Below are 144179 nucleotides of genomic sequence, written 5' to 3'. Positions count from 1 at the left end.
CTTTTAAAAGCCCCCAACGTTGCATTTCATTCTTTTCATTTCATCCAATCGATGCGTCAATCAAAAACGGAAGGAATTCTGTGCTTGGCATTATGATTCACCGACTCTTGGTGGGTTATATGAACAGATAAATCCCTTACTGTACGTTAGTCGTAATCCTCCGCTCACCATCTCTTCTCTTTGGACCTCCGGCACCGCTGCCCTGCTCTGCGAAGCCCAGACAGACCAGAAGTGATCAGTCTCTGAACAGTGCTCCGCTGCTTCTCACACCAGACCCTCACTGTTTTTTTGTATGGGTGTATATCACTTTGTGTTGTGCAGCAGCCCCAAAGCAGTTCCTTTGAGCTGCAAAACAAATCTACTGTACATCATTGTTCTGCTTTTTTATATGCTTTTTGTTTTGAGTTCCCTTCTCAAATGGTTATGTTCAGGTAGCTTCTTTGTTTGCCTCACTGTCTGGGCCTGGTGCACGGGAAAAAACTTTTGTTTTCTACAAGGGTTACTCGTGCAAGTGTTTCCAAGTCAGACTCCGCAAAACCCTCTTAAACTGAAGTAAATTGCTTGTTTCAACATGATGAATGCCATGTGTTCATGAGTGCAATCGACGCCCACAAACTCTAATACACTTCCATTCGCGGGGAAGTTGAACGCACAAAAAAATGCTATCCAAGAGAACATCTTCACAGCGCAGAGGTTCGAGAAGTGAGCGGATAAAAAAAACACCACAAGTTGAACTCGGCGAGCAGTCGTGTCAGGGATCTCGACGCAATTACAACAGAGTGATTAGCTGCAAAGTAGTGCCATGCCGACACAAAAAGGGAATAATATGACTTGGAGTGAGATGCTGAAATTCGTCTCGCACAGCCAGAGCAGTGCACGACTGAAGCTTGGTGGCAGTCACGTGGACGTGCCAGTCACACAGACAGCAGATGAGAAAATGTAAGCCAATGCAGAAGGTGCTGCCACAGCTCTGGGTCTGACAGAGGCTGTTGGCCTGGACCGCAGCCTGCATGAAAACCCTGAGGCAGCTGTCGGAGTGAGAGAATCGTACTGAACTGTAGCATGTAAGTTGTTGTGCCAGAATTAAAAAAAGAAAAGAAAGGAAATTGGCAAGCCCTGATGATGATGATGATGATGATGATGATGATGTTGTGGTGAACAGAATTTTATTACTGTTTTTTATTCTAGTTGATTTAGAGTGTGTGCCCCCAAGTGTTTTGGAGAAAGGCAGACTCTGTCCATGACTCGTAAAACAGGTCTGGACCACAAGTCGACGTCATTCACCAGCGAGAAAAGTGCAAGGGAACCGGTGAATGCCACAAATTCTCCTAAACCAACCTTAAAAACAAATCCTTTTTTGCATGAGGCCCGTTGTCTCTCCCTCTCTCATTGATGAGAGCGTTTCTCTGCTGTGTACCAGTGTTTTCGCATTCTTTCATCGCAGCATGTGGATTCCAGCGGGGCCCCTCTGCTTTATTTTTCTTGGATAAAAACACAGGTTTGCTGTTTATCTGTACTATCCGCATCTGGCACTTATTACAGAGGGATGGTAAGCAGGAGTGCAAGCTTGGATTATTAGGATTACTGGTGGATGGGTGGAAGGACGGGATTCATGGCAAGGTTAATAATAGCAAACTCTCCTTTTACCCGCAGTTGTAGGCAGCCCCGCGGGCTTTCCCTACATTATAAACGTCTCAGTCTACCCCCACTTTTGGAACACAGTCCATGAGAAAAATCCCCCCCCAGCAATCTCCTCTGAAGCTGCTTTTGCTAATACACGTAGAAAGAAAGATGCTCACAAGTATGATAGCATGATGACGTGCACAAAAACCATGTACCAGATGCAAACAAACAAAAAATGTGTGTGTGTGTGTGGGGGGGGGGGGGGGGGGGGGGCGCACATTGTTCAAAGACAGGAAGATGACTCAATCAACAGTGATTCCTCTCAAAACAGAAAACACCTCGCCGTTTGTTCGGCACATTTGCAGCCTCAACACCTCGCTGTTACATTTTTAACATCATGCCATCTTGTCAGCATGTTTGTCTGTGTATCCGCCGCCGCGTGTGTGTTTGTGTCGAATGAGTGCGTGTGGGTGCTGGATCTGCTATTCCTCAAGGCAGATAAAAAAAAAAGGAACCACTAATCCAGAGCGACAGAGGAATAAACTAAAAATCCCTAATCTCATTGATCCCTCACAAAATCTTTCAATTATACTCCGCCGCCGAGTGTGGCACCATGCGCAGAGAGAGCGATGCGGCAAAGGTAACAATTCTCTTCCTCTCATTACAGAGCGAGAGGACCGGAACTCAATGGGATGATAATGAAATACCACACACACACACACACACACACACACACACACACACACACACACACACACACACACACACACACACACACACACACACACACAAAGAGCCGACAAGATAGGCAGCTCCGCTCAAAAGAGGGCTGTCAGGATGCTTTATGAGCATGACAACATGGCCGTCAGACAATGTGCTGGATAACCAGCTGCAGTAAGACTTGGTGGTATCACTGGAGAAGAATGTAGTTACTCTTATCAGAGGTGTATGGGGGGGTGGGCTGTGGAGGAGTACTCTTGTTGGAGGGTAAGCATTTTTCAAAAACGGGCGAGGAGTGAAGAGAGGAGACGAGACGAGAGGAGAGGAGACGAGAGGATGTTTAGAAAGCTCCATAGATGCATGCACAACTAAGTGACCCAGTTTAACAGCCTACAGCCGCCTGCTACCTATTATCACAGGGGAAGCATGTTTTTCTCCAGCAGCTCCAGCGTGGCGGGCAGACCCGCTCTGATATCAGTGCGACAGCTAGAGGGCTGCTGCTGCTGCTGCTGCTGCTGCTGCTCATTGATTTCGGGGATGTGTTTTCATCCTGTTCATTAGAGCTTTCTAAGAGGTTGGAGCGCTCGTAGGTTCGTGACATTTCAGCTCGTCACATCAAAGGCCTTGGCAAAGGGGGTTGTGCGTGGAGCAGCTGGGGGTTCGGAGGCTGGGACGCCTAAGGTTGGAGTGGCTTACATATACACACAGACACACTTAAAAAAAGAATTGGGTGAACAAGCACTCCTGCGCTCCGCCTCTTCTCTCTTTCGACATTTCCCCCGAAAAACTAGATATAAGTACAGTTGCATGGCCTGGCCTGTCGGTGACCTTTGACAAAAGGGCACAAGAACCTGTTCTGCATCTGTTCTTCAGTCCCCCCCATTTTCCCCTTCGCTGTAAAAAGCAAATGTTAGTTTTAGAAGTTGGTTTGATCAGGCCAACATCCAGTGTCGCGGGGCGGTGGAACGCGGCGGCGCTGGTTTGATGTATGGCACCAGATGCCCCCCGCCAGATGTTGCACAGGCTGACATGCAGGCCTGGCATGCGGCTACTTTTTCAGGGCTCGCCGTGAACTAATTAATCTGCTCCCGCCCTGGTTTTCTCAGAAGGTCACGGTGAAACTATGTAGAGGTTTGTGAACATCTGAATGTCTGGGTATGCGACTGTATATGCGACTGCGTGGAACGAAGCGCATTCTTAAACAAAGGCTTTTGCGTCTGAGAATGTGCCCGTTTCCGAGCGTGGCTCACTATCAATGCGTGATTGTACAAGCGTATGCCTGGTATCCTCTTTGTGGGAGTATATTATGGCCAGAGAGCATGTCTGCCAGCGAGAGGATAAATTGAAACAAGATGTGCCGGCCCCTCGCTCCTTTGAAGGTGTTCCACATCATACCTCTGATTCTGCTGAGGGTTCGGAGTACTACCATAAAAGGAGACACTGTTTACCTTAACCTGTGACCGTCTGCTTGCCAGATGTGGCGGAGTTTTTCTTTCATCTCCTCACACGAACCTTATTTTTATTTTCACAGCGAGTTTGTTACTCTACATTTTTTGCACCGGTGGGAAAGAAGGAAAGTCAACTTTCTGCTGCTGGAGGGTGGAGGGGCTAAATTTGAACATTGTTTAATTTGACTAGGAAAGCTTGCTGAGATTGAGGGATTTGGGGTGGAGCGGCGGACAAGGTTCACTAGTCCTCTCGCTCAGCCTCCCTGCACTGATGAAGACATTGATACCACAGAGGGGCTGGGACCTATAAACACGGCCTTTACCTACACATGTCAGACTTTCTCTCAAAGTCCCTGTTATTCTAACAGAATTGTTGCATTTGGATCCGTTACGAGCCGATTGCGGCTGACAGTTAATAGCTATTTAAAGTCATTTTTTTCCCCCAGTTTAGCACAGGGACACAAATGAATGGAAATATGTAAAAATCACTGACACTTGGAGGCCCCTACGGATTTGGCCGAGTGGCTGTTGCCCCTGACACCGACATTTCGTATGGGGGCTGGGGTCAGTTAGGGTTACATTTAGGGATTTGTCTTTGCGATGACATCACAGACATTGATTGGCTGAGGCAATTTGTCGTCCCAGGAACCCCATATGCAAGTTTCTGGGTCTCAGGACCACGAGCAGCCACTTGAGATCCCCTGACTCAAGTTGTACAACGCCCTGAATTACAGCCACAATTATTTTCTGACAGAAACTAGTAACACCTTATAACGGAGCAGTAGATGTTGTAATCTAGCGCTGACATTTACTGAATGAGTAAAATGTGGAATTGCACTGTGTTTCATGTTTTCATTCCCTTGCAAATTCAGCCTCTCTTATAACGTGGAGCTTGACGTGGTTGATGGTTTCAGTTTATGTTATGATGCACGACATGGCTTGGAAATGTTACAGCCAGAGGGGTGACACACTGACTCACATTTCGCAGTGGTTGCTTTTCAACTGAAGGACCATGTGGTTTGAGGAACTGTGCCCTCAACATTTTTCATATTGTCTGGGCAGAAAAAGCTGGCACAACCCCGTGGGGAAAATCCAGGGTTGTTTGTTAGAGCTTGTCATTTCATGTGTTCTGTCCAGAAAAACTAAGGCAAATAAGGAAAAATACCCTGAGACCAACCCAGAACTTAACGTGAAACAGATAAACTGTACTTGAAAGCATATATGGTCCAAACGCATTGTGCACAACATTCAGCCAGAGCTCCTGCTCTTATCAGCTAGTTTAAATACTTTCAGCAAATCTCTTTTTATATGAAATCAGGAATACAACTCACAAAAATGGTTTAAATGTAATTATTCACAATACATACTTATCCTTGAACCTAGAGTTATTTTTTGTAAGAGCAAAAGGCCGGTAATTACTGTACGAGACCCTTAAATGCATAGAGGAAGAAAAGAAGGTCACTCACTCTCGATGCTTCGTTGTCGTTGCGCAACTGAAAATGAAAATTTTCTAAGAATGAAGGTCTAACAGTAGAACGTGAGTTATTAAAATGACACAGAACAGTGATAGTAACAATGCATGTTTTATGTTCAATAGGAACATGTCTGTTATTAGTTTTTTTAGACTGTGTAGACAGCAGATGTAATATAATAAAATTTAAAAAACCTAATGAACCCAAGTGCAGTTGAGTTTTGCAATCCCCTCGTCTTTAAAAAAAAATGGTATGATGAAACCTGAACGGGGCGCGATGTGTGACAGAGAAAGAGAAAGTAGTGGTAAAACACATTTTTTTAAGTTGGAGATAAAAACATTTTTGTTCCCGGTTGAAAGGTGCGTCGTTTTCTCGTGTTGGCAGAGAGGATACTTCAAAAGGGAGGAATCTCCCACTGTGATCGTGAATAGCTGGGCTTTGAACCAAGAGATAATAATCATACGCCATTGTTTGGTGAAGATAAAAAACATGTCGGCTTTTGCCGAGCGACAATTGGCCACCTGAGTTGGCTTTGAACTTTGAATTTTTCACGCAGCACTTGCCGCTGATTTGTTTTCACTTAGGTTGGTCTATTTTCACCGAGGAACGCGCTGAAGTGGTTTTCCTTGTCAAGGTCAAACAAGAGACGCTGTTAATTGCCAGCCATTCAGTAACCACATGGCAACATTCAAGAGAAAACATTTGTTTGAAAAAAAACATATATATACATATTTATATATATATATATATATTTATTTATTTAAAAAAGAAAGAAAAATAGTAATAAAGGCTCTGGAAAAATGAAAAACAACCAGTGTTCACCTTGGCTTAGATGACATCAATGAATTATGTCCATTATTCTGAGAGAGCCTGTGCCCCTGCCTCCTACGCACTCTGCTCCGCCGTGGTTTGTTCCTATGCTACATCCCTCTGCACCTAAAGGCTACTTGGAGAAAAAAATAATAATAAAGAAAACTATCCTATTCTCTTTAGTCCCCCCCCCCCACCCTTGTTTCCTATGCCATCAGAAAACCGACTCCCACCCTCCCTCTGTTCGTCGGGATGAAAGTGGAAATGTTTTCAAAAGGCTGCCTGATTGGGCCGAGTGCGGCGTGTAGCCGCTGGCTCCTGCGGCTGTTGTCAGCCTCGTCTCTGCGCCACTGCCTCTGCTGGCGAGATTTATCCTGTTTGTTTTGGTACAGTGGCAACACGTTTCTGAGCAGATATGCAGCTTCACTCCCTCGGAAGGAAGAAAACAACAACAACATTTTCACAGGAGGAGGAGGAGGAGGAGGAGGAGGAGGAGAGCGGCGCCGCGGCGGCAGGTACCCCGGCTGATACGGTGCATAATAGTTACGGCGCTCCTTTGTTTGCTCTGCTTTGAAGACACCTCCACACCTTCATCCACGTGAACAAAGATTCACACGTCGTACGCCTGCAGTGAGATTATATGGCACAATCGCAGAGTGCTGTACATCACGCTCCGCGACTGGAGGTTGCTGTGTCGTGTGTGTGTTCGTGTCAGAGTGCATGTCAGGAGTATATTCACACGTGACATTAAGCTTGTGACTGCATATGTAAGTGTATGCCTGTGTTGTCCCCCTCTGTTGTTCTCTTAAAGCTCAACTCCTCCGCTTTGCGCTCGTCACCTTCTCAGGTGATGACAGATAATTAAAATGCTCATTGGAAATGTTGAGCTCGGCTTCTTGTGTGGAAGCCTGTTGTTTTATTCTTTTAGATCCACTGTGGCAAAATAGAAGAAAAAGAAGGAAAAAGAAAGGAAGACACGGCAAGTGGCAAAGTGTGATATTATTGTCCAGGGATCGCTTATTTTGATGCAGGAGAATACAAACACGGTTTGAAAGGTGTCACTTTCAGTGTACTGGCTGTTTTGAACTCACTTTATTATCGGTCGATGAGGACGGATGCAACCCAACATTTCAGGGAATCGACATTGCTCAATTGTGGACAACAAAAGGCATCTCAAACTAAAAAAAGGGGCGTTTTTTTTCACAGTGCAAATTGATTTTTATGACTATTTATTAATTGTACACTAGATAAGAAGGACATATTTGGCGGAACATATGGGCGGACGTTTATCTGACTTAATTCTTCACCCTGAGCAGTAGTGACCTGAAGATAGCCGGGCCACAGCACTGGACTGAACATGCATTAACTCAGTCTGTCTACTTTCCAAATGGATTCTAATTTCTCAGGGAAATGTCACACATTATAAAAGCTTGGGCTGTATTCAGCAAGAGGAACATTTATCTAACTTCTCCATCTGCCATCCTGCACTCCTTTATAATGGTTATGATTTTGGGGTGGTTATATGGGAGAACAGATCATTTAAGGTAACTGGTTTCACTTGTCACAGTTGCTCCTAACAGGGAAGGCCTCGAGAGAAACCATCTGTCCAGGCCTTGTCTGACTTTAATAATCATTAAAACGCTGCGCGCTCAGCACAGCATGGCGCAGCGCTCTATGATTCACATCACACACAGCTCGTCTCTCATTAACGGTGCCACCGCGGCCCCTTGATGTGGCGCTGGCCAGGGTTACCTATGGGCCAGTGCCTGCCCGGTTTTAACGGGGGTTCAACAAGCAGTTAAGAACTGAAGTGCGGTTCCCATCCGATTGGCACGCTGATGAAAATGAATGAGTCACTTTAATGCGCTGCATGCTCCAGGACGTACGGCTGCCACTTAGCATACAGCATGAAAGTAGAAGGTGCATTGCTCTGCATGCATTAGCAGATCCAGCACAAAGCGTGAAAAAGACTGAAGCTGGGAAGGAGAGGAGACGGGCTTATCTCTCTGTGTGGCTCCTCTTCCGAGGCTGACAGTCTGCCCACAGAGTGTGAACAGCTACGGCACAGAAAACCGAGCAGCTGCTCCATGCTAATTGTGGGCCTCAGGTGAGTTGGCAGCTGAGACGTTCTAAGACACCTGAACAGTGCAAGTCAGAGTGAAGTCATCATCAGAATATTGAAGTCAGGAACCAGCTTTCAGTGCAAACACGCATCAGTCTACGGCAGAATTAAAGAGCATGAACTTGTTACTTGTACACTATTTCCACACATGGATGCTGTGACCAGATGTTGCAGCTTCTCAAGCCGAGAAAAATATTGCACATTTTGTGCATGTGCTGCTTCATTCCGCAAGCAGGATTTGGTGCGAATGTCTCGGAGACAATGCCACATCTCTTGAAAAAACACTCCTTAAAACTCACCATAAGGCTTTTGGCAATCGTGTGATCACAATGTGACATTTGGACATCGCAATTAATCTTTATTAGCACCAGGTTTTGAACAAATGTGTATATTTCTAGTATTCTTTTTGTTGTTGATGCTGAAAACAAGATGTCAGACTTTATTGTCTCAATAGCTTATTAACGGCTTTGTTGTTACAGTGGAAATTCTGGGCAACACCAAGATAAAGATTTAAAAGGAGGCTGAAAAGCAATATCAAATGTATTGCAGACAATCTTCAGGCCTATATTGTTGACATAAAGTGATGAAAACCCAATGAAATCATACAATCAGATTTTAGAAATAACATTAAAGTTAATATTAAAAAAAAGTGACAGTAAAATGTGTAAAATCTACGCCCAAACCTAATCTGTTTGTACATTTGTTACACCAAGAGCATATGGTGTAAGGACCTCACATCAGAAATACACACACACGCACACACACACACACACACACACACACACACACACACACACACACACAATCACGTGCTGAACACAAATTTTGCCGACTTGTTTTCCTTCCCTGCCAAATAAATGGGATCTGACAGAGCAGCGTATGCGAGGCAGGGAGACGAAATCTATAATTTCTTTTTTTTTATCGTCAAATGACTTAGTCAGATGAACTTCGTATGACTGTGGTTTTTTTTTTTTTAAAGTTATGACCTTTTCCAGCGTGTCTGTCCGCGTGAAATAGAAAAAGAGGAACAGAGAGGAGGGAGGGAGAGACGGACGAAAGTAATACTGTTTTCTATCCGCTACCCTGTTGCCCTGTGGCGATGACATGGTCTGTAGGAGTTTCTCCATTAGTACGCACTGACCTAATGTAATAAACATCCAGGGCTGATTCCTCCCAGACCATGGGTACTTTATCACAGATGATAAACCCTGTTCTGGTAAGGCTAGGGGGAGGAGTACAGGGGGGGTGGGGGTGAGGGGCTTAAAGGGGGAGGGCAGCCGTTACAATCGGCAGAGACTGACTATCATGCCTTCGCGTCAGCCCCCCCCCCCCCCCCCTGCATTCTGCTTCAGTTGTCAGGAAAATTGGCAAGCAGTGGGAATGAAAAAAGCGGATCAAGTTGAGCAAGCTCCCAACTCAGAGGCCATGCCCGGGCATTGGGGGGGAAAAAAAAGAAAGAGTTAGCTGTCCTCCCACTTGACAAAACAAGTGGAAGAGAAGACACAAAAAAAAGGAGAAAAGAAACGTAAGGGTTATTTTTAGACCAGCCTTTTCAGCTGTGAACATTTTACAGCCAAAAGTTGGCAGATTTGACTCCAACTTCTGAGCAAACTCGCTTAACCACACGGGGGAATCGCACGAGACGAACGAGCTGCAAAGATTAGTTTCTGTTGAGAGAAGTTAAACGTCTTTCTCAACATCACTGCACTTCCAGCGGAGTTGTGTTCAAATGGAGAAAAAATGTAATAAAAGTGTTGGCCAGCAGTGGGTGGACGGTTCTGTCCACTCAGCAGCGAATCTTCAGAGTAAAATGTCGCTTTGACACTAAAAGGCTAAAATGAGCCGTTAAACATCATCGCACTGCTCATCTCCTCCTTACGAGCTTCTCACTTTGAGAACTCGGGGTGTGATACAACAACGTGTGGAGTCTGTCAGGGGGGAAGGTGTTTATCTTAGACGAGATTCTGCCACACAAGAAGGAAAAAGGTTTAAACCTCACAAACCTGAGGCAGAGCCTGAACTTTAAACACGTACACACACGCACACACACACACACACACACACGCACACGCACACACACACACACACACACGCACACTCTGAGCACCGTGTCGATAACAACACTCCTTGTGTCACTAAAAGGCCGACTCCTATAAAAACTACCTAGTCGGGCTCAGTATGAAAGCAAAGGAGGATTTTGTGTCCCTGTGTGGCTGCAGCAACACTGAGCTTTAGTGATTAATATACCTCCCACAGAGTGCTCCCAGCTAGTGAGAACCGTGGGAAGCCCTGCAATCTGGTCAAGTGCTGCACTCGTACTCGTGCGTTTTCACTCTCTCACCTTAAAGGAGTCATTAAATATCGGACTTTTTGAACCGTCACTCAGAGGAACTTGGCCGTGTCAACTTGTGGGTCTCAGTGTGACTACACGGCCGTTTCGTGCAGTTAACAGACGATGAAGTGATCCTCCTGGGAGAATTGTTCCTCCTTAACTGTTGGACGGCAGTGGAAGCTGCGATTCATACCACAGTGTGATAGAGTCGTACATGTGTACTAACTGAAAAACAATGGTGATTATATTGGTAGGACTGTCAGAGGCGGAGCCTCTTTTCCATTGGAGCACCTGACAATATTTTTGCTCTGTACAGGGGAATGGAAACACACACTTGTTAGAGATGGGCTTGGCAGTGATCCAGCCGACATCTGCTGACAAGAAGACTGGAACTGACAGTGGACGTCCGCATATTACAACACTCACTGATGACACTAATGAAAGCCCAGGAGTGGTTTCCCTTCCAGTTTTCGCTGTCCTAAACAAACCAGTGTGGTTTGTATCGTTTCTGGTCAGAGCTGAGCTTAATTGATCCATTTTTTATGTACTCTCATGATTCTTGCATTTTGGGAAATTCAAAGTTGAATGCACTTATTGTAAGTCGCTTTGGACAACAGCGTCGGCTTAATGAAATGTAATGTAATGCAACAGCTGGGGAAGCCTAAACATAAAGCTAGGGCTGCTGCGTTTACGCCTGGGGGGGGGGGGGTGGCACTTAAAATGGAGATGTTTGGAAATGCTGCTCGCCAGGTTATAGTTTGAAAAACTTCATTAAAGTCTGGACGGGCAAAAAACGGAGACGTTTGGAAACGATGAGGCAATCACCTGCATCCGCGGTCACGACTCGACCACCAGCGGTGAATGCAAAACGCTGTAAACACTCACTTTAAGTACCAGCTCCAACTTGTCGTCGCTCCAAGAGAAGAAATCCCTGCTCGTACTTTTCACCATTGTTGTCTTTCGTTCTTAGTATTTTCTGTGACCAAGTAACCGACTGCAGAGTAGATTATATGCTTCATGTTTACTGTACGGAATGCATATGCTCAGACGGTGTACGTCACGTGCTATGCGTTTTCAGGCGTTAGTATGGACGGAATTAATGCGGAGCCGAAATGCTCGTCTGGACGGAGATTGTTTCGGTTGAAAATGCCGTTTTCAAACGAAGTAGTAGTAGCATGGATGTAGCCCAATTCAAACTACAGTAAGATGGCAAACCAATAGGAACCCTCGGTAAACTAAATGTCAGACAGGGGAGCAATGGCCTCCTCCATTTGTTCAGCCCCCTGTGCTTATGCAGCCGTTGTATGTGTGCAGCTCACCCTACACAGGAAAAGGAAAAGTCATGAACACAGCCCGTTGGCAGGAAGGAGATTATGGACAGGGAGAGAGATGTAATTAAGTGGATTGTTACGGATGCAAATAGTGAAAGAACGGTACGTTTTCAGCTTTACTGACTTATCGGCTGCGTCTGACCGGGGCGGACACGGCTGCGAGTTAGTGCACATACATGCGTGTGTGCATGGGCGTGGGGATTTGTTGGTCCTGAAAGGATAATACAACCCACAAACAACTGTGCTTCAAAGTTCTCTGGAAGGTTACTTTGTGACTTTTCATGAAAAACATAAATAAACACACTCTAATCCAGAGAAAACAAAGGCAAAACTCTGTCAGTATCAATTATTGTACATTATCAAACATTTCAAAGGGTCCATTGTACAAAGGAAATATACTTTTTTGGGGGTGTGGGGGAAATGGCTATGCATTAAATGCATAATCTATGAGTTAATAATTCCACATTCACACAAATGTTATGATATCAAAAAGGCAAGGGCAATTTCAGATACGAAGCAATTGATATGGATAGAAACACACCTCTGGAGGTGATTTGAGCCACAATGTAGCCAGATTAAAAAAAAAAAATGTAAATACATATTTCTTTTTAAATCTACAAATAATCTTTACCATAGGTGTGTAGTGCAGCATGAGTCAAAGTGAGTCACTCACAGTTCACATAATCCTGCTGAAATTCACAAAGATTACGCTTTAAAAACTGATTGTACAGTGTGATGGCGAACAGAAAAACGACACCATCCGCACTTTAGTGGTCCACTATGAGTCTTGCTATCACCATGTGATTTTCTGTTGGCCACCGGGAAGCAGTTTTCGCAGAAGAATGACCACCTGATTTATGGCACAAAGGAACTTTGTCGCCCAATGAGTAACCAAAAGGGAGCGTTTTCCTGTCATCTATACCCAGTGATGAAAATGACAGACAGCGGAACAGCTGCATTGACAAAAAACGACCTCGCAGGAGAAAAAAGAACCCCGTTGATGGAGAAACAAAAAGCTGGTGAAGAAGGAGAGTGATGAAAAGGGGAGATAAAACAAGACGGATATTCACTCTGTGGAGAGAGAGCTCCAGGACAAATTCAAAAAAGGCATGCAGTAATGCCACGGCAATTACAACAGACGGCATCCATGCTGTCGTCTGCTTAGCTTGATGTTTGGCTACTTGCTGCCTAATATTCTCAACATGATAAAACTACTCAAAGTCAGTCTAACATTTGACCGTGCGGCCGGTCATAGTTGAGTAATGTAGGTAAACTCGCCAGCACGTTTGACAGTTTATTATCTTGCTATTATAGATTAGAGCTGCAACAGTTAATCGATTAATCGATAAGTAATTGACTACTAAATTAATCGCCAACTATTTTGATAATCGATTAATCGGTTCAAGTAGATTTTATGAGAGAAAAGTCAAAATTCTCAGATTTCAGCTTTTTAAACGGGGATATTTTCTGTTTTCTTTTCTCCTTTATGACAGTAAACTAAATATCTTTGGAGAGTGGACAAAACAAAACATCATCTTGGGTTTTGGGGAACACAATCACCATTTTTCACAATTTTATGAACTTTTATGGACCAAACAGCTAATCGAGAAAATAATCAAGACATTAATTGATAATGAAAGAAATCGTTAATTGCAGCCCTATTATAGATCTATAATGAGGCTTTGAAAATCTGTCTTTTCAAAATTTTTACTTCAGAGAAACACCATCATAATAACATTTGACGGCATTACTATTAAAGCCTGCCGTGATAAACTATGGCTTCTTGATTAATATCTATACGCCATAACAGAACTGCTACAGGGGAGTGTAACCTCTGCATCGAAGGTGACCATTATTAACCAAATGACACGTAATGAGAACAGTCATAAACATTCACAAAGTTTAATTGGTGCTCAGTTTTTTCCCCTGACATTGCTATGATAGTGTTATTGCAGATCCAGCCCTGAACTGGATGAGGTGTTATCCAGCAGCTCAGTGCTACACAGCTTAGGACTCCCGCTTGAGCTCCAACTTTTTACTGCAATGCTATCAAATCTGTCTGCGTGCTGAGAGAGCTGGGTGCACTTCCTGCTGACATATTTGCATTTTCATACATCTTCTGACAAATCTTGGGGGATACAGGCCATTAGCAACCTGGGCTAAAGGTACTACACATGAATGCTAAATGAGCTGTTAAATAAAATCACCATCCTCATATTTCCCGTCTGGGGAGCTTGGCGGGCCCCGTCCGACCGCTGGTAGTGACATATTGCTACAAATGTGAGTGATTGGAACATATAGGCTCACTTGCAAAGTAGGGAGGGCCATGTTGCTCATGCATTATTCCTCAGTGCTCCTATAATCAATGTATACCAAGCCATTATGCATTATATGTTTAAATAGAAAAGGTCTCTCGATACCATAATTCTATCACAGGAGGATCCACAACATTCTAGATTCTCAATAGATACCCGAAGAATCTATGAATACTGCACTCTGCCTGCTTTCTGATTTATCATTAGTGTGTGTAAGTTTATTTAATGCACTTGCATAAAAGAGAGATTGATTTAGTTTGGCTTATAACTTTTTCTTTTATAAGGAAAGGGATTTTGATGTTTCATGAACCTCCATCGTCGATATACCGTCTTTGCATCACCATCCACACTGAACCAAACACGGACAAGAACCATGTGGGTTAGGCCTGATGCATGATTTACTGTATATGCTGTCCTTGTTTTCATTGTGTTCAGGGTTGGTTGTTGAAGATCAATAATTCAAAGGTTTATAAAAACCCACCTTTGGCGTGATTAGTCCTCCTGAATGCTGACGCCATCTCCAGTGACTCTCTGCCGCTGCTCTTCTTAACTTTGAAAAGCCGCTCTTTCAGCTTGAAATTTTAAATTCAAACCAACTCGGCCTTGAACTTCATTCTTGCCTGATCCCTCACCGTGTCTCTCTTCCTCTCTCGTACGTCTCCCCATCTAACCACACATCAAAGCGCAGGCGGTTGAAGCCCTGTGGTGAGTGCTCTAGAGGCCCAGCGTAGTCCACATCCTCTGAGGTGTCTGCATGTGAGCAAAGTTTAGAGAATCACCAGGACTTCCAACAACTTAAAATCTTGTAAAAGTGGGATTATGATTCTGGATTCTCTTTTATATCCCTGAGTCTGACAGCGCTGTCGGCCTAATACCAATCAAAACAACCAATTGTCGGGTAGACGTATAACCTCAGTCTCCAGGCGGCTTTCTTAAACTGAGTTTGACAGAATTTCCACCGAATAAAGCTATTCAGACACAGCTGCCACGGAGTGCAGGTTAATAGTAGCCGGGTTTATATCCTTACGTTTGTGAAGGAGGTTAATAAAATATTTTCCCATCCCTTCGCTTGTCTTTGGTTTATTAAGTACACACATTCACAAATTTTGCAGAGGCAGGAGGAGGGCTTGGGATGGAGAGGTTTACAGCATAATGCGATGAAATGCAACCCAAAAGAAATCTATATTATATTATATTATTCTGGCTGTTACTTAAAATGAAATGTCAAACCCATCTCTGCTCAAAACGATCCATAACGTGCTTTGGGGCCTCAGAACACAGTGTGACAAATATACACAAATAACGGTTAAATGGTTTAATTTTTCATTATCTTGACATGGTAGGTATTAAAAAATATACAGGTGCAAAAAAAAAATTAACGAGGGAGGAATTAAAGCACTCGCATGAGTTTGTGCCTTGAGGCTTGCATAATTCCCATCCATTTTAAAATATTCTGTTTATTGTGATTCATAGTTATTTTTTAGCAATGTTTTGTATTCACCACTGGTCTTGGGAGTTGTGACGGATGAGAACCAATCAGAAGGTGAACGCGGGAGACTGTAGCTGTTTTCAGACATGAACTTCGGAAAATGTCCACAAAATTGCGGCCAGCCAATTTCCAGACTTTGCCATTCACATGTGACGAACGCAGCATGAGATTGTCAGAGTCCGACAGAAAATCTCCAGAACATTCTGTGGCTTCCGCCTTCCGGGTATAGAGCAGCAGGAGGTGGATGATAACTCTGCTGCATTTTGTTTACAGTCATCCTGGCGCCCACTCGCTCACTGTAAATCCCCTGGAGATTTTCCTGCTGTATTCTCACATGGGCTGCCTCGGACATTCTACGGAGGTTGTACCAGGGTTTTGGACAATGTCCGGAGCAACATTTGCAGACACTTGTGTTCTCACATACAGTAAAGTGTCCGGACTTCAGCTCATGTCGGAAAGTAGAAGCATCAGCGATTGTTTCCTCCCTGCCTGTCCATACTAAAACGCAGCCCTGGGGTTTTGAGGCCAAAATGGGGCCAGCAGCGTTTCCAAAGTTCTACGTTTTAAGGGGCTGAAGACTCCAGAGGCGTGCGGACGCCGGGCGTAAACAGAGCAAAAAGTGATGCACGTTAAAAGTGAAAAACGTATCAGTGTGTACGTAGCCCCGGGAGGTCGATCGATCGATCCTCGGCTCATCAAGAGTGTGTCGACTTGTCCTTGGGCGAGACACTGAGCCCCTAACTCTTCTTGATGCTGCGTTATCAGTGTGTGAATGTGTGTGTGTGAAGTGTGAATGAGACGTACATTGTTTGCGTGTGTGGTCCACAGACGAGAAAAGCACCAGGCAACTGCGGTCAATTTTACCAAAATTTTACAACTTTAGGTGGCTGGCGATAGTAAATACGTTTACATGAAAAATAATATATATATATATATATAGTTATATAAATATTCTCTAAAGCTTGTGCTCGGTGACTAACACATTTCAAGCTGTTAGGCTGAATTTGTAAAGGAAAAACGTCCGTCACCTGATTCATATGTCTGTATTTTTAGCCAGACAAAAATAGCAAAAAAAAAAGTCTTCAGAATGCCCTTCAGACTTTGAAAAACCCCTGGGAGAGGATTTTATTTTAAGTAGTATGAGATATGTTTTCTCTCTTGGGGAAATTCTGAGGAGTGACAAAAAGGTAAATTATCTCAAAGATGCCAAGGGCAGCCATGGTTGGCTCCTATATTTTTCATCCGTTTATCTCGGGCTCATGTCTTGATGCTGAGGGTGCTGCGCTCGTGGTGACCAGCAGCAGGACAGTCTCTGTCCTTGTGTTTTACTGCTGTGGGTCATTCGTTACCTACCAGACCAGGAGGAAGGATGGGGTGTGGACCAGAGAAGAACCCATCGTGATTTGGTTGCGGATCCAGTTAAAGGGACGGATCCAGGATTTTTTTTTATGGTCACTTTCCTTATCATTGTGAAATAGCTTTCCCCAATTTTTCAGGAAAAAAATGCATAGTTATTATTAGAATTCTTTTTTATTTTTAAGATGTTGATATCTATGATGATAATCCATATCTGACTGAATTGTAGGGCTGAACGATTTGGGGAAAATATCGAATAGCGATTTTTTTAACAGATATTGCGATTGCGATCATAATTAGCGCGCGTGCGCACACACACACTGACAGAGAGCGACATGTGTTGAATACGAGAAGGGGCGAGAGCTCCCTCTACGTAAGCGGCCTTTCTCTTTAACGAGGGAATAGTCGTGGTGTTCGTCAAGTGCAGCGTGACTGCTGTCTTTTCTTTGCACCGAGCGCTCCACTCGCTCGCGTATCAGGTGACCAGCGTAATCGCGCCCCCTGCGATTAGAAAATTGCGTTTTATCATATCGCGATATTATCGCAGATGCGATTAATCGTTCAGCCCTACTGAATTGTATAGAATTGTTTGTCCTCCGGGGAGGTAGGCGCTCTACTCAGTGCTTTTCTAGTGTTATTCATGTTTTGCTGTTGCTGTATGATGAGTGGAAAACAATAGGAGGATGAATTTAAATGAGCTACTGAACACAGTCTTTCTACATTGATATCTAAATATTCACCTTAAGGAAAAAATATGTTATCATGGTGTGACGGTAGAACATAGTTAACAAATTCAAATTGACACACACTTCAAATACAGTAAATTGCCATTTTGATTTCATAACCTGAGATTACGATTGAATTTTCTCTAAATGTAAACAATAATCAGAATTTTTTTTAACACCATCAACTGCTTCCTTCCTGAAATTTACATATTTAGGATACGTTCTCAATTTCTCTGTAGATTTTTACAAGATAAATCTTATTTAGTCTCTGACCATTAGGAGACATTTTGCAAGATCTGGTATATTTCGTCAAAACTGAAACTCACCTTCCTTTATCGGCATACAAAAGTAAATAATATAGGTAGTAATTTAGTGTTTAGCAGTTCAACTCATTATACTGTATGTTGACTATGTTGAAATTCATCCATTATGAAATTGGATTCAACAGGACTTTATCTGTTCCATTAACAAGACTGGATGCAGCGAATAAATGACTGATCGACAAACTAAAGATCGAAAGCAGATTGTTGAGAAAGGCAGAGGAGCATCATCAATAATCATTATTTATCTACATAAAGCCCGTCCATAAGAATCACCTCTGTTTTTCAGCTGAAAAGCAGATCTGGATGTTTTTTCCCCGCTTTATATCTCACTCCAAATGAAGACAGACAGATTCATTTCTTTGCATAATTTTGTTTCTGTATTAATTTGTTATTCATAGGATCCAGCCAATAAGCAGAGGATGTTTTCCTTCTCCGTCTTCTTCACATAACAGCCCCTAGCAGGTCAAGTTCTGCAGATGCATTTCATGTCTTGATTGAATGACAGCTTTTGTTTTAATCAACTGTTGCTGCATTTGTCCACTCTTACCCGTAATCTCACCCATAATTTCACCATTAAATAAATCACGCAAAGCGCCAGTGTATTGGTGCTTCGCTGCTCTCAGATCAATGACCGCGGTGCTACCGCACGGTCACATCTGCATAATAACAATTCAGACTTCATGGGGCTCAGCCAAGGAAGCTCAGATGTCTTTTTCTCTGGTTATTTTTTCACGTTGATACGAGGGACTGGGGACTGCGTATAAGGGAAAATTATAACTTTTCCCAAAATAAGATTTGACTGAAGATGTGCTCGTCATGACTCAGCATATCACTCTGCTCAGGGGATGGCAAGGACTAAATCATAGTGACACATAAGGAAATGTGTTCAGCAGTGATTACATGAAAAAAATAGTTGTTTCTTCTTTGCCTTTAGGAAAATAGAGCATACTATTATTAATATTAGCCTACACAGTCTCATCCTCTGATTTATCAGACAAACAATGAACTTTTTTTCCAGAATAAAACCGGTTATATCCACAAGACAATTATAATGGAATAATTCGAAAGGAATTTACAGTCAAAAAATTGGGGACTTTTCCATTTCTTCGAGTGGTTTGTCTCTCTCTTCTATAACATCTTGTTCTAATAAATAAATTGAACAAATATGCAGAATCATCCCCAGCCTGTATGTGAGCTTATTATCTTCTGTTAAATTGATGCACATCGAGGTCATTATCCATTTCGGAAAAGGCTCCGAGAACTTAGTAAATGTGAGAAATAAAACTATTTTAATTGATCTACTTTTATCTACTATTACTTTTAATGCAGATAAAAAAAACAGAATAAAAAGGGAAAAAACATGCACTGAAATCCAAGAACAGTAAGGCGGGTGCCCATTCTTTCCCACCGAGATAATTCTTCACTTCAACCACATCAGAGCATTGCCTCTGGGAACGGGATTGGAAACACAGATAGAGCCTGTGTAGTTGTCTTAGTGATGGGTAAAGAGAAGCTGAAGCTCTCGCATCAATCACGTATTGTTTTTTTGTGCAACGATATAAAGCAGTAAATCACATTTGTCACCTTCACAATTTTATATTAACAATGCAAGGGATAAGATCCCAGAGGTCTAAGTGGTGAATTCTCAGTAATGTACTATGTAATATCATTCAATTACTTCGCAGAATGGGATTTAATCTACCAGCAGTTTGTCATGATGACCATTAATGACCAACTTAGCCATAATCAGTAAGTATAACAGGGTTTTTAAACTCCATCATTATATCTGAATATTAGTTGTAATGTAAGGTCCAACACTAATGCCCCGTCTCGGTAAATGTGAAATAAAAGTGGTGCATTTTTTTGTCTGGGAAAAAAGTTCACAGTTGACTTTTTGCTTTAAACAAGAAAACTGGAAACGCGTCCAAAACAAGCAACTGCTGACTCACACTTTTTCAAAAGATCACACTCAAAAGAATTCAAACTTCAATCAAAGTAGACCCCACGCATGCTATACTATGATGTAGAATTGATATACAGTCAATTCAAGGTGCCGCTGTAGTAGTTGGTTCTATGTAGTGAAGAGCTAAGCAAGGTTATTTTTACAAAGTCATCTTTATCCAAACATTTTCCGTCTGTCCGTCAAATCCAAAAAGCTCCTACATGCAGCGTTACTCCCCTTGTGGATTGGTGTCCTGCTGATCTATTCAGCTTGGCTCATGTTTTGCAGTAGCACGGAGAACGACGACAACAGTCGCCTTTACTTTAATTGATCGGATGGACAAACTCAAGAAACTAAAGCTGCATTCAAACAGATCAGCATAGATCAAACTGTGAATTATAAGATTTATCTAATATTCTTGTTTGTTTTACAATAATATATAAATGTAGAAAGAACACAAGCTTATTAATTCAGGCCTGGGGTTTCATCTAAAGAAACATAATCGCAATCACATTGTTGGTCAGACAAAGCAACATATCTTCCTCAAATTGTTCAGCTCTAATTATTACTGTATAATAAATCACAAGCCAACATTTGCAGGTTCTTTGATTATCTCTAATGAAACGCCCACACTCTTACAGAAGATAATAATGGTGAAAAGATTCAACAAGCCCTTGCTGCTTCCTTAAGATTTCCTTTCACGTTCCAAACAGAGCAAGAGGCATCGTCAGCAATGATTCAGGGATAATTGTTCCGTACAGTCATCTCTGACTACTGGTTATACAGACCAGTGGTTTTATATCTAATCAATCTGAATGAATTATGAGCTCCTGTCAGCTCTATTAGAAATACAGGCTTGACCATTACATTTTTAATTAACCTCAAGTACAACATATTGGAGAGCTGTCCCTGGTGTCACCATGTATAACTCTGGCTAATAGAATGAAATGGCCTTACATTTCCACATAACGAATTTGAAATCACGTCGGAAAGAGAATGTCTTTTGGCCAGAGTACAGCAGAGTTTGTACTACTTATCAAGTGATTAAGGCAATCTCTTTATTCGACTCCAGTTTCCATGGAAACGTGCCTTGATTTGACGAGTACACGGTGCATGTGTGTGTGCGCGCGCTCTTTAATTTGCACAGGCGTCTGAATCAAGAAAGAGATACAGCTGAGAGTAAATCCCAAAACCTTATTTCTTTGTGTAAAATGCACATCCTCTACTATAGGACCTTAGGATGCCAGTAACCATGGCAACCACAAGCCTATAAGGAACAAAATCCATATACGATTGATGTTAAAGGCTGCATGTCGACTCTAAAATGGATGAACTATTCACCAGAAACACAATAATTGACTAAAACTGAGCACAATCAGAATCAGATGCATGGTGTAACTGGCCCAGGGCGACATACAGTGTCTGCAAAGCCAGATGTGATTTTTAAGTGATTGAGGTTTTCAGTGCTATGTTGAAAACCAAATCAAAAAAAATAAAACAACAACTTGAAAAGCTTCAGGGTGGAGAGTTTTACCCGAGGCAAGTCTTGTTTGATGAATAATGCATTCATCTACTGTATGATCAACAAAATAGCAGAAATCCTTACAGCACATGTTTGCACATCTTTCACGCTTGATTTTAAATATGCAAGGCTGTGTGTACCTCCAATGTGTTTGTAAGATGTTGTCCACGGCTATTTTTATGTTCAGAAAAACAAAATACCAGACACTTAAGAATCCAATACAACAGCATAATAGCCCACAGCCTTAAAAGTTAGAATATGTAATCAACACCTCTGTGACACACTCATTATCAGTCTCACAAAGGAAGGATTTAATGCAAAGCTCTTGTATTAGATCGCACTAAGTGGGTTTCTGGAAAAAGTTAATGTCAGTTTAACATCAATATGATGGTTATGGTAAATTTGATTTTTAAAGGTGACATATTATGCCAAAACCCCATTTTATGTGTTTTTGCCAATAAATATGTGTATCTGCAGAGCCTGCCGGCCCACAAGCTGTGAAAAAAGACCACCCTGTAGTTTTTTTTGTGAGCTGGCTAAACCCTACAGCCTGGCTCTGAACGACTGGTTCAGATTTCTCTCCCACTGTGATGTCACTGTTGGACTCTCCCCGCCTGCAATCTGAGAATCCCCACTTTTCTGGTGAAGGGGCGTGACATTTCCAACACATTTTTTGAAATTTGTTGACCAATCACAACAGACTGGGACAGTTGGCCAACCAGAGGAGAATGGGGTTTATCGAGAGGAGGAGGAGGGGCTAAAAGAAATCCAGGCCTTTTAGACACAGGGTGAAGAGAGGAGCTGCAGGAATGGGCAGTATGAGAACACTGATGCCTTTTCTGAACAAAAGAGCATGTAAACCTTTTCAAGTAGTAATTAAAAGTATGAACCTGAATATGAGCATAATATGTCACCTTTAAAGCAACATTCTGCAGCAAAAGAGTGTCACTTTAATTAATTTATCACATTATCAAAGTAAAGCATATAATGTTACATGCACGATAATAAAGACCAAAGAATCCACACAGCATAGTTTGGGAGATGGATCATGGTTAATCACTGATACAACACTTTTGTCATCTCGAACATCACAGCAAAACAATATATTGGAAAGTGTCATAGAGACGCAGACTTATTCAGGAGCTAAAGAGCTGAGAAACGACAAGAGACACATATGCAGACAGTGGCAAGAAGACCAGTTACTAACATTAAGGATAAAAAGAATATCAAAAGAACTACAATTTAGATTATTGCGCAAAATATATTAATTCAAGCACTTTCAATGACCCATGTTTATCTTCCAAAGGATTTTCTCAAGTTCTCAAACTTTCGAGGATTTCAAGGGTCCATGTGATCGCAGACAGACTCTCTCTGACACACACACACACTGTCTTGACTAAATAGACTGAGAGAAAGAGGGTTTGGGGACTACCTGAGGAGATACTGAGTTCACGTGATCCTAATTGCGCTGTCCTGCTGGGGAGAAAATGTTCATCATTACAGCCATTAGCTGTAATCATAGCCGATTAAGGCCAGAGCTAGCACGCACATGGGCCGGCCCATATCAGCTAGAACGTGCCAGTGCGCTGGAGCTGGCTATGCAACCGCCGTCACATGTGATGAGTAGCAAACTCCATGGCCACTTTCACAGGGAAATGTGACTGCATGCTTTCATTTCTTTGCTCCCGTGCGGAATTGTGCATTGTAAGGTGTAGGAATGGTTTTGTTTGATGGGAAAGTGAGTGATTCCTGACAAGAGATGATTGGAAGATGGTCGCCATGTGCCACAGGTTAATGGCCGTGTGAGATGGATTGTGACAAAGCTGGGTCAAATTTCCAGATCTTAGAATGCCTTTGAGGAGTGAGGCTTTATGGCCTTGAATTCTTTGATTTCGGTATCTTTTCTTTATTCTGGGCGATCATAATCTTCAAAAATCAAACCATAGGTTTAGTTGCCACAAGAGAGGCCGGGCAAATCCTTTGAGTGCATCATTTCTCCGTAGTACATCTATTACACTCTTCTCTCAGGGCATACGCGCTGCAGGAACAGAGCAGTACACAGGTCATCCGCAGTTCAGTCTGCAATTAACTCTACGCAATTAATTGCTGATTTCAGGAGAATAAACTATTCTGAAAAATAAGGCACATGGAATTTGGAAGGCTATGGTTTGATTGGCTTTCATGGTAGCTTAGGCTGAAACGGTTCATGCATAATAGCTAACACTGTGCATTAGTATGCCATTAGGTCCCCCTTTTGCATACGGGGAGGTGTATGCATTTGGCAGGAAAATATAATCAAATAAGCCGTGTGCGTTTGAATTGCTCTGGAGGAAAGGGGCCCTCATTGTACTATTTGTCCAGGCTGTCCATTAGTTATCCTTGACATTCATACAAATTAATTTAGCCTTCAGCGCCCAGAGGAAGATAGCTATTCAGTATGCATTGCCTGCTACGTTACAATTGTAAAGTTTGTGTACACGCACAGGTCAAAGGTGTGAGGCCGTTACAACCTCCAGTGGCCAAGTTTCATAAGCCCTACGTGACCTGGGGCTTTGATCTCAAGAGGAATGGGGAACAGAGGAAGAGATGGGTGGACCGTCACAGCCAGGGCCGTGATCCGAAAAAGACAATTAGGCCTGTTTGTCTGTTGGAAGGAAAGACTTTGAGACAGAGCCATCCCTTTACAATTAGCTCAAGGTCTGGCCTTTTTACCAGGAGAAGACAGGACGCTGTTGATTAATTCAGACAGAAAAGAGTTGGTGGCCTTTGAACCATTTTAGAAATGACATGGAAGAAACTGATCACAAAAAATATATATAAAAAAAAAACTGCAGCCACAAGAAAGAGAGATGACGGGCTAATTAGTTTGAATACACCCTGGTTCAGGATAGAAAGTACTGCTGCTGCGCTGAGAACCAGGGTGTAATGATGAGAGAGCTGGAGTGTGACTGCCAGTGTGGCCCTGAGACCCAAAAGTTTTCGGGAGGCGTGGGAGGAAAGGCAGCCAAGCTCTCCCCCGTGACTTGACAATGTTTGTTTCACCATCTGATATTTGACATAATGAGCAGTGTGTGTGTGTGGGCCTGTACTTTCTAGTAAGCATGGACTGGGCTGGCGGTAATAAACGGGGAAAAGAAACTGAGTGCTCAATCTGGTGCTAGGCACTACAACTTCCCCCGTCAACAATCCCTAATCGCCGAAGACAGGCCCTATTAAAGGTAACAGACTGAGATGTCCGGCCCTTACCCGAGCCACATCTGAGTGCAAATCATTACTCTCCATGTGTTACATAAAGAGATAGCCGTGTCCCCTCCATCTTTTCCGCCCAGGTCAATAGCCAGTGTAAATATGTAATGCTTTGACATTTAGGCTAAGGGACAGGGCATAATGTAAAGGCAAATTTAAACTTGGGTAATTAGGAAAATTAGAAAGAATACATGAAAATGATGACACAAAATGTATGTTTCTCCTGTTGAGGAGGGAGAGAAAAACCTCATTTAGTTCTGACATTTAGCAAAAGCCTTCTTTCTCATATATGTTAAGATCTAAGACGTACCAAACAAATTCAGAGAAAGTCAAACCAGATTCACAGTAAATATTTCAATTCTCAAATAATAGTCAAGTGGTCATGTACAAGTGTTTATTGTATGTTTTTAATTATATGTCACGTACAATTATAATACCGGGTGGCCAGTTATTAAGAAAGAGGAGGTTTAAATGTGGTTGCTAATCATATTTTGGTATAGACTCTGTTTGCTGCTTTTACTGCTGCTGATTTTAATATTTTAGTGACTGAAATGTGAGGCTGCTTTAAAAAAAGAAAAAGATGAATATTTTATTGACTACGAGATCATCAAGTTTATCTTCTCAGTGACATCGTATTAGACTATGTAAAATCTTTCTTGCCATGGGTGAAAAGGAAAAGAAAACTTATTCATGCATGTAAAAAATCATCACAGCTTTGATTTAAACAAGGTTGTCAAGTCCTACTTTCTCTCAAACATGCCTCATAATGCCTATTTGAAATATAAGTGTATATATATTTGATTGATTGGATCTGTATGATCGATGAAGAATTGTATTCCCCAAGGATCAAGATGGGTTTGTGTCCATTGATACCAAATGCATTCAGTTTTCTCCTCTTCTCAGTCATGGCTTCCATTTAATCTAGAGAGCTTTTACTGCAGGTTAATGTGTGCTGCTGAGTGGGAGACCTCATTGGGTTGCGTTTAAGTGGATTTAGCTGTGAGGATGACCAAAGCTCAGCACCAGAGAGGTGTCTCAGACATCACGTTTGGGGCAAGGGGAAAGCCAGCTCTGACCACCTGTCAACTTAAGAGCCATTTAAAACAAACAGCACGGCGAGATGCAGGGAGAATATTGACTTGTACTTTACCCTGGGGACGGCAGGGCAGAAGGAAATACTGGGATGTCAAAGAAAATCTGAAGAGGTGAAACAGGTTGTTTTCGGAACCTGGAGAACTCTGTCTCCCAAACATAATGATTCTTTGCAACTAAACTACAACACATCAGATTTTATGTTTGCCATCGACATTATGAAGATATGTTGTTGATTGATGCATTTGCCAATTTGCAGATCTTGCTGTATAATATCCGCCGTCAATATATCTAGCAAAAATGACCGCCTCTGAACAGCCAGTGAAAACATTTCCTACAAAACGAATTTGGTTTTGTACTAACAGAGACATCATTTCTAGGAGACGGGGTTAACGTGGATTATGTTGGTGGGTTGTAAGACTTGCGGAGGAAACTTATACTGGTAATTTCTCCTCTTTGAAAAAAAGTGCCAGCGACCTGGAAACCCCATAGTCATTACAGCTTGTGGTAACAGCGGTGCTTGTGTATTGTAGTCCAGACGAATTAGTCTATTCCATTACTGAGGCGCTTTACCGTCCCACACCGTATCTGCTCTAGTCACTCTCTGCATCCATCATATCCTTTAATGTTAGCTTCACAGGATAAGCAATTTAGAAGGACAAAAAGGGCGGCCTGTGTTAATTCCACGAAGCTCCAAACTTTTAATTAGGACAAGCCACGAAACAACAACAACATTAACAATAGAATACGAAACAATAAAAGGGTAATTATAGTGAAGCTATACTGTGGCTGCCAAGAACATCATAAAACTAATTACCAGAGTCTGACAGCAGATGGTTTGGGGGTGGCAAGTAAAACTGGGAAGGTATATATGTGCAGCAGAGGATGTGCTTGTGCATGCATGTAAATAAAAAAATAATATAAAAATAAACTTTTGTTGATTCAAAACAGTTCTCCTGAGTCAATGTCTTTATTGCAGCAGAGCATTGAAGCAGTGGTCCTCAAAATAGGGGACCGCCAAGAAAAAACTATGGAGGGAAACTAAGTTGATTGAATATTATGTATTCAATAATCGGCTGACCGATAGGGATAAATGTAATGCTATTTTACTGCAGTTTAACCATAAACGTTATCATAAAAATCTACAAATAAAAAGAAAACTTGAATTAAGTTGTATTGGAATTATTAAGTCACATCTGAAGAATTTTTGGGTTTTACATAAAACGTTAACATGACTGCCCATCTGTCATGGGCAGTCATGACAGATATGAAAACTTTTATTCTGTAAAATAAAAGTTTTCATATCAGCGCACATTGGCAAACATAAATCGATATGTCAATATGCCAACTGGTCGGGCTCTAAACAAGAGTGTGTTGATAACATTACGCAGACCTTTATTTGACTAACATTCAACTTGTTCAAAAATGTGAAGTTTTTTTCAGCTTCTAAAGGGGCATACCAGAAAGTGTGGGGTGCCACTGCATTGGAGTGACAGAAGAGTAAAAATGAGTGACAGTTTCTCTTTAGAATTTAACTAAGGCAACAGGCCAGCAGGATGTTCAGCCAGCTCTAACAAGAAACCCTCCCATTATATGGATAGGAGATGAAGGGAGAACAGACATTCCAGCGTCGCAGACAAGACGAGACACTCGTGAACTTTAAACTTCACAGACTGCTCCCTGTCCAGCACATTTTTAATTGCCTTCAGATGTTATGAAAAGTGACCATTACTGCCTGTGGACCCACAGATCTTAGTGGAGGCAATAAGCTGAGGCAAGGTCAACTAATGTGTCAATTAAAGAGAAGAACAAGCAAACATGACCGAGTCAAAAGCAAACATCCTAGGAGTGATCTCCAGTTGACATAAAACGGATTGATGTACACTATGTCAAACTATTACGCCCTGTGCTGGTCACCCATGCAAAACAAACTCTCCCTGTAATGGAAAAACATATTTGTGTATGTCAGAGTAGACTATTATCACATTGGCAGCCATTTAAACAAAGCCAGTGTTTTCATTTAGTTTAATGCAGTTGAGACTCTATCTTGCTTTTATGGATGAAAAAAGGATCTTTGTTCTTTATTTATATGACCATATGAGGCCTGTTTGTAGACTGGAAACTGGTGCGACTTATCGAATTTCCGGACTGATCGCTCAGACCCATTTAAAAGCCTGAACCTGGAACATGTTGAGGACACCACTTTATATTCCTGAAAGCATCATGGCTGTATTCCAAAAGCACTGGAATAAATGTAATTAACAATTATGGTCTGCCCTGCTTGACATCTCATTATTTGAGCTTTCCTGATGCCCTTCGCCTTTCCTGCCTGCATCTCCATCTCTCCGCCACGGAAACATTTTAGTCATTCGAAACACACAATGACAGCTGGGGTTGAGACAGACAGCAGTCTAAGGCGACGCTTGTGTTTAAGTACATTTTTGGCTTGGGCTTCAAAACTGGGGGTGGAAAGAACTTCAAGCAAACAAGTGGATTAGAGAATCCATTTGTGAGCGCTGACACTGTGCTGCCTGCTGACATTGTGACGAAAAAAGAGTGAGTGGGTATGTGGTATGCACATGGCAAACTAAGAGTCAAACATGTGGCAGGCCATTAGGCGCAGGTGAAGTGGCTGATGGATGATATCTCTGTCTGCCTCCAATCGCTCACATCCAGCTCAGTCCGTAGCGTGACTGGGTGAGGTCTTGTAAAACTTTTCAAAGTCATAGAGTGAGCTGACTGTCTCAACAAGCTCACCCCTGAGCACGGTGACAGCAACATATCTTTTCTTCCTGAGTTACTGAAAATGCTGTAGGTTGTTGCTCATCATAATGACGTTCTTTAATTTTACACCAAAAAACACACAGAGGAGGCGAAGGGTGGATTCAAGCAGTGCGGCATACACATGTAAAGACATATCTTTGCTCTTCTTTAGATATTTTATTCATGCCTCTTCTCATTTAACAGTCAAAAAAATAGGATCCAATAAGACTGGAGGAAATGGCACCCAAAAAGAGAGAGAGAGAGAGAAAATTTTAAAAAGAAGATGGCAGTCTATCTGCAGGCAAAGAAAAACCTTGTCGCTCGCTCTCTGTTCCCGCATTAACGTCAGACCAACATTACTCACCGTCGTCGGCCATGTGCATCAAAGAAAAAAACGTGTATGACTGATGAAACACTTGCAAAATTCCTTCTTTTTTTTAAGCCCACTACACTGGGTTGACAGAAAGCAGCTCTAATGTGGGCATATACTGTAGAAGGCACTTCAGTGCTCCAGACAAGCTCGGTCTTTGATTTTCCATGGCAATCCCACTTAAAAACTAAATTATTCAGTCTGCTTTGGAAAAAAAAAATGTGCGCTATAAGTGTGAGAAAGGAGTGGGCACTCAAAAGAGTCCACAAAACATGGTGTACAGAATGATAAAAGAATTGAGAAATGAGAAACTTGGTCACCCCTCACAACCCTGCAGGCCAGAGGAAAACATTTGTCAAGAGTGTAGTTTCAAAAAAAAAGAAAAAAAAAAAAGAATAGTGAGCAGCAGTAGCAGCGGATGCAGCCAGTAATTCAATGAAAGATCATCTGGTTGTTGAGATTTACTGCCATATGAAGCACTTATAAAATCTAAACAGTTTTACTGAGCAAAGAGAATAGCAGCATTTAAAAATCTTCTGATTACACAACGCAATGTTTCTACATTTAAGGTGATGTCTGTCTGCATAAGAAAATGGTCTTACACAAAGTACCATTGGTTGTTTGAATGTCTTAGTCAGAATCTTCACAGACCTTAACTTCACTCTACTGTACATCAACATGTAAAAAAAACTCTTTGATCTACAATAAGATAATAAAACCACATTTTCACCATTTGCATGGTGGAGCACATGTGCTTGAATTCTGCACATAAAGCTGGGGGACTTAGAAGTGACAGGACATTGGTTTGTCCGTGACAGACGAATCGATTTTGAGGTGTCATGAAGATTTGATAAACTACCCTGTGAATGTGCAGCACGGTGCTGCTTTATGATCCAGCATTTTAACATGCGAAGATGAAAGGCACCAAGGTTTTTTGCAATAAACGGCACCAAAACCTTTCATCTACACATCACCAATTGGTGTTGACATCTACATTTACACATTTAAATTATGGATTTTATATAGTCAAACGGCTATTAATCTCCAAACAGTACATTTACACCATGAACAAAACTGGTTGTATCTTTGGCTTCATCTTTTTAGAACATGGAATGCCAGGTAATTATTTTATCATTTTTATTATTACTACTATTAACAACCACATCATTGCATTTCTAGGTGTCAGTATTCATTTTGTAATTATAAGTATTAGTATGGTAAAGATTAAAGCAGTGGTTGTACAACTGTTCTCTCTCTGTCCCTTCTCTCCTCCCGTTTCTCCTCTCCCCTTCTTTCTGCCCATCTCTCCTCTCTCGCCCATTTTTCTCCTCACCCCAAGCGGTCGAGAAAGATGTTCCGCCCACAACTGAGTCCGGTTCTGCCAGAGATTTCTTCCTGTTAAAAGGGAGTTTTTTTGTCTCCATAGTCGCCAAATCACCAAGCGCTTGCTCATTCTGGGATTTGTTTGTTGTGTTTCTCTGTAATATTGTATTATTGACCTCACTATGTGAAGTGCCTTGAGTCAATGTGTGTTGTGATTTGGCGCTATACAAATAAAATTGAATTGAAGTAATTTTATTCTACTATCTACTTTCAATTAATTGTTATTTTCATTATTAATATTATTATCATAATTACTATTAGGGCTTTAAAATATTACAATATATATCATGCAGGAATCATGTTAAACAGCTTAGAGAGAGTTTAAGGACGAGAGCCACAGTAATAGCAAACAAATACTTAGCTAAACGCAGGGTATTAGAGCATTTCACCTGTGACAGTCAATGTTATTTCACCGTGCTGGCATGCTACAAAAACACATTTACTCGCAGTGCACCGGCTTTTCACCGATCTGCTCAACCATATCAGTGTTAACAGCTTGTCTGGATGTAAGACGCGTGGCCCAGATAAGTAGGCAGAGGGGTATTTTCTCCCACTGCTACAGAAATCTCCACTAAGAGAGAAAAAGAAGTTACACTTAGTAGAGATCAATACCAACTCTGGCCAAAGCAAAATGGATGATACATTTGACCTGCTGAGCCTGTTGGAACAAGAAGTCATCGGACTGTTATCGGAACGATCGTTCAGGATGCCCACAACAGTGGAGAGAACACAGACAGCCCTTCGAGTGCAGCTTGTTGAGGACACACAGAATGCACTCGGTTTTGAAGCGGTTCTCCTAGGCCGCCAGTTAACACGGCTGACTGCTTGACCACAATTTACATTGTCATGTGTCTGCAAAGATAATAGACGTCATTAAAGCAATTTTTTGGCTCAAACTTATCATTATGATGCTAAAACCGATTGCACAGTGTGAGGTGTAGAATAACAACACCATCCGCATGTTGGTCCCCTGTAACCCCCTGCTTTCACCATGTTCAGTGTTTCCCCTACTATTGAATTGGGGGGGCGCCCCAATCCTCCAACGGTAGCCCCGGCAACCCCTTAAAAAAGTCAAATTAACTTTTAATGAAAAAATTAAAAAATTTAAATGTTTTTGTATTTTACCTAACCCTAACAACCCTTAACACGCCCCCCCCCCCCCCCCCCCCCCCACACACACACACACACACACACACTAACCAGTAAACCTAGGGGAAACACTGATGATGGCCAACGGGGCGCGATTTTCATGGAAAAATTACTACTCGATAACTGAGTCACCCGTTAAATATCCAAAACAAAGTGTTCTCCTGGTTTCTATCCCTAGTCATCCCCAGGCTGACTTGACCAAAACAACTCAACCTTGCAAGAGAAAAAGAATCCCAGGTGGAAAAGGAGAGTGATAGAAAAGGAGTGAACCTTGGACATGGCATTCACTCTGTGGCGAGGACTCCAGGACTTGAGAGGATTCAAAAACCACATGCAGTTTTTTTTTTTTCTACTAGATCCTTGAGTAACACAACCAGCCTACTACTTCTACTACTACTACTACTACTACTACTACTACTACAACAACAACAACATACTACCGTATGTTTAACTCAAGGTTATTTATTCATATTATTATTATTATTTATTTTATGGTTGTTTTTTGCTATGGACAGTAGCCAGGCTGCTGTCAAGGCAAGCTTGTGCGTTTTCTCTAAAGTGGTGTTGACAACTTCCTCGGGAGCTCGGAGGAAAAGTATCGGCGTCCTTACCGGCGTCTTGCTACTGCAGCATCGTTACTGGCACCAAACAATAATACGACCTGGAATGACACGAAGTCTGTCTGTTGCCTCTTTTAGACTGCTATAACCATAATTTCAGATGCGAATACAATTGCAAAACTTTCAACTCTGGATTGTTTTGTAACACTCCCGCATGTTGGTGGAACTTTCTGTCTGTCATATTAAGCTAATAAATTGCATTGCTGTCAGTCTGACTTGTGTCTTCATTGATTTGATGAAGCCTGTTCATGTTCAAATATCCTCATTGTATTGATCAGGGTTAAAATGTTCAATTGCCTCGAGCCGCCATAAGAGCGGAATCACTCAGGGGAAACTGTCCTATAATTAAGAAACTGCCCAAAACCATTAAACTACTCGGTAGCTCCAGCCTCTTTAGTTTGGAGTGCACAGTCTCCAATAGTCCATTACTTTGATCTACAGGTCACAAAGGAACAAAACTCAATACGTGGGCTTAGATGGTGTTATGAGCTATATCAAGTTCAGTTCGGCTTCCGTTGGAAATCCATGACTTTTTCACAGTATATCAGCTGTAATTTCTCAATACGATGGAGAAAGGAGATAAAAATAGCGGAGGACTGTCACAGTGCATCAATTCAGTAATACCGCTGTTCAGCTCAACGGTGACAGAATAAATGAGTAGGAAGCAACCAACTCCAAACAACTCCATCTAAAATCCCCATAAAAAGACGACTGCATTCCACCACATTTGAATTTCAGTGACTGATTCTGTATTTGCTGATGGTGCGCCAAACTTCAAAAGGTAAACCAGGGTTCTTGAAGACATGTTGGCAGAGTTTTCTGTGCCATAATCCTTTTATGTGGTTGCATGTTGCAGAGCCAAAATCTACAGTGCAACAGTGAGAAGGAATAACAATACCAGCAACCTGCTACAATGACCAGGTTATGTTTTTAATATACCATGCAGCTAAATTATCGGTTGCCAGGATAAAAAAAAAAAACTGCTTAGTTCAGTTTAGTGAAAGATCATGGTTCGCATTTAAATGCATACTTAACCTTCAGGTTAGGTTTAGGAGCTGCTGCTTTCCATTGACAAATTTCAATTCAACTGATATTTTAAAGGTCATATTCAGAGAATCAGGTCCAGCAATGCACAAACTGGAAGTTTCAGAGTTATGCATTTTAAAAAGGCTCGGGAAATACGGTATGTTTGGAATATCTGATGAAATGCTCTTTACATCCTGACCAAACACCTCCTTGGAGAGGACTGCAGAATCCCTGTCAATCGCATGTGCAGTTCAATTGAGTCCATATATGCATTATAAGTTTATAAGTTTTCAATTTATATGCAACACGTAGTAGGTTGTATCTGCTCCGCATTTTCATTACCATATGTTCACAGCTGCTAAAGGGTGTACATATTCTTTACTCGAGCTAGGTTCGTAAGTTACTGGCTTGATGACATTACTACTGCCCAGGTCCACTAGCAGCTTGCTTACAAATGGAACCTGTGCACCGAGGAAAAAAAAAGTGATTCTGGCAAAGTGAAAAAGCCGAAAGACTGTGGTAGAGGGAGCTCCTCACCCAGACAGAAAACGCTCCTCCTGAAGCTTCTGAAACGCCTCGTCATTTGTCTGGCCGATGCTTCCGTGAGATGGTGACATCACCATGTTACGGACGTGCATGAAGCATGTCTAGAGGCTTGTCTGGCCAGCCCCCAACAAAGCAGGGTAGACAGGAGAACTTACTAAACATGCTGGAAGTGATTGACCAATCACTAATAGAAACAGGAGCTAAAACCAAGCGTTCCATACAGAGGCTGGAAAGTGGAGCTGCAGGAATGGCTAGTATGAAGAAACTGATATGTTTACACAACATTCAAGCATGTAAACCTTTTCAAGGAATAACCCAAATTAAGATTATGAGCTTGAATATTAGCATTATATGTCTCCTTTAATCATTTGCCTTCTGGGTAACACATGAGACAGTAAACAGCCGTATTTGAGGTTCCTTGAATTTGGGTTTTTTTCCGCACTGTGCATCTTTTCAGCACTGTCAGGAATCAGGCAGGAGTGACACAATGGGGTCTGGTTGTGGTTTCACATTGCTATTTCTTACGGTCAACTTGTCTCATGTAATTATTCTGTTAAGTCGTATGTGATTAATTCTGTTTTGCTTCACATTTAAGTCGAGTGAGACCAGGATGAGTCATAGTCTCAAAATGAAAAAATTAGTGAATCATTACACCTATTATTATTATTATTATACCTACCTAATATCTCACATCATATTGTCTGATATATCCAACTTTGACTGAAAGCGGCTCGGAACAAGAATTGATTTGGTGAGATGAAAAGCTAGAGCCAAAGGATTTTACAGTCGGCTTCCTTAGATTGGCTGCTGCTTCAAGAAGGTCTTGAACACACCAAGGTACTCAGAGACTGAGACTGTCTTACCTTTTCAAAAAGGTATTTTACTAATAAACAATTCACAATATGTCGTTGACGACTGTTAATAAGTTTTTGTGTTTTCTTGACAACAAACAAGAAAATCTGCAGAATACAAAGTAACAGAGTGCCACGGGACATGGGCAGTAGCCGAGTAGTATAATTTAGGCCGATGCTATTTAAAGGGGGGAATCGTGTGGTCTTGTAAGCATCTTGTAGTTTACACTGACCTGCTGTCTGGTTACCACTTGATTTTTGTGTTTTTACAGCAAATCTACCGTGAAGTTGCTTAATATTTAATCAAACATAAAAACAGAGAGTTCAAAAGCTGTTGCGGACTGTGTTTTGCATACCAACAAGTATGATGTAATCTCAACTCGTTCTCGACCGTGACCATCACAGCTGTAGCCTTCTTTGAATTTGAACATGGGAGAAGTGTCCAGGCTGGTTCTGGTCTAAGGAAACAACAAATGGCTGCCCTCAAAACAAGCAAAAGTGATAAGAATTGCAGTAATAGTAGTACAATAATAAGAGTGCGTCATGAAACTAAGACAGAGTGATATTGTATAATGAACTATCTGAACTATATCTTCAAATTCCAGAATTTTTTTTTGGGGGGGGGGGGGGGGGTTGGAAATTTGATTTCCACTTTTCCCACAGTTGGGATAAACTCCGGTGATTTGTCTCTGTAATTACCACCATACCTCTGCAGCAGCAGTCTGAAAACCCCTCTTTGGCCTCCTGTACAGCAGCACCACGATAACATCCGATTTCAGTTGTCTCAACACGTAGGCACAATAAGTGGTAAACGATGCAGAGTCGGCCTCCCAGCAGAGAAGAACGCTCTACCTACTGCATTGAATTTGCGGAAAACCCTTGTGAGATAATTATGTTATATTTCAGGGTAAATTCATCTAAACCAGTCAGCACAAAAACAATAGCATCTAAGGCCCAATTTCCACTCTCGTGTCCAATTCTGTAAAAAAGGCAAAATGCATGCCAACCTTTCAGTATTAACGCAATCTATAAACAAAAATTAAGGTATCCAGAATACCCCAATCCCCCCCCCCCCGACGGGCGCTGCGCACACGCGCACACGCACACACAGTTTGTGCTCTGGAGAGGTGGGAACCTTTGCTTTTCCGAAATGCAAGTCCTGATTGAACGCGTCTTGTTTTAGGAAATGTAATCATATAATTTATGAGGCCAGTAGATTTCCCATGTCAGGTGAACAGCAACATCCTTCACATTATAGCTCCCTCCAATCACTAATCTGTTATTGCATGTGACAGCGGCACCGGTGTCCACATTTTAGTCTGAGAACGTCGTTGTCTTTTGTTACACCGTCATCAGGGCTGTTCACTGACAGTTTGACACCAGAAGAAGATGCTTTGTTTTTCCTTTTAAAAAAAAAGTCCTTTTCAACAATCGGCCTCTTGTTTTTGTTTTTGTCTTATCCGTACGGCTTTGATGATAATCATGCTATACTAAATTTAGGCATCAAAATTCTTTGCAGCTCCTTTGAATAAGACGCATACACCCATTAACTCTGAAAGGCGGTGGAGACACACAATACAGTATATCTCTCGTAGTCAAGGGTGGCCAGTCCATTCTTCTTAAGTCTAATCCATCCCAAGTACTGTGACATTTTATTAACCCTCGCCAGTTCCGTGTGAAAACTGTACTTTAGACATAATCTTTACTCAGAGAAATGAGAGGTCACAATCCCCAGGGCGGCACAAAAATTAAACCCACAGATCAAGTGCAAAACTCTGCTGATTTGTTAATTAGCTTCTTTTGGCTGTTTTGTTGTCTTTCGAGCGTAATGAGGATAATGTTCGGTGTGAGAACAGAAGTAAGGCATTTTCATATAATCCTTAAAGAGGCTCTTAATACCGCTGCTGCTCTGTCTTCATCGGCTGCCTTCGGGTTGGGGCTGTGTTTTCATATCGTTGCTGCATGCCATGATATTCGTGATATCCTAAGAGCCTCCTCACACTCTGTATATGTGCACATTTTCCAAACATTTTTGCGCCTGTGTTTGCCTTTTTATCCTCCCGAGGCATCATGTCGGTGTGCACCGTATTTGAATTGTCCAATATTGATACTCTGCCGTCTATCAATTCATCCATAATGTCTCACCAAAAAGGCGAGGGGCGGCATGGTGATGCAGTGTTTAGCATGCACCGAAGGCTCTTGGCTCGAACCTGGAGGTCAGATGGCGACTTTCTGCCTGGAGTTTCTTGTTCTCACTGTCTTTGTGTGTGTGTGGGTGCCTGAGTCTAAAATAAATTCAGACTCAGGCATTAATGGGTCAGGCTGGGTTACTAGACCATGCGTACAGATCAACCAATCAAGTAAGAAGGGTTATACGCCACTGAACAATAACTGACAAACTGTTACTGGCAACACAACAACACCGAACAAAAGTATAAACGCAGCACTTTTTGTTTAGATCCCATTGTTCATGAGTAGAAATAAAAGATCCAAGACTTCTTTTTTTTTTAGGCACACAAAAAGGAAGCTTATTTCTCTGGAATATCGTTCACAAACATGGTTACATCCGCTCAGATAATCCATCCATCTGGCAGGTGAGTAAGGTCAAGATGATGACCATGAAGCACAGAATATTGCACAGGTCACAATTGGACCGGCCACATTACATTCTGCGATTTATGCATTTTATTTTTGCACCACTGCCGCATCGCTTCAATGACTCAAACACCACAGACAGACCAAAGTTGACTCAACACACCAGAGCCAAGCAGAGATGACCAGCGCAGCAGCAGTAACGTGTGGCTGCACAAGTTCAACTGCATGTGCATGTATATTTTAGCACTTAGATATTGCTTTTAGAAATGAAAAGTGCTCTATAAATAAAATGTATTATTATTATTATAATGTCAGTGAGAGAAAAATAAAACTCACCATTGGAGTAACTGAAGGACGAGGATAAAAACACACGTGTCCTGTGGCCAAATGTTACAGGTGCATCTTCCTCCAGTGAAGAATGACACAATGTCACGTTCTTTGGAGAGAAAAAAGGTTGGTTTTTTTTTTTAAATGGGACAGTGGAGGATCGGTGAAATGTGTCATCTGACGTGTCTCTGTCCTGGCACCGTGCATCGTTCAAGAATTAGTATCTTACCTTTGACCACAAGGAGTGGGCGACGCCGGTGAAGGCCCGAGGCGCCATCGGGGACAAGGCAGCGGTTTCCTGGCGGGGCAGCCGCAGCGGCCCGCAGGATGGAGGAGGAGGAGGAGGGGGAGATGGAGGAGGAGGAGGAGGGGGAGATGGGGGAGGAGGAGGGGGAGGAGGGGGAGATGGAGGAGGGGGAGGGGGAGATGGAGGAGGAGGAGGAGGGGGAGATGGAGTAGGAGGAGGGGGAGGAGGAGGAGGAGATGGATGGAGGAGGAGGAGGAGGAGGAGGGGGAGATGGAGGAGGAGGGGCAGACGGGGCGCACCTGACCAGCGCCCGGCCACAGGTGAGTCGAGGCGATACCTCTGCGGCCACAGGTGTGTTTCCGTCCTCGCTTGTTGCGCTCGCGTGGGGCCACAATTGACCGTGCGTTCACGCGGTGTCGGGATAATCGGATAGATGAGTTGTTGTTTTTTTACGAACTGGGGAGAATTCACGTAAAGCGCCACCTCGAACTGGTAGTCCCGCCGCCGTGACGTCGCCCCGCTGCCTCTTGTGAACTGCCGTGTCAATAAAGCCTTCCGGTCATAGGTCTCAATAATAACCAATCTGTGCTGCAGTTAGGCGTTCTTTGGCAAGCGCCATCTTGGAAGTGGGCCTCTACACCTGCAACCCGGCGCCGTTGAACGAGAGTCGTGACGGTGGTCCAAAATGTTTGCGGGTCACGTGACTCGTGTGACAGTTCCCGGAAGTTCTTGGCGCGCAAATTCGAATCCATTATTCAGAGCGACAGAGCTGCGACGTGTTTGGTCATTAGTAGTCAATGAATGTATCGATTTACAATATAGCAGACCGACATGCCTATGTAATTGTAGTTAGTCAATACGTTGTTTTTTTAATCATAAATTAATCATAAATCATAATTCAATAATATGCTTTAATGCGCATGTTGATTTGATTCAGATATGCTCATAATATACAATCAGGTTATTTAAACGTCTTAGCCTTCACACAGACGGTCCATTGGCTCCATTCTGCTGCTACTCTAAAGCGCTGCTGCCCACTTTTGAACGATTGAGAGGCTCCATGATCTACCATTGCTGGAAAAAAATGTTGTTGTTGCGACCTTCAATAGACGGCACTGCCTGCACCTATTCAACCGTACTAGCAGTCAATCACGCTGTATCCACGCCCCAATGTATCCCGTGCTTTATTGTCTATTTGACTCTAAATGAGACCATCATTTATTAAGAAAATGAACATCATGCTTTACTGAAGAAGACTTGAATCGATGAACTCTTCAGGAACTTCCACATTGGCTTCACTTTCCAGACCTGGTGACTATAAGTCCATTTCTATAAATAATCTATGGATCAGAAAACAACTTGGAAAATTAGTCTTTGGTTTATTTTAAGAAAATTTGGGAAGTATGGTTCAAATTGATATATTCCACATACATTGTTCACCAACATTTAATTTGTCATATGGTATTAAATTGTAATGTTTAGTCTCTGTTAATATAGAGGGTTTTTTTTATATTTATGCCTGTCTCACCTGATCCTTTTTCTTTGCTCTTTTTATTATTACGCACACATTTTACCATTGTCTCTACTTTAAAGGTTAGCTTGCTAGCGGAAGTATGTGTTGTTACATTAATTATCCTCCCAGTGGGAAAAATCCACTCTACCTAAAGGTCAGCAGTGAAACTTTATACCAGTTAATAAGTCGGTATTTAGGCATCAAGATTTGACGTAAGGTAACTTAGATGTTTCGCTGATGCTTTGTGTGTGTGTGTGTGTGTGTGTGTGTGTGTGTGTGTGTGTGTGTGTGTGTGTGTGTGTGTGTGTGTGTGTGTGTGTGTGTGTGTGTGTGTGTGTGTGTGTGTGTGTGTGTGTGTGTGTGTGTGTGTGTGTGTGTGTGTGTGTGTGTCTTTGCACGCGCGCGCATATATCGCCTGTATTAATTTAGCATTCAAAGATAAAGTAGCCTCCCTCGCCTCTGAAGAGCGTATTCTGTGTTGTGTTAACCGCCCTCCCCTCCTGTCATCACTCTGATATAAAACACATGTGACTGTTAGCAGGGGTAGTGCCAGGTCAGGGAGGATGTGTCACTGCCGGTCCGAGGCATTTTCAGTAGAGGCGCTCGGGCCTTGAGAGATATCCCCGGGTGAAACTGAAACAGTGCCAGCACCGCAGTTAAGTCTCACAGTCGCTGAAGCAGCTTCAGCCGGAACTTGAAGTCAGGCCAGTAAGGTGTTAAGTATTTGTTCAGCCTCTCTGACCGAGATTACCTCAGACATGTTTATTTTATAACACATATTCCCAGAAGCTGCGCCATTTCGGGGAAGGAAAGGGCAATGTCAGACTGATATCTACAGTTTAAATCTGGTGCTTGTGAGTTTTAGAATAGTAAATATATTCTGCTGAGGAATGTGCTTAGTGTAACTCTATGTTTGTGTGCTTTTCCCCGACTTCCACACCATTAAAGTGCAAGTGGTCATTTCAACCTTCCATTTAAACAAAAGGTGAATGGAAAATCATGCTACACTGATGCAGCGCTGAATTGTTTGTTCACTAATAGGCCAACTTTTATTACTTTCCTACTGGGAAATAATCACCTGGAAGTCTGCTGTGCAATGAAGTTCTCCATCTTAAGTCCTATAGGCTAAAAGAGGCCAAGCATGGGGCCACCTCATTTTTCTATTTATGGCATGTTGTGACATTTGTGGCACCGAGAGAGCTTGCAGAAAAAACTCCTCTGGCAAGTTTCACCTGGCGGAGGTTAAGCACTCTCATTCGAGGGAAAACATTTGCATTAGTCCTCACTTTCTGACGAAACTTTATCGTCGGCTCCGTGAATGTGCAAGACACATTTTCATTGTGTAAACAGTAGGTCAAGCACATTGTTTGTGTGCATTTAAGTTATGCTTTTATAATGTCTCCCAATCTAATGAGCACATATATAATTGCAGAAATATGGAGAGGATGCTGTTATAGAGGTCCATTAGATCGGAGGTGATTATTGGAAGAAATTATGTTAGCTGCAAACAGCAGTATGCAAATTGAGCAGGTAATTTGTTACTGCAGAAACATTAGAGCTATCCCATTTAACAGAGCAGCAGGGAAGAGCCAAACAACAAACAACCACGGACCCTGGCACGCTCCGACTGGACAGGATCATCAACGGATCAGCATGATGTTGATATCATCCCAGCCACATTACTACTAACAAGGACAGATAGATTTTTTTTTTTTAAATAATGGAAACCTTGTTATTGTTGCTGTAGCCAGCAACGCTGAAAAGCTTGAATAACAGTTAAGTTAAGAGGAAGTGCGTGGTGTCGGCTAGTGAGTCCAGAGATGTTGACAGCTAATCTTTCAATTTGCCCCATGTTGTCCTATTACCCTGTCTCAAACAAGAGGTAAGAGTAGCTCTCAAAGATTTATTTTCATTCGTAATCTTGGTCAATTTAAATTTCATTCAAAGACAGACTTTGAAGAATTACAATTAAAACCAAACTTTAAGTGAGAAGTGTCAATATCATATGCAGTAATCCAGAGCTGCAACAATTAATTGAACAATAATCAACTACTAGATTAATCTATAACCTATTTTGATAATTTTGATTAATCGGTTTAAGTATTATTTGTGAAAAAGAAAGTCAAAAATCTGAAAATTGATTTCAGCTTCTTAAATGTGAATATTTTCAAGTTTTCATATCTCTTTTGTGACAGTAAACTGAGTACTGTATCTTTGGTTTCACCATTTCATGACATTTTATGGGCCAAACAACTAATAGTTGAATCGAGAAAATAATCAACTGATTATTTGACAAAGAAAATGGTTATTGCAGCCCTACAGTCTTCCATATGTGCTCGCACATATTATCAGTTTGTATTTGTTTTGTTTTTACTGCACAGTAGTGGCAGATGTTTATACCACTGGATACTTATTAAAACATCTGTTTAGCCTGACTAGTTTAGCAAACATCATCGTCTGCTACTTGAACAAAAAGACAATTAGTCCTCATTGGGAAATAACTTCAGCCCCAATGCTTAACATCAATAGATCAACACAACAAATTATTTCCGATATGACTGAGGAGCTCTGCACCGACGCACAGACAGCAAGATGTTTCCACTCTGTTGGCAGGCTTAATAATAATCATAAATGTGAGTGTGGCCCATGAAGGACACTGGTAGGAGAAGCCTGGTTAACATGTGCAATACTCAGAAGAAATCAAATTAGCTATTATAAGATAATACTTTTTTCCTACTTTGCATGCAGGGAGATGTCGTGTTGTCCTTTCAAATCATAAAGTGGAAATACAAATTGAATTAACATCATAATACTGCAAGGACAATTTTCAGCATCCTATTCATAGTATTTGTTGATGTGTTTTTTTTTAACCCCGAGCAGGGGGCTCTTTGAGAAGTAGGAGAAACACAGTAATGCATGACTTAGATTAAAGTGGGTTTTTTGTAATACATTTTTTGCAAATCTTCATCCACATTGCTGACATATTTTTCCTCTCACTCCCAGCTAATTTTTGGGAAAGAACAACAAAGATGTTTTTTAGCGTTTTCGGCTCAAAGCACACAGAGCCACGTAGTTTCTTCTCTCCCCGTTTAACGAAGAGCCATCCTCTCATGGCTGTACTTCAACAGTAAATCACAAAAAAAAAGCTTTCGAAAAATATTTAAGGGGATTATATCGTCACCAATAACATGCCTTTGAAATCAATCATTTTAATCCCGTTGAAACAAGGTGATTCACACAACAGCGTTTTTAATGGAATAAATCAGAATAGCATGAAATGAGCTGAAAATATAATTTCATTGAATACAGTTAATTAAATTCAGAAGAAAAATACAGAGCAGAAGCATTTGAAAAGGAACAATGAGTCAAGGACGACAACAGTGCAAGAACACAGAATGCGGGCCTAATATAAGAGTGATCAAAAGTGCGAATGGTACATTAGATTTTCTTCCAAGTTCCTTAAAAGCTGGCATGGAGATTGTATGAAAGGGGCTAGATGGTTTGTTGCACAGGCACTTTTACTTACTCTCCTACATCCAGAATTGCTCACAAGAATTGGTAAAAATAAAATGCAGGTAATGGGAAGTGGTAAATCTCAGCTGGGGTTCTTCCTCTGCACACAACCACCATATTTCCAACATGATGCCATGGGGTTGTTAGAGCTGTTCCAGGTTTATACTGTGGAAAAGGAGGGTTGGTAAATACAGAGGGGTTTTATCTTTTATCTGATTGTTTCTGTCGGATTTTTCTTTTCAAAACATATTATATTTTTGAATCTATCCCAAAAAGAATAAAGCAAACAAAAAACGTAATTGGCAAAACGCAAAAAACCTTTTGGTCCATAGTGAGCAAAGGGAAAATCCAGACATTTGAAAATCGATTGGCTTGGTCTTGATCTCAGCGCTTGAACGGTATAAGCTCGTCGGGAGCGAACGGGCTCGTCTGCTGACTGCCTCGCTCCACCTCACTGCCACCTTGTTTAGCCTGATCCGCCAATCTTCTGCGAGCTAATGCAAGATGACACTTTGTCACCAGAATCCTAAACTCTGCCCACAATACAATTTGTCATCACATTGCGGAGCCCATGACATTCATAAGAGCTTCTCTGTCAGTATCAATTCCAGTCTTATTTCAAGGGTTCGTGGGCCCTGACATTCTCACTAACAGATGCTACAACGGTGTCCCCAAGGTTCATTGCCACTGAGTATGAACCGAGAGTGCCCACGTCCCAGACTTACAGCTGGTCATATCCATGACATAATGTCAACAATGTCCTCTTATGTCTACTTTGTGCTGACCTGTGCTTATGGATTAGACTATTCATAGTTATATAGATAGCTATATTACTGTATATAGATAAATGTGTTGTGACGGTTCAAAAGAAATGGAAGTAGTGTGCAGGTGTGGAAAGTGAAGCCAATGCGGAAGTACCTGAAACCTGTATTCTATCGAATGACCAACAGAGGGCGACTCCACTGGTTGCAAAGAGAAGTCTGTTTCTGTGGAAGTCAATAAGAAAATGACTCTATTTTCACGTGATTTATAAGGTCAGGAAACATTTTCCTGAGGAGTTTATGGTCTCAATTGGTAGTTTCAAGTTTTCTCCAATACAAAATGATGTTCCCATTTAGAGTAAATTAGATGATAAAGCACAGTATGATTTGGGTACGTGGATACCGTGTGATTGACAGCTAGTACCATGCAGTAGGTGCAGGTTGCGGGTGTGGCTGGACGTGCAATTAAACTTTGTAACTGCAACCTCCAATCAAGGTGACGTCTGTCTAATTTGGCCCTCAAGTCAGAACTGAAAAAAACAGGCGTAATGATGCGTTTACGAGGAGTAATTTCTGACCCTCAAGGAAACAAAGTAAATTAGGCACCAGGGCATTAACATTTCAGCTCTTGACCTCACCGTTATTAAACTAACATTTATATTAGTGCTCACCGTGGAGTCCGAGAAACGGGAAGGTTTTAATTGAAGGTTGATATAACCTTTTCATGTGTAAGGTTGGGTAATCAGTCTTAATGTTGGGGGTGCAAAGCTCGGTTAACCTACTCAGGTTACATCACATTTAATACATCTGCCATTTGCAATGTGCCTGCACATTAGAAAAGCAAAGTAATGAACTAAACATGGAACCTAATTAAAAGTTGACTGTGAATCTGTATGTCAAAAGGTCAGCAGTCTGTCTTACTGTACACCAGCTCTCACAAAATTAACCTTGTCAAGTTAGATTAGGGTTAAATATACTTAGGGCAAATCCAGAAACGCAAACGTAACTAACTCAATGGAATCGATGGAAATTTTAAAGGTGAAGTCGTAACCCTCTGTAAGTAACTGCTTCCCACAGCAAGGCCCTAGCAGAGTGATTAATCTTTCTATTTTTAGATCAGTTTCCTACATATTTCTTCCTTTCTTTTTTAATGTGGAGGGGAGACGGCGGCTCTGCCAACAGAAATACTTTGTCAGCAACTTGATTGCATTAACATGGTAGAGTGAAGCCAAAACTGGAGCAAATTAGAGAGCTCAGCCATCGGCTGTGCTGAAATAAAAAGGCACTTCAAGAAATGCCATGTGAGGAGACTTCTCAAAAATCAGCACCTCAGGAAAGGGATTTTCTTTAAAAAAAAAATATATATATATATATATATAAATATATATAAATAAATATATATATATATATATATATATATATATATATATATATATATATATATATATATATATATATATATATATATATATATATATATATATATATATATATATATATATATATATTCCCTGAAATTATTACTACTCATCATGTTTGTTTGACACTGCATCTTTTCAACGACTTTGCTCTTTGAACTCATTTTTTCTATAATAAAAAATACAGCAACAGGATAAAAATTTTAAAGAAGTGATGAAAGCTGTTTACCAGCATTTACCAGCATTAGGTTTGTGGGGTGTATTTAACCTAAATCTTAATCGTAAACATAATCCTTTGGCCATACATTATCAGTGCTCTTTAGGATAGTAAATGTATTGCTGCAAGACCTGCCTTTTTTCGCAATATGCTCCAAGAATGCCAATCCTCCCATTTTGGCCACTGAAGTCTAATAATATCTCTTGAATGTAACAAATACAAATTCACGAAAACAGCAGTGGCCCATGAAAATCTAAATCAAATGATAAAAGCCCAATTTAAACCGTGAATTTGGATCACAGTGCTGTGACTACAACAGTTGTGTGGGGCTGATTCATGTAATATCCCCCTCTCTCTGGCTCCAGAGTCCCGCTGACACAGCAGCTGTGAGCAATACGTACGTGCATGGGCGCGTGTGTGTGTGTGTGTGTGTGTGTGTGTGTGTGTGTGTGTGTGTGTGTGTGTGTGTGTGTGTGTGTGTGTGTGTGTGTGTGTGTGTGTGTGTGTGTGTCACTGCCTGTGCAGGTGGTAAGAGGGAGGGGCCGCAAAGCCTGTGAGCTGAATAACAAATCTAGCATACTGCATGCACACCTGAGGAGCTGTCACTGTCATAATCAGCCGTTTATAATGCATGGCAGAAGGGGGACAGGAGTCGAGAGGAGGAAACGAGGACACAGTTGGTATCAAAGCTCTGTCTGTATTACATCCTTTTCTTCTTATCCTCTCTATTGCTGTACGGAGAATTGAAAAGGGGGAGGGCACTCTCTCTTTATTTTTATTTTCCTTTTTTTCCCTCTCCGTTCAATTTCCCTTAAAGTTATTGGTTATCTCCCTCCCCCTGTGCCACAGATGTCGCATATGGAAAGCTGGTTTAGCTAGCTCTACTTCCTCCCCTGCTTTCATCCTTCATCCTTCTTCACACCCCGCCTGGCCCAGCAGGTCTGTGTCCGGACACCTCCTCCAGAGAGCTCAAGGTGACACATGGTTGCTCGGGCACAGATGAGTGGCTGTGTCCCCGGCCTCTTGGCGGCCGCCAGTTGGCCCCCCTCACTTTTTCCCCCTCTACTACCGCACTAGAGTCCCTGAGCAGTGGGTACAAACACCACCCCCAGAGCCTTTTGTTTTTTCAGTGCGACACTAATCTATGGTTCTGCTGTGAGGGCCACAGCAGAACGGCAGGTTGACGCACTTCCAGCTCACTGACACAATCATTCAGCACTTGCATTGGGAGTGCTGGGTGTGTGTGTGTGTGTGTGTGTGTGTGTGTGTGTGTGTGTGTGTGTGTGTGTGTGTGTGTGTGTGTGTGTGTGTGTGTGTGTGTGTGTGTGTGTGTGTGTTTGTGTGCGCGAACGTGTGCGTGTGTGCGCGCGAACGTGTGCGTGTGTGCGTGCGTGAAGCCGGAACAGTGCCTGTTAGACAGCCGGGCTGATATTTTTTTGCAGGGTCAGCAGAGAGTTGGCCAAGCCAGCATCATGGAGGAGTAAATCAATGAAAGCCAATTAGACACCAAGAAAGGTGAGAGAAGAATTGAGCAGCAAAAAAAGCACAGACTGAGAGAAAGAAAAAAAATACCCTTGAGACCTTTAGTGAAAATACCATAGAGTAAATAAAACATCTTTTTTGCCATATAGTGACACGTGAGTGTGCTTTTTGTGTTCAACTGTGTCAAAACCTGATATTAAAAATGACATTACTGAAAACAGCATCACTCACGATTCATGGGGAGTTGTTGCATGTAATACGACATAAACGTGTGGAGAAAACTGAATTGTGTGAGTCACATTGAAGAGATGTGATGAGATTGATATCATACTTTTCACAAACAAACATTTGGAAACAAAAATTGAAAGCTGTTGTGTATTGCATATAAGATTTCCATCTATTTGGTGTGAAGATAGACAAACTAATATTCCTAATTTGATGCATATTCTCAGTCAGACATACATAAAATAGGAAACAATTAGAATTATGTAATAGTACTATTAAATCCATGTTTTTTAAATAGACAATAATAAGGTTCATGCAGGTATTCATAGTGCTTGAACCTGGTTATTTACTAATAAGTTAGTCTTGCTGAATTCCCCAGCGGGTGAACAGTGCAGTCATGTTTCTGCGTGGAGGGCGAAAGTAAAGGCAATATGTCTCATGATCACCTCCTGAGCGAACCAAATGAGGCACCCTTGGCTCTGAGCAACCTGCCGCTAACATCTGCTGCTTCGGCCACAAATGCCCTGATACTAAACTGTGTAAATCCCGTCCGCTCATTGGTTTGCACCATTGTCTATACTGCACAGGTGAAAATCTTCAAATAAAACAGCAAGCCATTTTCAAATAATTCATCTTTTCTCAACATCAATTATTAATTCAACCTTGTTTTACTGAAAATGAAGTGAACAGTGAATGCAGCAACAGTAAAAACTTTAAATGCACCATACTGTTGGCATGCAGTTGTTTTATTTTTTAACCGTTATCTGATTTGGATTCTTTTTTTTTTGAAGCAGCATCAGCTTCTGAATTAATGAAAGAAAAACATCTTAAGCTTTTGATAACCTGCTGACTGCTAATGAGCTGTGGAGCATTGTGCACTATATAATAATCCTGTTCACATTAACAGGGAAGAAAACAGATACGAATACCCGCAGGCGTATTGGAGTAGGTACCAAGGCAATTACCATGAATTAGGATCATATTTTAATCTCATTAAAGCACAGTATCTTGTGTCAAATCAACAATACTGTCTACTGTAAAACAGATAATGTCCTTAATTTAGTTATTAGGAGGTTTGTCGTCTACAATGTTTGCATATTACATACTGCATGTGTTAGATAATCTGGCCATAAACCAGCACGCTAAAGGGAATTGAAGGCATCTTAATATTCTGTTTTATTTTTTGTTATGTGGTTGCATTTAGCATTTTATCATATTTTTCCATCATGCTTTTCTTTCTTTTAATGGTCACACTCTACCTCTTCATGCAATCTGACAGGCAAGCTATATGCCACCTTCTTAAGCCCAGAGTAATTATTAGCCTAACACATTTTTTTAATCATACATCTCTGGCATTTGCATGAAAGCAATCTAATAAATGTGAAAACTAAACTCTCCCAGATGAAAACATTAAGATAACCTCCCCCCCCAAAAAAATCAAGCATTTATTGAAGTAACCTCCAATCTCATTACCTCTGTGATTACAAAAAAAAGTGTCTCATTCCCCAACTGCCTCGGAAAATTAAGCTCTTGATAAGAAAAACCCAGCTTGAGACAGAGGAAGGCGCAGGGGTGGATCAGCAGCCGCAACAGCCTTCATAAATCCATCCAGGCTCCTGCGCTCAGACAGGCTTGTTGGCCTGCCCCTAAATCAGACAGGCCAGACTGTCACGACCAGAGACCTTGTCTTCTTGCAGATCAATGGTGATAAGGGAAAATACATTTTGAGCTGCAAATACTGCAGGAACACCAAAGAGGTCGCTCCGGTTGCGGGGAGTGCATTTTTAAATATTACAGTGGATATATAGAGCACTGACAGCTGTGATGATGATTTGGGCGACTTTGCTCGAGCTCAGGATAGCAGCAAGTGAAAGTTTAAAAAAAGATAGTGATAGGTCTCTTTAAAAATGATGGTCTCCCAGCGTGAACTGAGATTGTCACTGAGGCAGTATTTTCTGTACTTGTTTGACGTCATGTGGAATATGGCCGTGCACTGATTGAAATCATGTCCAAAAAAATTCTAAAATGTTTACTTGTAGGTTACCTGTAGGTGCAAGTGACTCTGTGTGTGTGTGTGTGTGTGTGTGTGTGTGTGTAAGTTAAAGCAAATTAGTGAAACAAAAATGTGCAGTTCCGTCCTGAAAGATGAGATAACAACACAACATCCATTTATTATTTTCTCATTCAGTGCATAAGTGAGGAACAGAAACTTGTTCACTGCCTTTCTCTTATTGTATCTTTAGAGTCAAAGCAATGTGTATGCTAAACATTTCCACTCATGATAGTGGCTTGGCTTTATTTATTTGTTGTTTGTTCTGCCCCCGTGGTACAGACTGATATATCTCATCGATCAGATGGCTTGTTCGAAACATGTGTTCAGACTTTCATTTCTCCGTCACAATGATCTGTTATCGCTGTGTCATCATCAAGTCAAAAGCTTGATATGTCCAGTACTTTGGTTTATCTGTTAAACTTGATTATAACCAATTTAGTGTTTTGGTAATTACCAAATGTAAGCATGGTGACGAGATAAACTATGATGGTGAATTGTCATTGTGAGCACGTAAGCTTGCTAATATTAGCATTAAGCTCCATAAACCTGTGTCTAAACCTCACAGAGCCATTATGGCCCCTAGACTCTTAAGCTACATGAACTCTGTGAAATGTCCGGATAAATGGGTTGGGACATTTTCGGGGGGTTCCCCATTCACGTACGAAGAACGAAGCAGGAGTCAGACACGTTCACAATGGCAAGGCAATCTTCTGGAGTTTGTCTTGCTGTATTCTGACATGGGCTCACTCGAACACTTTCAGGAAATTTTTACAAAGGGGTTCTGGAAAAGGTCCGGAGCAACATTTGCATACTTTTGCATTCTCACATACTGCCCCTCTGGAAACGTGATCTAAAAGCAACTTTAGTCTTGTTAAAAATGATGAACCTTTCTCATTTCTGTACTGGAGTACTTTCAGTACGCACTTGGTGCAATAGAATAAGCCCCAATATGTTGTTTTTGTTCAAACCTAATTGAGCGATTTTTTTATGTTTGTAAAATTTTTAATTAAAATGACGAACATGCAATATAACCTGTTGAAAATGGTTTGTTAAAAAAAAGATACACAATAACAAGTGATCGATAAGTAACTGAGACAACTGCCTTCATGCACACGCCGGATTACAAATCAATAGCCACGGTTTTATTGCATCACTAACTCAAGACGCTTTCTTCTCTCCTTGGGTTGTTCGGGAGTTCAACACAATTTGCCTTTATCAGGCAATCAATCACTGTTAGTGTGCCACACCAGCACACAGCAGGCAGATGTGGCCCCAAACTCTCAATTGGTGCCGACACACACACACACACACACACACACATATGTGTATGAGCCCTGCGACACAGCAGACACAGCCAGAGCAGTTGCCAGAGCTTGCAAAGAGCATTTGGCCTTTATTTTTTGACAAGGGGGTGGCACCAAGCTGCTTCACTGACATGTCTTTTCACAAGAAATTACTGCGAAAACGCTCAGTGGAAATGCTCTTGCATGTCTTTGTCACTGTTTGTCACTTTGCATGCAAGACAGTATAATGGTATCCTCCTGAAGGTTACAAATTTTTCACCATAGTTATCATGCAATGTTTTATGTCAAAAACATGTCGTAGACTACGGTTGTGGAGGAAGACATTCTCTGACCGTGCAATAAAAATCCTTGTAAAAAGCCACCGACCGCTTCATGTAACCAGATGAGTTTTGCACATAGACAGTGCAGATTCACACCACACGTGTATGTGCACCTTAATACATGCACGACTCTATTTGGCTCCATTGTTCGTATGATATAAAAGACTGAATGAGCCGATTTGGCATGAGAGGAGTATAATCAGAGCACTACTGTGGTCCTCAGAGATCCTTTATTGAATGCATCACAATGAAGCTTGATTGGAATTGATAATGGCTTTGAGGACTAGGTTGCTCCCTTCCACTGACTAATTTGTTCCAAAGCAACCTTTGACGTGCAAGGGATTGACGATGACAGGGTAATTAGCCAACTGTTGAGATGGGTCAAAATATGTGTTTATACCACCAGAGAATTCACGTTCCCTTAATAATTGAATGTTGAGGCTCAGCCTCATCTCAAATATACAGTCTCTGTCGATTTAAATAAGCAGCCACTACATTCGACAGAAATTGGCTGTATGCATGTGTCACTGAATGCTGTCATCCATCGTTGGCTTTGAGTTGAAATGACTGAGCTCTGCATTAGCGAGCGGAGGGTGAACTGTACGGTATTCCTGTATCAACACATAGTCAGCATGAAGCAGTGCCGCAGATGTGAAAGTGCTGCTGACCTCGTCCATTTTTCTTCCAGTGCCATCAAGGCCACCGCGCTGCAAACGCCCCACGCTGCATCCAATTGTGCAGAGTTAAAGGTGTGATATCGAGGGCTCGTCCGGGCCAAGACCCCTCGGACACCTGCACTTATGGGAGTCAACTGCAGTGTCAGCGCCGCAACCAACATGCATCATACGGCTGCCTCACACAAGCCTGCAAAACAACGTTATCTGTCTTCACAGACAGTGCAGCGCTCAGAATACATTAACCACAGACTGCATGGCGACCTCGATGGTAAATTTCTCCTCTGATTCCACGTTTGAGACCATGCCAAATTCAGGTATATGCTGCTCTGCACACAGAGTTCTACGGTTGATCAGATTGGTCTTATGAATCATGCAACATGATATTGTTTGATTGAATGCACTAAGTCCAAATTGGATTCCCTCTAACCGCTCCTCCCCTCCCTGCCGAGACAAGTAGTGATGAAAGATAACCGCCTCTGCATTAATCAAAGAGATGAGGCATTTTGATCCCACTCTCAATTAGATTAGATTAAATATATTTAATAATTTGCACAAAAAAAAGTGATATCAATTATCAACAGGTCATTCAGTTTGATCTCTTGCTGATCAAACTGAAATGCACATGTTTCTTTATTAACTTTGAGGGAAACTGTCTGCGGGACACCATGACCACAATAGACCTCTTTTAAATGGGCTTATCTTAATTTTGTTGCACTCATTTCCCCCTTTTTTTTGCATTCATTTCCATCAAAGAGAACGTCTAATTATTTTAAAACATGGATGATCAGGCGTGCTAATCAATGACAAGAGTGTGAAGTGACATGAGTCACTTCTTGCAAGATGCGAGCACTATTCATCCCTCTCATCCGGTGTGTGTGTTGTGTGTGTGTGCTGACTGTAAGTGGGATGTGATCGTGCTTTCTGTTTGTTTAGGATTACAACACACTCTCAGGGGCGGATGGTTTGATTTGTAGTAGGAGGGGAGCAGCATCGCTCCCATCACATACTTGCCTGCACCTCAAAACGCCAATAACTTGAAAAACAACAGATTGCCCAGGAGGAGGTGAACCAAAAGTCAGCCCTTGTTTATTATTTGGAGATGAACTCAGTATTTCTTTTCTTCTGCCACACTGAAATATCACTGTATCACAGTTACAATCTATTCCATAGAGCCATCTCCTGATAGTTAATTAGGTGTCAGCAGCACAACCGAGGTAATTTAACCTTCATCAGGGTGTATCACATGAGAAGATAATGTAAGGGAATTATTCATTGCATATTTTAATGGAACATGAAAAAAAAGCTTTACTTACAAACTCTAGGCTTAAGTGAAGATGAATGAGTGGAATACAAAAAACAGTGAGCTTATTGGGCCGTGATGAGGGGGACTGTGAGGGAAACACGCACACATACAGATTTAGCACCAAAGCATTGACATTCAATAATCCTTAAGATCAAAATGGAAGTAAACAACAATTATCTAAGGGCGCAGTGATCAAAAATCTCCCACCTAATGATCAATAGAGTCTGAGCTCTTCACGCAAGCTGAGACAACTGACTGAATCCAGAATCACTTGATGCTCATGACAATCGAAAAAGCATTTTTCGATCATAGAATTTAAATTAAAAAAAGAAAAGAGGCTTTAGATGTACATGGAACCCAGTGTAGTATGATACCACACTACCACTTCAAACTTATCTTCAAATTATTAAACTAAAAGATTAACATTCTCCAGCAGTTGTAAATAAACTACATTGTACGTTATGGCAACATTTTTTATTTGTAAGATAACCACATGACCTACAGGAATATCAGTTTTGATCTTGTGTCTTTCTTTGTATCGCTGTAAGTCTCATTTAAATATAATGTGCATGAGTAAGTGAAACCAGACGATGAGCAAATAAACGGTGACCTCAAACGAACTGACCTTAGAATGTTGAAAACTACTGTAGGGCATTGTTGTAACCGGAGCTGATAAGACGCGATTTCCTTCAGAGTAAGTAAGTAACAGCGGCGTCTTTTCAGTTTGACTGGAAATACAGCATTCATTCAGTTTACATGGGAGTCATATCATGACTGAATTGCATGGGTATTATGCATAGGTTTAACCAGGAGTTTTGAATTAGTATGCCTTTTTTTTTTTAAAATGACTTGAAAATAAATCATAATGTATGGTATGGTATGGCAATGTAAGGTATGAATTGGTGGTATGGTATAGGTATACATTACTTTTTGACTGGAAATATAGCAATTGGATTGTATGGGTATTATAAAGTTGTATTCAGTAGTTATTCATGTGTTAGGGTCAACCCCTAACGCATATAACTACTGAATACAACTTTATAATACCATATATATATAGTATTGTATGAAAAATATTTTTCATATTATGTGGATATTTTATGATTGTATTTATAAGTATATCATTATATATAGTTTAAATCAGACACACACACACACACACACACACACACACACTACCCCCTACCCCCCGCACCGTGGATGAACATATAGCTATGGCGTGTGAATATTATAATACTCTTGTCATTTGGGATGATGGTTGCCATTAGCGACCGAGCGTGACTCCGCTCCTGCCGCCGGCCGCGGCGGGGTGAAGTTGTCGGCGTGACCGGTAGGGAGAGGCAGTGAGGTGGCGCTTTGCAGACTAGTGGCCGGGGCTCTCGTTGTTTTCGTGCAGCGCCGGATGGGAGGGAGCAGCAGCCTCAGTACCAGGCACCGCTCTCCCTCAGCACTGACTGGAAGTGGATAGACAGAGAGAGGAGGAGGCTGTACGCTGCCGCCGCCACCGCTCCTAGCTGCCTTTGTCGTAGAGGGACGCTTTCTCCCGAGCCACGAGGATATTCTTCTTCTTCTTCTTCTTCTTCTCCTTCTTCGTCTTCTTTTTGACCCCTTCTTTTTTTCCTCAACCTACACGGATTTCGAAGTGGGGGGAATAGCAGTCGTCGTCCGCACCGATGTACCGACGACACGAGGGCAGCGGGCTGCTGCTGCTGCCGCTGCTGGCCGTCATGGCAGTGCTGCAGGTAATGTGCCCACCGAGCGAGCGCCCTCGAGCGGGGTTAACGCCGGTCAGCTTAGCTGCTCCATTTCAACCCTTATTATTCTCCCCCCCTTTTAGTCACGAGCCCCCGGGTGTCGAGCTGCTGTAGCCTCGTACGAGACACATTGAGCGGCGAGCAGTGTGTGTGCGTGTAACCCCCCCCCCCCCGCCTTCCAACCCCCGCTTTGTGATAACAAAAAAATCCCCGAGAAACTAGGTCCAGCACGGGCTGCCCGTCACCAGCTAACGGTCCGTCGGTGGTTGAAATCGAGCGCCCCCGAGACGAGATGCTGTGCCGTTCCAAAAAAACCAAAACCCCCAAAAAACCAACAACTGCGCACATTCAAATGAGAGAATTTCAAGGGGAAGCGGTTAGATTTAGTTTATGTTTTAATATGTATGTAGACTGCTGCAGCGTGCCCCCCCCCCCCCCCCCCCTCTCTCTCCCCCCGGTCAGTGAATTACCTCTGTGGTTAAAAGAGATCATGATATTTCAGAACCAGCCTCAGTGAGAAGCAGCGCCAGTGGACCAGTGCCACACGACCGTGCAGTGCAGCGCCCGCGGGGAGAAGGGGTCGTCGTGCTCAACTCTCCGGGATGAGAGGATGTGAACAATGTGCATGTCCTGACTACAGTTTCCATAAAAAAAAAAGAAAAGAATCGGAGTCAACCTGAGCCACGGAGAGCAGCAGCAGCAGCCCCCACGAATAACCACTGCTGGGTTGTTTGTTTTATTTTTTTTGGCAGCTGCTATGTTGTGATGAAACAGGATTGGCTTTTGTTTTAATACACTAAACCGAATATTGTACTGTCCATCCCCATGCCATTGTTTGTAATGTGCTAGAATTGCAGCTCTGCCTCCCTACCCTCCCTCCCACCTCCTCTTCCTCTTACAGCATTTTCTCCATTTAAATTTCCACGATTAAGAATTGGCAAGTGGCAGGCTACCCACAATGCTCCCCTTTTCTTTCGCAGCAGCAGGACGCCTCTCCTGTAACATTCTTCTGAGAGTGCATGTAAAAGAAATGGGGCCGGCCGTCTGTTCCTCGCAGCCGAATCGATGCCGGGGCTGTGTGATGGAGTACATTTGGATGTTTCGTGGAGTTATGTTTCAGTTATGCTCCGTCTTTGATTTTTCTCGCAGTGATGGGGTTTTTTTTTTCTTCTTCTAGCAGCCCCAGTCATTTACAGATATATATATATATATATATATATTCTTTGTCACGTCCCCTTTACTCCATAAATCTTTTGTGTTGACACCAGAAAGCACAATATGAGTTTTCCTTTTAGAAGGACGCCCACCCCCCCCCCCAAAAAAAGCACTGTATTGATCACAGACATGGCCTCAAGAGTTTCCTTCGGCTTCGGTAGTTTTTTCAGACATTCACACATAGGCGTCTATTCCCACAACAGTGGATCGTTAGCATTTACTTTTTTATTCCCTTGTTCCTGCACTTCAAAGTGGAGTGTTTGTCCAGAGGAGTGTGTTGATCAGAGGGGGCCGGCAGAGATCGTTGGTTATAACCCCTACCCTGTGCCTGGGCCCCTACCGGGGGACAAATGGGGCTTGTTCTTGCCTAGCCATGCTTTTTGGCTAATGCTTAACCCTTTTGGCCTCATTATCCTAATTGCAGTCCCTGCTATGAAAACAACAGATGCTTTTGTGCAACGGCGGGGACTTAAGAACGTGACCAAGAGGTTTTGGAGGCAACGGAGTGCATTTTTGAAGGTTGATTTATGACTAATTTTTGCAACCCCCCCCCCCCCTTCTCTGTCTCTCTCCCCTCATCATCACAGATTGCAGCAGAGGACAGGGGCACCGCACCATGCAGGCCAGGCTTCTCTGAAGATGTATACAAGGTTGTGGTGCCAGATATCACAGAGAAAGGACAGCCCCTTTTCAACGGTGAGTGGAGACATTTTTTTCCCATTGCTGCTCGGTGGTGGATTCTTGTTTCGTCTGTGTTTGATCGACTGTGTTTATGTGTCGGCATGTGCATCAGTTGTGCGTGCGCTTGCGTCCATGTGTTACACTGGAGGGAGGAACAGAACAAGCCTGACATATTTAAACAATTAGCTTCGGTGTAGTTGTGTGGCATTGCAAGTCATGTAGTTTGCCTTGTAAACCAGCTCAAATGTGGTTCACATTTATGTAGCTGCTGCCCATTCTGCTTACATGCTGTTTTTTTCCCCTTCTTTCTTTCAAAGCAGACACGAACACAAGCAGATTGTTAGTAAAATATGCTCCATCTTCGTTTTTGGCAAAACTGTTAAAGTTTTATTTTTTTTTCAATAAGCATTTTGTTGATAGGAACGTTTACTGCCGGTTTTGTCAGTACAAGTAGAAAACTTTGTTGATTGCTGTGGGGACACTTCTTGTTGCAATGAATAAAAAGAAAAAAATCAATTACAGCCAGATTTGAATACTTAAATTGAGCAAATAAACTATGTATTAAACATACCCTGGTGCTGGTGCATTGGATCAATTCCAGCATCATTTACCATAATCTTGTCTTGTCTCAATATAACATTACGTAGAGATTGAAAATATATCCATTACTTGTAACACTCTTATGCCGAAATGTTTCTGCGCAAATCATATGGTATTTTGCTCAGTGTGACACTGCTAGGCCTGGGCAATGGCAGCGATAACAGGAATTTAAGTCTCTTTCAAAGGTTTGGTATAGCATTAGCCCTTCTGTCAGAAACCTTACTGCAGTAGATTTTTTCTCTCTTTCAGAAAAAATACTGTATAACCTGGTGCAAACAAGAAAGTGAAAAATAATGTTCTTTTGCGCAAGTCCTTGACATTGCAGCTGTCATAACCAACGCTGTCTCTCTGGAGTTGAATGTTGGCAAAATCAGGATGCAGGTACCTTGGAACGGTATGCAGGCCTACAGACGGCAATAAAAACTGCAATATATCACCGCTGTGCCATTAGAGAGGTTAGAGCCTTTGGGTCATTTGGACCAGAAAACATTCTCACTTGTGTTGGATTTCACAGTGTGTGCCTAAAACTTGCACACTGCTGTTGGTGTGAGTCAGAGAAGTGGAAGGGGGAGGGGGGAGGTGGCAGGTAGCAGTGACGAGAGAGGAAAAGGCGAGAGGGAAGAGAGTGCTTAGATGGGTGGGTACAGCTTTCACTGGGCTTTACCTTGTGCACAAGTTTCTGTTTGATCCTGCAGGTGATGGATGTCCCTCTGTTGGCTCGTGGATGAGCCGTGACCGGGGGTAATCAGGTTCCCTTTTGTTTGCCCCCCCCCCTTTCCTCTGCACTACCCCCTCTCTTCTTTTTCTCTGCCTTCCCCTCCCCCAGTGAGCTGTTGCTCTGTAGAGATTTCCTTGACAGAGAGGGGCACTCCTGTGTCATTGTAATGCAGCGCGGCTCAGCAGTGTGGGCTGATGTTAATGAAACTGCATTCTCTAATGAAAAGCTCCTGTGGCATGTTTTGAAAGACAAAGCCCCCACATTGTGCAGAGAGTGGCCAAAGTTTTTCAACGTTGCTTCACCACGCCAGTCAAGAACATTGTTTTTGACTGGGATGCTTCTATGAAGCCGCATGTAGCAGGCTAATGTGTTTGGTCCCTGCTATTTCCATTAACCTGGTCAATTGTTTCCTTTAACTTGTGAATGAAAAGACATTGGGTGGATCTTGCTGGCATTGTTTTTTAAAAAACCTGAAAGCCCGTTAGAACAGAATACTTGGCTTTTACCATTTATAAATAACCATGTTGCTAATTCTCTAATAACTTTTTTAGTTTATCTGAAACAAAATCTGTCTGATTATCAATGTAATGATACCAGTAGATGGTGTAAGGTGTGTGTAACATGAATACTTATCCCCATATTGTATTGCTTTTGACCCCTGATGTGCACGAGCGGTAGGGGGGGTGAGCTGTTCCGTGTCTTTGTCCCATCTAATTGCAGCCTCTTCCTCGGTATTGATTGCGAGAATACACATCCCGAGGCTTGTAAAACCTGGAAATGGTGATGTTTTGGCGTAAACAGCGGCCATTGTATGCGCTAATTTAAAGACATCCTGCAGATTAGAGGACGCCAATTGTGGCCAGTTAACAGTTAACATAGCTCTTTGATTTTGAGATTTCATCACTAACCTGGTGGGCGTAAGGTGGACTTTTAACTCTTGGCAGGCCAATTGATGTTCCATTGCTTCCCTGCAGATTCGTACACATGCAGTTCCTCAAAGTTGCATGGCAGAGCAGCTCAGAAAAGAAGCGAGGAAGGACAAATACTGCTGCACGAGAACTCCTCTCCAATTATCTATTAAAGCGAGGTTATCACTCATTGTTTGCAGATGCTAAACCACACCAGGCAAAGGGGGCTTCACACTGTCTGCCTTCTGGGGTCCACATGACCTTGCTTTTAAGGGTTGAATATTTGTTCTGGCCTGATACTGAGTGAAGAGAAACGACCACACATTGTTATTTATTATCAGACCGTTGCACGGATGAAAGCCGCCTTTAAACATTTGTGCTGTGTCTCCGCTTATCTTGTTTGGTTGCTTGATAAAGTCCCTTGTTTTACTTAATTGCGTTTAATTTCAGGTAGGCTGCATCTGCGGGTGGTTTGCCCCTGGGTGTCTAATGGAATTCTGGTGGCTTTGGAGAGCTGACACACATTGTGCAGGTTTTTCTTTTCTCCAGATGAGGCCCGCAAAGCAGGGTTGCGTGAGTGAGTCAGCCGGAGCATTATTCAGCAGAGGTTTCCCTCCCTAAAAACTGGGTTAATGAAAAGCCCAAAAGCCTAATTGGGCTTAATACACCCTCTTATGCCGCTGTTCTTCCATCCCTCCTCCTAACCATCTATTCTGCTTTCTTTCTTTTTTTCTTCTCTGTCTTCCTCCCCTCAGCTCTGTGTTTTACGTCCTTTCCTGACAATTATGAGAGCTCTGGCGATGAAAGAGATGCATGTTTATAGTCTGCGTCAGCCTTGGTTCAAGTGCTTTGAATGTGTGCGTGTCAGGAGGGCCCAGTGGGCGGGCTTTAGAGATGCGTTGGGGGGAGGGATTTACAGTTGACCAGATTAATAATGTGATTGAACAGGAGCTCCAGAGCTCACTTAGGCTAAATCTTAGACTTTTCTGTTAATCTTTCATTAGGTATAATTACTTCTCTTTGCTCCGTTTGTGCTTAAGGCAAACATTTCAAACAGACCAAACAACCACCTCTGACAAGAAAAACATATTCTTGAAATCCAAAACTTTGCACGGCCTGAAACCCACTTTATGTTGCTCTGGTTCTCTGTGCTCTATTAAGATTCTGATGGCCCTGGGTACAGCTGGGGATACTCATATGTGTTTAAGGGGCCCCAATGTTTGGTGAGACATGACCCTGCTCGACCCTCTCCTGTAAACTGGGCCAAGTGCCCAGGAGCATACTCAACCCCTTTTCCTGCTCTCAGGTTGGGAGTGAGACTGGTGGGGGTTTCCTGGTGAGGTAGAGATGAATGGAACACCAGCCAAAGAGGTCCTGACCCATCACCAGGGAGGCCACAAATGCATGGCACCCGCACCTCATGTTGTTCTGACCTACGGAGTCGATCATTCATCACATGGAGAAGCAGAGAAAACCAAATTTCTCAAACCCAGGTTTTTTCAGATACTGTGCTGACAGCATAATTGTCAGTAAATAACCATTATGGTCTTTGTGGTCTGGACTTTTAAGGGATTAGGGACAGAATCTCAGTTTTATATCGCTCTGTTTTTTATTGAAATAATCGGTGGTAACTTTGGGGAAATGGCTTGTATGAGAGAATTTCTTTCCCGAAGCCCACATTGTCAGAAAGGGAGTCTGCTGTAGCGATCTTTGTGTTTGAGGTATATGAGGTCTGCATTGATGTCTGTGCCAATGCTGAATAATTCAGTAAGTCAAACATGACTTTCTTAATATTCAAATCCCTGCTCAGGATGAGATCCATAAGCACAAAGGGGCCATCATGCAGAAGATGAGAAGAATGAAGAGCAATGTGACACACTGTGAAAGTCTTCCCTTTTAATAGTATAGGGACTTGCACATTTTACATATTCTCTTTGTCATTGTGGGACATCAAGAGCAACCCCATGACCACCCTTCTCCTTTTGCTGGGGTTCAAACTGCAGTCCTCCTTCATTTTTTTTCATGCCAAGGCAGCAGTTCCATTGTAAGTTTGTTCATAAGTGGCAGTCTATTGCCCCCATCCCCCCTCATTCCTTTTTCCCCTGTTTTTCCCTGAACTGGATCAATGAATCCAGGGTCTTTGTTTGCAGTGATCAATATGTTGTAATGAAGGCTGCGCTCCAATTCCCAGCTAAAGCATCACTGGCGGGTTGGGCTTGAATTTGTTTTATTCTTTATTGTTATCAGCCTGCATGAATTCATTTTCCTTTCCCGTCACTGTGTATTTATTTATTTTTTCCCTGAGAGCGCCATGGCCTAGATAACCACCCCATATTGTGACAACAGATTGAATCTTGGCAGTATGTGGTTTCCGAAAGTAACTTTTGATGCAGTTTGTCTACAATATAACGAGGAAGCAGAGTTAGTCGAGCCATTTATTTTAGCAGATCACAGCTCCATTGTTGTCCTGAGGCTATATCATAAAAAAAAAGGAAATAATAATAATGTAAGCATATTAGACCAAGTGCACCCATGTGTGGCTAATTTGTGGGTGTGCTCTCTGAGCCTGCTGGGTGGCATGATGGGATGGGCCATCTTTTATTCATGTCTGACCTTTTTTAGGCTCTAAGTTCTTAACCAAGCCAAAGGAGGCAGTGAGGTACTTGTACACGGCCTAAATGTAGATGAAGTGTTTTGCAGAGAGCTGATATTGCCCTGGTGGCTTCTCATCACCTCTGTTCATATCGCTCTTATCAGCCACAGGCCCTGCCCTCTGCTATTGGCACTTAACCGTGTGCCTCTGACATTGGGCAGAAGTTAAGGTGTTCCTCTCTGGTGTGTGTGTGTGTGTGTGTGTGTGTTTGCCCTTGGTATATAATAAGGTTGTTGTACCCAGATAGCTCTTAGTGGTGGTGGACAAATGTACAGACAGCTCCTGTACAGAGGCGTCTTTATCCAGATGAGACTTGACATGTTTAGCCTCTATTAAACACCTTCTTATCTACATCCACATTACTATGTTTTCATTTTTAAAAACGCATCACTGATGCTACGTTTACGTTTGAAAAATGCTGCTCACCCCATTTTACATCGGAAACCCCCGGTCTGCGTTGTAGTATGGACCGGCAAAAATTTAAATTTGGAAAACAATGACGCATTCATGCATATTTGCTTCCGGAATTTGTTCTTTTCAGTCACGACTCGACTACTAGCGTTGAATGCAAAGTGTTGTAAATACTTAAAGCACTAGTTCCACCTCGTCGTCACTCCAAGAGGAGAAATCTCAGCTCTTACTTTTCACCATTGTTGCTTCTCGTACGTAGTTTTTTTTTTTTTATGGCTAAGTAACCAAGTGCAGAGTAGACAATCTCCTTCCTGTTTACACTCGTACGCACGTGCTCAGTGTGAATGAATGACCACGTGTTTTCAGGGCGTTAGTATTGACCGGTTTTCATTACTGACACGGAGCTAAAACACTCATCTGGACAGAGATCCTTTATTTTGTACAAAAACTATTGTTGGTCTCTCAAATGGTTGCATGTATCTGTGTTTGTGCCCAATCAAAATGCCATTGTCTATTATTATCCATAGTGACTGGATACATATTTTGAATATCAAGACCTTTCACTGTATTGCTCCTGCCTAGAGTCATGTGAAGGTTAGGAGGGTTTTATAGGTTATTCGGGTCCAGACTCACACCTGGGCCCCCCTCCATTCACAACGACATATTACTAAGGTTTTTAAATTGCTGTGTGCTTCCACCTGAAACGCTGTCAAAAGAGAAAAGATTTATTTGTCCTTTTTAAACAATCATTGCCCGTTTGGTCGCGACATTGGACGGGAGCTCGGAATCCTTCCTAGCGACTGTGTCGTGGCTTGCACGGCACACTGGTTCTGACGTGCCTTTGTTTAATGTGACGAACACCCGGAAAGTGAACAAGATGACCCCGCTATATAATGAGGCCGTGTATAAATAGCCGTATTGACCTGACTTTTCTGCATACATGCCTCCGTATAACTGGGCTAGTGTTGCTTTTCACAAGTGAAACGCAAGAACCAGTGTGGAAAGGAAAATGCCAGCTTGCAACTCAAAGACAATACATCAGCAGTGTGGAGTGAATTGTTTACTTTTTTCTAGGGACTGATTTGTGGATTTTAGTGCCATTTTTCTCCAGCGGGGCGGCCTCTTTTGGTTGGTAGAGCAAACAGCCCTATATCTCTTCCACAGATCCTGTCTCTACAAAGAAAGCACTGTTTGCAGTCTTGCCCCAGCTGTTTATTGTGCAATATAGTCATTGGATTTTGCCCATTCAGTTTGACTCTTTTTTCCATACCTGTTTTTTTTTTCTTCTTTTCATTTTGTTAAGCAAGATGAGAGTATTGAAAGCCTTGTCCCTACCTTTTCCCCTCGACAGGTATGCCACTCCTGTTCCCCACTACTTTCTCAAAGCTTTTGTTCGTAAGGCAATACATTCAGCTTCAGCTTTGTTGCCTTTAGACAAGAGGGCATTCACCGGCTGCCCAGATGTAAATTCAGTTATCGACTTTACCTGTCTCGCGTAGCCGTGGACGACAGACAGCAGGCAGACACGGTGTCTTTGTGTGCAGGGGTCGAAGAGGGAGGCTGATACTCAGATGAATATATTAATGAGAGTTTGAGCAAATGTAGAAAACAGAAACAGAACAAGCCCCGTGTTCGGCCTCTACCTGCATGCGAAGTGACACACACAGCTCACATTTTCCAAACCTCACGCTGTGTTCGGGGGGCCACATGATTTGGCCCACTATTATTCCCTCTGACAACAAAAGAGAAATGTGAAGAAGGGACACGTTAATTGACCCAGATACCGTAACCATGTTCACAAAGGCCAATATCCTGCCCGGGAAGAGACATCTACCTGCTGCGGGCCACGCCGGGCTATTGTGTTCGACAGCAGCTTCAATTTCAACGCACCAGCTCTTCTCTGGCCACTAGCCTCTGATGAGTCGCCCGCTCGTATCTCGTGACACTCTCCATGCATCCTCCTCTTACCCAGCCCCTCTATCGCCTCCACCGCTCTGCGTCCCTGACGTCCCTTCCCCCCCGCCGCCGCATGTAGCTTCAAGATGGAGGAGCTGCCGTTTGCTCTACAGTATGATTGATGTGCCTTAATTGAGTAAAGCAAGGGCAGAACTGGAGCATTTAGTCCTTTATTCTACAACGGAGTTTGTTTCTTGCCGTGATCCTGATCCATGGTTTCAGTGTGACGTGCAATTTCTGTGCTGTTAGCAATATTTTTGATAGATGGCTGTCTGAGGACTTGTGAAGCATGTGTTTGTTTTTTTTTGATACTTCCTTGTGACATGTTTTTTTCCCCCCACTAACTTTGTGTTCTGCGTGTCTGCACCCGTCGAGACGGGATATGAATAAAGCATTCCCATTCACAGTTGATTGATGATATAATTCCAGGAACCTCTGGTGTAAGGGTTGTTTTTATTTTTTGCGTGTCTTACAAAATATCGAAGATCATTACTTTTATTTATAGCGAAGATTGGTGATTGGTAATATTACCCCCACCCTGTTCCAAAGTGTTGGCTCATCAGAGAACCATGTGGCCCCCAGTATTACTTGTCTCAAGTGATCTACTGTTACCAGGCCTTGCTGACACCAGTGTCTGCAATCACCTCATGGATATTATGATTGACCTGCAGCAATTACTAGTCTCCATTTGAGCGCACACTATGGCAGTAAGCAACATATCGCTCTGCAGCCTGTGTTGTCTGATTTTATTTTATCTCTTCCTCTGTCGATATTTACTGAGGCATTAAAGAGTGTGCAGCATGGTGCCACTTTATTTCCTGTTGCACTGCCGGCTCAGCAGGACTGGGGCTGGAGGGAGGTAGATTCCTCCTGAAGGGTAGAACTGCTGCAGCAAAATGAAGGTTTGCCAATTTCTCCAAGCTTGTTGAATACAATGTGTTTGAGATAACCTTATGTGTTAGTCAAATGTGCACCTGCGAGGTAGCTTAGGCAAAGACATATGGTGTAACAGTTTATGTAAATTATGACATATGGCAGAACAGTTTGAATGAGTTTGTTTTTCAAATTTCTCTTGTCTTTTTGTTTCTTTCTTAATTTCTTTCTGCCTCAAGTCTTGAGCACAATGAACCCGATTGTGGCGATAATCCAAAGGTTTTATTATCTGTTGCTAGAAGTGGCTGAAACCAGAGAATGTCTGAATGCTACGTGCCTGCAAGACTCCCATCACAAACTTCACATTTATAGTGAGCAAACATTTTTTATTAATCAAGCAAAAGATGGAGAAGCATCCCAACAGGCTTTTGCCACCTGTCAAATGTGAGTTACTTATTCTCTATTTTTTTTTTTTTAAATGTCAAGTTTCCAAGTCTTGAATAAAACATCTGGTCTTTTTTACCCAGCTCGGATGTTGAGCGCTTTTTCTTCATCCCTCCGCCATTTGAAAAATCAGCTCGTGCGATGCTGTGAGGCTGCGAGCAGGTGTCCATTAGAGCTGCACGATTAATTTTATTAAAATCAATATTTACATTTATAACTCTGAAAGCTCATTCGTATAGGACACAGATTTGCTAGTTCTGTATTAGCTGGAGATCACTGGCATTAAGCCAAATGCACATAAATTGAAAATTGCCTTTAACATGAGTCAGGAAAGAAAGGAAACCCTGTTGGGGATGTTGAGGAAATAAATTCATCCAAGCTAGCTCTGACACAAACATGCTTATCCTCAGGTAAGGCTCACTTTATTTTACATAAAAAATTAAGTTGGTGATGACAACCAAAAGCTTGTGGCAAGCAAATCACAGCCGCAGTGATGGAAGGTAACGGCACAAATTTATTCAAAATGATTTTAGCGACCAAGGCCATGAGAATAACCAGAAAATCCCTGCCGCCTGCGAGTTAAAAAAGAAAAAGTGGTCAGGACTGATACATTGAATTACACTATTTAGGTGTTGCTGTTTTAATCTAAATAAATACAGCAAAATAAGAAAAATGCTTTTCTGGGGGAAAGAAAATAGTCTTTAATAAATGGAATACATTTCATTCTGTGAACTGAAAGAAATGCCAAAGCCCTGTCTATTGATCTTCCTGTTCTCTCTCATAACGCTATGCGCATCGTATGCTCAACAACCGTAAAGCAGGTTTTTTCCAATTGCGGCGTCCCACCTACCTTTCATCTGATTCCAACGGAGTGCAATATACACTCTATCTTATAAGGGGCCGCATCAGCCCTTCACTCTCACACTAAGTGTTCCAAGCAGCGTGACCTTTGTAGAAGATAAGCTTCCATCGGCTGACTTAAAGAGTTTGGAATAACGGCCTCAACCATTAATTTACAGCGTTGCTAACCATATGAGGGCTATGAGCCAAGGTTATTGACCTTTCATGCCTGTCACTGGTGATAGAGCGAGCCAGACCCAGGAGGAAAATGAATTGGGCTTATTAAGGTTCTGGGCTTCGAGTCAAACCTAGGAGGCAACTTCATTCTCCAGTTTTCTTTCATTTAAATCACAAGATCTTCTTTTTTCTACGGTTTGACCAATTGTCTTCTGCTGAAGTAGAAGCTGAGAGCACATACAGCAGGAGATACTCTGAGTCATAACGCTGCCGCTGGAAAAAAATCAGGGTGCAATGTGTGAACTGCTCGAAGGATTAACACCTTGGAGCACAAATCGCTTTACAGCAGCACATCTTGAACTGAGGTCATCATTATCAGATGAAGGACTTTTGTAGATTCAGAATGACTTAATGAAAGTTTTTTTCTGTTTTTGCAAAGGCAATTTGAACTTCTAGACAGACGTCGCAGTTTTACTTCTGTACCAAATCTTTTAGTCTCTGGGCGTCTTTGCCTGGGATTTACTTGAAGGACGGACAGGCAGAAAACCATTTGAATAAAACGAAGCATGAAGAGAATGTTGTGTGGACTGCGGAGAAACAGAGCCATGGATACAGAAGATTGAGGACATGTTATTTCAGCCCCGTCCTCCCTCGGAGCTCCCAGTCTGTAAAACCTGGTGGGAGGCGAGGGAGGCATGCATTTATATTGGATCAACATGCTATGATGTTATTTTTCCAGCACCACTACTCGTGTTTATAATCATACGCGTTCCCTTGTGGGGTTCAACTAAAGCCATTTTTATTGACTCTGGAGGAGCTTATCTGTGCCTGATGCATTGTTTGGACATAGGACCACAATCGCATCCCAGCGGAAATAAGCAATAGATAAAAAACAAAACAAGAAACAACAACAGATAACTTGTTCACAGGCGACATCCAGGGTGAGGTCCAGCTTAAAGGATCTTTAAAATTCTGTACATTTGATACATTTACCTCAGCTTTTCCGTGGGCTTAGCTTTGACCCCGTTTACATAGCCAGAACAGAGAGCGACTCGCTGATGCTGTTTCAGCCGTTCTCTGTAGTATTAATTTGGAGGAGAAATGCTGAATTTTTCAAGTGTTTGTTTATTCGCAACAACGTAGCCAGAGGATGAGGTGGAGAGAAAAGGAGACTAATGCATGACTGTGATGTTTGTAAATGCAATGCATACTTTTGTGTTGCGGGGGGACTTATTTACACACTCAGGTGTACTGCTAAACAACATGTACAGTATGTACAAAATGGGAGGAAATAAAATGCATCTTTGCCTGCGGGTTTCTTGTCAGAGAGCTATTTCGGACCTGAATGGCTCCGTATCGCAGAAGCTTATACCTTGAGCGAGGTCTGCGGACAAGTGGGTGCCAGCTGAAGGAGGAGACATGCACTCGGGGCATGGTCACACTGCAGCTAAATATGGTCGTCACTCCAAATCTGAAGTTCACACACAGTTCATGCAAGATGCCGGTTACTCATAGAGAGAAAATATGTAACATCCTCACATTTTCAACCCAGACGCTGGCTCTCCACTAGAGTTGCTCCCCATCGGGGGCCATTCTGTGCTCTGGGCGCAAAAAAGATAGAAAGACACTATTTCTGGCCCTCTTGCTGTGGTTACTTGTGCTTATACTCATTATGCCCTGCACTGATTTAGTCTATAATTTAAAATCCCGGTCAGTGGTTGAAAGAGCTGTCAATCATTTAACAGTCAATATTAAGACTGGGGCCGCCCCCCTTTGGTCCATTAGTCATTAGAGTTTGAGATTACAAAGAAATATTTAGACACGGAGTCAGTTTTAATGGAGAATGAGATGTTAGCTTTCATTGGGACATTTCAGGGATTATAATGTTGGAGAAACATTTTGATCGATTTTGCCGTTAAATAAACTCACTGATTAATTTAATAAGGAATAGTCAAAGAACTTCTTCAGCTGAGAAGAAGTTCTAAACGACATATGCTGTGGGTGGCTTTCCAAGAACATTAACCGTCGGGCTGACACACCGTTATTACTTCAGTATCTAGTGTTTGTTTAAAGCAGCTCCCCCACCCCCACTACACAAACACACACACGCACACACACACACACTCTCACACACACACACACACACACACACACACACTCACACCATGTGTCTTTTAAAGGTGAACGTATTGGATAAACAGGGAAAAACAACTGAACTGAACCCGTTTGAATGTTTCCTCTCTGTCCCACCAAGAATGTGTTGTCTAGGAGAACTGGATTCAAAAGACACAAATACGGCTTTGTTCTAGTGTTGTTGTAGTGTCCTATAGAGGGGAACACTGGCACACATTGTTCTTCCAAATATGATGAAATATTGGGGAGTTGATTGCATGAGAATAATTATTCATGGGCTTCAACCCTCTGAACCCCCATGAGTCTACGGGTGTGTTTTATTTTGCTCAGTGTCACGTTTTTACTCATTCCCCCAACCCCCAATATGAAGTCCTTCACCTCTATGGCTCCACAGGCTATACACATTGAACCATGTCCACATATTTTAGAAACACAACATGATGAGGAATTATACTCACGTCCTTGCATGTGTCACCAGACTCAGTCAAGGCCTCTGTTACATTTCAGCGCACAATTTTTTTTCTTGTTTATATGAAATTTCAAAATGATTTGGATTAAATGTCCCAATTTAAAACTGAGATTTGGTTGTTTTTCCTGACAGAGCAGTAAGTCACACATGATTTGTTCAAGGACCATCAGAAAGTTGGAAAGAGGACGTGGATATCTTTGTGGATATTTTGGCTATGATAAATGTTCTTACTTTTTTAACAAAAAAGCAGGTTTTGGGGTTCAGAGAGTTTACCGCTGTATTTTAATTTCATTCATCTTTGACGGCCAAGATAGTCAAACACTCTTGTCTTGTGGATTCATGTACTTTTTCATTTAGATAAAGATCTATAGTAAGATATTATCAGAATATATTACCAGTTTTCCACAGTGTGGACTCCAGAAGCTGTAAATGTACGTCCTGAGTGATGAGGTTGACAAATCCTTCCATTATGCCGATGATTCATCCGCAGTTTTGCACCACTTACAACTATAATCAGTACATTCTCACAGAAAACAATGAGGCCGTTGTTGCTTTTAATGGCAGACTAACGAACAACTAAAGCCCCCTCATGCTGAGCGAGGCTGTTGCAGGCATTAAAAGGTGTGTGTGTGTGTGTGTGTGTGTGTGTGTGTGTGTGTGTGTGTGTGTGTGTGTGTGTGTGTGTGTGCGTGCGTGCGTGCGTGCGTGCGTGCGTGCGGCGCAGCAGTACGTGTTGGATCCTGCTGACAGCTGGAACAGCATTCTTTAAAACTTGGCCACAGAGAGTAAAATGTCTCGCCTCTCCTCCGCCTATCATCTGATCCAAGGCCTTCATTTATTGGTCCGTCCTCAACGCGCTTGGAAAATGCAATTGCGCCACCATTGATTTGTGTCTATTTGAAATAGGGCGGTCTAGACCCTGGGCGCATGCTTAAGTGGGATTTTTTTCTCCTTTCTTCCTCTTTTTTTTCTTCATCTTTCTTTACTATCTTCCTCTACTCTTTATCTCTCCCTTTCCAATCCTACCTCTCGTTCTCTCCCCCTCCACTTCGAATCCATTCTCAGCATGCCACAGAGGCGAGACGATGTTTCCTTAGCCGCTTATCGTGCCTTCCACCAGACCACCGAGGGGTCTCAGCACGTGCACGCGGGCAGCTGTGCACCACCGTTCGACTCCACTCCGTGCGGGATAAGTGGGGATTGGCATGTTCTCTGCCTGTCGGAGCAGTTTTCATCTGCTCAAAAGTGCGACAGCTGGGCAGAGCTTTTTTCCCTCCTCCCACATGAGAAAGACGGACAGAAATGAGACGCGGAGAGACAGAATGCGAGGAGGGACGTCGCGGGTAGCCACAGCTTCCTCACTGTGGCTTGGAGCGAATCAAATGTTGGCGCATGTGTTGTGAGTTAGCGCCGACAGAACCCTTTTAAAGAGTGGCCTAACACGTTAAAGATGGTGCGGCTGGCTCATCTACTTTCTTTCTTTTACGCTTTATGGTGTAAACACTGAGCAGTAATGGGAGGATGGGCATAAGAAGAGTAATTTATGTGCGGAGGATGCCTGAGATGAGCCCTCCCTGCGGGATTAATGGGAGTCTCTGTCTCTGTTCACAGGAAATATGAAAGGCCCTTTGTTGGTAAAGAGCTTGCTGCTGCCAGCAAATAACTACCCCCTGTCATATTGAAAATCCCCCAACCTCTAAATTCATCGCCTCCTCTGCTGCTCATCCTTCACCCCCTTTTTTCTTCTTGAAGACTACGTGTTTTCCGTCAAAGTCGCTCACTTGCGATTCTACGTCATGCCTGCTGTACAGGCGGCCGGGAGACACTATCTTGCGTTGTTGGCATTCACTTTCACTTCCCAGAGATCCGGCCGTTGGCTTGAGCAGGGGGAAGACCGGGCGGGAGAAATGGTGATATACAGGTGGTGACTCAGAATTTCACCTTTGCTACCGCGTTCGGTTTTTTTCCCCGCTCCTGCTCTCTGTCTGCCGTGTATAATTCCAACGAGTCATATCGGGCGGGGAACAGTCAGTTTGCTGTGGTTAATGTGTGACTAGCGGGGCTGCGCCGGTGGCGATGGTTTATTTTTAGAGTCGGTGCCGGTGTGTGTTGGTCTGCGTGTTGGCTAAGCACACCTCCTTAGGCCACGCTAAATAAAGAATGGCCTATCAGTGAGGGGAAATGACTGCGAGGCACTACGCTGGCAGTGTGTCTTTCATCAGGTCACACGTCGGCCTCCTCACACCTGCGTCCCTGGACAGGAGGGCGAAAGGCTGTTGGCAGGTGTTAATTGCGAAAAAGAAAAGACTCGAGAGAAACAAGGCATGGTGTTGTATGTATATCTGTGATTTCTTTGTCTTTATCTCCCGGGCAGATTCTTCTTCACACTGTCAAGAGCGTTATTTCTGAACTGTAGTTTATGTTTATTCATCCGCTCCAAAATGAGAGGAATAATGTATTTCACAACCAAATGTTCTCTCCTTTGTCTGGTGCACATTTGAATTTTTCTGTTTGCTCGAGCCATTCAGCAAACCATCCAGATTCACCATGCAGTTTGTGCAAAAATCAGCGTTTCGGCGGTTCCGAGTGTACCAGCGCTCTTTCCTCTCTCATGTCCAGCTTTTAAGTCCAACATGGGAGCTTTAAAAAAAATCGCATTTCTCAAGGGGGAAAAAAAAACAATTAACTGGAACATCTTTGTCACACCTGAATAAATCTTTACTCAATATGTGGAGAAATGGTTGCCAATTTTCTAAAAATAATTTTTTTTACCGGAAAAAAGGAAGAAAAATAAGAAACTGGATGTTGTGAATTGTCCGTGATCTTTTCAGCTCTGTTTGCCGTCCCTGCCTCGGGAGCTGCACAGTGAAAGCAGAGAATCTATTGGCTCCATTGACTTCCTCAGGCTGGCTCCAATGGATTTGACATGGATAACGTGGTTGTGTTTGTAACGAAAGGGGGAGGGGACCTAATAAAAGCAGGAGACCCCCAACTGAAAAAGGAGGGAGGAAGAGTGGAATGAAGAAGAAGGGAACATAAATGAAGAGGGCTCAACTTGGCAAAAGCCACGGGTTGTCATGGGCAACTGAAATGGCTCTGTGTAAGCTGCCCCCTACTTTTACCCTCCCTGCAAGAAACTCAGAAGCAGGCATATAGTAGGACTGAATACGAGCCTGACATTGGAAGGATGAAACAAAATACACACATTGGACATCTGCCTCTATAAATTATTTATAATTGAGTTTTCCTGGGCTCTGCTCAGAGCATAGATGGAGTAGAGCTTTAATGAGCTTCATAGTTTCATGTTATTCTATGCTTTAATTGTAATACTGAGGACGCCATTCATTTGTTTAATTTACTAGACTGGGAACTGACGGTCGGTCTGGCGGGGGGGGGTAATGGCCATCCTCTGGAAAGGATAAGGCTTATTAGGTCTGATGGGCCTCCTGTCTCACATAACCTAATGTGGCCATGATAGACAGAGGATTCTTGGTTTGGATCCATTGGAACTACAAATCTAAGTGTATTCCCAGGCCCAAGGACTTCGTAATTGTCCATTAAGGGCCATGCCTCTAGATGGAAGGGCCAGATGTCCCTGACGTGGCCGAGGGTCCGGTGCCGGCTTCGAGCATGCAGTTAAAGTGAGGAGAAGCATGGGCTGGACATTGCCCCTCATTAAAGTGACCTTCTCTCCACTAACAGACCCCATAAAAAAAAAACCTTTAATGTTCTTACCAGAGAAGCTCCACAATTTGCCCACAATCCCACCGCTGTAAAACAGGGAATGGGATTCCATATGAATTCTCTGCCGTCGTAGCTCATGGCACCAGCTGTCTGTCCGCGTTTAAATCCAACCCTTGGGCGCCACTCCCTCTCAGTTTGGTGTGTTCCATATGTTACATTGATCTTAAAAGCCCGGCTCCCACTGGTCTACGTGAGCAGTAGACCTTAGCCTGATTGAGTGGGACATATGCAAGGACGACATCAAACATTTCAGTATTTGGTGTAAGATCATATGGTCCCGGTGATGTTATCCTGATTGATTTATGATGCAAATGTGGGTTTCTCATGTTACCACTCGCCTCATTTCTCATCGCTACCCCCCCCCCCTCTCAGTAAATATACATAAATATGTCATTTGGTTTCATGAAACCGGTTGTCATGTAATGGTAATTAAATTTTCTCCAGGCACAATGTCAGGGATGGTGTGTCAGTGTCATACTGTACATGCATGGCAGCACCCATCCCTCTCTGAACACCCTATCTCTTGTTTGTGTTTGGGCTGTAAACCCCCGTGCACAGCTGCCGCCGGGGCATGACTGGGGGGGGGGGGCGGCTCTGTAATGCCAATGACCTCCTAATGTGAATTCCAGTGAGGCAGAAAGGCAAATGTTTGTACTTCCAGGTCCTCCTGGTATCCTGGGTCGCTACAGCTGTCATGTTATCCCCTTCCTGCACAGACCTTCTAGCTCAGAATGCAACACAATATCTGCTAGCATCCCAGCCGCAGACGCTTTAAGATATCTGCCTGTATTTTGACAGAAGCCTGCATACTTAATCATTAGGCACCCGGCACAAAAGCCCTCTTAGAGGCTCAAGTCCCAACTGGAAAACAACAACTGCAGTTTTCAAGAAAGGAATCCAATTTAATGCCCTCCTAATGCCATGTTCTCCAATCAGTGCCGAATGCATTGTGTGGGGGAACCATACATCTTTATTTAGTATAAACTCTGAATGTTGTTCAAGGTAAAACTCTCATGCTTAGCTACACTTGGCTAGCGTGCAACTATCATCCCTCCCACCGTTTCTTGAATTTGATTGTTTTCCCCTTTTTTTGATGAAACGTTATGGCCTTGTTTGTATGCTGGTCATAATGAGTGCCAGAGGAAATCTTATTTACACTAGCTGGGTTTAGGAGTGTTGGCCAGCACAGCGGAAAGTGTCCCCTCTTTGCCGGTCTGCAGGGACATCACTGAGCTCTGTTTCTGATGGATGGGTCTTTTAATGTGACAGCTGGAAGAAGCCCCGCAGTTTCCGCCATAGACCTGGATACAATAAAACAGCTACCAGTAGAGCTCTGCTTTTACCCCCTCCCTTCTTTCTTTGTTTCACAATGTGGTTTTTTTCCCTGCCTTATTGTGTTCCCTCTCTTCCACAGCTCTCCTTACAGTCGAAAAAACTGTCGAAATCTGATATGCAACAGACCGCTTCAGGTTACAGTGCGGGCAGTGAGATACTTTTGAAACTTGGTGAATAACGGGATGTTAGTGGAGGTGCGGGCACCGGGATGGAGGAACACAGCACCGAGGGTGGAGCCACTCTCTCCGATTTGCCGCTAGGTTAAAAGCATTCAGCACCCGACCATTGTGAGTCCTCACTCTAAGGGATTTGTGATGGGGATGATCTTTGACCCCTCTACGCCCACATTATGTAAATGCGGGTACAAAAGAGAGGGATGATATAATTATTTTCCTACACACACTGATTTTTGTCAGTTTGCACAGGACAAAGTGGTTGAAGTCAATGTGTCACACGCTTTAGTTGTAAAGGGAACATGGAAAATGTCTGTTGTTTTTACAAAACGGACGCTTCTTTCTCTCCCGTGTATGTGTGTTTACTGCCAAACAATTAGTTTCCTGAGGCAGCATGGAGAGAAATACAGGGAGATGGACCTGTTGTCATTAAACCTAGCTTCTTCCATGTGTTGTTATGGCAGTGGTTGGGAAGGTAACCAGATCCCACCCTCTCTCTCTCCCCCAAATGCCGTTATTGTCCCTGTGCACAAAGGGTGGGGGGATGTGTAACACAAGATGGAGCAACACGCTGAGGTTCATGGACAACGCCCTTTCCCAGACTGTATCTCGGTGTATCAACTGACCATTTCTGCTCGTACGAGTGTTACATTTCACACCGATGAAATAAAGTGGGAAAATGCCGGGTTCTTTTTCCGCGTGAATGAGTTGAGCATGGGTTTTCCGAACCGCGTCCATATCTTCTGGATTCCTCCTGCTTTGGTATGAATCGGATGAACACTGATTATCATGCATCCATAGTGGCGAGAAACTCTATTTGTGTTAGCGAGAAGAGAAAATACATCTAAATGAACCTTGACTATTGTAACTGACGTGGAGATGTTGTACAGCGCATAACAGGACATCATTTAAGGTACTGTATGTTTATGAGTATCTGCGTCATAATGAGGTCAGCGACGGTGTGCTCTCCAATCAGTGACTCATTAGGTATTTATTTACCATTCTACTTTGTTTGCTTTAACCAGAAACCGAAAAACCGCCTTCCGCGCCCTCCACTGTTCAGGGTTAATGAGTGTAACAGCAGCCTCTTCGATGCTATAGTGAGGGAAGTTGCACAGCTGGACTTAATGCTTTCAGTACTGTGGTTTGTCTTTTCATTTTTTTTATTTTGCTCAGTACAGAGATGCACTCCAGAATGGATTATTGCATTTTAAAATAAGGATGGCCTCCAAAGTAAAGTTTTACCTTCCTGTAAGGTTTTAAACACACACTGGTTTCCTGTGCTGATTAGAATGAGACGTGCTAGCTGTAGTTAAATTCAACCATTTGGACTGTTGAGAATTCCTCAACAATAACATTTTGATGTGGTGTCTGTAGTCTGTATGCCACTTGGAAATATATTATCTTTTTCCGCTGTTGAATAATGTGGTCACATATGTACAGTGTCAGCATTTCGACATGTCAAGATTCATTTTTTGGGTGTTTTTAATTAACCCAGTGTTTGCAAATGCATGGGACCATTCGTTGTCGTCGTTTTTTTTTTTAAAACTCAGTACGACTCTGATCTACTTGATTCGAAGCATATGTTGGAGGGGCTTGAAACATCAGCAGCATCAACAGCAGACGCAGCTGGCCAGCAGCCTGTGATCTCATAGCATGCTGTGTTTGCCGTTTTTTTTCTTCTGCTGCAGCCGTAAACCCGGCCAAGGCCTTACCTCTGCAAACTAATTATTTGCCCTCAGATGCCAGATCAGATGCTGATGAATAACCTTGAAAAGTGGTCAGAGTCACGCTCTCCTGAGAAAACAGTGACTGCCGGTGAATTATATGTTGTGGTAAGTGGAAGGGCTCCACAAGTTCAACGCTGACGTCACAGAGCTGGTAAGCCTGTAAAAGAAAGGAAAAAAAGTCAGCCGAATGGTAATTAAGGATACTGTGACTTCCTGGTTTTGAGGGACATCTCCCGTACAGTGTTAGCATGAGAATTACATTCTCCACTGGCCGTGTGGTGGCCATGGACAGTGAGCTACAGCCCGACGGCCCTCAGCACTGATCATTAACACTTCTAACACACTGGGATATTAAACTTTGTTTTACTGCTCCCATCGACAACCATGCAGGGCTATACACATGTGTTATTGAATTCATATAATGTGAGTTATTAGGCTGTACATCTTGTGTCCATGTATATTGCCACATCTGTCCTGTGTGGTCCTAGAGGAAATAGAGCAGTGGAGATCATATTGGTTAATAAGCAGCTGTGCCGAACCCTGACCACAGAAGATATGAACAAAACAAATATATTTATATGATTATTATTAGTATTATTATTATCCCTGGACAATCTGAACATGCTCACACACCTGGTGCAGTTAGTCTTTGTTAAAAAAACCCCAATAAATATCAAGGTTACTTTTAGCACAGAATTTTATCAGCCTATATAAGTAATGGGATTAAGCCAGTAAAAAGAAAAACATAATTCCTGTGCCCACTCCAGTGAATCAGAGGCGTGTGGATGAGTGGAGGGAACAGGCTTAGATGAGGAGCAGTGTAAGTAATAAAACCTGCCACAGACACAGCCGCCGCAGCCTCCATCCGTCCTGTTGGTCGGTTCATGCGCTTTAAAAAATAGGATCAATTCCAGTCTCGGGAATTGCTATTCGTATACCTGCAGGCCCAGCAGAGGAGGTTTAAAGAAAATAGGACCCCACCAGGAACAATTTAATCCTCTAACTATTTCCAACAAAGAAGCAGTGCTGTATCATGCCTGCTGGCCAGTTGTTGCCAATTTTACCCAACTTTTGCCCTTTTCCCCCAGTAATGAAAAAGCAGATAAATGTCCATCAAAACCAAAATTGTATTTTCGCCATGAAGTTAGTTGTACCTTCTCTTGTTTGGATGTACGCTGAGCCGTAACAAAGGGAAGTCTCCTCAGCCGTGTAAGAAAGTCTTACTGCCACTTCGTCAAACACATGATCTTATTGTGGGATTAATTCTGAATGGTGGTCGGAAATCAACTTGTCTCTACTTATGTATCTGTGAAGGAAGAAAGCAAGGCAAACGGGGCGGCACATCAGGAATTGGGTGGTGGATTAGGGTGCAACAGTGTGGTTTGATGTTTAATCACTCCTTATGCGTAAGCTGTTCTAAGGGGGGATAAAAATACTTTTCAGTAAGCTTTAATGGCAATGGGATGTCTTCCTGGTGAATCTTGCCTCTGTTGGCATATAACACACTGTGAACCTGCATTTTTGTTGTTTGCCTGAGAGGTTCCAGCGAGGCAGAACGATGGGGCAGCACAGACCAAACATAGCACCTCTCTTCTCTCGCTCTGTCTCTGGGTTGGTAAGGGTGACCCAGGTGAAGGCACTTTGATCTCTTGAATTTTTGAAGCTTAAAAGCCCCCCTTCACCGCTGTGCCCCGTGCACCGTCGCGCCTGGCCCTGAGAGCATTGTGTAATTTGGCCACAATTACTCGTGTGTTAAAACAGACCTGGCAGCTTTTTGTAAAAAAAAATCAACAAGGGAAACGGCAAACCGTAGAACTAAAGGTCACCATAAAAAAAAAACACGCCACTGGCCGTTTCCTCGAGGCACACGCCTCGCGCCACACAACCGCACCAGGCGCTGTCCACTGTGATTCACATGTTTGTGCCACCTACTTGTTTGTGCTGCCGCTGTCGATGTCGGTGTGACCCTGACGATCATTGCTATCACTGCGAGGCGACAGCACATTCCCACGAGTCCTCGCGCTAAAAAACCCAAGGCCTGGAAACATTTCCGCAGGTGGCCTTTCCAAGCGGAGTAAGATTTGTACACGGGCATGCTTGTGGCTCGGTGTTATACTGCAGACAAACTGAGGACAGATGTGTTTGGAGTCATTCTCACTCAACCCCCCCCCCCCCCCAATGATCCTCTATTCCCTCCCTCCCTCCCTCCAGTTCCCCTAATCTGGGACTCATTGTGTCTGTAATAAAGCACAGCTGCACAGATCCTTCTCTGAACCCACTCAGTTCAGCTGATTACATGGGAGTAAGAGGGGCTCTACTCTCCGAGTCCAGTCACACACACACACACACACACACAAACACACACACACACACCACGCTACCCAAAAGGCAACGCTCCGTTCCCTTAACACACATAATGCATGTGAGAGGAGACACTTCCTTGTGCTGGACTGATGCCAAGACTAATGGTTACCACCTGATGTTGCATTTGCACTGGATAACTGCTGCAGTGCAGGGACCGTGACATCCAGTTCTGCTTCTTGACGATGTGTAACACAGATCTCGCTCATGTACGGGAAATAAATCACGCGTCCTCTGTCTATATGAAAGTGTAAAAATCCGCTCGGCAGATTACAGATGTGCACACACATTTCTCACTTGACGGGCGTTTTTGGAGTGGACAACTCTAGTGGTAGTTGCTGGTAGTTTTAATGCTGCTCAGACTGCATTATGTGGCGGCGACAATCCGATGCAGTATGTCAATTTGTCAGGTTGGATTGTGTCAAAATTGCTTCTGCTCAGAAAAAAGGGAAAAAAGAAGAAGTCATGCATATGAAAGTGAGCAGCCCTAATAGAAAGATGCGTCTCTCTTGCAAATTGATGCCGCATTGACCATCAGAGGCTGAAATTCTGCATTAAAGTCAACCCCCCCCCCCCCCCCCCAAAAAAAAAACAGTACACGGTGAACGAGATGCCTGTATAACAAAACATGTCAGCCCTCCATCCAAATCAGATAAACAGCAGCAAGTTCTTGAAGTCTACATAATGGCAGCATTCGGAAAAAATGCTTTTAAACGAATCCCTTTGTGCACTGCGGTACACAACTTTGTGCCATCAATTTGAAAATATGAGTCATTCAGCGCCAAGATACAGAAATTAATTGCTTTGCACAGTGGAATGTTATGCTTCTATCCATCCATAGAAATACCCTGCCTGCTCCCCCTTTTTCTATCCCTCACACTTCATCTTTTCCGAGCTCAAACTACGTGTGGGGGAGGGTCAAGCAGGTCAAAGTAGGATAGTAGCGACATGCATCCGTCACTTCTGCCGCTGTCCCATGAAAGCTCCAGGTACCGGCATGGTACAAAGGGATAAGCTCGGTTGACGCATTAAGACAGCGTTTGTAAATTCATACTAATGCATGCTTTCCTCTCTGTTTGCTGTCTTTGACTGGAGCGGCACATAACAAGCTGTCATGTGTCTGTAGAGCTGTGTATGTGTTAGATATGAAAGCTTTTCCAGAGGAACATTGGGCTTGTCTTTAATCTTCTGTCTGTGTATTTTTCGTCTTTTTCCTCAAGCAGGAGCTAATTGTGTTTCAAGTGGAGTTTGACACGTATTGATTCAAATGTGCAATGGCAAATGCACACACCCTGTACATTGGCAGCAGCCCTAATCCGTCTCTTTGAAGAGGCTTTATTCTTCTCGCTGTCATTGTTTTGAGGATGAAGTTATTTATTTATTTATTTTTTTACATTTTCCTTCTCTCCTCAACCTTACAGAGGAGGCAGGTTTCGAAACCCAGTGACTTTCACAGCCTTGGGTTTTTTTCCGTATGTTGGTTTGTTTTGTTCTCACGAAGGGGTTTTTTACTGAGAGGATTCCGAGTGTCTCACGATGTGTGGCACAGGGCAAGTGAGTAAAACGAAGAGTATGGATGGTAGCTGTGACTGTAATGGTGTACCCTCCACGATGACTCATTTGCTGTTTAAGCATGAAAAAGAGGCATTGGAATGTCTGTACAGCCTCTACATCATTAGATTGTTGGCCCCCTTTTTTCTCCTCCTCTTTGTGATATATATATATATATATATATATTAAAAATATATATATATATACATCTCATTCCATCCCTCTGGGGATTATTTTAACTGATTACCACCACAGACGAATTTAGATATGTACAATTCACAGCTGCCGGTGTAAGCAGTAAGGCAGAACATGCAGCATATTGTTTGTACGTGTCTTAATGACTCAGTAAATCATTTTCCTTCACTTCGAGAGAGATGCAGAAGCACCCGCTGTCAGCCTCGTCTCCCTTTGTCTGCCGCTTTGTTCCGCAACCAAAGAGGATTCACATGCCTTCTCCTTGTTTCTCCCCGTGGCCAGACTTCTGCAAAGGAAAAGGCAGAGAGGCAGGAATTCCATTAGCTTTGTTCTCAAAAGCTCAGTGTGAACTTGTGACTGTGCCACACATGACATAATGGCCCCCGCAACTGGCCGCAGATCCTCATGCATTCCTCTACAGCTTTTATTTTTACATCTTATACAGTGGGCGAGTGCATCGCATCTTTTTGGATGTGTTTCTTCTGTGTCATATAAAACCCCCCACTTTTTGAATCTGGCTCAAATTGCTACGCTCTGGCAGTGGGATAAAGGTAAACTGTATACATGTGTGTGCGCATGTCCACAGGTGCACGCGCATAAAAAGGGAAAAATAAATCGAAACGGCATGTTTGTGTGTGTGGTTAGGTTTGTAATTGGATGCAGTGGAGTGTATCAATCTCGACCGGAGCCAGTCATTTGCATGGATTTGACTGACAACAGAGCTTTGTAAGGCAGGTACAAGAAGCATTCATGATGCAGGTAGAGAGCCTGCACAGAGGACGCCTCTTTCATTTTACCCTACTTTCATCAAGTTCTTGTTAATAAGAACAGAGTTATTATTGCTAAGTTGAATTTCCAATCGCATTAAAGGTGTATTAACGCCTTCCAGCCATTTCCCCTCTACTGGAGTGTTCGAGTTAACGTTGGCAGATTTGATCTCACCTCATGTTCAACAAAGCGGGAGGTATCTGTAAATTTCCTGAAATCATCAAACTAAAATGAAACTAAAAAAGATTCATAAACGTTAAGTCCACCTCAACAAATGCAGGGAAGTGGAACAAAGAGTATGAATCCACAGCAGATGAAAAAAACACAAAGATGAAACTAAGAGGAGGTGGAATTAATTAGAAATCCCAGTGTGTATGTTTTTTTTATTGTGCCACTAAACATGAAATGAATAAAACAGACTTCCTATTTTGTTCTGTACTATTTTCTGCTAATATATTACCAATAAAAAAGGAATTTGTTTTTGGTTTACTCTTTTAAATCCACTGACTACCAGTCACTTGTGAATATGACTCACTGAACAGCCAGTGGGATGTAGTGCATGTAAATTGGTTTATTTATCATATTCAGGAATGCAGACTTGTCACCTCTTGGCAAAAATTGAATTTGAATTCAAAATAGGTCATTTATGTGTTTCATGTAGATTCAGTGAGTTTTGTAAAAGGTTGTGGGGGATGGGGGTTGGCCTTTTTTCAATGTGTTGAGACGACCCAGATGGCGACACTGTGGGATTAGTGTGTGCTGTATAGCTACGTGGAGGGTGTGTCGGATATGAAGAGCGGGCGCCCACCACTGTCACGCAAATTATTCTACTGTGGCTGGATCTGCTCCCTATGAGCAGTAAACAAAGTCCGTGTCAAACGATGAAACAAGAGGTTAGACACATTCTCCGAATTTAATCACATCCTAATATGCAACTGTGCTAATTTCTTTTATGAAAATTGATAACGTACAGCTTCCTTGGGTGGCCAATCCTCTGGGAAGTGCCTTTGTCTACATGAACATTAATTGGCACAACCTTTCTCCAGTGCAATTCAAAGTTTTAATGAACTGTGTGGTTTGTGTGGTGGTCTCCCAGTAAAGGTCCTGTCTGCCTTTTAACTCGCTTGGAACGTGTCCAATGTGGAATTATATATTTGCAAAGGTGCAGTTTATTTATAACCAAAGAATAGACCAAGTTCTTGTTTGTAAACATTATAAAAGGATATTTTAAAACAAAACCTTAATGTCATTTCAGAAAATGAATCCTTAAGTACAACCCTGCAGTTTTCACTTTAAAAACGGGGCCGTGTTTCCATAAATCTCAGTTTTAGGGGCCTGAAAAATACATAGTTTGGGCATCAGGCATAAACATAGCCAAAGTGATGTGTTGTAACTTAAAGGTATTAGTGTGGATATAACCTAAAACACAAATCAGGCTTTTTATCAAATGTGAGCATTGTTTTTTTTTTTTCCATCTTCCAATAGTGAAACTCCATCTATTGATTCTCATCCCAACAGGGACACTCCTAGTATTTTAGTATCAAATATTCACATGCTGTTGGTGAAATGTAGGTCGTTTTGTTCTTCACAAAAGCCTGTGGCGACAAGTTTTCAAAAAAGAAAAAGTAGGAAAAGTTTCTCCTTCCGCAGACCTGCACCGTAATTTATTCCTCTGCCGTCAATCTCCATGTCAAAATGCAGCTGAACACGCAGCCTCCGTTCGTTACCCTCTTCTCCGCGCTAACGACAAGTGGTCAGGATTTTGATTGATACAATATTTTTTTCTCCACCTTCCCCCAAAGCAAACTGGTGTTGGAGCATTTCTGTCTGGCACCAGCCACATTCAATCACAGAGGCACCAGCAGTGTGTTTTCAGCCCTGATAACAATTCTGCACTCTTTCTCAGTGAGTATCTTGTTGCTCACCGGCCTTAAGTGATTGTTGATGCGATTTCCATAAACATGCAATTCTGGCTCAGTTAAACGGGAGAGATACAGGGCCAGTGCTGACACAGAGCATCGAAAAGGCTCTTTCTTTAAAGTATTGTCTCGGCCAGCGCTGAGGCGTTGGCATTGGCCGCCAGTTTTTGACGGATAATGTTTACTACAGACGGAGGCAGCGAAGCTGCAGAGCACAGCCTAAGTGTGCCTGACTTAAACACTTTCCGTTTTCCACTCGGTGAAAGCAGAATGAGACATTGACATAATTGCATAAGCCACCTATTCTGTTTTTTTTCCAACAAAAGCTCTGTCTTTGTGGATCAATGACTGGTGCAGTTCTGGCCGGAGAGATTTTGTTTGTGTTTCTCGGTCTGCTGGTGCGATGAGAAGACAAAAAAAGAAGAACAAAAATCTTAACAGGGGCCAGTGAACATCCCGGAAGAGGTGACTTCATCACTGGTCAGTGCCCACTTCTTTGTCTCTTCTAATCTTATGACGGTACTTTTTCGACAGAAATGATCAAGGGGATGAACTAAACAGCTTTGAGTCGGTGCTCGGGAGATCAAACGGACCTAATGATGTCACATTACAGGTTTCACCGAGGCAGTTTTAATGCCCAGCCCTCGTGATCAGCCTCTTCAGAAAATATCAGCACTGCTCCAAACCTCGGGCACGAGGGCTCAGCTGATGTAGCCCGTGGCTGCCTCGCTTTTATATACTTGCCTTGTCTCAGACCCAAAATATTTCAGAAAATAATCCCCTAAACCATCCTCTCCTTCATCCAAATCAAGGAAATTGTTCACTGTATGTATAAATAGGCCCGTGTTTGATTTTCATGTATCAGTGTCAATATAGAAATGCATCAAAGTGATGAAACGGGTGTGTTTTCTTAGTTAAAAAAATGATTCCTGTTTCCGAGCGAATCGGACATTGAAAGCGATGAATATCTGATATGTTTTTGGTTATTTTCTTACATCAGAGAGGTGAGTTAACTTTAAGCCCAGTTAAAGTGCCTGAGACGCAGTAGCACTCTAGCAGGCGGCACCACGGCACAGCAGAAGTGGCTGCACAGTGCAGTGGAGCATTTCCTAAATTGTATATTACTGTGGTGTATGGATGCTAGGGAATGACCTAGTAATGCAGAAACAATAAAAAGTGATGCATGTGGACATCCCAAATGGCTTTTTATTCACAGTCGGGCTTCTAAAAGGCCGCTCGGTGTCTCGGTCGGCCCTCTGTCCTCTCGATTGCTTTATTTCACTCCCACCTGCTTTTGGTCTCCATCTCCACTTACTACGTCCAACCCATTAATCATTAAAGCGTTTGAAGAGCGAACAAAGTGACCAGTGCCAGCGATTTTTAGGTGAATTAGGGTATAGAGAGCGATTAACACGGCGTGACCTTTTATGAGAGGACACAATGAGGTCAAAGAATATCTTTTATGGACACGAAGTTCAGCACCTCATTTCATATAACTCTGATTTACATCCGAGACGCTCTGCCAGCTGGGCGTCGTGGACGGAGGCCTTCAAGATTTAGGGACCAGAGGCGGTGTTGGTGTATAAGGTCACATTTACCCAACACTTAACGCTACCATGTAATTGTAATTCTGAGTTTTCTTCTTGAGGGCATCAATCATTGTCCTTTGAACTTGAAGGAGAGAGGACAGTGAAACATACTGGTAGTTTTTTTTTCTTCTTCTCCGTTAATCTATAAATCTTTCAGCGTTCACGATTTTTGTGCTGTGTGATTTACCGGCGTATTAATGTGCTGCTCTTCATAATGAACCTCACCTGCGAGCATTTTCAGGGGTCACAGAGCTTTTCGCTGAAAGACATCATAAAGAGCAGGGGTGTTTGACATCCCAGGTAATGTGGTCAGTTTAATACCCCACCAAAGCCTCTGTATCAAGCCGCTCGTCTCAATAACTCACAAAATCCCAGTAGCCATGCGCTGATAACTGCAGAAGGATGTAGCTTAGCCTTATCAGCTCTTGGCTCCAGTGACACAGTAATCCACACAATGCTCGGCTGTCATTGCACCGGTAAACACAGAATCATTTCATTTACCCGACAAAGGCCCAAGAATAATTGTCTCCGTGTCCCCATTGCGACTCCCTCCCCACCAGTAACCCATCGAAATTGTTAATTTTCAAAGGCCAACAATTACTTATTCAATAGAGCCCAACTGTCATCACGCATGTTTGTTTTTTTTTTCTTCCTTTGCAGGGGAACTTGTTTTCCCACTGTAGTAAGAGGCTCACTACTGAATGTCAGTTTATGGAAATCACAGCGCTCGGTTGCGTTCGGGTAGCTTTTTCGCTAACAACCCAGCAGGTATCCACTAAGCATGAGGTTGATGTGTAGGCACGAGATGAAACCAGTGGGCGAGGTAGTGTCCTTGACGCTAATCATTGCTGATACGCAACATAGAAGAACCTTTGTACTCAACAGTAACCGGGAGAAGCTTTGACACTGAAGGAAAAAAGGTGACCCTCGGTCTGGTGGGGGCTCCGCTTACCTTATAATTGTACTTTGAATGCAAGAGTTGTCAAAGGCGGTTTGCTGCATCCTGGCAGTGCAAAAGTGTTAAAAGAAAAGCGGGAACTTCCAAGTAAAAGAAAATTGTGTCCTTCTCCTAAAGGAGCATTTTGCCCGATAAACGAAGCTTAAAAGTCTGTTTGAGATTGAGTAAACACATATGGTCATAGGCCGTGGTGCTTGTGTTTCTCAGTGTGTATTCCAATGTGAGTGCGTGCGATAAGGAAAGGTAGTACCGATATGTGCTGTTTTTTTATGGACAGCTCATAATTCTATAATTGAGGCAGCGGTTTTTAGAAGCTGCAACGAAATGCAAAAAAAAAAAAAAAAAGGACAAACCAAGTGCTGGGGGATTGGTCACTGCAATCAAGCCAGGAAAATGAGCCAGCTGCCCGTTAAATGTGTTTATGCTCTGATGCAATTCCTCTTTAGTTTTCTTAATTTCTAGAGACACTGAACAAACACTGTATGTTTTTTTACATGCAAATCCCTTACATATTTTAGGAGGTGCGTTTGAAGTGCACTGCATTAGTAAAACGCCTTCAAGGGCTTAGTCTGGCAACAGGCAGGCTTTCTCTGAAGAATCCCCTATTTTCTAAAAACAGAAATATACCTTACTCCATCTCTGCTTCTGTGAATAAATGGATATTTGAAATGTCTTGACTTTGAAATGTCTTGACTTGTTCAGACGAGTAGTGGAACACAGTATCGCCGCTCGTAGCACGTAGTGCCCCTGTGCCAGTGCTGGTTGTTTATTCAAAAGAGATTGAGGATGTCTTCGCAACCCAGTTTTTATTGACATAATTCTTGACACAGTTATTTGTCCTTTTAAATCATCAGTTTAAATGTGCACGTTTGTAATAAAAGGAAAATTAATTTATTGAACGCATCAGATCTGAGAGCAACAAAACAACAATTTTCCGTCGGGAGATTAACATACACAAATAGCCTCACGTTTATAACATCTGCATGGCAATGACTGTAATTGTGAAGAATCGGAAGTAGTAATTTGCATTGGCATTTGTTTGAAGCTGTAGAATATACATTCATAAACATAGCATCAGAAAGAAATACAGAAAAAAAATATGCATGCACGATTACACAGAGCAAGCAGCCATCTTATTAAAAAAACTAAAAAACAATCATGTGTTCTGCTTTTAGCAGTTTGTGCCATAATTGGGCAATTTTAGAAAATGCTGGGAAGGTATTTTTTTGTGGCTTGGCACACCTTGGCTGACCTTAATTCAGCTTGTTAGAGTTTCATATCACAGAAGTTTGAATCGAGTGTGAGCTCCGCTGAGGCTTAACTGGATCTTATCAACAGTCGCGCTGGCATGGATGGTGTCACACAGCACATTCAGTTGGAGCCTTGCATTGTGTCATCTGTGCAGCGCAGGCCACTGGACTAAACCTGGTCACATTCATTTGTGAATAATGCGTTTTGTCAGGGGCGTTGTAGCATTTGCCGGGGCAGGGTGGCGGGGGGGAATTGCCACCGGGGTATTTGCCTGGGTCTGCATTTATCTGTAGCCACTGATGAAACACCTACGCTGAGTATTTCTCAACTGTCAGTGACCTCACTTCTCAGAAACGGATGATGGTATATTGGGATGATCTCACATGAGGGGTTTCAGTCTTGTCACATTTACAGTACATTAGAGGGGACTTTCTTGCCTGCTCACTTGCAGCCAGTGTATTTGGCAGGCGGGCAGAGAAGCCCGAGAGTGTGGAACATTTTCTTTTCGCCTGTGAAGTCACGGAGTCCACTTTTCATGTTCCAAATTAAATGTATCTCTCTCTCTCTCTCTCTCTCTCTCTCTGCCGCTGCCCATCTCCCTCTGACTATTTGTGTCTGTCTGAGTTAGGGTTATCACGTGACAAAGCAGACAATAGCGAGGCACTCTGGCACTACGGAGAGGTTAGCTGGGGGTTTTTTGTGTTGCTTGTCAGTGAGGGTGGGGGCATCTAAGCCGTGAATGGGATCATTGAGTCGTACGTAATTTTGGGCCCCGGTGCACGGCATTAGTTGGACAGGCCGTTCTGCTGACAGGCTTGTTTCTCCCCCCTCTTTTCTCTCTCTTCCCTTCTTTTTTTTTTTTTAACCCCAACCCCCAATTCCCATTTGCTGCATCGGCATTTCTGTCCGAACCAAAGGCCTCTATCGTTGAGCACATGACGACATGTCTGATAGGGCGTGGCGGCCAAGATTTCTTTTAGCCCCGTACCTTGGGGAGCCTATGCATCTAGATATAGATAAGTTGCAGCAGCTAGAATTTGAGCTCAGCCGTTTCTACACATTTCTGTGCTTTCATGAGCCACCAGGGTCCCTCCGATAAATGAATAGACACATGCTGGACCCTCCCATTCATTATCATTGGAAATGGTCGCGCCTGCTGGGAGTTTGTCTTGCGATTGCTGTGGGGGCCGACTGTTGAAAGGCCTCTCCGAGATGTCCTGATGGCTAAATCTCAGACACAAGAGCTGGAGCGCTCTGCACATGTCGACCGCTACACATGCTCACAAAAAAAAAGTCAAAAAGTGCCAGTAGGAAAGAAAACAGAAACATATGGGCGGCAGAAAGGCAATATGTGTTATAGTTACTGTGTCCACTTACTAATTATTGACCAAATGCTCACTGGAATAACCCAAAATACTACAAGGAACGGAAGAACAGGCCAAAGTGGTACAGCTGAAAGACTGCAGAAGTGGACAAAAATATTGGACAGTTCCCTTTTTAATCATTAGCGGGTAGCCATACCAAAACAATACCCACACCATATGTGCTGGAAACATATTTTTCAACTTCAACCAATATAGAAAACTTTTCATGTTTCTTTTGAATATGCAATTAATCACAATTTCTTGATCCAAAAAATATGTTTGTTTTGCCCACAATATTCTTTTTTTTATTTGAAAAATATGGTTATTTCAGTTGTGTAATCTACTCATTGTTTCAGCTCAGAGCTCTACTTACATTTGCTAAATAACTGCTGTACAGCAAATGTAGTATACAGTGTTTTTAATCCAAGCACCTGAGCCAGAATGGTCTCTGTCTCTCCCTCTTTGTGTGTGTGTGTGTGTGTGTGTGTGTGTGTGTGTGTGTGTCTTTACCCACCAGCAACACTGTGAAGCTTCTTTAAACTATGGACTTTTCTTCTGCTGTCGAGTGAGTTATTTTGACAGTTCCACTCACTCTGTATTCTGCCGCTGTCTGAGTATCTGCTGACTTGGGCTGGCGAGGTTGATTGCTCGAAGGCTTTGACTTTACAGGTGACTGGCTTCAAAAAAAAAAAAAAACCTTCAGAGAGAGAGAGCGTCATCTCCCTAATGTCAGCTTGACCAGGTTCAAAGTTACAAGGAGGCTAAATGGTCACTGATAATTGAACAAGAGCACCCAGGAGGGAGATGCTCGATATCAAGTGTATTCCTCGTATGGAAGAACGATCATGTCTCATGTCTGGAACTGGTGCCTCGCCATGCAATGCTGTTCCACCGCCATCCAATGCTGTTCCACCTTGTGTGCTGTTATGCAATATTTAAATGAATGGCAATTGTTTAGGTGGGGAAAAAATGTCCCGCTTTCTTGTTTTGTCAGTGGAATGCAGCTCGTGGTCCTGTCAGAAGAGCCTTTGTTAAAGTCGAGTAAGATTGTGTTTTCATTTTCAGGAAGAGTACATTGCAATTACACTGCATGTCAATTGCTTTTGCTTCACAGACCATAGTTTGTAGAGGATGCTTTTGTTGTATAGATAAATTTGCTTTCCCTCTCCTGCTCAGCTCAGCCTTTGTGCCTTCACTTGGTCTCCGAGAAAACATGTACACCTCCGTCAGTCCTGGAAACCGAGGGTCTGAAAACATTGGCCCCCGTCTGCAGTCACAAGCAGCAAGAAAACAGTTAAATTCACCCCTGTCATCACCGAGAGATTTATTAGTAGCAGGGTGTGGTGCACTTTGGCAGAATTTATTGCAAGTGTTTGGGTGATAATATTAAATAGGCCTAGGAGTAAATGTATGACATCCTTGAGGCCCCAAGCTGATCTACTGCATCCTCTCCCCAAGCCCAGAGGAACTCGATGCACTCAGAGTGCAGATGATTCTCTGAAGACATCAGTGAGTCCCTGAGGTAGCAGCACAAAGGAAGATAAGGCACCCTCCTTCCAGGCCTTTGTTAAGTAATTCCACATCTGCTTTAATAATTCAAAGCGGCACCAGCAGAGCCCCCACACAAACAATATATGGTAACGTTGTGATCTCTGTGGCCGGGAGGTATTTTTATCCTTCCCTTTATGCCGTTTTGTGTTCTATAAACATGAGGAGGGTCTGCCAGGGAAACACATCCATCCACACAACAGGATCACACAATGAAGCTCTGTAGGTGTGTGTGTATGTGTACATTGTAGGTGCTATGTAGGTTGTGCTGTACTGTCACTCACTTGTAACATGAAGCGCTGTCGTACCGCTGCCACTGAGGCACCTGCGGGGCCCGAGCCCCCCTGAACCACCTGTCTACAGTATCTGTACGCGTGCACGGGTTTCTGTGTGTTTCCCGCGCGAACACGCCGATGAAATGAACACCACACGCACCGACTTCTGCCTCTCGAGGATCGGCAGTCATCCGTGGAAGGCATCCCTGTACGTCATGGGGGCCAAAGCCAGCATGCAGTGGCCGTAGCTGGGAAAAAAAGAAGAAAAAAAAAGACTAAGTCTAACAGAATTTAATATGTTCATACATACTGTGTATATTTTCTCAAGCCTAAACACAGCGAGGCGTTTAGACAGCCTCATGTACACATCAGGTTTTTAATGTGTTGGGGGTTTTTTTTGGGGGGGGGGGGGATCTTCTTAATAGCCCTTAAGGGGAACACTTCCCTTTTTTTCTATAGTTTTCTCTCCCTCCAACTCTCTCCTCCGCTGCACCTGTTTTGAGCAATACCTTTGGGGCACAGCTTGAAGTGAATAATGCATGAGTGAGAGGGAGAATCAGAAAACCTTTGTGGACCCCTCTGTCTGTCTGGCTGTCTTGTCTTCCACCCCTTTGTCTCTGCATCTACTTCTTTTTTTTTTTTTTCTTTTTTTTGGTTTCTCTCTAGGTTTTTTCTCTCTCGCTGTAAAGGGTGATTTTTTTTTAAGTTCAATCCATTTGTCTCTGTCTCTTGCAGTGAGGTTTCTCGACTGTGGCCGAGTTGGTCGGGTGCAGTTTGAATGCAGTAGCCCCTCTGACTTCCGGATAGAGGCGGACGGGGTGGTTTTCGCTGCCAGCAGTCTTCAGCGCTCTGCACTCCCCGCGTCACCGTTGCTGATCAAGGCCAGGGATTCCACCACGCAGGAGCAATGGGTGACCCAAGTCCGGCTGACACCCTCCACCAAGGGCAGCCAGCAGGTAACTACACCTCCGCTGCTTTCACAAACATTTCAGATTTGTGTTGTCGATTGTCTGACTGCTGTAGAAAGGGGGAATGATCAATTCTGCCCTCGTATCAAATAACTTACGGTTATTAGGCACACCGCACATTCACAGATGACTAGTTCCCCAAATCGTAGCAGGTGTTCCGAGAGACTGGATGGATGCGTGCTAATTAAAACTTAATGTGTCAATTTACAAGGAGCACAAACATATACTCAACACGGTCAGTGGGTAGCAAGAGCAGATGCAAAATAGCTCCCCATAAAGTGGATTTCCTCGCCCATGCCTCGTGATCGTGAGGTTATCGCCTTCTCATCCAGAAGGGGACGCACCTCTTCCACGGCCTTGACGGGAAGCATCTGTCTGTGCTGTCGAGTGCCGCTCTAACTGTTCCGCTGGACGTGTCGTGCATTCATCGGCAATTAGTTAGAATGACCATGTGTTCACATGTCAACTTTGTGGTTGGCAAAGGAATTAGAGGAAGTGCGCCCCCCCAAAAAAATAAAAGCGCTACACTGGTTTTATCCGTCTACCTTGTTGCCAGGAAATGAAAAGAAGCTGTAAAGGCAGGTGTTATTGTAGAGGTTTCAACTTCAGTGCCTGTAGCCCATGTGATAGGGCTCAATTAGATAATATCTGTTGCTTTAAACAGAATGCTTCACAGTCACACTGCACACATACACATGCTACTCTGAACTGCGTGAGCTACACTCCGTCCAGCCTTTTGTTATGTGCACGTGTTAACAATCATTGCTGTAAGATCTTAAATCATTGGCCGTCTGGTGTCTTAACGAACACCCCCAAATGCAGTAATCGTGTTCGTTTTACAAAGACCAATGTGCTTTTCATCTTAATCCCTGTAATACACTTAAACAAATGGCCACAAGTGGCCATTTCCAAACGTGTGGTGCGGCAGATAATCTCAGGACAGGCGGGCGTCAGATTTTACGCGGGCACAGGGTGAAAGGTAATTCTGAATGTTATACGTAGTAGTTGTTGTCGGGGGTGCTGCGGGTGCGGTCATCTACTGGGGCAAAATGAAACTTGTAGCCTGTAATGAATTTGTGGCTTTTCAAAACACCATTGTTAGCCGCTGACATCCATTTACTTCAGGGACCCCTGCAGGTATGTGATTTTTAATGATACCATTAGTCACTGCTGTTGGTGGGCGAAAGGCAAATGCGTACGTGTCCCAAAGTAACAGTTAGCAAACACGGGTTATACACGCATATACAAATGATCACCAGTAGCTGGACTCTGACCTGTGTCTGTTGAGAGGTGTGGAATTTTCCCTGATTGGTTTGTAATGAAATCAGGGATTGACTTTCCCGTATCCTGCACGTTCATGGGGTCATGATTGGTTATCTTCCCCCCAGTACAATTATTGTCATGAATCACCATGCATCTCTTAATCACATCAGCGATTAAACATTTTTTTTTTATTAGTGCCATGAATGTTGCTGCCTTGGGGAAACATTTTAATCAGTGACAGCCAAACAATATCCTCATTAACATGACAGTGTCCTCGCCCTCTACTTCCACCTCTGTTGGAACCTCAGCTCCAACGCTGTCCGTGTGCAGAACATGTCTGAGTCGGAATGAGGGAAATTTTCTAAAAGGCTTAAATCACGCACAAACACACACTCACACACACACACACATATGCGTAATCCCTTCCACACGCTCACAAACACTCGAGCCATCACTCAGCCTAACACCCTCCTGGACTCTGAAGTAGACTCCTGGTCGGAAGATGGAGGGCGTTCGGAGAGTGTGGATGGGTGCAGACCTCCAGCGCGCCGGAGATGGATGCGTGTTGGGCCGAACAAACCCACCATGCCATTCATCATTCCAGATGCAGGTTGCAAATAATTACGGCTCTCACTCGCGCCCATTTTAATAGGGTAATAGATATTTCTGAAGCATGCCCCTGTGCTATCTGTCCGCTTGCCTCTCTGCATTTCCAATGTGTGAAAGCAGCATAATCGGATTTCAAACATGATTAGTGGAAGCTCTCCGACAGCTCCCCAGATGTTAGAGGAGCGGGAATTCGGGATGTGGGTCACGATATAAGGTGGCAAAGTGGTAATTAATTTCTGTGTTTGCATTGGGCAGTTTGTAATAGTTTGTTGGCCTTGACTACCTCACAACCAATCAACACGCAGATAATTACAGGCAACGGTAAGGAAGATACATCAAGGGAAGTGACAGCTAAATAGAAATCCCGGCTATCATTCATTGACATTGACGGATTTTTACATATTGTTGTCCTGTTTTCTTTCCTGCCGTGTTTTGTTCAAGGTTATTTAAACTTTCCCTGGCACTATTTCAGTCTTCTCAGTCTCTGGAGCAGCATAGGCAATTTGAGCCATCTGTGTGTTTAGTGTCTGGCTTGCAGGTACCATCCTCCTTTGTTTCAAATCTCATTCATTACAGCCGAGGGAGGATGGCAGATCCATTATGTAAGCCGGTCTGTCTGTGTGGGTGCATTATTTCAGCACATAAGAAGAGGCCTGACATTTAAAGCGAACCAGTGCTGGTGCTGTGCAGCTGCCGCAGTAGCCACACCAAAGTGTTGCAAGGGCATATCATCACATGTTTTACTATGCATATTTTAAGCTACAAAGAATGATATTAAAGGAATCATTTTTCTATTGAACTTCAACCAGTATTCAATCAGAATCAGTATTAGATGAAATCTGAAAGAGCTTCATTAGGTTTTGCAAAAAGTGGCGACGTGTATCCTTTTATCTCCACATCAATTTGATTTTGCATAACCTGAAGAGAATACCTGCCATTGTAGTGAGGTGTCTCTCCAGTAAGTGGATTGACATGTGCTGCTGTTGATTGTAGTGATTACATCATTGGGGATTAAAGCCTGGTATTCCCACATGACATACATGACATACACGACTCTGCAGCCATGCTAGCAGCTCTGACTTACTTAACAGTGATTTGAGCACATTTGATATGTTTACCGCCTTTCTTTAGCACATTAATATGCTAACATTTACAACCAAGCACTGAACACAAATCACACGACGATACAGCCAAAAGTTGTTTAAAGTTTTTACCCGTCCGGGTGGAATTGAGCAACCGTGCCATCCATAGGGCCATGCGCCGCCAGCGACGCTAAAAATACACATACTCATATTTTACTGCATAGATGTGATCACTACCCAGCCCCTTGAACTAAGTCATCTCCTTTTCACAGGTCCGGGAAGGCGCTGTCCCTCCAGCCATGTCCGAGGAGTTGAAGGAAATAGTGTTTCCATCACGAAATGCGGACAGCCAGCTCAAACGCATGAAGAGAGACTGGGTCATCCCCCCAATCAATGTCCCGGAGAACTCACGAGGCCCTTTTCCGCAGGAGCTTGTCCGGGTAACGTAGCTCACACAAGCGCACGCACACATGCACGCACACAGGCGCGCACACATGCACGCACACGCACGCAGACACACACACACACACACACAAACACACACGCGCACGGCTCTCATAACTTCAAAGATTTGACAACCTTGTAGGTCCTTGTTGCCCTGAGCTCCCACTCAGAGGGTCACAGACACGGGACTTATGCCCTCAACAATATGCTTCATATTAACAGCACTTTGCCAAAGGTCGGGGCTCTTTCTTTACACTGTATTATTTATCTCCTCTTTCAGCGGGCAGTCGGTACGGATGTAACATGTTATTTAGAAGCACAGAGAAATCTGAAGTGCTCACCAGCGGTCGCCCGTTCACAGACTATAGTCCTTTTATCGTGGCTAAAGGACCCACATGGCCCAGTTCATTTGCAACAACTCTCTGGTCAGGAGTGGGTGGCTGACAGAGGACGAGCAATGCTGCGCACAGCTAAAGAAGAAGTAGATACATTTTCAGCGAATTAGTTTGGCTTCCGCATCGAGTGCTTCTTCCTGTACATTTATATGTATTAAATGAAATCCGACCATATTAGAGGGGATGTCACTGGACTTCAGTGAATCTTATCAGGATGAGGGAAAAATACTTTGTTTGCTCAGCATGGATCGGGGGTGTATGCACAGAAGGTCTCGGCTTACACGGCAAACAGGATAGACAGCCCGGCCGAGACAGAACTTCAATACTTCACTGACACACACTCTTAATATGCACTCTTTTACTTGCACAGCAAACTATTTTTAAACCAGTGCTGAAATCATTAACTGATAGACGAGACAATTTACAGGAAGTTTTCATAAAGAAATAGATAGTTTATAGAGTATAGCTTTTCAAAGGTCATACTTGTTTTTTTATGATTATTATTATTTTTATTATTATTATTCATCAAATTTTAGGGATTCTCAAAAGATGTGTTTAGAGAATGAAAAACTCAAAAAACGCTCATTAACAAATCTTCATCACCCACAGATCCGGTCAGATCACGACAAAAACAGGTCCCTCAGGTACAGTGTGACTGGCCCCGGAGCCGACCAGCCCCCCACTGGCATCTTCATCATCGACCCGATCTCTGGAGAGCTGTCTGTCAACAAGCCCCTTGATCGAGAGCACATCTCCAACTTCCATGTAAGTCAGACACACACACACACACACACACACACACACAAACACAAACACACCAAAAAAATCCCCTGTAATGATATATCTGTAATTGGCAAATGGTTTTTCCAGCCCCCTTTATCAAGAGAAATGTGTTCTCTCTGGCAGGGTTCTACATTCCCGCCAGTTGGCATGTGCTCAAGGGTCATGTGTAGCTTAAACGGCCTCCCCAGACTCAATAAAGACCGGGGTCTCCCAGGAAATCTGACTTATCCGTCTGAGAATTCAAAGGATTTAACATGATGTTTTAAGTGAATTGTGTGTGTGTGCGCGCTTGCGTGTGTGTGTGTTAGATACATTACGAGAACCTCAGCTAGGGCTGCTTAAATCTTTAGTGGTTTTCACATTACATTGTTTAAGATTTTTATATTCTAATGCTTCAGTTTCAAGGCTATTTGTTCTCGTGCTTTAATTCAAACTGGCAGACATGAAGGTTGTAGCTTAGATAAAATGAGGCATTGTATTCTTCTAATAGACTCCACCTACGTGATCATTGAAGGCCACGGAACATGATCACAACAACGGAGCACCATAAATTAAGGCGGATATGATCTGTAAACTGTAGAGCATTACAGATGCAGCTCAGTATTGTGTAATGTGAGAATGTCGCTGATATGGGAGTTTGTCAATTTTCCTCCATATCCTGGAATTTATTCTATTAATTTTGCAGCATGGACTTGACTCTGTAACAATAGATTCATTGATTCATAAACACTTAAACTAGACTGTAAGGTAAACATGCAAAGGCATGTGATGTATACTGTATATAGCCTGCAAATTTTCACAATATACTTCAATATATTACATATATTTATTCTAGCGCATGAGTCCTGTGTTGAGCACCAAACCTGCACTCATGTATTTAGGGGAAAAAAAGTGGACTTGAAGTGCAACAATTCAGCAGATCAGAGTTGTTTTTGTTAAACAACGCTGAATCTGTGCTGACCCCGTGTTAGGCAACAGTAGCGCATACTGTAGGAGCGTATCTGTTTCAAGAGACAAAAATAAAAATGCAGCTGAAATGTTTGTGCCGTTTGTCGACTCTGCCAGGTATCAGACACAATCTAATCACTTGTTTTGTCTTCCCTGCACATGCAGGAGCCAGTAGTGGGAAAAGACAGGGGCTTTATTTTCAAAGAGATTTCGTCTCTTGGTCACACTGGACAGCACATTGAAATATTTTAATGATGATGTTTGTGTTAATATTCAGTGAGTGGTTTCCCCCCGTATATTGTTAGCACAGTTAATAGTCGACAGTTGTACAATCCAGATGTGTTTGTGTTTTCCAGCTGAGGGCTCATGCGGTGGACCTGAATGGCAACCAGGTAGAAAACCCTATTGACATTGTGATCAATGTAATCGACATGAACGACAACAGACCCGAGTTCACCCATCAGATCTGGAACGGCTCGGTTCCAGAGGGTTCCAAGCCAGGTAATGTACCGCACAAAGCCGAGCACAGCACCACATGTGAGCAAATGATTGGCTGTAGTCTGAGCCTCCACCTCCGCATGTTGACACAAGTGTTTGCAGATCAAACAGCATCGATGGCATTCCAGGAGTCGCCATTTTGTTAACTTTGCTACTGCAGTATTAAAGCAATGGGCGGTATTTTGAAAGAAGACAGAACAAGAAAAGAACACGGGATGTCTAAATTACCAAGCAATAAGTGTAGCAGTGTTCAAATAGCACTATTGAATAGCACTCAACTTATACTGACTTTTGATAGGCAAAAAAAGAGAAAATATATGGAGGGGGAAAAAAGAGGATAAATGGAGATATAACAAAACTATTTACATCTTGTCTCTGTCTTTCCATCCCATAGGAACATTTGTAATGACAGTAACATCTGTCGACAAAGACGACCCCAAAACAGCTAATGGGATGCTGCGTTACAAGATCCTGTCTCAGAATCCAGAGAGTCCATCCTCCAACATGTTCACCATCAACAATAAAACAGGAGGCATCATTACAGTGGCGGCAGGCCTGGACAGAGAGGTGACCGACACTGTTTCTTTCTTCTTCTTTTTTTGTTGTTGTTGTTGTTGCCCTTCATTCCTTCTCTCTTTCTCTTTACCATCTCCTATATCTGATAATGGTTTTAACTCTTTGTGATTCCATATGCTTTATTATTGTTACCACTCCACTCCCTGTTCAGTGTTTATGAATGTAGACATATTATAAATATATCCATTAAATCCATTTTTTACCCGTCTTGCGTGTAGAACAGCATATCCATTTTCCATGTTTACTCAGATGCTCTGTGCATTTTTTATATGGTGACAAAACACAGCTTGAGTATCTTTGCTAATATTCAGACTGTCTGAGAACTAATGAGCCATACTGAAAGTGAATTTTGCCGATTACCAACTAAATGAGAAGTAGAAATGGACTTGGCTCTTTCACACTTATTTACTCTTACAAGGAGACAACGTGCACCACTGAGCAGCTAAATGTTCCCTTCCCTCATTCTCGCCTTTTTTCCCCTCTAAAGCAGAAGCTTAACTTGCATTTTCTTTCTCGCCATGCCCCGTGCTGCAAGAGCTACCAGTGTTTCATTTAATTGGGTCATGTGGCTATTTGGGAAAATAAATAAAATAGTATAGGAAAGCTGGAGCCAGTTGGTGCAATTCTAGAGAGGGCAATCTGGCTTGGTGGCTGTTCAATCACTTGCACCCTGGGGCCGCATTTTTATGTCTGCCAGTTGCCACCATGAAAGTAATTTGCCCGGCTCTCATTACCTAGCAACTGGTCCGTCACCTGAGTGGCTTTTAATGTGAAAAGAGTCATTTGTTTGCTCCATGATGTCTCACATAGCAGAGGCGTTTTCACACATCTCCTCGCAAACTGACATCCCCCCAAAGGGAATAAATCCGAATATATGAAAGGCTATCATTACTCATCATAATTAAACACCTAGACATTTCAGTTTTGTTTCCTTTGAGTTAAAAATATTAAAAACTCATGCACACTATTCGCTTATCGAGGAGAATAGTACTGTAATTCAATAGCCCACAAATTAATCTTCATTGATCTTGTTCACTTTTAGCTCACACTGGGCGTGAGAGATGTTAATTTGTGGTAGTTCTGTAATTAACTGAATTATTTAGTACGGTGTTTATAATCGTTCGTTTGTCTACAATTGCAAACACGAAGGTGGCTCAAAATAATATCAGTTAACCTAATTGCTATACATAGACTCTGTGTTTTAATCCTCCTGCTGTTTCTCTTCCCATCCAGAAAGTGCCCCAGTACACGCTGATCATCCAGGCCACTGACATGGAGGGCAACCCCATGTACGGCCTCTCCAACACAGCCACTGCTGTCATCAGGGTCACTGACATCAACGACAATCCGCCAGAGTTTACTGCTGAGACGGTAAGAAAGAAACGGATCCGTAAGACAACAACACAGTCATGTAAGGCAAAGGAAAGCAACACACAAGTTAACCGCCCCTTTTCACCCCAATGTGGATATATGCACTCAACCATCAGTTCTGCTCACTTAGCCTAGTTCTGCTTGCCCAGCATTTCCGAAGTCACACCAGATATACAAGTAGTCAGCCATGTGCAGAGTGTATCCCCCTCCAAATGTTGACATATGCAGCTACGCGGATGTCTGCCCGAGTGAAAGAGGCACTTACTGTGTTTGCGAGTCACTGAAATTTGTAATGCTCCTGTTGTGCTATCAGGGGAGGACGGGATGAGATGACCATGACGACATGATAAGTTACCTTAGATGTCTATTTACCCGAGATTGGTCCCGCTGTGCGGTGTAAGGCGAGGCCCGGTGTGCTTTCTGCTGCCACAGCAGTCTCACTAACAGCTCACTGTTCTGTACGTTCATGGTTTATTCATGCAGTTTTTCGGCGAGGTGCCTGAAAACCGTGTGAATGTCATTGTGGCCAACCTGACGGTGACTGACAAGGACCAGCCCAACACGCTGGCCTGGAATGCTGTCTACAAAATCACCGGGGGCGACCCCACCGGCAGGTTCTCCGTGCCCACTGATCCGACCACTAACGAGGGCCTGGTGACGGTCGTCAAGGTAAGGCCCCCTCTTCAAACTCCACTGCCTCAATCCCGCAGAGCTGCATAAATGTATGCATGCTATGCCGAGGGGTCTGGGGATGGTTGGCTCTGCATTATTTTCTGTCCGCCAGGATTCTCTTTGAGTGTATATTTATAACATTTCACACAAATTATTTGAAGTACATTGATTTGATAGAGGGGAAGAGGACTTCAATGTTGTTTTGCTCCCTGCTAATGAATAGAACACAAATATAATCCCACTGTTCAGTCAAGTTGTTTGAAAAGAAGGAGCAGACACTGCTCAGTGTGGAGTAATGGTGCGTTCACACCAAACGTGAAACGAATGTTCGCGTCGTGAAGCGCGAGTCAACACAACACACCAATATTCACACGTTCTCTTTTCGGACGTGGCAGTCAAACTCAAACGAGTGAAGTGAACGACATGTCATTCGAAATGTTATGTATGTAATCTCATTGCCCGGAAACTTCGCTTCACATTTGGTATGAACGCACCACAAGAGCTGTGCTACTATCAAATTCTAATTATGTGTAAATTGCACATTCATAATACATGATGGGAACCTGGTAAGCAATTTTAGAATTCAGGACACATTTCAGGTTAAATTGTTAGATTGCACAACTCTTACAGCAGCACTCTGGCTGATGTGTATCTTTCAACTGGCCACAGTAGGATACAGTCTCTTTATCTCATCTGTCTACAGTGAGATCTCACAATAATATTACAGGCAAGAGGAAGAAAGAGCTTCCATTCTTTGTAACGGAAAAACAGTGTAATGTGATAAAATGTACCTTGCAGATTGATGTGTGACTCACTCTGTGCTCTTACTGTTTTCCAGCCTATTGACTATGAAATCAGTAGGACATATGTGCTGACAGTGGAGGCGAAGAACGAGGTCCCCCTGGCCAGAGGCATCCACTCTCCCCGTCAGTCCACTGCCACCGTCTCCATCAGAGTGATAGATGTCAACGAGAGCCCCTACTTCGAGCCCAACCCCAAACTCATCAAAATTCAGGAGGGGATGATGCCCGAGTCGATCCTGACTCCCTTCACCGCACAGGACCCCGATCGCTTCATGCAGCAAAGCATCAGGTAGATTTTGTACAGTAAAAAGTTGCAAGACAAGACGTTGAGAGCTGTGTGACTGAAACATTCCACACCTTCAAAGGAATCCAGTCCTTTCCGATTCCTCCAGTGTATAAAGTTAACTTCATTTTATTGAAGGCCTGTCCCCTTTTTAAAAATACGACAGAGAGATTTAAATCAAATATTCACACGTCGGCTTAAATAATTTACTACAAAAGTGATGAGGACACAATAATGATGGGTCCTTTCTTTTTTTTCCCTGCACCATTTCTGCTGAAACAACTCTAAGCAGCCAGCATGTCTCCATCTCATTCGTGTTGAACGAGCCCTATTTTCCTCCTTTTCATCATCAGGCGCTTTTCGCCTCACAGCTGTTTGGCCGTGGAAGAGTTTATCCGCCTGAAAACAGTCCATGAGAAATAAGCTAGTTTTGTAATTCCACGGTTTGTCCTACAAAGTAGTTTGTGCTAATGATAACTACGAGCCAGTTTGGTCTCCCCCTGAGAGGCTGCTCTAAAAACTTTAGAATAATTATGTAAAATGTATGACATCTAAAATATTTATCCAGTGTAACCAAATGAAAACAAAAGCATTTCACGAAGAAAGAGATGCCAAACTGGCAATGGAGACTAAATCCATCAACTAGATTACCTTCCGAGGACAACAAAGTTGATCCTCTTGAATCCTTTCTCACTATTGCCAAGAACTTGTAGATAACACACGGCTGGAAGTTGAGCTAAAAGTGATGATGGACTATTGTGAAAACCTGTCTCTCCCCATCTCCCCTCAGATACTCCAAACTCTCAGATCCAGCAAACTGGCTCAGGATTGACCCCAACACGGGTCGCATCACAACAATGGCCATTTTGGACCGAGAGTCGCCCTTTGTGAAGAACAGTTTGTACAACGCGACGTTCCTGGCCACCGACAGCGGTATGTAACCATTCGAGTGGCACTGCCTTTTCCAAAAATACCTCGTTGAGCTCCTGTGATGCCCCGGTTACACGGTCTAGGTGTTCTAGCTAGGCCGATACAAAAAGCACTCTATCCCAGGCCATTATTGTTAGAGCATTCAGGAGGAGATAATGCTGCCGTTTCAAAAGGAAGCCTAGCGGATGTCTAATGTAGCTCACCTCTCAAAGGTCACTGACGACCTCTGTGATGTTTTCCACCCACAGCCAACGCACAGGCGCACCGAAAATAAAGAAAAAACAAACTAAGAGAAAGACTACCTCAGTTTTCAGCCACATAGACATGCACCATGCTTGAAGGTCAACCTTTTACCAGCCACGCGGCCTGTCTGGGAGGCTGACCACATCAGTTGAAGGTTAATGTGCCAGCAATCCCCCGAACCATCAACCAGCACGCGGATATATTCACCTCTTCCCTGCACTGGTGGGATTTACCTCTGTTCAGGTTTACCCTGTTCTCCGGAGCATAGCTTAGGCCAATAGGCTTAAAAACTCCACCACTAAAGAGGTTTCTCAGCATTAATGGGTCAGGATTGGATGACTAGCTCCTTTGAGCGTGGCCTGAATGGTAAAAAAGCCTCTTAGCCGAGTGAATACATAGAGGAGCCTGAGAGGAGCGACAGTGGGCTCTGTTTGTCAGCTTTAGTATTCCCATCCCGCGTCCTTCGCCAGGAAGACGTTCTTTAGGCACACGCGCGCACGCATGCACGCGAACACAGACAAAAAGCGCACGCACGCACACACACACGCACGCACACACACACACACACACACACACATTAGCCGAATGTTGTGATATCTCCTTCTTTCTGTCTACCTTCTCGCTCGAGATTAGATTCTCAGATCAGCATGCGCTTTGGACGGGTCTTCTCCCGCAAGAGTAAATAGCTGTTTAGAGTGTGTCTTTATACCAGCAGACTCAAAGGATAAACAACGTGCTTAGTTTGTCCCGCCGCCTTCATAATGAGAGCCTGGATTTCAACAGTATGTATTCCTATCCGTATGGAAATAAAGTAAAAAAAAAATCCTAATAGACTGTGGGTTGTCCTTTTTCTGTCTATGCAGGTGTCCCTCCAGCAAGCGGCACGGGTACTCTGCAGATCTACCTGGTGGACATCAATGACAACGCTCCGAAGGTGTTCCCTCAGGAGGCGGAGATATGTGAAAAGCCGGAGCCGAATGCCATCAACATCACCGCGCTTGACGGAGACCTGAACCCAAACGCGGGGCCGTTCGCCTTCGAGTTAGCCCACAGGCCCTCTGATGTTCGGAGAAACTGGACCATCACTAGAATCAGTGGTATGACCTGGAACACACACACACACACACAATTTTCACATCAGTAACTAATACGATTCATATCAGGCTGCTTATGCTGTACATTTAAGCAAAAGCCTGGGCTGTGAAATGCCTGAGATAACCTGCCAAGGACATTGCTTCATCTTTTTGGGCTCTCGCCTCCATTTGTATTCATTACTGGAAAAATGAAAGGAGAGAAGACGACCATTTTCTGCCTTTTTTCAATCAGTGGCGTTGGATAATTAGTAAGAAATCTGTGAACTGTAGCAATATATATAATGTTCAGCAGTCTGTTGTTCAGTAATTAAAGCTCATGCAACACTTAAAAAAATAAGTAGAACACTGCAGGAGGGTGAGGCAGAGCTAAGTTCCACAGTACAATTATATATTAACCTTACCCAGCACCCATTAATTGTTTATGCTAATTTGAAACAAAAACGCACTATCTAACAGCAAACAGTTTGTTTGCTGTTAGATAGTGTGAGTTGAAATGCAGTGAATATACATGTATCTTAATAGGATAATGGAATTTGGATTATTGCAGCCGGGAATGTAGCCTAAGCAGCATTATCAAAGGTATTCAGTAGATTTATAAGCTCCAAATATAAATCCAGCCCGTGTTTTGGATTAGATATGCTGATGCAACTTCCAGGTAGGAATTCATGCTGCATATTTGTAGTGTAATCATACTGTGAACATGGTTTATACAAACAACTATTCAGAGTTTTGATTTAATCCCCTCTGAAAAAGCTATCTGCTTGAAAAACATGATGTTATTTTATATTTAATCACATTAACCTGCCTAATCTCTACACTCACCGTTTCATATTGATCTGCTCTGAAAAGGAGCCATCAGCGATCAGTCGCTCACTCTTTTTTTTTTTTTGTCTTCTTTCCTCTGTCTTCTCAGGTGACTACGCGCAGATGAGCCTGAGGATTGGCTTCCTTGAAAGTGGCATCTATGAGATCCCCATCATAATCACAGACTCGGGCAACCTGCCCATGTCCAACACCTCTTACCTGCGGATTAAAGTGTGCCAGTGCGACATCAACGGAGACTGCACCGACCAGCAGCACATCATGGCCGCCGGTCTGGGCACGGGCGCCATCATATCCATCCTCCTCTGTATCATCATCCTCCTCAGTGAGTGTCTCAGTGGCTCTCTCAAAAACCACATCACCCATACACACACAGAGAGATATTACTAAAACCGATAAACATTATCCGAGCTACTACTAGATCACTGTAGGATTACCAAAAAGATAGCCTTGATCAGGCCCCCGTCCAAGCTCTAAAACACCAGATCCGATTGCATTTTGTATGAAAATATGTAAGGTATTAGGTTTTGTAATATGAGATCTGTCTGTCTGTCTGCCTGTCAGTTCTCGTGCTGCTGTTTGTTGTGTGGATGAAGCGCCGCGATAAAGAGCGCCAGGCCAAGCAGCTCCTCATTGATCCCGAGGACGACGTGAGAGACAACATTCTCAAGTACGACGAGGAAGGTGGAGGAGAAGAGGATCAGGTAAGAATCGTGATGCAAACACATACAGTACAGGCTCCTTAAAAATTCTTCTTTGAGTTACTCTCAGGGCCCTGAAAACATATTTTGTCTTTCATCGCCTTAATATAAGCATTACACTTTTGTTTTTGCATAAGTAATAGTAGTTATTTCCAACTGAAATACTAATCAGTCAGTTTGGAGGGAGAGGCTTCATACCTCTGAGCACCAGCCAGCATTTAGTAACATTTAAATCAGGATCTGACAACAGTTGTGTGGGTGTTATTTATTTTTTTTTCTCTTAGCAGGCCACTGTCAATCAAACTGGATCGAACTCACTGTTTTCGAGTGTTTTAATGAACGTGAACATGTGGTTTTACTCATGAAGAAAATATGATTCACTTTAATGGACACATACTTACGAGATCTGGATGATTGTGTTGCATTTGACCTCATCACTGTAGCTCAGTGTGAGAGCGACAGATTTCTTTGTAAGGGCGACACAAGGCGAGTTTGTGGTCTTTGTTTGGGAGAAACATTCAGGTCACATAGATGCAGCACAGTAGCTGTTTGTGTATAGCTGAAGCAGCATAAGGACAAAGAAGACCACCTAGTCTTTTTCTGCAAGCAAACATACTGCATACTATGAATGCATTCTTTTAAGCACCACTCCTGCTCATTACGCTGCCCTAAGATACCCCCTGCATTCATCCACAATGAGGCTTGAGGCAGTTTCATGGAAATTCGCTGTAGTAGGTTTTTTTTGTGTGGGGGGGGGGGGTTCTATAAAGGGGCGAGGAATCAAAGACTGGAATCAATAAGGCAAACACATTTTGATCCAATCGGTTCTGGAAATATTGGAAATGTTTCCTCGGCTGGAACTGGTTCCCACTCCGCAACCCTAACACACTGCGTTAGAAATGCATTGCCACGGGCATCAATAAAGTCACATCTCGGTGTCTCCTTGCACTGATCAGGCACATACAGACACAAATTCAATTGTCCTAATGACCCCTAGTTAGCATAACGGAATCATTTCATCGCAAAGGCAGTAATATACCAAATGGGCTATTTTCTTGCTGCTGGCTGAAGTGCTCCGGTGGCTTAGGTACAGCAGAAACGAGCAGGAGACCCCGGTCTGACCCAGCGCAATGCCAAATTAGCCTCGGAGACTTGTAATTGGTAAGCTGATGTCATTTGGAGACAGACATCTGCTGTGGCGCAATAATGAAGCTCTGTCTAAGGTAACAATATGACTGGAAAGCCATTACACATCTGCCAGTGATTAAGCAAGAGGGAGCGCACCCGCTTGTGTATTCACATCGTCACTTTCACGCACAGAATGCACAAACTTGTGGTCCAGAACGTGTTGAAAAGGAAAGTGTTGCTAGACGTAACACTCCTCGCAGGCAAGCGAACGGATGCAGCAATTCATTTGAGGGAAAACAAGCTTCCATTTTGAGTGGCGCAGAGCAGGGCAGGGCGCCAGGAGAAAATGGTCTTGTCTGCAGAATTGGGGGAGTCAGTGTTGGGTAAAAAATGGACCTGACTTTCCCAGCGATGTGGCCTTTATAATGCCCACCTCTGTTCTCCCTATCTCCTGCCTGGGAGGAAATTGAAGTGTCAGACCATTGGGCGCTCTCAAAGTATATGATTTTAGTTGCTGCCACTGCCACTGCCCTGGTTTGTATTGGTTTGTGAAGCACTCATTTCATCGAACGCCGACAGCTGATCTGACTGCTCTCAGCGGACACGGTGAAAAAGAATGCAGAAAGGGTGGCAAATTGAGACGTTCGCTGGTGAATAAGATAAAATGTGAGACAGAATCATCTGCTTCAGCCAATGACCCTCAAAATAATTTGATGCAAGTTAACCTTCGACAGTCTGGCTTTAGAGGCATGCGTTGAAATGTGTTCTAATTTGTCCGACCTGTAAATGCCGATAGTATAACTGTCTCATGTATTTGTCTCTGGAGATAAAGAGAAATTAAATATGTCAGAGGAACTGTAACATCTCTATAATGAACGTTGCCAAGTTTAAGATTGTATTTAAAAAATGTATTTGGAGGTGAAGCTGAGAGTGATGCGAGACATTTAACTGTTCCTCTCTGTTTCCCCTTCTTAAGAACCCAGGGCTTGTTAAAAAAATTGTTTGTGATCATATGACTTCTGATGCTTCATGCCCTGCTGCGTTCATTTTTTATGTTGCTGCTTTGCCAGATCCCAGCAATTAAATTAGTGTGTGCAATGTTGTTATAATTACCAGCAGGAATGATTAGGGGGAAAAACTAAACTATGAATAAAACCTTATCCTTTAAGGGAGGTTTTGGACTATCTGATGGCATGATGATAAATAAACTCAGCTCTTTTTTTCGTTTCCTTTTTCATTGCGGTGTCTCACAGCAGATTAAGTGTATAAGGCTTAGCAGCGTTCAGTTTCCCTAGGTCTGAATGTGGGTCATGAACGCCTGGCCTGGGGCGGCCATTTCACCAGGCCAGGGTACACGTGAGGAGTCAAGTCCCTAAAGCAGGCTGGTATGTCATTAGACCTTCCTGCTTAGTTCAGCCATTATACGGTTCTGCTGCAATTCCCGTCACCAACTCCTGACCCCTCCGGTGTGCGACCTCAACGAGGGACAAACAGGATGCAGACCGAAATGGCCCAAAGATGACGGATGGCTTTATTGCGTGATGCAGCGATGACCGTTGTCCTCCTGCAGCTAGCCTCGGGGTGATTGTCATCCCCCATGATATCAAATTACACATGAATAATCAATGTGCTTGTTTTAGATTTGAAACGATACTTATTAGTGCGGAGTTGAGTGTTTGTCAAGTACTCCCTCGCTTCGTCGTGCTGGTGCGTCTCGGTTGTTTGTGCATCATCACAGGGTTTATATTTATTCTCACGTTTATTTTTAACCGGCGTGTCTGCAGCCTTTTTATTTTATTCATTTTTATTTTTTTTACCCTGGGAGTCAGCGTGCATGCGCCTGTGTGTGTAGGTACATGTGCAACTGAGCAAAGACAATTTTGAAGGGGGATATTAGAGATGGATGGATTACTGAAAATCTTCTAAAGAGGGACAATCCATCATGCACGCTTATTAGGCACACACCCTGATTCTCAAATGGCATTTTCTCTATCATATCTGCTGTCACCGTGATACCATCCAGACATTCTGCTCAGCTCAACGTGGCTCTTTCTCTTTCCTAACTCCTTTTCTCGCCTCACTCTTTTCTCCTCCTCCTTCCCTGTCCATGACTTTGCACAAACTGCGAGCCATTCAGGTTGCCTTGGTAATGTTAATAGGATTAGCAATGGCTTATGCATATCCACCATCCCGTGTCTGGGCATTGATTAGAGCAAAACAGTCGCCTGCACATCCTTCCTGCAGCACACTGCACAAGTACAAACACTCTGCGGCGTATGATGTGGTCTTCAGCCTGGCCCCCCCTCAGTGCTGGCTCTTTTAATGTGTCAAATTGTCCCTGGGCTTGTGCTTCACAGACAAGAAGATTAAAGTTCCCCTCGTGTTCCCTCAACTCTCGTCGGTGCATTCTGAACTTTTAAAATCTTCCCTCGACTCAGCTGAACTCTTCTTCCTCTGCACAGCACAGGGCCTGTTTACCTATTTAAATAATAACACCCGGTGCGGGGGTCTCGTCACACTGCTAAGCTAACTCCCATCTGTCTATGTGTTTCCTAGGATTATGACCTCAGTCAGCTCCAGCAGCCGGACACGATAGAGCCTGATGCCATCAAGCCGGTGGGAATCCGCCGTCTAGACGAGAGACCCCTCCACCCCGAGCCGCAGTATCCCATGAGGTCAGCAGCACCCCACCCTGGAGACATCGGAGACTTCATCAACGAGGTAAAAAACACCAGCCGGCAAACACTTACTGAAGAATGAAATCAAATCTCAGGAGCCCGGAAAGCCGCCGAAATGAAAGGATCAGTGCTGTCAGAAAGCTTGGATTTCATTTTCAAGTTGAATGACTTTCTTATAATAAATTTGTATCTAAATAAACAATTTGTCTCAGTATCAAGGAGAAAAGCACCGCCTTGTAGTGAGAGAAAAAAAACTAAACTTTACTTTAAATCAAATCAATTATTATTAGAATTGTTTTCATCTCTTCCCAGCAGAAAGCAGAAAACTTTTCTCATTCCACATAAATCGGCTCAGACATGTGCTAAGCCCGAAAAGTACATGACGCTAACTCGCTTAGATATAATTGTTTTTTTCTTCACTTTCGGCCAAAGTAGAGTTATAGATGTGTCGGCGTAGAAATAGGAGATGAGAGAAGCAATACATTGGCTTTCCATCGCATGGCACTGTTCAGAGTGCCCTCGTTTGCCTGAGGCCATCATTGACTCCAGCATGAAGGCAGAATGTAAAATGAAAAGAGCAGTCATGTATTTTTCACGAGCTCCAACAGACAAGAGTTTCACAGCATTACAAATGGAGTTCTCTCCTAGTTTTTGGACGGCGCCCATGTTTTTAGATTAGAACAGGCTCTCTCAGTTCTGCTCGCCAACCGTCTATCTCTCAGATCCCTTTTTACCCAGGCGCCACTCATTCCCTCTCTCGCCGTGTGTCAGGAATGCACCTAACACACTCGTCGTCACTGCAGATATGAGGTGAAACCTAATGTTTTTGCGCCGTCCAATAAGGAGCCGTCTGACAAAGCGCACAATCCCTTCAGCAGACTTGTGATTTTTAATATTCTCACAGGACCCTCGGAGACTTTTTCGTGTCTGAGTATCCTGACCCAGAAAACACTCACTGCAAGCAGGCAAAGTTGATCGGCTTTTTAGTCCCAGATTTGACTGTTGCTAAAGCTCAGTCATGGTGGCTGCAGCGCTCCCGTGGAGCTGGAATCTGACCTAACTGATAAGGGCTCGCTGCCAGAGGAGCAGGGAGACATTGGGGGGTGGTTGAGCGGGGAGAGAGAGAGAGAGAGAGAGAGAGGGTGGGTGGCGGGGCGGGGGGTCTGAACTTCATCCTGAAATGTGCATGCGCCCGGGGAGCCTGTGGCTCTTAATTAAATTACAGGGACAAAAAAGAAAAAATAGGCATAGGGCTAGCATAAGCACTTTAACCTCACAGTCGGACAAACAAAGGTCTATTAGTCAACTCCTGGTCCGTTCCCACAGAGGGGGGCTAACATTAAATACATTAACGCCAAATTGACACGACCTCTCACGGTCACAGGTGGACGCAGTGCCATAGCTGAAGGGTGAGTGCTCTCAGCGTTTTTGCACAGTGCCTCGTTTCAGCCTTGTAAAGGTTGTGTGTGAATGGAAATACCAGTGGGTCTGATTACACGTCTCTTTTGTTATCTGCGGGCCGGAGTAACTCCAAGTTTCACTCAGACGTGTGAGTGTCTCCAGCACAGCCGGGTGACTCGGTTATAGTGAAATCATGAAGTGGAGTTCTGCGACTGACTAACCTTATGAAACTGCCGGTGGGGTTTGGGTTGTAGATGCACGGGGGCTATAACCAGCAGAGCGATTATGGTTGCAATCGTAATGCGCAATCCATCTGTCATATTTCCCACCAAATTATCAGCAACACAGCCCTGAGCAAATACTAAACGGAAGCTAACAAGTGGAAAATAATCGCTAAGTGCCCGGGCACTTTAATTCAATCCATCTATTTTATTTGAGAGCGTTTCAGTGCTATAATGGCAGCATTGAGGAAACAATAAATCTTTGACAAGTCTCCCAATGAGCTGCGGTCTCGTTGCTCTCGTGTTATGTTGCTCCACTCCTTTTAATTCATTTGTTGTATGTTGGGCGTCGCCCAGTTGCAGCAGTAAGAGGGAGAAGCCAGACGTGGATCCAAAGTGGTTCGTGGCCAAAACACAGCTCAACTCCTAGATTAGCAAATCCATCAATCTCCTGAGTCCCGTTAAGGAACGAGGCTGGAAATCAATATCAGTCCAGAAGGACGACTCGTGGCGCTACGAGGGTTTCTGGGAATGTGGAGCACAATCTTCAGAATGGAACCGCCGCCCCCTCACCAGCACCGTGAGCCTCACAATAACACATAAGCTGCCTTTAGACATGCACCGAAGTCCAGGCATTTTCTGAACTTTTTCCGGGGGCGCTGGATGGGAGAACGCCAATGTCCGCAAAAGTTTCTCCGGACCTATTCCAGAACTTTTCCTGCCAGTCCCCCTGGTAAAATTTCAGGAAATTGATTAATTGTTTAGGAAAATGTCCAAGTGAGCTTACAGCAGGGAAAATCTCAGGAAAATTCACAGTGGGCGAGTGGGCATGTTGGATGTAGATTTGTGTTGAATTACCGTCATATCCCGCCTCCTGCATGCTCTACCCAGACACCACAGAAGGTTCCCGGAAATGGTGCTGCTGTTGTTGAACACGTCTGACAATCTCCTGCTGCGTTCGTCATACGTGAACGACGACCTCTGGAAAAATGTCCAGAAAACAGCTGTACTCGGGACAAACCCAAGCGCATGCTCCTCTTATTGTCGTCTCTTTTGAGTCTTTCCTTCCGCTGCTGTTTAGGCAGGAGTCAGATAAATATGAAATATTAAAGATATGACTATCTACATCACAGCTGACAAAATATCCGTGCTGGAGTTGTGCTATCTGTGCGAGGCCCTTGAAGAGAGAGGGGGGGGGGGGGGGGGCTTTCACGAGGGTCAGTGGGGGGAGGGGGAGATGATTCCACTCATATAAGGCTGCTGGCCACGCTCAATCTTGGCTTGTGATCAAAAATGTGGATAATCCTACATCCCAGAAACATCATGAGAATACCAACCAAAACACAAAGGGAGCTCACAGGAACGCTAAAGCTTGATTTCCTGAACAAGTGGAGGCAGAACTCCCGACTGGCCTCGGGACAGATTACCCTGTTTGTGTGCAGCAGTGGGGGGCGGGGAGCTACGTCCGTACGGCTCACTCCTTGTTGCAGACGTGGCTTAATCTTTACATCTGACCGTGGCTTTTATTTCCTTCTGCACAGGGACTCAAGGCCGCAGACAACGACCCCACCGCTCCTCCCTACGACTCCCTGCTAGTGTTCGACTACGAGGGCAGCGGCTCCACAGCCGGCTCCCTAAGTTCCCTCAACTCCTCCAGCAGCGGGGGCGACCAAGACTACGATTACCTCAACGACTGGGGCCCTCGCTTTAGAAAACTGGCGGACATGTACGGTGGAAGTGATGACTAAGGACACACGGCCACACCCTAGAAGGAAAAAAAGATGAGAGGAAGAAAAAAAAAGAAGAAAAGGAATGATTTCCTGTTGATGGACATCTACAGCTTCTGATATTCCCCGAGAGAGAGAGAGAGAGAGAGAGAGAGAGAGAGAGAGAGAGACGGAACTGTGACAGAAAATAAACAAAAGATAAACATTGATTCAGAAATTTTTTCAAAATCTACCAACCTAGGCTTATTGTTGTAGTCTACGCATACATATGCTTGTTGAAAGCTTAGGCATAGGCTGTGGTCCCGTGGAGGTTGTGGGAGGGAACACTGGTGGACTGTCACCACTCGGATTGTTGGTATTGAATGCGCTCAGTTACACTTGAATTTCACAGTACAGAAGCACTGGGATATAATGTGCCTTTTTGTACATTTCTTTTGGATCTAAATGATTAGTTTTATGTTCAAGGCTTTAATGGTACTGACTTTTGGAGTGATTTCAAACGGTATGTGACACTCTGGTATGCTTCTACATGCTTTTTTTCTTTGGTTACACAAAATGCTCCTGCTTGTTGAAGATTATTTAAGTAAACGACAAAGAAAATGAAGGATCATCTGTCGGCTTGGATGGAGAGAAAAAAACAATTAAGAGCAGCACTGTACAGAACGCTAGACTTCTAGACTTTTTTCACTAAAAATAAAAATTATGCAGCTGGTTGCAAATAAAGGGAGTTATGAATAATACTTTTGTAGCAGTTTTTTTTCCTTTTCTTTTGAAGTGATGTAGTATTTTACAAAAACAACAAAAAAAAATCTGTTTTGGTCTAATCTATGTACACTTCATTTGCCTTAGTCATCATCTGATATTTTCAAGATTTACTTCACTGTAAAAAGATGTGTGTACATAATGTTTTTTTTCTTCTTTATCTTTATTTCTTTTGATGTAGTATATGAAGAAGTGCAAAAAGTTCCAAACTTGTAAATGTATAATTTGGACTACAAATTCAAGTTTTTTGCATGTTTTTATCAACAAAAATGAAAAATGTTGTTTCCCAAATTTATTTACAAAGTGAAAAAATAAAAAAATCTGGGTGACATTAAATGTGTAGAAGTTAAGAGAGTTTTTTTGTATAAAACATGAAGAAAAAAAACTGATAAAAAAATTGAAAAGTAGTGATCTTGTCAGCACAACTGTTGAATTTGTACCAAAAAGGGGGGGGTGGGGTGGGATGACATGCCAGACGATAATTAATGAATCAGCTTTAAGACTGGAAAAGGTTTTGGACATAAGCCTTGTGGACAACCATGTGTACTGGTAAACAAATTATACATCTCTGACCCCAACCACCCAATAAAATGCTAACTTTGGAGCTAAAACTGCCTCTTTATTTATTTGTTTTTACTCCCAACTCAGCATTGTTGCAGAGGCTTAATTAGACTGCGAATTGTGCAATTTATCTCAGAGGACGAAAACTTTTTAAAACAAAAAAATGTATATATAGTTTAGCGGAAAATATTCAAGCAGAGGGCAGAATTTATCATTAATACCCTTACTTATTTGTTGTTTGCACTTATTTTATAAAAAAGCAAAATTGCTTACGGCCTGTACAGGTTTGTAGATGATAAATTGTGTGACCTGCAGGCTGCAGACAATATCTGGGCTTCCCCGGGCCAATTCAAGGTCAAAGACTCACGGACATGCCAAAAAGTCCATTCAGCTGCCGTCTGCTATCAGGGATTTGTACTGTGGAGTACTGCGGGTCGGATTGGGCTTGTTCGTCAAAATGAAGAACGCGTCCAAACGATTTTCAATCCGGAGATTGCAGCGATCCGCTCAGCCATCGTGTGCCCCACTGTCTTTGGATGATGAAAGTCCCAGAATGGAGCCGTCACCTGCCCTTCCTTTGACCCCTCCCTTCTATTGCTGTGGGACTTGTAATTCACAGGGCCACCACTTGCACCCAGTTGAATAGATGTGGCCATGGCTTATTAAATTCAACCCAAATTAGACAGCAGCGGGTTTGGTTTGATGATCCTCACTGAAAAGGAAAAGAATGTCCATTGGAGAATGACTAGTGAACTGCACGAGGCCTCTTGTTTTTCTGCTGCTGCAATCGGTGTGGCCAGTCTGCGCCAATCGCTTCCACACCCAGTGTTCTGTTCGAACATCCTCCCTCGACGGGCCGAGGGCTTGTTTTCAGACCGCCTTGTCCGGCGCACATCACTTCATCTCAGAGTATGTAGAGCTAAGCACTCCGTTTGCCAGGACCAACACCAAATGTTGCCGCTCCCATTCGGCCGAAGTGCTGGACGACACACCGCCTGACCTCGAGGTGTTGTTCCGACTGCGACTCCGAATCTGACTCCCAGCTTTTCAAACCAGATGGTTGGTTTCGGTGTACCTCCTTGTGTTTCTGCTGACCTCGTGAGGGGGGGTGACAGCGCGTCGGTTAGCGACTCCCCATCTGAAAAAGGGGCTTCATCAAATCCCTTTTTTGAAGGGGATTTTCCCTTTTAGCTGAAGATGGGCCCAGTTCACAACTGTGCAGCCAGGCAGGACACTGTTTGAGAGGAAAGAGTCGCACCGTTGAAGGAATACTTTGACATTTTTGGGAAGAAAAAATATTCTGGCAGAGAGGTAGATGATATTGATGCCACTTATAGTCTCTTTTAAGACGGGCCTAGGAACCTTTCTTTTCAAACAAGCATTCGCCTACATTTTGTACCTTTTCTATTATTTATCTCTTTTCTATTTTTTATTCATATCTTGTTTTTACTCTGTAGCACTTTGATATTGCTTTGAGCAATGAAAAGTGCTCTATAAATCATTTTAATTATTATTATATCTAACACCGCAGCCAGCATCTGTTAGCTTAGCTTAGCATAAAGTGTGGAAATTGAGGAAGAGGCTGATGAAACCCGCCTCACGTCGCCAGCTGTCTAAAGCTCACAAATTCACGAGATTGTTCAATCCCTGCAACAAATAAAAACGGACGCATATGAATTGATCGTGTTAATATAGGGCGTGCCAAACGATATCATTTGGATACACGAAACGGATTGGTTAGGATGTAGATATGTGGCTATTGTAAATGGTTCAGAAGTAGCAATGCTAAGCTAAGCTAACAGACGACTGGCCGTTTCTGGCCTTATAATCGAGGGACAGATACGAGAGCAGTATCGGTCTTCTCATCTAACTCTGCGAGGAAGCAAATAATCATTTTCTCCCCAAAATGTCAAACTGCAGTATTTCCACAGATAATACCCGCGGCCTCAGTGTACATTTGTCCACTTCTGAATACCGCCTCTTCCGCGGCTTAACTCCTCTACGGGCTCTTCCAACCCGCCCGTATTGTCATATTGATGTTCAGATTGCTCCAACGCGCTCACATCCACGATGCAGCCAAGTCCTGTTTCATTTTTTTGAACCCCTCAGCAGGGGGAAGAGGAGCATTGATATTCTAGCTCTGCACTTCAATTTCACAACATGGATTATCCCTGAAGGAACGCTGGCAATCTGAGAGAGCCCAGGACATAAAGGCAGCCGGTACACACAGCTCCGACACAATCCGCACCCCAAAATACACAGTTCTACATCCATTTATAGACAGGTAGCGTTAGACACTGCTTCACAATACGCTGAAATAGGTTCTGCGTCCGCTTTTGCTGAAATATATTGCATTGGAAATTAAAGGGCATATTTAGGATTCTAATTATTGACATTGACTGACTGAGGAGTAATTGGAATGACTATTGTGTGAGAAGCACTTTTTTTATCATTTTTTTTTATTTTTTTTTAATCATTCATTTGCCATATGGCCCAGAAAGGATGGGTGAAATAATTGCTCAAAACAGTATCTCATTTGCACATTTTAGTGAGCTGACAAATGGATACAATTTGTAATGCAAGGGAATTTAAACATGCAGTTAAAAAAATAAATATATATATATATATAGGTATTCGCAAAAGCCATTTGAGTTGGAAAGTCATTGTATGCGGATGGCTTTGTCATATAAAAGGCATATTTAAAAAAAAAAAAAGCTAACTCCTCAGGTATACAAAACAATAAATAGATAATCAATGTGCTATTATTTGTTGGCTATAGCATTGTTGTCTTCTGTGAAATGAAATGTGGCTCTCGTGCACATTTCACTCCAGTGATTCTATATTGTTTCCCATTAGATACTGCAATATGTGCTGGGCAGATTATTGTTTGGGGTTTTATTCGGAAACATCATTTCCGAACGCGGGGGGAAAAAAACTGAACTTATAAGCCCCAAGTACCCCCAAGATGTTCTCTTTGGAAAATGGCTGCAAATTGCTGTTCTTACAAGCACCCCAGGGCCCCTTTTATTGACTATGAAACAATGCTTTCACCAACACCCCCTCACCATTGCAGATTTACAAGACAGCCGTCCTCGGCGTGGGTGTGTGTGTGTGTGTGTGTGTTGATGACTGAGCAAGTGCCACAGAGCCACCCAGCCTCCGCGAAGGGACATGCAGTAAACATGCAGAATACAGACTAGAATCCGATGCAAACCAGGGTCTAAGTTATGCCGGTTCTGACCTTTGGTGGACTTTGGGAAGATGGATGCTACCCGGGCTATCGATAGAAATTTCTGGCCTGCAGCAGCAAGAGCATATTTCTTATGGTTTCCCAGCCCCTGCATGCTACCTTCGAATGAATAAGTAAGTGGGCTGGATGACAGAAAGCACACACACTGTGCACATGCAGTCTTTAATGCATCTGTGTGTAGACCGAGCCACTTGTGTAGAATCAATCAATTTAATTTCTACTCCGTTGCCCTCTAAGTGTAATATTAGATCAGTCTGATTGGATTGCTCCAGCCACAGAGAGTGAAAGGGACCTGCTCTTGCGTCCCAGGTTTTTTCTGCCTTCACACCAACATGCAGCCTTGATCTACAGCTCCCTCTGCTCCCGGAGTGCAGGCGGATATCTCTCCGATGGCTTCCCCTCTGTTTCAGCACATATTGTTCCACCTCTCTTCACAATGCTGATTTATCAGCTCTCATTTATCAGGCCCCATCCTGCCATTATTCTCAGTCCACGCGAAGGCGTGACACCGTGGTCACAGGACCGGGCCGGGGGGAGGCGGGAGGGCGGGGCGCGCTGAGACGAAAATGATGAACGCTGTTACTTTCATGAGATGCATATCGGCTGAGCATGAGATTTTCGACTTGTATACGAACGTTCAATGTCACTTTCTGCTGCCTGCGAGTGCTCGGAAGGCATTTCTCATCTCGCCGTGGCTTCTCTTGCATGAATGGTTGACGTGCTCTACAAAGGACATGTAATCATAAACCATGCGCACACATTTGCAGACACCCGGGCTTTCTCGTTCTCTCTCAGATTCTACATGCCTGACTCACACTCGAGCACCGCACTTAACCTTCTTTATCACAACCTGGAAATGACTTAATATAAACAATTACATTAGGCAACTATGCACTTCAGAGAAATGTTTTAATTCTCCAGCGGAATAAAATATGCAAAAACGGCGCGTGGAAAAAAATGAATCGCAAGGAAAGAGGGGAAACAAAGAGTCCCCCGAGAGCCTTTAGATTTATTCATGCTTTTAAACACTTGACATTCCATCACCCTCTTGTCATTAAGGCTTTATTTCCCTGGGCCACATCCACCCAATAACTGGATAATTTCTCCCAATGAGAACAAATAAGTTACTGCGGTCTTGCTGCTGACTAGAGAGGGACTTCCATGATCAGCGGCTAATAAATGTGCTGAAGGCTAGACGGCCCTCAGATCAATGTGCTGCTGATTGTACAATGGGGTCGTTATATTGTTGTCTATATGGAGCAGAAAGGAGGCCACGGGGTAGGCCAGTCTTTCCTGTCTACTGACTCCATTGTAGTCACCCATTTGTATGGATAGCCGAGGGGTAGAGTGACAAAAGTGACAAGCCATCAGCCGGGCGGGAACAAAACTCCAGAGCACAGTCAGCCCGAAGAACATTGGCTATTTTATTGCTTTTTTTTTCATACATTGTCAAAGAATGCCAGATGTGATATGAGAGTGCACATTAGTTCAAGTGCGTTTAAATCAGCCTATTATTTATTTGACATCTGTAAAATGTCAGTCAGTACATGAATTGCGGTTCATTACTGTAACGATGAATTACCGACTGAAAATCATCAGTCAGCTCTGACGTATACGTCAGACCCTCCGCTGTGATGGGCTAAGTAGCGATAAACACAGCGATTATTGGCGCCCTACAATCTTTATTTTTTATCCTTCAATTACACCCCCCATCCCCATGATATAAACGTCTAATAGTCCTTACTGGCATTTCATGCAAATACCATGTTGCCACAGCGTCTCTCAAAAGGTGTAGTGCAGATTTACAAAGGGTGATGTTGAATGAGTTTTCACCCTGCGCTGACTAATCTCTCCTCAGGCCAGCGTTTTTACAAACGCCTCCCACCCTTGATTTGACCCCTTTACCCTCAATTCTAAGTGGAGAGGAGCTTCAATAGCAGGGTGGCCTATACTGGGGACGTCTTTGCTGTCGGGTGCAGAAAAAGTTTTTTTTTTACCAGCTGTGTCCTTTGGAGGTTCCAAGCACAGATTTTTACTCAGGGGAGATTTCTAAAGTGTCACATTGGGAATAGTTGCTAACCTGGGGTCCCATTTGCACGTCTCTTGTGGATGGGAGAGATACTAAAATAAAATAAAATACAGTCATTGCTGCGTTATATGAAACCATCAATCAGAAAGGTTGATTTGTATTGATATGATTTACCTGCACACAATTGACCTTAAGGACCTTTTATGTTGCGTCCATGAAATACCTTTGTATCTTATCTTAACAGCCATAATAACACACCTTAATAACTCCTACACTGGCTGGACTGTGAGAGCACAAATGACTGGCAGCTCCGCAGTTCCTAATATTTCCAAAAAATATATCTCCAGCTGAAAAATTCTCCTGTTTTTTTGTTCATCCACGCGAGTATTTTTAGCACACGGAGAAAGAGGACAGGACGGACTAGCAGCACAAAGAAGCATCCTAAACCAAAGCGGCGCGAGGACTGTCTCACTCCACTTGTTTACAGCACGGAAATATTGTATTATGGGCAAACAAACACACAGACAGGCCAGATGCTACCCAATCCCACAGTGCTGGGGTAGGTGTTCGGTCGGATTATCACGGCACTGCCGGATTTCACGACATTTACCCAGTTTGTTGTGAAGCAACATTTATCTTTTGTTAGGTTATCTGCATTTTACTGTAAGTATTGTTGTGCCTTCTTTATCAAACTGCTTTTGTACAATCACACTCCATTCCCCTCATGTCTAAGGTAAAAACTGCTGCCAGTCAGGGTTTCTCCTGCAGCATAAAGACTATTTCCTCTATTTAAAATTAAAATAAATAAATAAATAAGCTGTGTGACCAAAAGACAGATGCAGACAGCAGTGCCAAAGCTATGGGCCCTATAAACTCTTCAGTTTATAAACAAGCAGAAAAAACATGCCTGCCAAGATGGATAAATCATCCTCATGGCTCCAAAGCCCCAAACACAGAACACAGAACTCCAGAATCACTTCATTATCAGAGTGCAGAACACACTGGAAGTGCTTTCGGTCAGACGCACAGACAACGACAATGCACCCGGCAAAGAAACAACAATTCCTGTGTCGTCTTTTAATATTAATGTTCGAGTATAGTTGTTACTGGCAGCAGTATACAGTGGCAGTAACAGTCAGGAAGTACAAATGTGCGGTGGACACATACTATACAAACAGTGCTGCACAATGTACGGCATGTGAACACAGGTAGCTCCAGATAGTCAGGTGCCAAAACATTAAACGGTTGGTTCAATCGAGTTACATTATCAAATGGAACTGTTTATTAATCTGTTAATTTAATTCCCTGCCTCGGAAATTTGTGGCATCATTCACACGCCGCTGTTGGACCCCGTGAATCCCTTCACATCCACATTCCCTTGTTCAATTAGACAGGCAGCACTGTAACAATAACACAAATTCATTTCAATTAAGCGCAAAACATGGCAGGAGCGGTGCCCAACATTAATACAGGACAAAGCAATTTCAACTCATTATTCCTCATCTATCGACACAACAGCTGGGTCGCTCATTGTAAATGCAGCTCCACGTGTATGTTTATTGATCTCCCTCATTCCAGTGTGGACTGCAAATCGCATCATTGCAGCCGAAAAATGTCCGCACATGATGCGAGTCTGCGTGAGGCACCACGAGCGTGACGCGCTTTGACCCCAGACACGCTTCGTAGCCTCGGTGAAAACACATCAATAACAAGGTATCCATGGACTGAGACATCAATTGCATATGAGGCTGAGATCAATAATTAATTTAATATAACACGCCACAGCTTGAGATCTGTTACTGCCCATTAGTGTCTTAAATAGGAACCATAGAGACGTCATTAAGACACATTAGACATGAAATTACTTTGCACAGCCAATAATTCCATGGTTGTAGTAGGCTGCATGGGAGATCCTTTATACAGTCATATGCAATACAGCCTTAAAAAACAAAAAAAGAATCTAACGACGCCACCATATGGTGAAGAATCCCAATTTGTCGTAATAACGCAAGACAAGCTGAAGGAAAAGGATATTGCCACCCTGTCGAGCAACCGCACAATCATACGGTAGCGCGACCTTGTTATCCCGGAGTTTCTGATGTGAGCTTCAACACCGTTAATGGCATGATACCGTGATCAATCACGCCTGATAATAAGAAAGATGTGGGTTTTGTCTCGGCCCTGAGACTAAATCCACCTCTTTCTCTTTCTTTCCTCGCTCTGTTCTCTCTGTCTGCTCTCTGACACATGAAGCTGGTTTTATTTTTATAGTTCCATTGTACTGTGGTGGGTTTTTTACTATAAGTCCATTTTTCTTACCCCATTTTTTTTTGGGGGGGGGGACGGGGACGTGCTGGTGTAAATATGAGAACTTACAGAAACCTTTCGCAGTGTAACCAGCTTCCGGTTGAAAGTCACTTTTGTACAAATAAAGAGTTTGGAATAAAAGGTGACAGTAAATTTTGTATTGTTTTGAGTCACCGAAAAGAAAGAAAAAAATGAGTGCTGATCAAAGAAAACAACCCAACAACATCAAAACATCCTTTCAATTTTTCCCGTTCAGTGTTTATTGTCTTCAGCTGCAGGAAAATACAATTCACAATCATAACAGGTGGACACATATATTTCTTCTTTGGAGAAATGACTGTTGACTATTTAATATATTGTGTATATTTAAGCTTAGTGTGTTTTACAGAGGGAGAGGGACGGACAAAGGATTACCCCTATAATCATATAATCTCTTCTGACAAAACATCCACCAGCTCCAAAATGAGCCGTTGTACAACACCATGGATAATCTTATCTCCCACCGAATGAAATTCCTTCAAGCGCGCCGTAAGAGTTCCCTTTAATAAAGGCCGCTGTATGCAGGAGTGAACCTGAAATCATTACCAAACAGCATTCAACAGGTAGCCGTGAGTATTCCTCTTTGTTTATTAATGTTTACCTGTCTGCATATGTATTTAATATTTTGTGGAGCCTTTTTCCTGTAGCACGCAGCGAAGGAGGACCTGAGCAGAATAGTAATCCCACGCGGCTGATGAGCACTGACTAACGCGCGGTCGGATCACTGGCCATCTATCATCATTGCTGGACTATTGAGCACAACCTTATCAAGGACGACATTCATGTTTACACATTGGAAATTACCTCAGAGGATTATCTGACATGGCTTTCTCTGGAGCATTACTCCACACGCTTCGCTGGTAATAAAGTGTTACTGCCACAGATTACATAAGCGCAAACGTTTTCTTAAACATGAAAGGAACACAATGCATCATTCAAACATCTTGTCGTTATGGCTGCATGAAAAAAACCCCCAAAAAACAAGATGGCTTGTGCATTTTCCACATAATAGGCGCTATAGAGTTAAAGTATGTCCACATGGTTTTTAATCAGCCATATGGTCAAATCCATAAGCTTTAAAATGTGACTTGAAATGCCAAAACTTCTAAAAAATAGCCATAACTCTTTCTTTAATAAAGTAAATATGAACCCCAGTGAAAATGATGAATTAGCATTTTTGTTACAAAGGGTTAACTGATGACTGAAATAATTCACTTATACAATTTATTCATATAATTCTTCAAATTCAATATTTATTTATACTAATACTAAACCCGTTGTTTGGGGCTCAATAAGAGGCGTGAATGGACATCAATCTCTGGATACAGTCTATTATCTAAATGGCGTAATTGAAGTGAGAATATGACTGGCTACACTCCAACAGCAGCCCCGCAGCGTTTGGCAGGAAAAAAAGTAATTGTCTTCTGAGCAATTGACTTGAATCTACCTCTGAGGTTTGATCATCTGACATACGAATGAAGAGGACTGGGGGGGCCTAAAGCAGAAGCCCCCCCCCCCCCATACCAACACCCTGCATCTCCCAGGGACTGTATTAAGGTGAACATGTTTCTTTTGTGCTTCAGACACTGTGAAGGCTGGCAGGATTCGGAGGGACTGATTGGTGAAGAAAGAGGACCTTTGGATATGTGTGGGTAGGACGCGGTAGGACAAAAACAACCAATAGGAGCTTCTTTTCCTTGAGAGGACACCCACAGACTCCAGTGGGAGATGTTCTGACTGCGCTGCCTACAAAGCTGGAGGTGGAGGGAAGAAGAAGAAGAAGAAAGGAGCAAAAGGGGGGTGGGGGCGAGTCAATTATTTGCCCAATCGACAGAGGACAAACTGTGGGATGCTGGCTGTTAAGGAATCTGTGCATATCCTACTTGGCTTCCTCAACACAACCCAATTTAGACAATATTATACAGCACGGGGGTATTAGTCATTCCCAGGGACTCGCAGGCGAATTAGAGGGACACTGGTGCCTGCATGGCAATGCTTACAGGGACACTGCTCAGCATTCGGAGCGTAGGGAAACACAGAAAAAAGGTAACAATTTGTGATTTCAGCACGGATGCCAGTTTTCACATGGGGAAAAAGTGAGTGGAAGCAGACAATTTCACTTGAACTTTGTATTATACTCATTTGTTTTTACATTTTTCTAATTATGAATTGCTTCGGGGGATGGTATCATGCTCAAAATGTTTCATCGTTGGTAATTAGCTGAAACAATTGCACATTGTAATAAATGTTTACAGCAACACTCGCGGATTTCATTTTGTAGATGCTGTAAACAATCATGTTATTGCTTCGGCACTTTGTCTACATCTACAGAGGAACACGTTAGAAAACCATAGATTATCCAGAGCGGGTTTCCAGCACAGAAAACAACACATGAGGCTATTATGGCAGCATATGGTTGCAGAGCAGGTCTTTCCTGCTTTATGAAGGCATTAATATTGCAGGGTCTCTGTAAACCCACGTCTTTCTATAGGTGAGCGGAGAGGTGAAGAGGCACTGACCCACTTCAATAATGAGGAGCAATGAGATCCATCCGAAAGCACGCAAGGAAAGGGGTCTGACCACCCCTTGTGCACAGTCTATATTTTATTCATATGGATATTAACTCTGTGCTGGAGTCTGGATGAAGACAACGATTAATATCAATATCTTGATGAGGGAAGTGACTGTAAAGCGGTCGGCCAATTTGCGCTCTTCTGAAACACTTGTAGAAAATACAAAAAGCCGGGTGATAAGTTGAGACTCATTCGTCTCTGGACTTGGAAACCAATGAGCAATGCTTTATACACCCTGTGCCCTGTGAGCCCCCACCTCCCACACACACACACACACACACACACACACACACACACACCTCCGTCCCACCCACGAAGTGGTACCAGCGATTAGGGCGTCATTAGTTGAGCACAGGGGAGTTTCAGCTCTGGACTGCAGCAGATTTATGACGGCGGAGGCCCACACACCAGTGACCCTCTTGAAGCTGGCCCTTTGTAAGGTTCCGCCACCGATGCGGTGAATGGATGCTCACACAATGAGCCTCGATGGCCCTGCAATGATGGATCTGGGGCATTGTGAAAAAAGCTCTACAGACAAACCAGGTATTTCAGATGCCTGTCACCCAATCTCTGAAGTGGGAGGAGTGGGAGCGGAGCGGGCGCGCTCTGCAAAAAACGTTGCCGAGAACATTTGGTGGAATATAATTGGGACACGGCACAGTACTCCTAAGTGGTGTTTTAATTGTACATAGTGGGAACAGATTGGATAAGAATCTTGCCAAGGAACTGACCCAGAAGTGTCCATTGCATATGAGTTTATAAGCACATGCAGTATGTAAAGACTGGGATGGACACACACACACACACACACACACATAATGTGGCTTCAAGATGAATCATCCTCAGTTAAATTAAACAGATTGCAGAAACATCATTTTTATGTCATAGATGCAATTTTGTTTATATAGGATTACATTTGTATTAATTGTAATGCCTTTGTCATCTGTGATGTACTGTAACATAGTAATGTAATTGCTTGATTTGTGTTATATTAATGTGAACAAGCTATCTTATTGCTTTTTAATATCACAGTTGTTCATATTTCTTCCAGTGGCATTTACCATTCCTTCTGTAGAGTATAAGGATACCCTTGACTCTCATTTGCTCCTTTTTTACTAATCTTTCTATTTTTTTTTCAATGAAAATCTGAAATAAAAAAAGATCAACCCTTTTCTCAACTTCTCAACAGATTGCAATAAAAATAAATACAATTCAATGCTAAAAAATGTTGCCGATGTAAACAAACATTTAACCTTTTAAATAAAAGATTAGAATTAGTTGTTGCCTCGTGTCCGTGCTGTTATCGACAGAGCTGTCAATCAATTCTGGCCCTAATAGCCAGATCAATTACTGTGTTTTGAATTCATTTTTCCTTTGGTCCAAGGTTGTTTTGCCTTCAACAAAACCGCATCGGCCCTAATTGATGTGAGTGGAAAAATACGGCGGTGAGAGAAAACTGTGTGGCTTGTGTGTGTAACGGTCGGAAAAGCCTGGAGCGGCCGTATCGTGAGGAAGGGGGGGCGACATCGTACAGTAGGAATGAAGTCGGCGGGCTTTATTGACAGTCTCCAACGGAATCTGACCAGGTCCGCATCACACCCACCTTGCTCCCGCCACCAATCATCTCCTCGTCCCAATGGGCAGCGATTAGGCCTAATACAGGAGTCGCCCGCTGAACTTTGCCGCCACTCGGTGTCTAATGACGGTGCTCGGTGGATATGGATGTCGCATGTCCTTCTCCCTCTACAGGGATGCAGCTCCTTCCGGCAAACGCTCGCTGCAGGGGAGCGATGTGGCGATTATGTGCCAGTAGGCAGATTGTGGATGCGACACAGAATGGAGGCTTGTTACCTTATCAGCTTGATTACAATGTGTGGGGACGCCCGGGCCTCACACCTCCGACGTGTGTTTCATTGTTATTGCCGCTGTCACGTTCTCACACCTCAGGTAATAATCTGATAACCGAAGAAAACGAGGGGCTTCACTTTAATTGTGCGCTATCTCGTCCCCGCTCGCTGTAAATTTAGACCACGATGTCAGTGTACAGGCAGCGAAAGCTGTTGCTCGACATTAATGTGGTGGTTATGATTAATGGATTGTAACTGCACCCCCATTCCATCCCATGAACTGCAGTGTCAGAGGAACTTTGTGTTGCGGTGATCTGTTTCACTACGGCGCCCTCCCCCTGCCCCTCTCCAATTATTGTACACAGTGTTCTCTTCCACTCAGCAGCTTTGATCATGCTGAGATTGTTTGCTCGAGCCTGTCACTGCCCTCTTTTTTCCTTCCAATCATTCTGGGTGCCAACGCTGTTGTCCCGAACTCTGGTGACATGGAGAAAAGGGGAAATGAACAATGGGCCTCATTTGCCAAACAAGGGAAACAGAAATGTGTGCTGAGAGCCCTGCTAATAATGTGCAATCAGAAATAATCAAACTGCCAGTTAGACTGTGGATAATCTTTACAAACATTTGGCAAGATGGTTTTGTGCCATGAATCTGATTTGGCTTCGGATTGTGACAAACATCATGTAAACATAGATAAACTGGGTGGGATGAAACATTTCATCGGTATATCATTTTATTACCTCGGGTGTTATACGCTAGTCCAAGGCACCGGATTAGAAACACTTTCTCTTTTGAAACTGCTCCTTCTTTTTGTTTTTTGTCATTGTACTGACACGATGCTGCTGCTGCCGCTACTGCCAAGAACCTTCCCTGATCCAAGTTCATGGTCACTCTGTGCACGCAGCAAAGAGAAGGAAAAAACACAGATAGCAAGGAGCGAAGAGGAATGGCAGACGGAAAGGTCACATTGACGCCGCTGCTAATCTCCATCCTCTCCAGTCAAGTATGGTGACAGACAAATGAGCTCCCCTTTAATACATTAACACCGAAAAATAAATCTGCCATTATGCGTGTGCCCCCCCCCCCCCCCCCCCCCCCCCTTCCAATGCTGAGGCGCCTCTGTAACCTGGTACGACAATATCCCTCCTTTGTGTCCCGCCGGGTGATCTCTCCATTAGCTCAGTGATTTGGAGTCTGATGAGTCTATCACAGGTGACAGTGACAAGGAGGTCCCTCATTATACTTCATATACGACTGATATGAGCACAGCTGTTCGCTTCAAAAGAATTCCTGGATGTCCCTTTAGCTGCTTTCAGTCACTCCATCATCCAGACACAAAGACACATCGGCCGCGTGGCCAGTGAATTACGAGCCAAGGCGGGTTTCATATCAAAGTTGTGTCTCATGAATTATTCCTCACGTATATTTAGTCCTAAAGAGGAGAAAAATTATTCCATTTAACAAATAAAGTATCCCCTTCCTATCTTGTGGGCTGAGGGAACCGGCTGCCAGAAAAACCAGAAAAACAAATTTATAACGTCGGAGCAATTGAACACCTGGAGCTTAAGTAGATTCGTGAGCCAAACACCTAGACTTGAACATCTAAATGACCTTGATCATTTTATATTATGGCATTACAATTGTGTGGAAAGCAACCTATACATTCTGTCATCTAGGTTTTTTAATCAAACTGCAGGTTTGCCTGACAAAAAACAACAACTGAGAGCATAAAGCAGTGGCTGCTCAGATACCAGGGACATCAATCCTATTTCCCCTTAATAATTGTGCAGTGTGTGTTTTTTTGTGATGAGAAGAAGGATCTGGCACGCAGCGTATGTTTGCTCTGCCAGTGCTACTTTCACAGTTTGGTATAGGTGCCAGAGAAGTCTAACTGACTTCTAACATGCCATGTGTTCCAATTGTTTCTCGACTTGCAGCTAGTGAATACAGCACGGAGCAAAGTAAAAAGCAGTGGCCAGCACATGATCCTGTTTGTCTATCTTTGCTTCCCTCAGATTTGTTAAGCTAAGCAGCTTAAATTGCACATTGGGAAAAACATGTCCTCCAGTATGAGCCGTTGGGTACGGAGGTATTCCGACAATCCATCTATCTCTGTCTCTCCATTCGGCTGCGGCGTGGTGCTGACGCGATGCTTCTCCCACCGACGTCCGCTAGAACTAGACCATAATTCTCTTTCGGTTCACTGGACCCACACCTAAATCTAACAGCTGATGTTTAAAAGAACTCGGCGGAGTGTCCGCCCGGCAGGGATCCTGACAAACTCGCAGGCTCAACTTTGCTGTCTGGTCTATTGCTTTTATGTCTAGTTTTTTTGGATTGATTTTTATACCAGAGAGACACATTTACTGCCCTTTCCCCATATGACATGTAAGCTGATCCATTTTCTGTTGTGTGTGTGTGTGTGTGTGTGTGTGTGTGTGTGTGTGTGTGACACAGAGTGGTCCTAGAGTGTGTTTGTTTTTCTTTTTATGACATCTGCTGTCAGAACTATATAAAAATGGACGTAGTCATCCGGTCTGGAAAGTGAAGCCAACGAGGAAGTGCCCGAAGCCTGTATTCTCTCAAATGACCAGCAGAGTGCTGCCTCCATTGTCTTTAGAATTCTATGAGAAAATGGACTCTCACTTCTCACTTGATTTATAACGTCAGTAAACATTTTCCTGAGGAGTTCATGGTCCCAATCGCTAGTTTTGAGTCTTCTTCAATACAGCATGATGGCCATTTTGGTAAATGATGGTCCCATTCGGAGTAAAATAGACGATGAAGCACGGTGCGTATTGGGGCGTGGATACACTGGGACTGACAGCCGTCCAATGGGTGCGGGTCGCAGGTGTGGGTGGACGTGCAGAGTACTAGCTCTCAGTCAGGCCCACGCCCCCATTTCTCCAAATATGGTTACATCTGGTTTAAACTCGAGGCTTCAAAACGGCAGTTCACAAACGAACGGGTGGTGTCACGGCGCGTCGCCACTTGATCGTGACATACATTTGTGCCACAAAATCTCTGCATTTCTTTTTACCATATTTCTTAGACTCACATGATTATGTGTTCATGTACAGTCGTGCTTCGCAATAAAGGGCAATATACTTTCTTGCTGTGAGGTAGATGAGAAGAGTGATACCCCAAGACCAGAAACAGGAGGAAACAGGCTCGGCTCAAAGATCTCAACAAAATCTCTGAAACTCACTTATGAACACATTATATTCTCTGAGCTAATTTATACAAACCTTGAGTGTTAAAACGTGCTGGGCAATCTGTAAGCCGGTAGGCAATTACTTCCTGAACTGTCTGCTCATTACCCTTGCAACCGTACGGTGATGACAAGTTTATTTATTTATTTTTTTATTCACCTGTGCAGAACCAAGCTTATTTAAAGTCCTTGCTCTGAGCAAACCTGCAGCAGTTTTTTAACATACAGACGTGAGAGTGCAAATCGATCTCTTCATCCAATTCTCCGCCTTTTTTCTTCTTTTTTTTTCTCCGAAATGTCAACCCAGACGTTTGAATGGGTCCAATTCAAGGTTTTCTCTCCAAGCAAGAAACAAATCACACAATCGGTTCATTTGACGAAGTGTCATTACTCTGTGAAATAATTACAAAGCTGATCTCAACCACACCCAGTGTCATCTGAACGTCGAGCAGATGTGAAGTGGTTTCGGAGCTGTGTGAAGCTGTGGCACATTGCTGCAGTGTGACAATGTGGACGTCCAGGCTAAGACCATGATGGGTGGCTACACTGTCCATTGGGAAATTGGTTTGTGTGTGTGTGTAGAGTATGAAGCTCTACAGGAAATGAATGTGTATATAACAGAGTGTAGTCACATCATATGAGACGGTCGCTGTGCTGTGAGTGTGTGGGTGTGTGTGTGTGTGTGTGTGTGAGAGAGAATATATAGCAGCGAGTGTATAGGTGCCTTAGCAGGGAAGTCTATGCATAACGATTCTTTGTCTCCCCCTCTCGCTCTCTGGCTGCTCAGTGGAGATCAGCGAAGTGTCACAGGGGAAATAAACAGCAGCAGCTCAGCAGGATGGGCCTAATTAAACACAGCGCCTTAGCACTGCAGCCAGCAGACTACTGCAGCTTGGACCAGTCTAGACACGACCGGTCCCGCCAAAGACCCGCCGTTGCCATGATCACCGGTTGCCTCGGCGAGTGAATGCCAGGGAGGATCAGGAGGAGGAGGAGGATCAGGAGGAGGAGGAGGAGGAGGAGGAAGTGTACGGCACCAACAGTGGAGCCCATCCCTGCTCTGTGCAGCAGCTATACAGTAATGGAGGAAATGGACCGAGAACTTTGCTTTTTCCTCCTTTCCCAACAGAAAAGAATCATTGGAGGCATAAAGTCGAACTGATTTTGGGCCTGAAAAACCAAGTCTTTTAAAGTTTATGAAAGGCGTGAGACGATATTGCATTTTTATCAAAGCCAAATTAATACAGCGATCAGAACGTGGCGATGAATGGACAGTGAAATCAAGGCTTACAATTAAGACATGTGACACATGTAATTATGAATACCCCCGTGTCCTGTATTGAACCTTTCTGTTCAATAAATTTCAAGCCATACTTTAAAGGGACGACATGTCTGAAAACACACACCTACATTCGCATGAGGATAAATGTTTTCTTTTATAACCTTAATTAATTTGACCAATCTGGTCGTTCGAATACTTCCTCTATTTGATATTCATGAAGACAAAACAAATGGGTCGGCCTTTCGTCAATTGCGTGTGAGTTGGCTTGCATGTAAAGCTCCCACAAACCAAACAGCAACAACAGGTAAGTAAAAGATCCAACTGGACAGAGGAACAAATTTTTGGGCAAAATCCGGTCCCAGAGTACACGGGAGGCCGAGAGCAGCCGATCAACATCTCGGTCCCTCATGCTGCACCAGCGACGAGTGTGAAAAAAGTGTTGGAGGCTCCGGTGTTCACTCTAGAAGTGAGATACTTCACACGCATGTGCTGTACCACGAATTTAAAACTGTAACTGCAAACTTATTTAAATTACTTAACAATGCTTTTTTCCCCTCTTCTGCTTGAGAAACACTTACAGCTCCTCATCTACGACACCTTTTTTTTCACCTTAGCTCTCTGAAGGGCTCAGATGCTTTGTGACTAACTTTTCTCTTTAGCAGGATCCAAACTTAACTGTGAGGGCGAATTCTTAGAAAACATCAAAAATCGGACAGTTTTCCTTCGAATTTCGTCACTGGGAGCGACTCTGTGTGCAAGAAAGCTTTCTGAACGTAGCCCCAGATGTTTCACTTAACCACAAAATCCTATAAATAATTATGTGGCAGAGTCCGATTATGTTCAAACTCATATTGCTTTATTTCAAATTCCACTGGAGATGCACAAATACCAAACATGCCAGGTTGGCCTTTGAATGGTTTAGTATAAAGTATTTTACTCAGTGAAAACATCATATAGCTTAGAACAAGCTGATATGAAATATGAATTTGAGTTTGACATCCATTTCGAACGTGAAGCATCTCAAGGGGAAAAGTGAAAAATGCATGTGAATGTTATTAATGAAAAATCAGCCTTGATGTAGACGTTCTCATTTTCAAATAAAGGTCCTGCTATGTCAGTTCGCTACGATTATAGTGACCAAAAGAATTCATTATAATGATATTATTGTAAAATCTAAAGGAAATATTTAAAATTCACAGTCAAATTCATCTTCTAACTTTGTTTATTTTGTGTTCTGTCACTTTTTTTGGCGGGGGGAGGGGGTATTAAATTATGCTCAAAAAACTAATACACAATACTGATACCTACTATGTTGGAGTGGGAACCAGATAGGTACTGCAGCATGGGGGAAAGAAACAGAAACAATAACAAAATGATCATATTTTTAATATATATATAAAAAAATCGAATTGATTAAATAGCACGTTTTCATCACTATTCATGTATTGCAGCACCCTATGTTGATTTGTTGATTTTTTTAGTAAGTAATTATATTTCCATGCATCAAACTATTAAGGAGAATTAAAAGAAAAATCCTGGTGAAGTACAGGTTCCCGAGAAATACAGTGCTTGAGTCGATGTAATAGCTTTGAAGGTCTTTTCTTTTTCTATCCGCTATTTTAACAAGTGAAAAGCGATTGTATCTGACAAAATGTTACACGGTGTAAGTCCCACTTGCAGCACGGCACAGGGTTAGTGCCATACGTCACGGAAGTGGACGAGAGATGTTTCACAGGCCACTTTCTCCCACTGGTCGATGAGCAGAGAAATGTTCAGCACAAATGAAATATCAGAGCTGCCCTCATGTGATTTACAGCATGAGCCTGCAGTGAGAGCTGTTCCTGGTTGCTTTTTTTTTTGTTTAAGGTCTCACAGGAAATTACAACAAGCTCTTGCGAATGTTTGTGAGAAGGTGAGAATTGGATGGTTGAGAGCGAGCCGAGTCTCAGTTCAGTCTCTGTGCAGCCGTTTTGCTGCAGAAATTTTCGAAGGCACTGACTCAGGTTTCACTTCCTCCCGGTGTTTTTCTTTTTTTAATCTACAGACTTGCTTCCTCCTTTATTGCATAGTGCGTAATAGAGGATGACAGCAGCGATGTTAGTGACACAGAATAACATGCGCCATTTGAATCGGAGCGAAACCCACAACACACCCTGGCGTGTACCTCCGTCATCCGATCTACTCAGCACCGTTGCCCGCCTGCCCCAACCTTGTATATTTCATTTGACCTTCTGACTCTCATGGTGTCACTTAAAATAAGCAGCTCCATCTCTAGTGCTATTCTTAAACCACTTATGCAGGCAGAGGGGGAGAGGGAGGAAACTCATTCGCAGTGTGATGTTTATCTGACATTTTCCACTGGCCCGTGACTCAGTGCGCTGTGATTGCCAGCAGAATGCGCTGGGCTGGCGGGGGCTCTCCCTGCGTTGGCTATTGGCACCACTTACTGGATGCTGCGTTCCTGCATCCTCGCTCACACGAAAACATTTATTTCACCGGGATTGAGGAAAGGTACGTGGACCCGTCCGTGCTCCCAGTTACCGGCATCTGCATTGCGTGTCTGTTTGTTTTGACGGCGTCCATGTGCATCTGTATCTTTATCGTCCATGTGCGTGCACACAGTGAACGCTTTGGCGTCTAAAACCCGGGCCCAAAATGGTTGCCTTTTCCTCTAAATTAATAATTCACACCACCAAAGACCCCCCCCCCCCCCCCCACATAAAAAAAGAAAAAAGCCTGAGTGCTTTGCTGTGAGACAGTAATTAACATGCAGAAAAGATTATGGGAATCCGTAAATAATGAGAGGGTCACACGGTGCATTGCATTCAGTCCACCACGCTCCTGCACAGTAACCTGCCCTTGTGAGGAGCGACGCAAACAAGTCAGAGCTTCCACTCATACGTTACAGAAGGATGATAATTATTCCAACATTAATCACATTCTAACTCTTCTGATCCCCTCACTGCTGATCGGTGGCCTGTTTAATGAAGCACTCCTCGTACGGCTTTCAATCGAACAATATGTACATATAAAAATTTCATCCACCATCTTGTGTTTCAGTCCAAAAAGAAAAAAAGGGCATCTCCTCCCACAATGAAGATTCCTCTGAAAATGGATTCCGCAGAATTAGATGTACTTTATATTCAAAGCCTCAGTGGTGATGTGCAGCGTGCAGGGGCGGGTATAGCGCAGGAGCTACCTCGATGAAACCCTGAGTGGCAGCATAATGGCCAGGTGCGCCCTGAAACAGCCGGCATGATGGCACTTCTCCATCTGCAATATTTCAAATTCATTCAGGTTTCACGGTGCAAGGCCTACATATCAAGTCGCATCCACCTGCTAACTTATTTCAAGTTTTCACGCTGCACTGCTTAGTTTAACAACACTTTCAACAAACGCCCCCAAAAGGAGTGAAATTTAATGAATCCAGATGTTGCACATTAATGTGCTCGGCAGTCGTATATTCTGTGTGGGTTTTCAGAGCGTTCTTGATGACCATATCAAGACATTTCTGAGCCGGCAGCACAGCAATTGCAGAATAAACATTTTGGGAAGGATATTCCCCTGTTCCCTGATTCATAACGGCTTTTAGGCAGTTTGGGGTCATTGCCTTTCCAAACCACAAGGCCTCTTATAATCAAAGCCACATGTTCACCGGGGGCAGAGTCTGGCCACCAAAAAAATCATCCGTGTTAACAATCCAGAGCATTAGCCTTGACACTTTTCTCCGTCATCCTGCTCTAATTTGTTTGTCTGCCTTCAGAAGAACGTCGTCAGATGATTTTTCACAGCAATGAACAGAACGCCCCCCCCCATTCATTCCTGCGGCTCGCTCTCCGCGGACACAATTTACCTGACCGCATCCGCACGGTGCTGCCGGCCTGTGCTCTGTGTTTGTGAATGTAATTTGCAGTGTGAGTCAGTGATGAATAGGCGATACAAATAACGCATATATATATATATATATATATATATATATATATATATATATATATGTATATATATATCTTCTCTCTACTGCAAATGGGGGAGGATCAAAGGGGAGTTATGGATGCAGAAGGGCCTCGCCAGATGACAACAAAGCAGAAATAAATTGTAACAGTGGAGTAAGTGGGTAGAGGACGCGATGAATCCACCAAGAAAGCTAAACATTGCTTATAGGAGCACGTGATACAATTTGCAATCAGGTCTAAAACATATTCATTTTGATATTGAGCAATTTCACCCGCACGTTGCTCCTACACCTCGACCTGAACCTTTATGGTGAATGTCTATATATTCACTCATCTGCCTGAGTCAACGGTGGCTCTGGTCTGTCTGGAAGCTAATATCCAATTCATTTTTGGGATGTTTTAATTTAATTTAGAATTGTAGAATCAGTGTGATTTTGCTGCCAATATTAATATGCAGAGTCCTTGTAGAATACATTAATGATGTATGAGATATGCTCATTGAATTCGACAGTGTCAGCCAACTGCCTGCAGATTGCACAAAGTCAAGTGTCCATTGTTGTGGAGAGTTGTTTCATCTCAACAGACTGTACTCAGATCCCTCCCATGTTGCCTAATGGTGTTCGCGGTGTTTTTATATTTTTCATTTTCAATTTTATTGATTTATTTATTTTGGAAGCCACTGTGACATGGATACTCTGATATGATCAAAAAGCACAGGAAAGCCCTGGCTCTTGCAGTATTAATCATGGCGGTGAGGGAGGTCTTGTGGATTGCCTTTGTCCCCGGCTCTGGTGTACTCAAAGGGTCAGGCCTTGTTGTTCGCAGCCTGAGACACAGCATTTAATGAGGATGTTGTGCACTGGCTCCCCGAGTCACACTAACCCTGCGCTGATTACGGCATTTTGTTTCCCAGTTTCCACAGATTTTGATACTAAGACCTCTGATTGTCAGATGGCTGAATCCAAATACCTTGATATATCTCACATGGCGCAAGCGGGTATTTCAAAAAAGGAACCGTTGGGAAGTTTGTGCCGTACGTACAATGGCACAACTAAACAAAATGGAAAGACAATGCCTCCAAAAACAACAAACCTCCTGTGGATAAACTGACCATGTTGCCAATGTGGACAAAATAAAGTTAACTAACAGCGTGAAAGACGTGGCTGTGACTCATGGGAAGTAATTATATGCCTATAGCCGCGGCAAATTGGTCTTTTTCCAAAGTCCTAACATTTTCATCTCAGTTTTTCATTTGAGATGCCAGCGAGCCAGTTCAGGCACACGACTCAAATCACACGCGACTCGCTCCTCTGACTCAAACATACAAGCAAATCGCCCTTTCCTATAGCGTGGTAAATCTTGAACGCCGGCTGCTCCGCTCATGTTGCCTTCCACTCGAAAAACGTGCCTTCCGAGCGCTCATGTGACTTCAGGGTGACTTTTTACAATCTTTTTTTACTGCTGCTGAGCGGAGTTCTTCAACTCCACACGCCGTTGGTTGCTCTTTCTCTCCCTCGTCATAGATGCACATCCTGCCAGACGACAGTTAACTGGAGATCAAATTCAACCACCAGATGGTTTTCTGCTGAGATGACAGGGATCACTATGCTTTGCATCACCAAGCACACTTCACATCAGCCCCTGCTGGGGCTAATGTGCCTGTGTCATTGCTCTGGCTGCGTTCCAGTGTATATGTGCTTGGCAATAACAGTCACTCACCAGGCTGCCGACACTGTGGATCTGCTCCCAGGCGATGACTCCTTGCTTCTAGTTTTGATCATGCTACATGTACCGCTGCTAACTACGATGAAAGCCAGCAGGCACACTTTGTGTTGTGAAGTGACCATGCGGCGCTACGCACATAGGTGAAAAACATAGTACCTGTCATTCTCATAATAGTAGGAGCACATATCTCCAGGGAGACTCCACGGCATCCGGACATGCATCCATTTTTTATACCAGCTTAACGTGTGTAGCGTCCCAGTAGGGCTGCATCCTGTCCCAGCACATATTTGCCAAGAGTCATGTACTGTATATACCCCAGGACAGGTCTGTCACGAGGATCTAAAAATACACATTTGACAATATCCTCTACCACTTATTAAATCACAGAGATAAGAATAAAATAATCTTTTATTGTTCTCATGGGGGAAATTGGGGAATGAAGTGGTCACACTGGGTGTCCCTCAGGCCAAGGTCCCTCGGGTGGGAAGCCAACACGCCGGCAGAGCAAACAGAGGCCAATGATAAAACAAGACGCTTTATTTAGAATAATGATTTCCTTCCAATGTCTGTTGTGCCTTTTTGGTATCGGCAAATATTTCCGCAGTTACACTCAAATGAAAACTTAAGCCTTGGTTCATTCAAAACAAGCTGCTGTCTGGACTGAGACGTGGGAAAGGTTGTTTGAGGATTAACCTTACACTGCTAAGAAATCGGAGCATTTCCAATTTAAAAAAGTTAAAAATAATAATAAAAAAAATCGATAATTATCTTAAACTTTTATGTTTCCATCATGAAACCATCACTCACGACTTTCCTTATGAAGACAATGATGATGGTACAGAAAACATGTGTGCAGCTGTTTAATCTATACATTTATTGTTTACAATCGAGATGTAGGAGAGTGATTTCAGAACTCGCCGGTTTGTGCAGCAACTGAGCACAAAACAACAACAACAACAACAACCTTTCCTCCTTATGTTTCTCAGTGTGGATATAAATACCAGGCATCCCTGAAGGCATGGTCAGATAAACAATTAATTCAGTTTCATGTGAAGTCCTTTTATTTATTTGCTTATTTATTTTGTTCTGCAAAAATGCACCATATGTTCCATGAGTCCCAACGGGTATAAGGCTGATGAATCTCTGTAGTTGCATATCATCCTGGGCAGGATGTAGGAGATATTAAGCTAATGAGCATAATTATAATCGTAATGGCCTCACTACTGTACAGTGTTATTAAAGGTTCAGTGTTCTATTAATTCTGACCTCTGTTACCCTCCTTCTTTCTTATTCCCTCTCTCTGTATCACCTCCTTCTGTTGCGGTCTGCGCACACACATGCATGTTTTAGTAATGAACTTGTGCATGCATATGTGTAGGTGGGTGGTGGGCGGATATGTAATCATCTCTGAGTTGTAGCCCCGGTGACCTGTCTTACTAATACGGCCATTAAGGAGAATTATTGTGGCCACATGGCAGCGAAGCAATTCTCGGGGAATGCAAATTTGAAAAAAAAAAAAAAAAAGTGATAGAACAACATCCCAAGTTTATTAACATACCAAGAAGTGGAAAAATGTGCCTCACATACACACACATAAATATTTAAGAGTGCAAAAAGCTGGATCTAGAAATGATTAATCACCAGTGGACTTCAACGGAATGTAAGTTACCAATGATAAAACACTACAGACCATTTTCATCTTAATTAAGTGATATGTTCTATTATGCTGAATCAAAAGACTTAACTCCTGAGGTGACACAAGAGGCGACTTGTACTGATAATCACTGGGAAGTTAAAATTGTTAGGAGGTTCATGACATCGAATCCCTCTTTTTACACAATCTGTAGTTGCTATTTATCTGATCAGTTTACGTTTCTGATGCAGATTTTTGTTTGGCAATAATTTGGCGGCACTTTTTAAAAAATAGATTTAAAATAATAGTCCAGATCTACCTGAGCAAAGACAAATCGAGCAAATCCAAATCAACATTGTTTTTCATATTGTTTATATATATTTTTCGTGATTTGTTCAAATAAATGATGGATAACTATTAAATTCATGTTTAAGTAAAGATGTAATTTGTGATGATTATCCAATGTTGTTGTATTTTATCAAAATCCCCAAAAATATGTTAAAAAAATATATTGATGAGCCGTCACCAGCTTAATATTTACATCGGCATCGGGCTGCCGAAACACCATCGGTCGACCACTAATTCAGACACACATGAATTCTCAGGAAATGATGCATCATGCCTGCACACGATCCGGTGTAATTTGGCCCTAATAGATAACATCTGCCCTGTTAGGCTGCTGATGCAAGCGGAACATTTTACTACTGCCTTCTGCTTCACAATAAAAGCTTTTCAGCTGATGATACATGTGTTGGCTTTTATTGTGAAGCAGCTACAAGATCACAGCAACAACTTTGTAACCGCATTGAACATGTGTCAATAAAAATAGATAGTCCTTTTTTTTTTTTTTTCAGGTGATTGCAAAACTATTGCAGGAACAATACAGACTCGAAAGTGAACATCAGTTTCGGAAGTTTGATCCTTTTCCGCAAAATCTACAGTTCAGCTCTGAAAAGATCCACAAACAAGAGGACGAGAATATTTCGCTGCAGCTCAGTTTGGGACTTCAGACTTCAAACGTTACGGTTGTGTGGAAAACTTTCTCCCTTTGTTTGTGAGATCTGGCCGTAGTCGCGGTTATTATCATCTGACTTCCCCATTGAAACAAGGTGAGTTTATTTGGTTCTACTCTAAACACACTCTCGCTGCTGTCAACAGATTTTCGGGCTCTTGCTGATGTCTGAGTGACCACATGTGCCACCAGACTGACCTTGACTGAAATCTTGAAGAAAACTTTAAAAATCATCAACTGGCTCTGTACTTTTTTCTTTTCTTTTTTTTTCTTTTGTGCTTTTGCTCACTTCACATCTTTTACATCTGAGAAAAAGAAAGAGGTCCAAGTATTTTTTCTCGGGGGCACATGGACCAGACTAGGGTTTGAAATGTGGGCAAATACTGGGCTTAAATTTGACAGGTAGCTTGAAAAAAAAAAAAGGGGCTCCAGTGGGATGCCTGTGTTGCTCCGTGTCTGTTGGATGTGTGAGCCGCCAGTTTTCGATGAAAACTTTCGCCGCGAGCACTTGTTAAGCTGATGGTGTATCAGGGCTCCGTTACTGTGAATTTGTCTTGGAGTCTCCCTCGTCTCCGGAGACATTCATTAACGTGTGACAGTCTTTGCAGAGGGACACCTGATATGTACTCTTAAATGTCGTGTTTAATTCATCAGTACACCGAAGGCATTTCGCAACAGCACCGCTGCCAACAGGAAACAGTAACTACAAACAGATACGATTGGAAGCAAAATTGATTGTGTGATGTTCCTGATTGTGTGATGTTCCTCGACGTTGCTGTCGAAAATTCGAAAGGGAGGGGAAAAAGAAAAAAAAAAAACCCCACGAAATCACACCGCACATTTTATAAAGAGCCCCAAAACTTCACGTGTCAGAACACTTATGATTGATGAAGCCTTCACTGTATTGGTCCAGTATAGTTCATGACAGCTGACAAAGCCATTAATCATGTGATGTGTATCTCGCACATTCCCATGGGGCGGATCCACTGTCATTGATCATTTTTCTGTCAACAACATCAGGCCCGAGACGCAGCCCGGAGATATCAGACTTTAAATAAAGACGGTGGGGACGATTTCCTCTCATGGCTTAGTGCTGCAACCTCTTTTGACTTGTGGCCGGTCCATCCTGTTCCTCCCCAGGCCCCTCTGACTCTGAGGCACCTTCACCTGTGGCTTCGCTACACGAGTGGTCACTCTCAGTCAGCGGAGATAATCCGTTCTTGGATTAACCTGGATGTTCACTGATGTAGTAAATGTAAAAACGCATCAGTTTGCACTTTCATCTTAATTAAAGACGGGCGCTCGGATTCCGGGCAGATTAGACGGAGGTGACTCTTTGGAACACATCACATTTGTCACACCCCGTGTCCTCATTATGTAACTCTCGTAACACACTGCAGAAAAAAGAACAGTGCATATGATAGAATAGCAGGCATAGTGCAAACTTTACTATTGTATATATAATACTAATACTAATTGCTGCGGTTTGACTTGTTTGTCTCTGTGTTTGTGGACAGGACGTCCGGCTTCTGCAAACTGAGCTACTGTACAAATATTATTTAGTAAAAACATTCATTCCTCATTCACAGAAACACAAACACACAAATTGCAAGTAAATAAAACTTAGCCATAATATTGTCAAACTGCATTAGATAACAATGAATAAAGAGGCAGTGGACACCTTACCATGACAGACAACACATTGCGGCCCACGATTTTGCACACTTCTCTGTTGCTATACGTTGCAGCTGTACACCCATGCACGCACCCGTTGGCGGCACAATCCCATCGTGGGTTTAATTTGGGTCACTTAGTTGAAGTTAAACTACGTTTTTCTTCATTCGTAGTACAAGCACAGCAACCATAGGCTCAAATCGAGTCATCCTTTTGCATTGCATTTTAACTTTTGTACACAAATGCGAGCAGGCCGGCTCTCGCAGGGCCTGACGCTGATTGAACCGAACACTTTGAGCAGGGAAACTGTCACCACCGACTGTTGCCGACCGCCTCGCCGCCCTGTTAAAGTTCAAAGTATATCAATAACCCGTAGAAACGTGGTAATCAAGTTTCACACTCTGCACAGTATAGACTGCGACCAATTTTCAGTGGCGGTTGTGGGTAAAGCCGGCGGCGCTCAATGGCAATAGTGTTTTAATCACTCTGTCACAGACTTGGGGCCAGCTTTAAGAGCACAGTGAGCTGCGATGAATGATGGCTCCGGCTCGGCACAACCGGTGTAGTCTGCGGTATTGCCATGATGCTCCGATGGAAAAGGCTGATTAGTGGCATCTGGGAGGATGATTAATTGATGCAAACACATTTCAATTTAACGGCTCTTTGATCAATTATTAATGAACAGCCCCCATCCCCTCCCCTTCACGTCTCCCTTCTTTTATTATGTACAACTTCAATTAACGGGCTCTCTGCTTTGACCTATCACTGCCCTCTCAAACCCTGGAACTCTGCAAGCCAGTATATGTCTCAATGAGCAAAAAAAAAAAACTTCAGGCACATTTATACAGGGGGGAATAATCCACTTTCACATTGAGAGGACTTAAGAGCGAGTGAGGATGAATGTAAACTAAGGCTTCAGAACATATACATGCTTGGGGAGAGGAAGAGCCTTTGAGTGCTGGTTAATTTCAAACCCTGTGACCTTTCCATGAACCTGACGGCGTCTCCTCCAAACTAAAATTTAAATTTCACAAAGAGCTTGATTCCTCCTTTCGGGGCATTTATTCCTCACATGCTCACAAGCTATAAAGTGGAGCACACATTACTCTGGGACAGAGAGAGAGTGTGCTCATGAACGCGCCGCGGGTAAGTTGGATATTGTTCCCCTCAGGGCATCGCTCCCGTCATTCTTGTAATCTCACATGTCTTGTGCACTGACGGGGGAAAAAGAGAAAATTAAAGAAAAAAACATTTATTGAGGATTGTTGCTGGGGCCTTCCTGTTAAAATGATTCCAGTAAAGTATTTCTTTTTTTAAATAATTATTTATTGGTGTTTCAGTTAGCCATGGGTAACATCTGACACTCACCTGAAATTGGGAGACACCTGAAACCAGAGGAGCAATTTAATGACTATGTTTGCACTTACTCCACCGCGGAGGTCAAACTGCATTCGACAATTGAATATTTAAGGATTGAATCAATTCCGTTTATGCAGCAGCCGGGATTATTACAGTTGAGATCAATTGCTTGTGCATCGCAAATTAATTGTGATGGAGTTTGTAGCAGAGGCCCCTCGCAATACTAATCAACCTCTTTTGATTCAAGGTTTCTACAGTGTCGCCTCTTGTGTTCCCCAAGAATCACATCGCCGAAGAGTTTGGCTCTTTTTGAAGTTCAAAAAAAAAAGAGAAAAGAATCATGTATCCCATAATACTTTGAAATCCATTTTGGTAAAAGGGCAAATGATGCCTTCCATATCGTTTTATCGCAGTCCTCTCTCCTTTTACTGGTATGTTTACTCTGAGGGAAATGCTCTCTGCCCCCTCACCCTCCCCACCATAAATAATTCATTAAGGAGCCGGGATAACAGGGATATAAAGAAAAATATATGTATTGCTAGTGATCTGGGAGGAAAGCCAAAGGATATATCAGACACAATTATGGGGAAAGGGGAGAATAATTCCTCCTGTGCACTCCGCGGCCCCACTTGTCCCTTTGGCTCTGTTCTCGGCTCCTGCAGCCGGTGTGGATGGGTGCATTAAGACACACAGGTGGACTGATAGGGGTTGAAAGTGACCCTCGGCTCTCAACACTGGCGCGGAGCTGCAGAGCATCAGGCTAAGCCACTTTGACTCTCCCGGCTCTCTTAATTGCTCAGTGAACCTGGCCGCAGCATTGAGCTGCCTGACTTACTGGTCCCCGGAGAGTGTATTAGGAGTGCTCTGTCCAACTAATCGCCTTCTTTGTCCCCCATCATCCCCACGCAGTTTGTCCACACGTAGTGACAGGCCAGTCATGATGATAGTGGCCCCATCACCCTTTTTTCCTCCTCTTCCCCAGGTCCCCGATGACTATCTTATTTCTTCCCTCCACCGCCTCCATGTAGATACAGTGGAGACCAATTGATGAAAGGAAATAGCATTTTATCTTTTCTAAAGTGATAAAAAATATTCAGCATGGATTTCTTTTGCAAATAAACACTTAAAAGCCTCACACTTTAACACACACAGGCAGTTTTTTGCATTTATATGACATTCTTTCGTCTGTAGAAGCTCCCACCAAAATTCAAGGACACTTGGTAATTCGATTTCTAAAGACTTCTGTTGGTCAGAGTGCTCTTGTAAATATAAAGAGGTTTCCAAAAAAGTGCACTATTTTTTTCATACATTTTTTTTTCGTACATTTGCACAACACTTGGAAAAGAGATAAACAGCGGTCAATGCACTTGGGCATCTTTTTGAAATCAGAGAATATAACAAATCAGAACCAACTCTATGATCAAAATGTCTCATCGGTATCAGAAATGTTCTGATGTCATCCCTTGATCAAGATCAAAAAGTACAAGATTGGAGGTGCGTGTTGGCTGTTAGGTGGATTACCGTCGTTTATTTACAAAGCATCATCTGACACAGGAAAAGGAAAAACAGTCATTTGAGCATCTTCTTGGAGACACACAAGGGCGAAAAGCTATAACGCAAGAACTAAAATTCCAACAAGACTAGGGGACACTTTTTTTGAAGTTATGATAAAACAATATTTTACACTATGTTAAGATGACTTTGCAAACTGGCTGAGCTTTTTTTCACCCGCAAAAAGAAGAGAAGAAAATGCAAATCCATGGAATAGAGTCACACCCACGTTGTATATAAAGTCAGTGTCCTTTTCATGGCCTATTGGTTGTTTTATGAGGGCCGTTATACTGAGGCGCGATGAGATTTCGTGCAAAGTCAATGCAAAGACATGAGTAGACACAAATTTGACGCAACGCGCATAACACAAAGATGCAAAATTGCGTGAGTGGAAAATTTAATTCAGCAAAATCCTCCCAACGTCACTGACATCAGCGACCGATAGAGAGCGGGCGAATGTTCTCGGGCTGTGTTTCCTTGCGTTACTCGCACAGTGTGTATGAATATTAACATGGTTTGAATATTTTCAACACAAAGATACAGTAACTTGTGTCTTACCAAACATCATAAGAAGTGACTTTATTTTGATCACTTGACCAATCACTAAACCCCTTGTATGGTAGTGTCATTTTTTTATTGCAATTCATAACCCCTAAACCCAAGAGCACAACACAAATGTATGGCTCATTAGCTTCTTACATGCAGTTGGCCATGGAAGACACTAGGCTAACTTTATTACAGGTCACTTTGAGGGAAGCCACGTTCACAGCTGGAATACCCACAGTGGGGTATTTAAAAAAAAAAAATAACAGTCACTAGCTAGAAATGAGAAGCCTCCTCTTTTCTCCTCCTCTGTCTGACATCGAGAAAGCTATTGTTTCCGATTTTAAACTGCACTGTGTGTGGCGAGAGAATGGAAAGATGGACAGCTGTAGTATCTACAGAGGTGAGGTGAACAGTCAATAGTAAATCCTTTAAAAAAGTTCAAATAGTTTCTGATTTTAATTATTGGGGTGACTACAGTAGATAGTAGACAGATTCAGAGCAAAGCTGCCGTCAGACATGCACTGAAGTCCGGACATTTTCTTTTTGTATAAACAAAAGATGTGCTGGTGGAAAACTGGAGCAAGAGACCAAAGACGGAATGAGGCACTACTTTGTCCGCTGAAAGTTGAAAACATGACTCATACATTTCGCTGGAATCAGACTATGACCTGCTGCTGGCAGCTGATCCACAGAGATGATGATGAGATGCGTGGACGCTTTGAAGATTCCGGAACAGATACAGTGTGAAGGATGAAAGAGCTGCTCTGTGCAAATGACCTTCGCTGTGGTTTCATTTAACGACATCTGCCCTTTTTCGCATGAGCTATGGAATCACCTGGGACCTGACCTTTAAAAACAATGGGATATTTACTCGAAGGAAGACGTTGGCATATTAACAGTGGAGAGGCAAGAAAAAAAATATCTCCGTGCAGTGTGATGTTGGCTGAAGGCTTTACGAGCAGGATAATGACCATGTCAATAGCCTATAATGGTTAAATATGACAACTAAGATGCAAAGCTACCACAAAAACAAATCTTATCTATCCCTCTTTACCCTTCTCTTTACTTCAGTAACAATCTGCCCAACCCCCCCCCCCCCTTACTGTAGGTGTTTTATGTGCACATCATTTATTCATCTGTTTAGCTCTAACTCCAAAATCTGACAGCCAGGCGCCAAAGAAATCTTCTGGAACGTTGCTTTTAATTGAACGTGATGACATTGAAAGACGGTGTTGTCAAAGGGGAAACTGGGATGCAATTACTGGCAGCCTTTATTGTACAATACGCGGTTGCCTCCTCTCGTTCCCGTCTTTGTCGAGCTTAGAGCAGTGTTGATAATGTCTGCCAAAGCAAAGTGCTCTTTGTGCTTTCGAACGGGGCTGCACTTAGTATCAACAGTGTTAATGAAGACACTCTCCTGCACATTGCCGCACATCAGTAATACATTTTTATGAGAGGATTTGCCTCTCCCATCCCTGTGTGGCTTTCTGACTGTCTCTTTGTATTTCTTTCTCCTCGTCTCCCTTCCCCTTCTCTTCCGCTCTCCTCTCTCTCCGCCCCAATCCTCCCCTCTCCCTCGTTTGGTCTCTCTCCCTCCGCTGGCATCAAAGAGGTGCGTAACCTGAAATGAATGCGTGTGTTAATCACCATCTCCTAAGAATTAAATGATCTCCAACCACTCCGACAATTCATGTGCAAAAGAGAGCTCTCAGTATTCATAAGCGCTGTGCTGAGCATTAACATGGATAACAGTGTCAAAACATTAAGTAGGAGGTTCACAGAAAATGGCTCTTGCAGGAGATCAAAACCTCTCTGTGTTCAGTTTGAACCGGTTTTCCCCTACGTCTCCTTTTACAGTCTAGAAATGCATTTTAAAACGGTGAAAAATGCACTGTTTATATGAGCTATTTAAATTGATCGTCCTCTCCTTCCACTCCCCTCCATCCAGTCATTTTGTGTGAGTCATTCAAGAGCGATTCCAAACAAGGGTTCATAACAAAAACATCGACATCAAACAATTACAGGAGGATCATCAGCCGCACTTTCAGCGGGTATGAAAAAGTAAAGGTATGGCAACTGTCCTCTACTCTCACATAATGTT

The 144179-nt window shown here is 43.1% G+C and overlaps 1 protein-coding gene and 1 long non-coding RNA gene across 2 annotated transcripts; both read left to right on the top strand.

Moving 5' to 3' along the window:
• The first annotated feature begins 28452 nt into the window (after positions 1-28452).
• LOC118311599 lies at positions 28453-30574 on the top strand. Its single transcript, XR_004794026.2, has 2 exons — positions 28453-30120; positions 30341-30574. It is a non-coding gene; the product is annotated as an uncharacterized LOC118311599 (long non-coding RNA).
• Positions 30575-53900: 23326 nt separating this feature from the next.
• On the top strand, positions 53901-112137 carry cdh2 (cadherin 2, type 1, N-cadherin (neuronal)). Its single transcript, XM_035634829.2, has 16 exons — positions 53901-54273; positions 56088-56196; positions 89860-90080; positions 93319-93486; positions 94495-94650; positions 95973-96117; positions 96509-96681; positions 97924-98061; positions 98545-98730; positions 99572-99825; positions 100610-100752; positions 101856-102089; positions 103000-103233; positions 103473-103612; positions 107294-107458; positions 110579-112137. Exons 1-16 carry the CDS (start codon positions 54205-54207, stop codon positions 110783-110785), a joined length of 2742 nt encoding a protein of 913 aa, XP_035490722.1. The 5' UTR covers positions 53901-54204; the 3' UTR covers positions 110786-112137.
• Positions 112138-144179: the final 32042 nt, after the last annotated feature.

The sequence above is a fragment of the Scophthalmus maximus genome, chromosome 5, assembly GCF_022379125.1.
Source record: "Scophthalmus maximus strain ysfricsl-2021 chromosome 5, ASM2237912v1, whole genome shotgun sequence".
Classification (NCBI taxonomy): domain Eukaryota; kingdom Metazoa; phylum Chordata; class Actinopteri; order Pleuronectiformes; family Scophthalmidae; genus Scophthalmus; species Scophthalmus maximus.
Note: the sequence above shows the minus strand (reverse complement) of the source record. Positions and strands in the feature narration are given on the sequence as shown.

Coding starts and splice junctions, on each gene's coding strand:
- cdh2 (XM_035634829.2), top strand. CDS start 54,205: ATGTACCGACGACACGAGGGCAGCGGGCTGCTGCTGCTGCCGCTGCTG. Junction 54,274..56,087: donor CCGTCATGGCAGTGCTGCAG/GTAATGTGCCCA, acceptor TCATCATCACAG/ATTGCAGCAGAGGACAGGGG. Junction 98,731..99,571: donor GCCTGGTGACGGTCGTCAAG/GTAAGGCCCCCT, acceptor ACTGTTTTCCAG/CCTATTGACTATGAAATCAG.